Below are 135608 nucleotides of genomic sequence, written 5' to 3'. Positions count from 1 at the left end.
GGAATTTCAGCAGGAGCCCAGAGGTGAAACCCGGAAGCTGGCATGAAAGGAGTTTCTTCTTTTATCCTAAGTGGTCACTCTTGAAGATGTTTGAACCAAGTAGAGTTGAGATGTGGCTTCGGAGCCCTTCTCCTCCTCCTGGCACCAGGGCCTCTAGCACACAAAGGTACTGCAAGGCCCACACCGAACACGTGGGCCACAAGGGTTGGAGACACAGGGTCCAATGGGCTTGTCACATGCATTGGTTGTAGCACATGGGTTGCAGGGAAGACTGGAGACAAAACCATTGGGGCAAGTTAGAGTGACATGAGCGAAGAAACTAGAAGATACTAATCACACTTTGTGTACAGTTTCCTTCCTTTGTTGCCAACCAAACTCTTGGAGTTATAAAATGATTTCCATCAAGGAGAGCTCCTGCCCCCAGCCACTCGTGTGCCCTCAAGACAAGTATTATATAACTAGCTTCATACTCACTTGCAGTCCTCGCTCTCCAGCAGGCCCCGGTACGTGTTGATCTCACACTCTAGCCGGGCCCGGACGTCCAGCAGCACCTGGTACTCCTGGTTCTGCCGCTCCAGGTCACCCCTGATCTCAGCCAGCTGGGACTCCACGTTGGTGATCATGCACTGCACCTGGGACAGCTGGGAGCTGTAGCGGGCCTCCGTCTCCGTCAGTGTGTTCTCCAGGGAGTCCCTCTGTGCAGGGGAGAGGAAGAATGTCACCCTTTAGCATCTCTCCATAGGGTTCCATAGAAGTCACAAGCTTCAAGAGTTAAGGAAAAACCCAGCCTGTGGTGCTCAGTAGTTAAGTATCAACCTATGAACCAGAAGGTCTCAGTCAAGGCACAGGCCTGGGTGGCGGGCTCAATCCCATAAGGGTCATGGAGGCGGCAGCCAATCAATGATTCTCTCTCATCATTGATATTTCTCTCTCTCTCCCTTCCTCTCAGAAATCAATAAAAAGTATTAAAAAAAAAAAAAGTGTTAGGCAAGAGACTGTGACCCAAAGGGCTGCCCTGTGAGACTGATTCCCGACCTCACTTTCTCACCAGCAGGTCTGAACAATACCCACCAGGTTGTGCTGGGCCTGCAGCTCGATCTCCAGGGCATTGACCGTGCGTCTCAGCTCAATGATCTCCGCCTGGCAGGTCTGCAGCTGCTCTGAGCTGGACACCACCTGCTTGTTCAGCTCCTGGGTCTGAAACACCAAAGGTAAGAGACAGGATCAGACCCTGCCTTAAGGGTCCCAAGGTCCTGGGTGGCCTCGTGCCGAGATGCCCACCTGGTTGGTGTACCATTCCTCCACGTCCCTGCGGTTGGTCTCCACCAGGGCCTCATACTGACACCTGGTCTCATTGAGCACGCGGTTGAGGTCCACGGTGGGGGCAGCGTCCACCTCCACGTTGAGGCGGTCTCCAATCTGGCAACGCAGGGTGTTGACTTCCTGATGGAAGATTTAAAATATTTGAACAGTATTTATTGCATTTTAATGATTTAAAAAATTAAAGGATCCTGACCCTCTCCTCTCAGAATGCAATTCAACTTGTGATCATTCATCAGCTTTCAACAGCTCAGTTCCCTCTGATCCTCTCATTAACTGGGTTCTATATTCATGAGTAATCTGCGTATTTCACTCTACAAAGTGCTTTCAAGTCCATGACCTCTTTCCACCCTCATGTTCAGTGTACCACTCCTCATGCGGAAGTGAAGTATAATGGACCACAGATTGCACCCTGGGTCCCCAAACACCAAGTTCGGAGATTTTGCTGGTAGACCAGAGGACCTCTTATGTTGGATTCTTAACCATGGGTAATAAAAAGGATAGAGTCTGGCTAAAGATGAGTTAAAGATTGCTTACTTCAAAATCTGCCATTGTCAACTGGTGATTTGTTGATTCTACCAGCACAGATCTTGCTGGAGGAAGTCAGTGTCTCTTCATTTCCCTGCTCATCTCACTGAGCCAACATTGTGTGGTGCTTGGGCTTCGGTGGATGTCAGGCAGATTTGAATTGGGTCTCACCCTTACTATATGGCTTCTAGAAGCTTCTAAATGCCCCAGTTTCTACCTCTAGAGTTCTCAAGCACTTGGTACAACGTTTGGCAACATTACACACTTGAGTAATATCAACTATCACCATTTCCATTGTTTGGAAATTTAAGGTTTGCACATAATATCAGTTTTTCTTTATTGTGCAACCAAACAGTGGTGGTGAGCATTTTTCTGTGTTTCCTGTAGACAGTTCTATCCAGCAGAAAGCACTCTGAATGAGATGGAAGGAAGAGAGGGCCTTCGTTTCCAGCTCAGCCCTCTCTGCTGTGCCGAGAGGCCTCATCCCGGCCCCTCCAGCTGCTAAGTGGAAAATTCGCACACCTGCTCTGACCCGGGGACACAGGAGGCTGCTGAATTGCCGGCCTTTCATTATTCGGCTCGCCAGCTTCCTTCGCTCTCATACCTGCCTCCAACAGAAAACTCCTAATCTGCTACCAGGGATTTTTAGGTTACTCCTTCTCGATAAACCCCTTTTTGTTTGGAAAACACATTCCCCAGTCTGCCGAGCCTCTCCCACACACACCCCTTGGGGTTGGAAACAGGCCACGGCAAGTTCAATCCCGTGGCCCCTTGGGAAACCTCACCTGCTCGTGGTTCTGCTTGAGGCAGAGCAGCTCCTCCTTCAGGGACTCCACCTGGGCCTCCAGGTCGGACTTGCACAGGGTCAGCTCGTCCAGGATCCTGCGCAGGCTGTTTATGTCCGACTCCACCAGCTGCCGCAGGCCCAGCTCCGTCTCATACCTGCGATAGGTAACGGGAGCATCGGACACAGGCCTGACCTAGACTCTGTTTGGTTTGTCAGACAACTGGGAGTTGGGGCTGGTGTTTTGTACAGCCATCTCCTTCATTTAGGTTTTTAACACCGAGCAGTAGCTCCTAGAGATAAATGCCCTGGCGATTATTTTTTAAAATATATTCTTATTGATTTTAGAGAGGAACGGAGAGGGAGAGAAAGAAACATCGATGATGAGAGAGAATCATTGATCGAGCCCGCAACCCGAACAGATGCCCTGACCGGGAATTGAACCGTGACCTACCTCCTAGTTCATAGGTCGATCCTCAACCCCCGAGCCACGCCAGCTGGGCTGTAATTATTTTTAATAAATAAAGACCCAGTGGACTTAAATGGACAAAAGCCCATAAAAACGGTGAGATGTCCAAAATTAATACATCTCCCATAGTCTCCCAGTAGACTTTTGTGCAGAGGAGAGCACTGGGGAGCAGGCTCCTGCACTGGGTTGGGGGATGTCTTTCTGCAAAGAAGCTGGAGGTGAATCAGGAAAAGAGGTCTCAGCTCTGGTGAGCCTCGAGCTCTTGGGGAACACACGCAGGGAAAGTTCATCGGTGTTGAGCACAGGCTAAGGGTACGGAGAGGACTGAGAAGGGGCAGCGCCCTGCTTGCCACTCACTTGGTCCTGAAGTCGTCAGAGGCCAGCTTGGCATTGTCAATCTGCACCACCAGCCGGGCGTTCTCCGACTTGCTGCACAGGATCTGGAAGACCCAACATATGCTAGAATGAGCTGGGAACACGTGTTAGAGTGAGCTGGGAACACGTGTTAGAGTGAGCTGGGAACACGGGCTGGAGTGAGCTGGGAAGACAAGCTAGAGTGAGCTGCGTCACTTTCAGCAGCGGCAATCCCTACTAACTTATCTTTCTGGAAGGAGCACATGAGGAAAACCCTAGTAGCTCTTATATAAGACTATTACGTGCTATCTCTGTGCTCAATAACTATTTGAGAAGTTCAATTTGAAAAGAATATCCAGAAAAGTATCAGTAGACAAATGATTTTTCTTTTTCTTTCCTAATAAGCAGTACTGAGAAGCTGATAATGATAACATTTATTATTTTGTAACCTTACTATCTGTCTGGCGTGGTTCTAAGAGCTGAGGATACAAAAATGAATCAGCACTAGATCCTGCCCTCAAGAAACTCCCAATGCAGCAGGGAAGATCAATAAGTAAACGAACTTGCAGCTGGGAGCGTGGGCTGGGTTGGGAAAGTAGCCACGCCCTCCCGGCCACCTGGCCTGGTAGGCTGTTTTCACGTTTTCTGGTTCTAGCCAAGCACTGCATGCCTTTGGACAGTATAAGCAGGAGAATCCCAGAGGCATCTAGGTCAGGACAATGAGGTCACAGAGATGAGGGTCCCACAGAGGACAGTAGTAAGAGGTCAGAGCCATCCAGACGCGGGAGAGAGAAAATGGTCCAGTCTTTACAGAAGGTCCCTATTTACCGAAGGCTCTTGGGCCCAGACTTTTCTCTAACCCCGGGGTAGTCATTCCGGAGCTTGGCAAATGCAGAGCAGCTTTTAATTACAGCATATTTATGCAAAGTGCTGCTACCTCCACACAGACTAACACTATGCAAATATCCAGACCTAACAGTCCTGAGCCTGGAAGAACACCGCCTCCAGGAAACAAAAGGGAAAAGCCAGGCTTGAGCCCCTGTGTTTCAGTCCCCCCGTATTATTTCTGAATCAGAGCTCACATTCCCCTCCTACAACATCCTGCCTGGGCAGCACAGTGCCCACACCTCACCTTCTGCTGCAGCTCCTCGATGGTCCGGAAGTAGGACTGGTAGCTGGGGCACATCAGGGGCTCCTGGGGCTGGCAGCGCTCCTGGATGAGGCTCTCCAGCTCCGCGTTCTCCCGCTCCAGCTGCCGCACCTTCTCCAGGTAGCTGGCCAGGCGGTCATTCAGGAACTGCATGGTCTCCTTCTCGCTGCCATTGAAGGAGCCCTCGCAGAACCAGCCGCAGTTGCCCACATTGGCGGGGATGTTGCAGGCCCCGGGCAGGGTGGTGCTGTGGCAGCTGGGGGCCACGCAGGGCCGGGCGGGGCAGCTGGAGCGGCAGCTCAGGTTGGGCAGGCAGCAGGTGTAAGGCATGGCGCTGGGAGGGAGCGAGGCACCAGCGGAAGACAGAGTCCCGGTTCTTTGAGGAGCGTGTGGGTCTCCCCGTTCTGGGAGCCTTTATACCCCTTCTGTGGAGGGTGTGGACGTGGAAGGCAGCCCTTTCATTCCAACTTATTTGGCGATGGTCAAAAGCCCTTCCCCTTGGCTTGTTATGTTTTCTCAGAAGAGTCCCTCACCTCATAAACGTCTTTACTAAGGCTTCTCCCTACCTCGGGACTCCTCGTCTATGCTGAGCGTCGATGAAGTAAGAGCCTCACTGTGTGGCTTCAAAGCACTGGCCTCACGAACGCCCTGGCCTTTATTGCCGGGCGTGGCGGGCCGGGGACACCGTCGTTTTTTGCTTCCTGGCCTCCCAGCCCTGACTCCTTGGCAAGCCTCTGGCTCTGCTCACTAAGACAGAGAAACTTAGCTCCTGCCTGTCCATTTGTCCTTGGCTAGGTCCAATGTCCAGCTCTGGCTTCCAAACCCATATTCTCAGAAAGAAGAATAAATCCCTCAGGAACCAGTCAAACTGCCCGGTTCCCAGTGGCCGTTGCCTGATATGTAGGCACCACCCATGACCATGTTAATATCAACCAACCAAATAACAGATATTCACCAGGATTATAGTTCGGACAGGAAGCAGTGAGGAATGGAGGGTCAGACCAGGGCTGTAGTCAGATGGAGCTGGCATTGGTTGGGCACCTACAAGGGCCCAAGGTGGTGCTAGACACTTTTCAGAAACATGATCTCATTCACTCCCCACCACGAGCCTTCAAGAGCAAGTGGGGTTATACCCATTTTACAGATGCACAAAGCGAGGCACAGAGGTAAGAGTTAATATGTTGTGAAACCAGGATGCCAGCACGGGTCTCTCTTCTTTCCATCATACTGTACTTCCTAAATAAGTGAACTACCTCCTTCCCTAACTTCTTCAGACCTCAGTAAGTTGGGAAGTTTTGCATCAGAGGAACTGGGAGAAGCTCAGTAAGGAGCATGTGAGCCAGGGAGTGATAGATTAGGGTGGAGGAGAAGCAGACTCTTTCCATCCTCCCCTGCTGCATAGGTACAGATGACCTACCTCCTTTCCAAACTTCTGACAGATCCTCTCTTCCTCCTTCCCAAGCTCTCATGTCTACCTCTATCTCTAGGTGAGTTCCCTGAAGGCATGAAGGACCCTCATATGAAGGTCCTTGAGTTTAGGCTTTGTCTTAAGGGCAAAGGGGAGCCACTGAAGGTTCTAAAGAGAGAAGTGATATAGTTTCATTCTTGATAAGCTGCATTTGAAGGAACAGGGAAACTCAGCGGATCCTCGGAGTTGACTAGAATTCCAGACAGATATCCCAGTGCAGATATGAGTGGTGGAGAAATAAGCCCAGGGAGAGAGTGCACAAAGAGAAGAACAACAAGGGCTGAGGACCAAACTTTGGAAAACTCCCAAGCCAGAGAGCAGGCTGAAATGGAGAACTGATGAGAGACCATGAAGAAAGCTGGTTCACAGCATGACAGAAGGTTAAGGAGGAGAGAGCATCAAAGTGGAGTTGAAGGTCAAAACTCTTAGTGCAGCCAAGGGGCCCAGTAAGATCAGAACCATGGAGAGGGTCTTGAGTAAGTTGACCAGGAAGTTGCCAGGACCTTTCCAGAGTCACACAGGTGTACACCACACCTGTGCTCTTCAGAATAACACCCACATGGAACTTTGGTAAACTGAGACTTTAAACACCCTGAGCTGAGATGTTCATGGTTTAGAGAAGTCCTGCCACAGTCAGTTTGTACACCTGATTATAAAGCTTGTGAGCTTTGCTCTTACCCATACAGACTTTCTTACCATAATTAGTGTGCTTTAAGCAGCTTCAAGTTGTCAGTCTTGTTTGGATCTGATGATTTATAATAGTTAGTGATGTAGGAACAATTAGCCAAGAAGCAGAAGCGCTTGGTTGTCCGTGCCTGTAACTTCTGTTTTGTTGCCAGGCATAAGGGGAGATGTTGATGAGGAAGGTGATGAGGAAGGAATTCAGTTGTGTGCCTGGGTGTACTGCCCAGGGAGAAGAGGGTTTCCTCACCATCATCCTAGCAGGGGACACAGCATAACTCAAATAAAGGTGCTCAGAGCAGAGCCCAAGCCCCTCAGCTACCGCTGCAGATCAGCAACCAGTCTGCTTTGCTCTTCCTTTCCTCCTCCACCTGTGAGGTAGAGCTCAAATGCCAAAATTATCAAAAGAGAGAGGGAAAATCTTGGAACAAGTGTGATGCTACGTCTCTCATTGTACAAATGAGGAAACAGGCACAGGATGGAGGAATGGCTGGCTTAAGATCTTATCACTTGAACCCACATCTGCTAACCTCTTAAATTCCCAGTCCTCATCACCATGCTTCAGAAGTGTTTGATAATTTCACAACTAATATGATCTGCTATTACCTAGGTCCTAGGGAGAGAAATTAAAGGCAGTGAGGGGGAGATGGAGAAAATCTTGTTGTCCATAGGTATGCTTAGTTGAAGAAGAATGAAGGGTGAATGGGGAGATGATAGAATTCAGCAATATTGAAGTACCTTATGGCCTGATTTTAATTTTAATTTTTACATTGATGATACAATTATATCCCATCAGATACAGAATTATATCACACCATTTGGAGAAACTTAGAATCACAACTGTTCAAATGATGGCCCTTCTCAAGAGCAATACACTTACCCAAAATAAGGTGGACAAATAATTATAATAAAATTAAAATGATTGTAAAATGAGGACAATTGAGAGATAAAACAGAACCACACTACAATGATAACACTGCATATTTTTGAATGGTAGGATTATAAATGCTTTTTTTTTTTTCTTTTCTACTCTTTTTTTTTTTTGTTACCTCCAATTTTTTTTAAAACACATATATTACTTCTGTATAAGAAAAAGACATACAATTGACATTAAAAATTCCAAAAGGAAATTCTTATAAGTCTTCTAAAGCAATAAAGAATTGTAAAGGGATCCAGGTGAGGCTCCTATTCCAACATAATCATTAAGTTGCCCTTGAGCTTGTTATTCTGGAAATAAAGTCTTTGTCACAATTGGCATTCACACTCTTGTGGTAACTGCTGAGTTTGCCAGTTTCAAAAGGGAGCTATTAGGAAGTGATGAAGGGAAACTAAGCTTCTTATGGGATCAAAGGACCTGTTGCTCATGAATTGGCTGATGTGTAGGTCAGAGCTGCAGGTGAAGAGAATGCCAACAGGACCCAACACTGGAGAAATGTTCTCTCAATGGATTGTCAGCCCACAGCCCAAGACACCTGGATATTTCATGATTACTTCACTGGATGACATGCTTAGAATGGATTTCTCACACACATGATGATAAAATGTATTTTCTGAAAATAGTGTCTATGTCATATGAAGTCTAGAATTTTAGAATGTTGGCACTGCCAAGGAGGACCTGTGCAGCCATCTCATCCAACTCTTTCATTTTTCAAATAGGAAGGCATTGATCCAGAGGGGGAAGAAGCTTGCCGAGGCTCACGTGGAGAGTTTGTGGAAAAGTCTAAAATGGGGAAAGGTGCATTAGACTAGATAAATAAGGGACAGGAGACAAGGTCTTTGATCTTTGTGAGTGTTGGAACTCAAACCATTGATAAAAGTTACATCTCTCAAAAGACTTTTCCTTCATGAAAAGTTGAACTTAAAAAAAATGTATGCTTATTGTTACAGGAAGATTTAACAAAGAAAAAATTGAACTTGCTCTTATTTTTCTAAGTTTAAACTAGTATGCTATATTTTAAAAAGCCAGTCATAAAATACCACATATTGTATGATTCCATTCATAGGCAATATCCAGAATGGGCAAATCTATAGAGACAATAGGGGTTGCCTAGGTCTGGAGGGTGGGGGGCAATGGGAGTGACTACTATAATAATTGGGTAAAAGATTTCTTTTTGGGGATGATTATATATTCTGAAATTATGGTAAAAGTTAAGTTATTCTATCAATATATTTAAAATCATTGAACTATATACTTCATATAGGTGAATTTTATGGTATATGAATTATATATTATGGTATGAGTTATATTTCAATAAGGCTATTTTTAAAATAATAATTCAGAAGGAGAAAACAGAATAGGACAGAAGCCATATTCAAAATTGATAGTGGTTGAGAATTTTACGCAGGTGTTGAAAAGCATGAATCAGTTCTAGAAGCTCCTTGCTCCTAAGTGGGAAAACAAAACCAGCTCCAGCCTTAGACATAATGCAGTGAAGCTACACAGCACTAGAATCAAAAAGACAATCTTAGAAACAGTCCAAGAGAGAGAAAAACAGATTATCAGCAATAGAACCACCATTAGATTGGCAATAGGCTTTTCAGCAATGACAACAAAGCACAAAAGACAGTGGTGTTTGGGAAGCACCTGTCCCTGATAAAGGCAGCTTCAGACAACTATTGGTGGACAGTGGTCCCAGGGTTTACAGAGAACTGATGGGAAGGATTGGACAGGGGTATTTGTACAAGGCATGGAGGTGGTTCCTGGGATTGAATTCGCCCTGAAGGAAGGGAGAGTGGAATGCACCCACCGGGTCTGAGACATTCTGTACACAGCATGGAGTGTCACTCAGTTGTCTTGCAGGGCCTCATGCTTTAATTCAGGATAAGGGAGATCCAACAACATCAACGACAATGGAGTAAACATCCAAAGAACTGGAGTATGAACTGAAGACCAAGATTAAAGCAGACATCATCACAGCAGGGGTGATAGTGTTGGCTTCATCTGAAGGAAAGAAGACATGACTAGCAGTTTGGCCAATGACTGGGACAGTGGCATTGCACAGACCCCAACACCATAGCCATGGGAGCCGCTAACCTACGCCAACATCAATGGGCACCAGTAGGAGCAGGGCCCCACAAAGCTGTCAGTTTTCACACTGGCAAAGATTCGGTGTCCTAGTTTGATGCTAAAGTACTTTTTTATGGGGGAACGGTCCCAAAATCCAAATTTAATCTCAGTGATTAAAACATTCAAATGAGAAATAAAACACTTGAAAAATCTATTGGATATTACTCAAATATAAGGTTTCCACTATTATGAGTTTTTGCCCAAAGGAGTTTCAAGAGATGTTTCTGGTGCTAATAGCATCATCTTTCCCCAGGAGACAACTCTGAATGATGCATAAACTTTGTGTGCTTGTTTGAAATCAGTTTTATTCTCTCATAGTCACACCTCACATGTAACTGACATTCAGAGCATGAGCTCTGGGTTCAGTCCCACGGTTGTTCCTATGCGAGCAAGAGAGAAAATCAGCCATGCAGTTCCTGGTACTCGGTTGCTGTCCCTCTTCTTGTAGGCACTTGGAAAAGAAACAGTGGGACTTTCTAGAAATGGTAACCGTTGTATTTTACTAAGTAAGATCCCATAATGAATGTGTTTATCATATTTAGATGAGGCCTCTTGCTCTCGTGGTTCCACCAGTTTCCTGCTGGCCTGAGTGCATGCTGGGGCTCCTTGTGCTTAATGAATGTTAATTAATGATGACGAAGACCTTTTAGGAGAGGATTCAACTGCACAGTCCACCTAAGCTTTCAAGTGGGTTTATAAGAAGCACATAACATAGAGTGAACACTTGGAAAAGCATGAATACACATCATCTCTGCTTTGCAAGAGGAAAGTTTATTAGAAGATGTGCAAAGGGACTGGGGAAGTGCGAGAGAAGGTCAAAGCAACAGAGAGAACCACAAAACATCTCAGATGGCACCATCATGGCCCAGACCTGTCTGATTCTCAGGTCAGACAGTAACTACAGGAGAGCAGCCTTGAATGAAGAGGATCAGGCAGGCAAGGTTCAGAACCAGCCACATGCTGGGCATATGTTCTTCTAGATCAGGATCGATGGTGATGCCTGCGGGGAATTCCTGCGGTAATGGTTGTCAGAGAAACAGGGCTGGTCCATCTGTGGTCTTCTGTCTTCTTGCGATCCTCCTGCTGGCACCAGGATGTCTAGCACCCAAAGGTGCCGCAGGGCCCACAGCGGGTTCGGGGGCCACAAGGGGCGCAGGGATTGGTGACGCAGGGCCCAATGGGCTTGTCACATGCGTTGGTCGTGGCGCAGGGATTGCAGGGCAGGCTGGAACACAGAAGCACTAGCTTGTTAGCATGAGAGGGCTGATTTCTTTTTTTTAAAAAGGAGGCAACTCAACCCAAGAAGACATGGGGACAAGAGGAATTCATTCTCTGACACCTTAAGAAGCCAAGCTTCTTCTGATCACCCCTTATAAAAGTCAAACAGTGGTGGCAGAAAAGAGCCACGCCTTGTGTTGTAATCCCAGCCTTCGCTCTGTAACCCTAGAGTTGTGGACAAGTCACTTCCTCCCTCTAAGCCTTTGCCTCCCCCCTAAAACAGGATTAGTATGACCTACCATACAGAATTGTGAAAAGTCCACAAGACTATTCATAAAAATTCTATGTTAGGGGACAAATGCTGGACCCTGAGTTACTGAGTTATCCTCCCTTTTGATGTTCAAATGCTCATCTCAATGATGGTTGTATGATCCCCACTCTGCCTGCCTCAGATAGGATCCACAAAACAATGAACTTGGGTGCTTGGGTTAAATCCCACCCTGAAGGTACAAAGCTTTATTTACCCCTCAGCATCCAAGTCAAGTCTCTCAAGTATCTTTAGGACCAGAAAATACCTTTAGCCCAGGTTACGGTAGCAAAAATACCATATATCTGGTCTCCAAAGATGTTGGCTTCTGAAACTTGACTTGCAAAGTCCTTAACGTATCCCTTCAGTAGAACTGGCCGTGTGCTGCCTGTGGGTACTCACTTGCAGTCCTCACTCTCCAGAAGGTTCCGATATGTGGCGATCTCACACTCCAGCCGGGCTTTGACATCCAGCAGCACCTGGTACTCCTGGTTCTGTCGCTCCAAGTCGCCCCTGATCTCAGCCAGCTGGGACTCCACGTTGGTGATCATGCACTGCACCTGGGACAGCTGGGAGCTGTAGCGGGCCTCCGTCTCTGTCAGTGTGTTCTCCAGGGAGTCCCTCTGTGCGGGGGAGAGGAAGAATGTCACAGAGCTGCTCCTTTAGCATGTCTCCCATAGGCCTCCATAGACGTCACAAGCTTCCAGAGTTAAAGAAACTATGACCCAAAGGGCTGCCCTGTGAGACTGATTCCCGACCTCACTTTCTCACCAGTAGGTCTGAACAATACCCACCAGGTTGTGCTGGGCCTGCAGCTCGATCTCCAGGGCATTGACCGTGCGTCTCAGCTCAATGATCTCCGCCTGGCAGGTCTGCAGCTGCTCTGAGCTGGACACCACCTGCTTGTTCAGCTCCTGGGTCTGAAACAACAAAGGTAAGAGACAGGATCAGACCCTGCCTTAAGGGTCCCGAGGTCCTGGGTGGCCATGTGCCAAGATGCCCACCTGGTTGGTGTACCATTCCTCCACATCTCTGCGGTTGGTCTCCACCAGGGCCTCATACTGACACCTGGTCTCATTGAGCACACGGTTGAGGTCCACGGTGGGGGCAGCGTCCACCTCCACGTTGAGGCGGTCTCCAATCTGGCAACGCAGGGTGTTGACTTCCTGGTGGAGGAAGGAGAAGGAGTGAACCCACAGAAAAAGTTTAAAATAAACTCTTTTTGAGGGAGTTTGGTGTGGTTGGAAGATGTTTGCACTGAAATTTAGGATTTATGAATTGAATTTCAGTAGATGGAAAACCCAGCTAAATTATGTTTTGTGATTCAGTCCTCCTGTCTGAGCCTCTCCTCATAAGTATCATGTGGTTACTTGGTTAAATGATTGCTAGTGTTTCTGCCCACTCCAAGATTCTATTATTTTCTCCCGATTTTCACTTTTCTGAGTGATAAGCCTAGCATGATAACTGGTTTATAATTGTTGCTACTTAGATATGGAGAAATGAGCTTTACCAACTCCCATTTATTTCATGTCTCCTACCATCCTACACTATCTGTTAAGGGTTGTATCCTCATCATCACAACATCTAATGTTTGAGACACGCATCTGATTTCCTAGTATTGCATTCAACCATCAGGTCAGAATCAACCATGATTTGAATCAACCTTCATTTCTCCCACTTTCCTCATCCATCCATTGATCTATCCATCCATCCAACCATCCATCCAATCATCCATCCATCCACCCACCCAACCACCCATCTTGGTTTCTAACATCTAGGGTGACACCTAATACAAAGAGTTTGCTATCTAGTTCCAATCTTATTCATTTGGCATCTTATTCCAGTCTCAGTCATTCATTTGGCACATTATTCAGAAGATAACAGATCTTATCGAACAGTAGAAAGTATTTTAAACATCTTTGACTGGACTATTCACTACAGGTCTGGCCCTAAGTAGAAACAGGTCAACTGACTGCACTCTTTCAGATTTAAAAACAAAAATAAAGAAAGGAGGCCTATGACTCATTTCCTAACAATCCCCCAAATATATTTTGAGCAACCAGCAAAATGCTGTGTTAGCTCTAGGATGCTCAGCAAAGCCCCACCTTCTCCAGCTCAGGGGAGTTGTGGGTCTCACTGTTGGGATGTTGGGCCTGGGTCTCCCTCACCTGCTCGTGGTTCTGCTTGAGGCAGAGCAGCTCCTCCTTCAGGGACTCCACCTGGGCCTCCAGGTCGGACTTACACAGGGTCAGCTCGTCCAGGATCCTGCGCAGGCTGGTTATGTCCGACTCCACCAGCTGCCGTAAGCCCAGCTCCGTCTCGTACCTGCACACATAGCCAAAGGTCCAAAGAGGCTAAAGAGGAAGAATTCCTCCCGGGCTTTCCTTGGCTGACCTATATTTTGAAATTTTTTCAAAGTTTATGAAAGGAGAAAATACACCATGCTGAGTAAAAAGACCTATTTCTTCCCTGAGACTCAGAGAGAAGGTCCTAATATAATAGTAACTGCATTTGTTCTAAGAGTCCATTCACAGGTTGGTGACAGCTATGTCCTGTCATCTTGCCTTTGTCAATGCGTCTAAACTTCGTAAGCCTGACATACAGACTGCCTCGCCCTCCTTTCCAACTACTCTGAGAAGCCATCTGGCGTTGTGAATAGAAGTCAGTCAGATTCAACCTTGACACTGTGGCTGTGGATAAATTCCTTAATCTCTCTGAGCTTTGACTTCCTCATCTGTAAAAGGGGGACCACACTAGCCCTTCATTGGGTGAGCCTAAAGATGGAGAAAGGACATCGGTAAAATTACTTTGTCAACAGTAGGGTTCCGTCAAAATGCAAAGGATTTTATGATTGTGATGCTCAGACTTAGAAAAATTGATCGATTCTCTGACATGGATGTTGCCTCTTTCATTTTCATGGGAGAGAGTAACTAATCTATACTAAGAAATCGGTATGAAATTCACATTTCAAACTTGGTCCAGACATGAAGTTGAAAGAGAGGAAGAATGGGTGGTTTCTTGAGCTCCTTCAAGCTAAACCTAAAATACAGAATCTTAGGTTCAATGTGAGGGGATCTGGACACATTGGACCTAACTAAGCCGGTGTAAGAATCCTCCCATGGCATCCGGACAGCTTCCGCTCACGTGCTCCCTGGACAGAGTCCGTCACTTTGCCATTAAGCCTGCCCCGCACTAGACTTCTCTGGTCATTAGAGAATTCTCACTTGGTCCTGAAGTCGTCTGCGGCCAGCTTGGCGTTGTCGATCTGTACCACCAGCCGGGCGTTCTCCGACTTGCTGCACAGGATCTGGAGCCAGAATTAATTATACCAAGTGAGTTACACTAAGCAAGAATGCCTTGTGTCTTCACATGAACAGCTATTTTAATCCAGCCACATAGATTCGAGTCTTCTTGGATGTACAGTTTGGGGATAAAAGGGGGTTTGATCGAACTGATCATTTCAAAACTAGAACAGTGGAGGGGAAACGTGCCTGCAGTCAGGAATTCTCTTCTTGGTCTGTAGCTGGCTTCCTGTAGGCATTGAACATCCTGGGTACCAGGCCTCACAAAGTGGGACCAGTGCCCCAGTTTGCTTAGGATTAGAGGGTTCCTGAGATGCTAAAGCCAGGAAGATCCCAGGCAAACCAGGGCAAGTTGGTTATCCTACTCCCAGACCCACGTATTTGCCCTGCTGACATCTCTCCACTCTCCCCTCAAGTTACCCTGGCCAAGGCTTTTGTGCACAAAGATTCTCCCTCTACTGGAGTGCCTGGGGATGCCCTTACCCACTTAGCAAGACCCCTTGCATAACTCACATTCCCCTCCTTCCTCGGCTCTTAGAGGGGTCACTTCCTCCGTGAGCTCTCACAGTACTTTGCCCTTAGCTAGTTATACTTCTTACCGCCTTCAGCATGGTCATTCATTTCCACATTTCTCTTCCCTGTTGTATCGTCTTAGTTCTTCACCCCTCACTCCAGCACTGAGCCTAGTACTAAGAGTGGGTCAATATGCATGCTCTTCAGATTGCACAGCTCTTTCTGGCATTCACTCTGTCAGAACTACAGAACTGTGGGCAGTAGATCCCCTCTGAAAATCAAGAGCTCATGCAATTGGCATAGCGCTCATCCTTCAAACTCTGCTTGGATGCTGTCTCTTCCGGGAAGCCCTCCCTGATTTTCACTATGTAGTAAGTCCCACTCTGTGCTGCCTCTTTACTTATCCCCACTTCTGCTTCTGCACTTCTGGCCCTGAATTCTCATTTTCATGCATGCCTGCTTTAGAGGGTGGTACAGTGTCTGTGCCTATCAGTGAGGCTCTGGAGTCAAGGGCCCTTCTGCTGTTTTTAGTCTATTGCTACAGTTTTGAAAGCTTTGACTATTTGAGAATTCACTAACAAAATTCCTATTTCTGAAAAATAATTTGGTTGCATGTTTTGTTTTGTTTTTAATGGTATAGGCTCCGAAAACAAGACCAGGATAATAGGTTATCATAATAGAATTAAAGCATCTGATATTCTAGTTTTAGGTAGGAAACAGAATAAGATTGCTATGACTGATTTCAGTCTAATGCCTTGCCCTCTCCCTAGTCTGTACCTTTTCCTTATGAGGCTTCCCACCCAGATGTCCAGACTGCTGGGTGGGCCACACCTGCGTTGATGAAGTCTCTTCATCATGCTCCACGTTAGTTTGCACAGTGTTACATCCATTCAGAAGCAGGTACGTTGGATTTGGATAAATAGGTCACTATACCCCTCACCTTCTGCTGCAGCTCCTCGATGGTCCGGAAGTAGGACTGGTAGCTGGGGCACATCAGGGGCTCCTGGGGCTGGCAGCGCTCCTGGATGAGGCTCTCCAGCTCCGCGTTCTCCCGCTCCAGCTGCCGCACCTTCTCCAGGTAGCTGGCCAGGCGGTCATTCAGGAACTGCATGGTCTCCTTCTCGCTGCCATTGAAGGAGCCCTCGCAGAACCAGCCGCAGTTGCCCACATTGGCGGGGATGTTGCAGGCCCCGGGCAGGGGGGTGCTGTGGCAGCTGGGGGCCACGCAGGGCCGGGCGGGGCAGCTGGAGCGGCAGCTCAGGTTGGACAGACAGCAGTTGTAAGGCATGGCGCTGGGAGGAAGCCGAGCTCTGAAGGTCAGTGTCAAAGCTGGATTCCTTTTCTCTGGTGTAAGCCCTGGTCCTCTCCTCAGCCTTTATAATTGTCACCCGTGGGTGTGGCAACCACGTACAGCATTGCCCCCCTTTACCCTGATTACCCACTTTTCCATTCATTTTTTAGCCGCCTCACACGAGTCCTTCACCTCATAAAATGTTTTACTCTGGCTTCTTGCTAAGTCAGGACTCCTCACCCATCTTGCTGGTTGGTTCAGTAAGAGCTTCAAAGTGACCAGCCTATTACCTTGTCCACAGGAGTGCTTATTCAAAGGGTTTTGAGGTAGGTTGACAGCTGTACCCTGTCCCTCTCCTCCTCCCCTCGAGTTGGGGGCATATCTGTGCCTCTTTTTCCTACCCAAGGAATGGCCTGTGCCTCATCCAGCTCCTGCTCCATAAGGACTCGGTGAGAAAAACCATCGGTGGAAGCCCATCTGGAAACCAGACTCCTTGGGTAGGGAGTCCTGGAAGCTGAGGCCAGAAAGGACTTAGGAGGCCATCCAGCTCAATGTCCCTTAGCCATGCCATCCAGCGCAGGAGGAGGCATGGCAGCCTCTTCCTAATGGGAGGGAGGGGGGAGAAGAGGTTACAGGACACCCCCAGGCTCCATTTCTGCTCTTCCTCAGTGTTCACAGAACATGAAGAAAACTAACATCTTGGGACCTACAGAAGATTGTACCATGTGCTTACCCACAGTATGACTATTATTAGAATGGCTCCTGCTTTCTGAGCACCCATTGCGCTAAGCACCTCTGATGCATCATCTGCTGCAGTCCTCCCCAAACCCTGCAGGGTTTGTAGATGAGGACAGCAAGCTCCTCCATGGTGGAGCTAATATTCAAACTCCGAACTCTCTGAGTCCAAAGGCCGAGCTCTCTCCATCCCTAAGAGTCTCTCTTCCGATCTTCTCACTACTGAGATGCAACAGTACACAAAAGGGTTGAATTCAATGGGACTCAACCACTCCTAGGCCATACGCTCCCATGTTAGAATGGATCAGAAAATGAAAGCCTGGACTCTACCAAAGAAAATAAGGATGTTTCATTCTAACAGAAGGAAGTCTGCTTGGTGGGGAAGTGTAATGCCCACCAAAAGCTAGAAAAAAGAAGTCCTCGGTGGCTTTGACACCTGAGCCCAGTTCTCCAAAGGATGTGACTGTGAAAAGCCACCGCATTGTTACATGCTTAGTGGCATCTTATGACCATCAATATGTTTTGGCAAACAGATATTCTGCCCTCATGCTATTCCAGACGGATGTAGGAACTATGAAAATTTTATGTTTAATCGACCAGTGCTCAAAATATGAAAATGACTCCTTAAAATACTTCCTATTGGAAGCTCCTACTGATTCCACCCTGACTGCCAATACTCAGATCACCCCTTCTTCAAGCTTGTCCTCACAGCCTGGGACATTTCTTTTGCTCATCTTTATTTAAAGGCAAATCTTCGCCTTCTGAGGGTGTGTTTATTTTTGGAATCAATCAGATATCATTCAGAACCAACTCTAGTGAGTGGGATAAATAACCAAACTAAAGAGCGTCTTAGATGGGTAAGAAACCTGTTGTCACTATAAAATAATAAGATGTGTTTTCTTGGGTGATTCTAAAAGTCATTTCCAAGATGTAGTTTCAAATACACTTTTAGTCCAGCTGGTGTGGCTCAGTGGTTGAGCGTTGAACTGTGAATCAGGAGGTCATGGCTCAATTCCCAGTCTGGGCACATGCCTCCTGCATGCCTGCTCAGTCCCCATTGTGGGGCCTGCAGGAGGCAGTCAATCAATGGTTGTTTTTGTTTTGTTTTTTTATCATCATTGATGTTTCTTTCTGTTTTTTTTTTCTTCTTTGAAATCATTAAAAATGTATATTTTTAAAAATACACGTTCATAAAAGACAGCACCTTTGGAGGAAAGGTGTGCTCTCCCAGAGTGTGTGTTCTGAAGGTGCTGGCATCTTCACCCATGTTCACGATCCACACCTCTCTGCCCCTCCTGCCTGACTCTCTACCTTTCGCAAGAAGTGGAATGGGTGTGTGGGTTTCAAGTAAGTGCCAGACTGACTGAAGCCCTATACTGGCTGAGATCAAATAACATAAACTGAGTAGCTGGATTCATAGGCTTTTCTCTGTCTTTCTCCCATTCTTCTATTCTCCAAGCTTCAAAAAAGGAAAATCTAGACAATGGTACATTTTAAAGAATAGGCATATAGTGTACATATGCCCATGGGAATCCCTATAACCATTACTATAGCTTCTATGTGAGTCAGAATGGAATAATCCAGAGGGGAGTATCCTTATATATTCAATAGTGGAAGGCACAATTTAGAAAACACGACTATTTCCACTTTTGAGTAGCAGTAACCATGATGGCTGCATAACTACATGGTTGTTAGGTAATGATGGTCAAGAGGACTTGGGTCTATGGAGAAAAGAGCCAGGTTTCAAGTAGTTTCAAGACAATTGCTCTTTATTTATTCCACTTACTGTGTGTTGAGAATTCTTGCCTTTGCATAAGCAATGGCATTGCCTCTAGTCAATGACCTTTCAATAAACATGATGAGCAAATCAAATCCTAACAAACAGAAAGGTTTTACACCTGCCCATGTAATTGTGGCAGACGCTGTGGTAAGGCTTTTGGATTCCAGATGTGAGCAAATTGCAGTTGAGATTTAAGGATACTATTTATGATGGAAGCTGAGGCTATTTTCGTGGGAAAGATCACACGCAAACTCATCAGTGGTAGTTAACCAAGGAGTGGAGTCAGGGAAGACCTTCTGCTGAGGCCATCCTCCCTGTGGCAGGACTTTAAAGTCATTAGGATCCTCTCCACCCCCCAAAACCATCTTCCCATGTGGCCAGGTCCTGGCACTTGAAATTCTCACCATGATAAATGGAGACTTGAGTTAGGGTGGTGAACACAAAACAGTATACAGACGTTGCATTATAGAATTATACACATGAAACCTATTATATATCATGTTATTAACCAATGTTACTCGAATAAATTCAGTAAAGAAACATATTGGACCACTTGCCAATTATTGTATTTTAATGTGTACACATGGCAAGGAGAGGCCAACAATAGTATCGATAGGCATACACCGAGCAGGGGGAATGACTTATGCCAAAGACAGATGAAAAGTCACCCACTGGAAATTAGAGAAGCACACACTGTCAGTACCAACACTCCTAGCCCATTATGTTGAGCCAGCCCCAGTGAGAGCTGCTCATGAGATCAGCATATAAGACTTCCATAGACTGCTTTATAAAAGGGACTGTTGCCAGGTTATCAACTTCCCAGCCTCACAACATTGAGGGGAGGAATTGTGATGGTAACCCAAGAACTGAGCCCACAGCTTTGGCTCTGAGAAGATGCTCAAACAGGGTTTCCAAGGAGAGATGTGCAGAAAATGTGCCAGGTCAGTAGCAAGATGCCCTGAGCAAAGAGAGGAAAAGACCTCAAGATGGGATTCTGGGATCATTCCACAAACCCTCCCCAAGGCCACCATTGCTTCTCTTATGCTCATTCTTGGAGTCACAATGGAAATGGAGTCCCAACAGCAGCCAAAAGGGACAAACCACGTAAGAAAAATAATTCAAGATTCCTCATTATGTTTTTAATTCTGCACAGTTTAGAACAGAGAAGTCAAAAAGAACATGAAGTGACCTAAAGCAATGGGACTTAATTGTCCTAGTCTCCTGGGAAAGCTGGACTCAGACAGAATGAGAACCTGTTATGGGACTGCTCTGCAGATCCAAGGGGCCAGCAGGGGCGAAAACGTTTTTTAGTAGCCCACAGAGGATAGAGCAAAGTAAGCTTTATGTTTAGTGTGAATGTGTTGCTTTGAACTTCTTCGATAAGGTCACTATCAAGCTGATGATTTGAGACAGATTGAAAGAGCCACTGAAATACGGCTCCTTTTCCCAGCATCCCATGCACTTTTACATCCCCCATTTTATATTCCCATTGCTGTTTCCAGTGGATTTGTCTGAATTCTCATCTCTGACTTCAGCCCAACTGGCATGGCACAGTGGTTGGAGTTGACCTATGAAGCAGGAGGTCACAGTTCAATTTCCGGTCAGGGCACATGCCTGGGTTGTGGCTCAATCCCCAATAAAAGGTATACAGAAGGTAGCAAATCAATGATTCTCTCTCATTATTGATGTTCCTATCTCCCTCTTCCTCTCTGAAATCAATAAAAATATGTATTAAAAACCAACAACTGTGAGTTCTTTTTACTTCTGTGTCACTTTGGCTGTTCCTCCACTTCTTTCTCCAACTGCTTTTACCCAAATGCCATCTTTATCTTCAAGGACCAAGTTACCCAAGGCAGAACCTCATGCCAAGGCTTTAGAGAGCTTCAGGCCTGCTCTATCATTTCTATCAGTGGTCCCCCAGGTCCCTCCATACTCTAAAACCTTCCCTTGACAATGTTAACAACTCCTGCAGCTCTAACTATAGTTAGGTAACTCCAGTGTCTCTCCCAAATGTAGTCTTTTTTCCAGTTCTTTCCACTCGAGATCCACTGTTGTTTCATTTTCTCCGGCTCAAAAACTTCACACATGTTGACCCATCGTAGGTATCCAATCAGTATTATAGTTACCTTTCACCTCACTCCATTGTTCTACCTCCAATCAGCTTCCATATCTGAAGCTGAGCCTCTGAAACCCACCCCACTCTTGCCCTGCTCATTCTTCCACCTCCACCCATCTCAGTCCTTGTTTTTTACCAGACTCCTGATAGATCTTCCTTCTTTCTCACCTAATCCCACCATCTTCTAGGACCCACCACAACCCAGCCTATTCATAACTGCCTGATATATCATCTGCCAACCTCTGTTACAAGCAAATCTCACAGATAACCACTCAGTGCACTGCCAGATGTGATTTTACCTAACTACTTTGCAGTTGCATCTTCCACTGGCACATATATCCTCTGTTCCAGGCTACAAATTGGTCTGTCAGGCTCTAGACACACCTCCTGCTTCATCTCCTTACCAGGCAAAGTTCATGCTTGGTAAAACTTTCCCTCTTCCCAGTCCTACACACATTCATGTGTCCAAACATATCCCATAAAACTATATTTCAGAATTATGCTAATGCCATGCAGTTGTAGCAGATAGAGGTTGGAAGTATATAAAGTTTTAATGTCCTTCTCATGAATCCTCACCAGTAATACTATTCCCTGTTTATTCCACTGATAGTATTTCATGGTTTGCACTAGATTTTGATCAGATGAAAACAGTGTAGTCAATGAGACAGGCAGACAAAATTTATATAAACAGATTTGGTTTTCAAATCCTGATTGAGTGCTACCTTCTTCTTGGAGCCTCTTCTTATCACTTCCTCAGACCTCAGAAATTCATCATTCTTTAGTTACAACTTTCTTGAGACATTGATTAGTGTGTGGCAGTTATCTCTTTGTCTTATCTACCCTGAACTCTAAATGTGCTGTGGGCCAAGATTGGGGTTCACTTATTTCTGTGTTCTCAGCACCCCTCATTGTACTGGCACACATGCCAGATAAATGATTGTGATTGTGTTGGTGAGATAGCAATAAGTTAAATGGATAATCTATAAAGTGACCGATAGACTTGAGAGTTTAAATAATTCAGAAATGAGGCAACTGGGAGGTAAGGTAGAATCAATGTTTGTTGGAGGAGATTTAATGAACATTGGCCTGTTTTGGAATTATAGGAAATAAAAGATAAAGAGGTCATGGAAGAACATTATATCAATAATATGAGCAAAGACCTTGAGAGAAAAAGTAAACTTGAAGAGAAGGAGACACGCCTGCCTCCATTTAAAGGATCTTTTGATTAAAAAAATATTGGGCATAATAAGTGAGTACAAGATGAACCAGTTTGGCAAAGATAAGTTTTAGTTCCATTAAATGAGCCGTGATGGCCTGATACCAAGTGAAACTGTCCTATGGCAAGCAAAGCTGTAGCTGAGGTGAGAGTGAGATTTCGGCATCATCAGCATAGAGGTGCTAGCTCTTCCTGAATAGGGATGTGGAAAGAGCAAAACAAAGAGCCAAGGATATGGGCATGTCTTCTATTTGGGACAAAATGTGGAAGTTGGCTAATTGAGAGTCCATGGATGGGTTGTCAGAGATAGAAGAAGAGGACCCAGAGTGTGCAGGAAATCACTGAAGGTACATTTTGGAGGAAGGACAGATATGCATATAGGTCATACAGGTGCAGCCAAGATGTTGAGAGGATAAGGTAGCTGTTTTTGAGCAGTTTCTATAGAAGCTGGTCTTCACAGTGTAGGAGAAAGGGAAGCAGAGAATTTCACAGTGTTGAAGGTGCAGTGGGAAAGAGCAGTGAGGTTGGAGATGAGTCTCAGAATTATCAAGGGCCCTGCAGCCAAAACAAGATGGGCATCAAGTGTTGAAGGCCAGGTTTGCTTCATGGTCTTCCCTTGGTGGGAGCCTCCCTGGGGACAGCCTTCTCTCACTGGAAGACGGTGGCTGGGTTCAGTCATTCAACTCACGCCAACATCCTAATGAAGGGGTATTTTTTATGGAGCAGCCATGAGAAGTACTTTACAATGCATGAATATGAATGAGAAACACATTTACAATGCCAGAGAAATAAAGTTTATTGGGAAGTAAATGAAGTAGCCTCCTTGCATTCCAGAGAATACCAAAGAAGCCAGGAAAGCAGGAAATGTAATATGTATGGGAACGCCCTAAAATAATACCTGGAGCTCGATTACAGGAAGTTGGACATCCTCAGATACAGAGACTCAACCTTCAATGGAAGGGAGTTTTTCAGACATTGGAAGTTGATGATGTGTCTTTGCTTGTTGGATCTGGAAAGCATTTCCATGTCTAGAAATATCACAGTTGGCATGGCAAGGTGTCTAAAGGCACCTGAGCTCCAGCGAAGTAGTACCTAGGAACCTTTTCCAGGTTTGATGTAAATGGCTTCATTGTCATCTTCAAAGAGGATGTCAGTATTTAAGTAAATAGCAACCTTTTAACAGGGTCCACAGGAGTTTCCGCAAGCATTGGTGGTGGCGCACGGGTTGCAGGGGAGGCTGGGAGAAAACAGTTTTAGAATGCATTAGGGAGAGGATAGAGAAAACACCAAGTTTAATGAAACAACCTATGAATTCACAGTGGTGGAGTTAGTTGGAATCAAATGTGATTATTACCTAATCCTTTTCCCTTCCCCAGAATGACATGGGTAGAAGTGGAAACTTGTCCTTTTAAAAATATTACCTCTATTGTTAGCTCTCTGAGGCAGGGGATATATGCACTTTACCTTTGACCTTACATATAAGTTTAACTGTCACATGGTAGACACTTGCTTAATGTTATTGGGTGAGTTGAAAATATGGCCGACATGTGAGTCTACAGTGTCATTAGTCCCACATATACTTCCCCAGAAATATTTTGCCTCATACTCACTTGCAGTCCTCACTCTCCAGAAGGTTCCGGTACGTGTTGATCTCACACTCCAGCCGGGTCTTGACATCCAGCAGCACCTGGTACTCCTGGTTCTGCCGCTCCAGGTCGCATCTGATCTCACCGAGCTGCTCCTCCACGTTGGTGATCATGCACTGCACCTGGGACAGCTGGGAGCTGTAGCGGGCCTCCGTCTCTGTCAGCGTGTTCTCCAGGGAGTCCCTCTGTGCAGGGGAGAGGAAGAATGTCACAGAGCTGCTCTTTTAGCATGTCCCTCCTTAAGGTTCCATAGAAGTCACAAGATTCCAGAGTTAAAGAGACTGTGACCCAAAAGGCCTATTAGTGACTCTGATTTCCTGACTTTCTCACCAGCAGGTCTGAACAATACCCACCAGGTTGTGCTGGGCCTGCAGCTCGATCTCCAGGGCATTGACCGTGCGTCTCAGCTCAATGATCTCTGCCTGGCAGGTCTGCAGCTGCTCTGAGCTGGACACCACCTGCTTGTTCAGCTCCTGGGTCTGAAACACCAAAGGTAAGAGACAGGATCAGACCCTGCCTTAAGGGTCCCGAGGTCCTGGGTGGCCTCGTGCCGAGATGCCCACCTGGTTGGTGTACCATTCCTCCACGTCCCTGCGGTTGGTCTCCACCAGGGCCTCATACTGACACCTGGTCTCATTGAGCACGCGGTTGAGGTCCACGGTGGGGGCAGCGTCCACTTCCACGTTGAGGCGGTCTCCAATCTGGCAACGCAGGGTGTTGACTTCCTGGTGGAGGAAGGGGAAGGTGTGAACCCACAGAAATAGATCTGCTATCTTCCTGCAATAGTCAAAAAGTTCACTGAAAAGAATATCCTGACTTTTCCAAAGACTGACACAGATATTATATAAAAATAAACCCAAATAAGGGTCACATCTATTCCTTTCTGGGAAAACTGAAATACACCTACATCTCCTATAAGACAAAGTCTTAACTCCTGGCTATGCGCAGGTCCTTTGTCATTTCCTGTCACATCCCTCCAGGTACCACATGCCCAGCCATACCCATTCATGGGCCGTTCTCAAATATACCTCCCTCTGCCACTTCGTGTCTTTGTTCAGCTCCCTCTCTCAGATTACAACACCCAAGTACTGAAGTTTTCCCACTCTCCATAACATGCCTCTGAGAAGAGTTACTTTCAAGCAGACTGGATTGTTCTCAGGGCTGCTCATACTAGTACATTTCATCTAGCACTTATTTCCCTCTGCTGGGATTATATGATGTTTTTACATTGTTGTCTCCCCAGACTAGAGACAAGACTGTGGAGCCTTTGAAGAGAGGGGCTATGTCTTATGTCTTTTTTTTCTTTTTTCTTTTTTCAATCTCTACCACCAAATTAGGGACCCAACAGTGGCCAACAGAGAACCTGGATTTCCTTCCTCAGCACCTTGTTGTACACTATGGACATAGCGTCCTTATTCCCTGAACTGGCCCTGAGTTCTTCAGAGAAGGTACCAACCAGGGGTCCTAATGGCAAGTGCCTCCTCATACCTGATGCTGACGGGTTAACTCTGAAGCCTATTGTTGTTGGTTTTTCCCCCCTCTCACCTCCTCGTGGTTCTTCTTGAGGCAGAGCAGCTCCTCCTTCAGGGACTCCACCTGGGCCTCCAGGTCAGCCTTGCACAGGGTCAGCTCATCCAGGATCCTGCGCAGGCTGTTTATGTCTGACTCCACCAGCTGCCGGGAGGAGCGCTCCATCTCGTACCTGCACACACATGTTGGAGTGGGAGGAGGAGCCAGGAAGGAAGCCCATCTCCCTGCCCCATGTCCTGTTGGAATGGCATTGCCTTGCTGTCTTTGAACTGACACAGTGTTCCATCCCTTCTTTTCCTTGTGTTCCTTGATCTCTGCATGAATAGTCTGAAGGGGACTGGACTCATCCTAACACCCAAAGGTGCCCATGGGGATTCCTGGAATGGCGTCTCTCACTCTCCTCTCAATGTTGTTGGTTAATATACCACCAAACCAATCCATTCTCCAATAGTTAACTTCAATTTCTGAATTCCGGAGTTTAAGAAGGACCAATAGGAACTGAAGAGTAGATAGCATATGAATCTGGGCTCCAGCCATCAGAGGAGAAATATAAAGGGGCAATGGCTTCCTCTCCTCCTCCAGGCAACATTAGGCCCACCGGGCCAGGAAGGAGCCCTAGGGACATTGGTGGTTACGTGGCCGAAAAGCTTCAACATACTTGGTTCTGAAGTCATCAGAGGCCAGCTTGGCATTGTCGATCTGTATCACCAGCCTGGCGTTCTCAGACTTGGCACACAGAATCTGAAAACAAGGTTCCACTGTGAGGACCCCATGAACTTGAGAACTTCTTATTGTTCAAAGACATCCAGCTGCTGCTGTGCCCCCACATACCCCGCCCCTCACCTTCTGCTGCAGCTCCTCGATGGTCCGGAAGTAGGACTGGTAGCTGGGGCACATCAGGGGCTCCTGCTGCTGGCACCGCTCCTGGATGCGGCACTCCAGCTCCGCATTCTCCCGCTCCAGCTGCCGCACCTTCTCCAGGTAGCTGGCCAGGCGGTCATTCAGGAACTGCATGGTCTCCTTCTCGCTGCCATTGAAGGAGCCCTCACAGAACCAGCCGCAGTTGCCCACATTGGCGGGGATGTTGCAGGCCCCAGGTAGAGGGATGTCATGGCAGCTGGGGGCCACACAGGGCCGGGAGGGGCAGCTAGAGCCGCAGCTCAGGTTGGACAGACAACAGTTGTAAGGCATGGTACTGGGAGAGGTGATGGAACAGCAGACGAGCTGATGGAGGTGGATATGGGTGAGGTTTGAGTCTCTCCTTCCTCCATGGTCCTTTTATACCCTTTATTGTGGCTGGGGGTTTGGCGTGTTGCATAGTTTTCTTTCCTAATGCTTCAGGTAATTTTTTTTCTCCAAAATATGCTTGTTAGATGCCTCCACAGAGTCTTCCTTCATCCCATAAAATTATTCCATTCATCTTGTGTCACACGGGCTTCTCCTGGGTACTGATGGTTGGTAAAAACAGAGTTTCATCAGGTGGCTTCAAAGGAGACAGAATCATTACAACTCCAAATGGTCCTCCCCATTACTCAGAGGGGAGGATAGCCAGGGACATGGGGTGGAGTTGTTTGGGACTCCTCACCCATGAGGACCTGCCACTGGAATCCTTAGAGAGAGAGTTCAGAGTAAACAGTCTACTGGTGGCCATCTTCTCCCAAGTGTATTCACATTTGTGTTCAGTACAACTTGTCTTTCAGCAAAAATTCATCCTGTATCAGCTGCAAGGATCCTGAGCCTTACTCTATGAGAATATTAGTTGGGGGCTTAGAGAATTTGTCAGTAATGAAGAGTCTGAAAATAATTGAGTATTTATGGTTGGGCAATGAAACCAGTGGAATGGGCAGGCATAGTCCTAAAGCAGAGTTTAGCCTCTTGCCCTTTTTTGTAAATAAAGTTTTATCCGCACATAGTCATGTTCACTCATTTAGACATTATCTGTGGTGCTTTCATTCTACAGTGGCAGAGTTGAGTAGTTGCAACAAAAACCATATGGCATGAAAAGCCTAAAATATTTACTATCAGCCCTTTTCAGAAAAAATCTACCAATCTTCATTTCAGCAATGAGTTTCATGGCTTAGAATCAAAGAATTTTATAGTTCGAAGGATTTGAATTCATGGAAGAGAAAACGGAGGCACAGATAGTGAGGAAGGAAGAAAATGAATCCCAATAGATCACTTTCTAGTCAGGTAGCCTATGGGACCCTTCACACACAGTGTTCCTGTCTCACTCAAAGAGTTTGGATTCTATTGCTGTCATCAATATCATTGATGAAGACTCTGAGACACTGGGGAGAAATTTAACTTGTCCAATGACACATATAGGTAGGTTCAAGTCTGCCTGGGCCATCCTACCTCATTGTGAATTAGAAGAGCAGTTGCCAACCTTTCAGACCTCAAGGACCACCAGTGATCCTTGGACCATCAGTTGCCAACCACTGAACTGGAGATATGAGTCAAGGACAAGGTCATGGAGTGTCCAAGCACAAGAACTGGAAGAAGACACAGAAATGAGATCATGAATTTTGATACCAGCTCCAAGGACAGACATATTGCTTTGCTCCTCAGTAGAATGGAGGTTAAAAGTGACAAATACCACAAACTTGTGATGAGGTGTGATGCCTGGAAGTAATGAAATGGGCTTTTATAGAGGAAAATGCTGAGACTCCTGGGCAGTGCTCTCCCACCTGTAGATCTGACAGCAGTCTCAGGCCTCAAAGGGCTCCAGCAATGACTTTGGCCCCAGGTACGAGGATGAAAAAAGTGCTTTATCTCTATTCCATAACTATAAAATTTTCAGGGAAACAGAAAGGAAAAGAATCAGCAAAAATATTTACTAGCTTGTAAGCCTGGGGAAAAGTCAAACATCGGAGAGTGATATGCCCAGTGGGCTTAGAGTTCAGACCAAGAAAGCTCAGGAGCCAATAAACCAGATCATCAAAGAGCACTCACTGGACATGCCAACTGAGAAGGGACCTGGGGCCCTCATCAGAAGATGGTCCTGGGCCATAGAGTATCAAATAGAGCTGAGTAGAAAATACACTCCTCTCGGAGTTGAGTGGGGATTTAGAAAAGAGTATTTAGAATAGTCCAACTCAGACGGATAGGGAGTCGAATCGAGGTTGTTCCAGGGGCTCAGGGCAGGTAGGATTGAGAGGTTTAATGAGTAGAGTTTCAGTTTGGGATGATGAAGTTCTGGAAATGGATAGTGGTGATGGCTACAACAGTGCTGAATGCATGTAATGGCCCTGAATCGTACACTAAAAATGGTTAAAGTGGTACATTCTCTGTTATATGTATTTTACCACAATTTTAAAAACATAATGAAGGTATGGGTGGGCCTGTGCTCCTTTCTGCAGGCTCCAGGGAAGAATCCATTTCCCTGCCTTTTTCAACACCTGGAGGGTACCTGCATTCCTTGGCTCGGAGGCCCTTCTTCAAATCCTGCAGTGATGGGTCAAGTGCTTCTCCTGTCACATCGCTCTGACCTATGTCCACAGTCACATCTCCCTCTGTCTCTCTTGTCCCTCCCTCTTCCACTTTTAAGAACCATTGTGATTACATTGGGCCCACCAGCTAATCCAAAATAATCCCCCAATATAAAGGCAGCTGGTTTGCAATTTTAATTCCATCTGAGACCTTAATTTTCCTCTGTGTGTAAATTAATATATTCCACATTCCTAGAATTGGGACATGGACACCTTTGCAGGGGAGGAGAGCAGGTATTCTGCCTACCACATGAGCTTTTAGAATTACTTCAGCATTATTGTAAAATACTAATATATGTAAGCAGGATATGCAATCAATGAACAAGCAAAATTAGGCAGGACCTCTGAACCGAACTTGACCTTGGATTTGGAGGAAATCACAGACTTGGTGGTGAACCACATGAGAGAAGGAAGTTCAGGTCAGAGGCTTCTCACAAACCAAGCAGCCAAACATGCAAATCTGAATCCATCCCGAAATTCAAGCTTTGAAAATAAGGATTAAAAAAAAAAATCAAGGGGAAAGTTATAGTAGAAAGAATAAATAGTTGCTTTATTTAAAAATATTTTTTAATCCATTTTATTATTTTAGTACACAAGACTGTGTTCCACTAATGTGGGGTCTGATACCAGCCTCAGGAAGCCTGGTGTGATGATCAAATTAATGGGGAAAATTAGACCCCCCTTTGGTCTCTGATCCCTTCTTCTGAGGTTTTAGCAAATAGATGCTTATCACTTTCATGGCTCTTCATTAGAATTAAAGAAAGATCCCCATTCTCGATGAATGCTACTATCCCCTTCAGTATCCCATGATCTGCTTGCCTCTCCAGCCTTTGGTCACAAGGCCAGGGACCATGGCTTATAACAGCACTCCCTGGGGATGATTTTTAAGCCTTTTAACAAATTGTGAATAACTTGCAGCCAGGACTGTTTTTATGTGTCTTCCCTCTCTGCAGCCTAGGGTCTGCATGGAGCAGGTATTCATCAGGTACTGGTTGGACTGCATTGAGAAAGGCAGGGATATCAAGTGAGGAGTTGAGGAGTCTCTAAGCCTCAGAGCCCAGAGGGGAAACGAGCAGCTGAAGCCCAGGCTGGTAATGACCCACCTACACTACACAGGGCATACACATCAGAGGGTCCCTTCACTAGGTGTTCCTGAGGTTGTGGGACCCCCCGTCATCCAGGTGATACAGTGCCGGGCCCTATAACTTCCTGCCTAGAGAAGATGAACTTTCCAGAGCCTCTCTCTTTCTGGCCTCCAGCTCATGCCTTTGAGTACAGTCAGCTTTAGGAGATGTCCAGGTCAAGAGAAGGGGGTGGGGAGAATCTATTATAGGAATGGTCAGGGAGAGAGAGGAGCCATAGCTCTGCAGCTGCCCTGCCCTCCCTCCTGCCACCCAGCCTCACCCATGGGTGCCAGGCCAGCCCTCTGCCCGCTGGGCATAGAACGGCTCTGTATGCAAGAGTCAGTCATTATATGGCCTGACTTTCAAGTGGCTTTTTATAGAGTTCTCCAGGGGTGGGTGTGGCGAAACGAATGAATACCAATGAGAAAGGCATCTGTTTTGCCAGGGAAGTCAAGTTTATTAGGAGGTTCCAAGGAAGGCTGCTGGTGCTTGGGAGGGTTCTCTGGACAGGCAACAAAGGAACAGACCCTGGTGAAGGCAAGGCTGGGCAGGGAATGAATTATCTAGAGTAGGTTGGGTGAGTCTCCAGCCACGCAAATTGTGTCTTCAGCCCGTGTGTTGAATGAACCAGGGCAAGGCCAGGTCAAAGCTCCGGAGCCCTGGGCCTGCCTCCTGGCTCCTCTGGCAGCCCTTAGTGCACAAAGGGGCTGCAGGGTCCACAGCGGGGGCGGGGGACGCATGGCGTGCAGGGAGCAGGGGGAGCACAGGGGGTGCAGGGATTGGAGACACAGGGCCCAATGGGCTTGCCGCAGGCGTTGGTTGTGGCGCAGGGATTGCAGGGCAGCCTGGCAAAAAGAATGATGTGGAAAGGTGAATTGAGGGAGGCTTATAATACGTACCAGAGAGACCCCAAGAATGGAATGCCCATCTGGACTTGGCCTGACCAATAACAGAAAGGCTAGAGGCTCAGTGGTTACAAAGCTGAGGGTCAAATTTCACATGGTCTCCCTACCATATAACGCCAAAATTCTAGACAGAAACTCTGCAACTCTGGCTTTGACTCCCAACACTATCTATTCCCAGCTGGTGACCTTGAGAAAGTCCCTGAACTTCTCTCAGCCCAGTTTCTTCCCCTACAGACTGGGGTAAACACTGATCCAGCCTGCCAGCTCTTAACTGTATGTAAGGCCAGATGAGGTAGTGAGTGGAAATGTACCATCTACAAAACACAGTATTATAAGACGTATGAAATATCATCAATATTATCACATTAGAATATAAAGACTTGGCTGTACAATTTCAGTTTGTACATTAAACAATTCTTTCCATTTTATGTTTTTAATGATGATCATGTTGTGTTTTCTGAGTTCTGCTTGAGCCTGTCTGTGTGAAGTCATAATTCCATTTCCAAGGCATGCAATTTTTCTCTGGAGTCCGTGTGTGTGTGTGTGTGTGTGTGTGTGTGTGTTCATCAAACACCCCTGGCCAAGTACTCACTTGCAATCCTCGCTCTCCAGCAGGCCCCGGTACGTGTTGATCTCACACTCCAGCCGGGCCTTGACGTCCAGCAGCACCTGGTACTCCTGGTTCTGTCGCTCCAGGTCACTCCTGATCTCAGCCAGCTGAGACTCCACGTTGGTGATCATGCACTGTACCTGGGACAGCTGGGAGCTGTAGCGGGCCTCTGTCTCCATCAGCGCGTTCTCCAGGGAGTCCCTCTGTGCGGGGGAAAGGAAGAATGTCACAGAGCTGCTCCTTTAGCATGTCCCTCTGTAGGGTTCCATGCATGTCATAAGCTTCCAGAGTTAAAGAGACTGTGACCCAAAGGTCTACCAGTGACTCTGATTTCCCAACTTTCTCACCAGCAGGTCTGAACAATACCCACCAGGTTGTGCTGGGCCTGCAGCTCGATCTCCAGGGCGTTGACAGTGCGTCTCAGCTCAATGATCTCCGCCTGGCAGGTCTGCAGCTGCTCTGAGCTGGACACCACCTGCTTGTTCAGCTCCTGGGTCTGAAACAACAAAGGTAAGAGACAGGATCAGACCCTGCCTTAAGGGTTCCAAGGTCCTGGGTGGCCATGTGCCAAGATGCCTACCTGGTTGGTGTACCATTCCTCCACATCCCTGCGGTTGGTCTCTACCATGGCCTCATACTGACACCTGGTCTCATTGAGCACGCGGTTGAGGTCCACGGTGGGGGCAGCGTCCACTTCCACGTTGAGGCGGTCTCCAATCTGGCAACGCAGGGTGTTGACTTCCTATGGATTCAGAAAAAGCTAGAGTGACTGTCCTCAATGAAGAAGAGACTCAAAGGAATGGCATTGTTTGTTGAAGCCTGTTAGTCTATTTCCTTAGGAAAGAAACAGTGGAACACTCTATGATGGTTCAAGGCAAAGTGATCTGTGCTCTATATGGCCCAGCTCTCTCCTCACCATGACTGTGCCATCCCACCAGGATTGAAAGTACAAAATATGACCATAGGTGTTGACACATGGAGCAGACTGACACTTCTCAGAGGGGAGAGGAGTGGGGGGACTGGAAGAGATTAGCCACATAACATATATATATATATGTATGTATGCATAGCCCATGAACACAGACAACATTGTGGAAAAGGCCAGGGGGGTCATGCAGTTGGTTGTAGGGTAGCAAAGGGGGAGGAAATAGGGGACATCTATAATAGTGTCAACAATTTTTTTAAAAATACATATTTTCAAGGTCCTGCTTGGATGCTACTGAAGTCCACTTTCCCAGTTTGCATCAAATAATTCTTGCTATCAAGTAAGAGAATAATTTAATCCCAGGAGAGAGAAGAAGGAGCCCCAGATTATTCTCCACCAAGGCTTTGAAAGAGTAGACTCTTTTGGCTCTTTGTGGTGAGAAATTACTTCGCATAGCATGAATACAATAATAGACCCTGGAATATCCCTGCCAACGTGGGCATTCTGCGACACGGTAACCAATCACAAGCTGGTGGAAAGAGACAACTTTCTGGGACCATGTATAGGTTCCATCTCTTCATTTTTCCTGTCATTATGAAGTGTGGGTGTTTTAAAAGGAAATCACTAAAGCCACCTCAGCAAGAGACTAAATAAAGTTTTTTCATTTCTCATTTCTGGCCTCACCTCTTCATGGTTCCTCTTGAGGCAGAGCAGCTCCTCCTTCAGGGACTCCACCTGGGCCTCCAGGTCGGCCTTGCACAGGGTCAGCTCATCCAGGATCCTGCGCAGCCCATTCATGTCTGACTCTACCAGCTGACGCAGGCCCAGTTCTGTCTCGTACCTGCACAAGGATAAGATCAGAACAGTAAATGGCAGACCTCCAAGACTCCCAGGGATGATCTTTGATAACTCCATTCTTCTTGTCTTTCCACTTTCTGCAATGAGTGAAAGCGGGAGACAGAGGGTTCTGGAGGCTTTCAAGACCCAATATGGATCCAAAAAGCAATAGACTGATTTGAGCCCTCATCTCTTTCGGTGATTACTTTGCTGTGCTCCCCTCAATCCCCGCAGAATCCTTTGTGACCAATGGATCAAACCATTGTTCAACAAAGCTCGGGGAGTCCCTTTTCTTTTGGAGATTAAACAAAAGAAGTGAGACCCAGTGCACACTCTGAAAGAACTCACTTGGTCCTGAAGTCATCTGCGGCCAGCTTGGCGTTGTCAATCTGCACCACCAGCCGGGCGTTCTCAGACTTGGTGCACAGGATCTGGAGAATGAGAGGGCGCTTAGTGAGGACAATAAAGAGGAGAAGCTAGAGTCAAGATGACCACACTTCTCTACCACAGATTGACAACCAAGGCCCCTCACCTTCTGCTGGAATTCCTCGATGGTTCGGAAGTAGGACTGGTAGCTGGGGCACATCAGGGGCTCCTGCTGCTGGCACCGCTCCTGGATGCGGCACTCCAGCTCCGCATTCTCCCGCTCCAGCTGCCGCACCTTCTCCAGGTAGCTGGCCAGGCGGTCATTCAGGAACTGCATGGTCTCCTTCTCGCTGCCATTGAAGGAGCCCTCACAGAACCAGCCGCAGTTGCCCACATTGGCAGGGATGTTCCAGGCCCCAGGCAAAGGGGTGCTGTGGCAGCTGGGGGCCACACAGGTCCTGGAGGAGCAGCTGGAGCGGCAGCTCAGGTTGGGCAGGTAGCAGGTGTAAGGCATGGTGCTGGGAGGGAGCAAGTCACCCAGCTGAAAACAGAGTCCCAGCTCCCCAAGGAGCTTGTAGGACTTCTTCTTCTAGGACCATTTATACCCTCTCTACAGAGGGTGTGGACATCTTCACCACTTTTCAAATGCCCTTCCCTTCAGTCTGTTATTTGTCTTCCTCATAAGAGTCTCTTGTCCCATAAAATTCTTTACTTGAGCTTCTTGCTAAGTCAGGACTTCTTCTTCTAGGACCATTTATACTCTCTCTACAGAGGGTGTGGACATCTTCACCACTTTTCAAATGCCCTTCCCTTCAGTCTGTTATTTGTCTTCCTCATAAGAGTATCTTGTCCCATAAAATTCTTGTCCCATAAAATTCTTTATTTGAACTTCTTGCTAAGTCAGAACTTCTTCTTCTAGGCCATTTATACCCTCTCTACAGAAGGTGTGGATATCTTCACCACTTTTCAAATGCCCTTCCCTTCAGTCTGTTATTTGTCTTCTCATAAGAGTCTCTTGTCCCATAAAATTCTTTACTTGAGCTTCTTGCTAAGTCAGGACTCCTCTCAGTACACCTATGAAATCAGACTTTTGTGGTAGACCTTCAAAGAGGCCACACAGTCTAGCCCAAGTAACTGCCCTTGTTAATTGGGAGTTGGTCTATCCAGTGTCATTTCTTTTGTGTCATGTGATCCTGTAAACCCATAATCAGTCCCACCTCATAGCCCACCTGGCATCTATAGGGAGGGACTGGGATTGAGTCAATGAAGAAATTGTATGAAGTGGCAGCAATGGGCACTCTTTCCATCTACTTTAAGAGTCGAATCCTTCAGCACTGTAGAACCCCAAGCCTTGGAAACCAGGAGGTGGATAGGAATGGCTGAGAAGGTGGGCAGGTGTTTGTTTAATACCTCTTGTATATCCCTTAAAGGGATGGTAGAGCGATTTCAAAGGTAGAGGCTTTGATAATTAGTTGGGGATCAGGGGAGTTTCTGGAGGAAGAGATCATTTCAAAAAAGAGTTGAAAAAATGCAAGCTGGGAGATCCATACAAATGCATTTCAATTACCTGGGAGAAGGATCTGGAGACAGGTAAGAAAGGAACAAGAAGGTGACAGTGGACTTTTCCACAGGCGTTCATAGCATTGGGACAGAGTAAGCGGGTAGCTGGAAAAGTCTAGAGACAGCCTGGGGGTGGCTTCCACAAGCATGAAAACCTTTGAGGCTGATCCTAAAGCATCATGTGGGTTGATTTCACATGCCATCAGGTTCCCATTTTGGCTTTAAGATAAAAAAAAATCATTCCAAAGTTTCCAGTGAAACTCCCTAACGTTTTGCCCAGTTTGCTAAGTGAAACTGATACGCCAGGGAGATGTACCGATTCTGTCCTGGGCTTCCCATCCTCAGCCTTTCTCGGTTACAAGTAACCTGGTTTAAGAACCAAAAGTTAAAAGGTACCAGGGACGGCTCTGTGGTCATGTCACTGAATCCAAGGACCTGTTCACAGGGAGAGAAAATGCTGAGATGCCGCATAAGCAGGGGAGGGGAGGTAGCAAAGCAAGCCTGGAGGACTTGGGGTTGATCTGAGAGATGAAGAAAGGCACCAGCAGGTCTGAAGGCAGGCATCAGGAGGTCTGAGGAAGAGGTGGCCAAAGTTCGGAGTATATATATCAGTTGCATAATTATAGGCATCACTGGGCACCCCTTGCATCTTGGGTAGTAGCACCCCAACCTCCACTGTGGCTTTGGCTGCCAGCCAGAGTGGCAGCTTTATTGACAACTTATTGGAGTCCTCCTCCCCATCAAGCTTTCATGCCAGTATTCTTACGGCTGTCTGCTTGAATCTCAGATAAAAGGTCCTTCATCTACCTTCTCTAAGGTCATTATCGCCACTTCCTATAATGCCATTAAGATGCTCCACTGCACTACAAAGAAGCCCCAGGCTTCCAATAAAATCAAATTTTCTTTGTTTTCCTCAAAGGCAATTAAAGGAGAAGAAATAGATGGGTGCCAGGGCAGGCATCACCGAGACTCTCCAGAGCAAAGGCACAAGGTTGGGCCGTAGGAAGCTCCTGTCTCACTTCATCTGGGCTCGGGACGAATGGAAAGGCCTGTGAATCAGCCTCGTGAGCATTTGGTTGCAGAGAACAGCGCCGAGCCTTCTGCTTCCCAACTTGTCAGCGTGCAAGGAGCTGTTTCCTCCATCCCGCCTTCCTCGCCACCCAAGGAGGGTTCCCCTGAGCACAGGCTCAATGCCAGCAGCACCCTTCAAGCTCTTTGGCCTGACCTACTGACTGGCTAGTGTAGCGTTGAGGAGGCCTTAGTCAAAGGAGAATGTGCAGGTTGTAAATACGAAAAGATTGGAAGATTGGATTGACAAGTAATGGCACCGAGTTTGTGCACAACGCCGAGACCGGAGAAATGGAGAGAGATGGAACAGGGAGAGGTGTGTTTAATGAGAGATGTAAGAACACGAAGAAGAGAGAAGGAAGAGACCTTGAAGGAATCCCCAGAATCACATGGGGCCACGCATATCAGACAGAGATACCCCATCCCTGAGAAGTAACCAAGGCAACCTGCATCGGTGGATGGAAGAGTGGCCCACCTGCTGAGTGTCCTGCGAGATGTAAGTGGCTATGACTCAGGAAAGATCTATAGACACGAGACCACAGCTTCTGAGGCCTCTGAAGGAAGCGGCAGTCTTCTAAGGCGTCCAGACCAGAGCATCGCCTCCTTGATCCACACCGAGATGTGTCTGTGGCTGAGAAGGACACCATTGTCTGCATGCAGGCAGCACTAGTCAAAAGGGGGACAAAGCTAGTATTCCTGAATGAGTAAGGAGTGTGCAGAGGAGCAAGGAGCAGTGGGAGTCAGACCTGCATGGGCTCCAGTTCACGGCTAATCAACAGCCACGTAGAGGATGCGGGAAGGAACAGGTTACCCGTGTTACCTGGAGGTTCCTTTTTCCCTGCAGAAGGGGAAATGGCACAAGAATTCTGGATGGAGCAACAGACGGGCTGGCTGGTGAGTGAACATAATGCTGCCATCCATTGGAAATCTAGCCTCTTTCTTGCAGTATTTCCAAAATATCAATAGGCTTGGGGGAATGTGTAGCTCGGATTCATAGGGGAAGTGGGACTCTGGTGCTGGTGAGGATCAGACTTCACATACTCTCTCATTTCCTAATTAAAATAGTGGCAGATTTTGTTCATTCAGAGAGAAATTGAGCAGTCAATGGACTATCAGACCCACTTTCTTCATTTAGTTCAATTTTATTCCAAGTGCATTTATTGAGCAGCTCTGCAATGCTGGGCAGGGGACCACAATGAGACAGAAGGCTCATAGTTCTGGTAGAGGTTTATTGTTACATGAGTAATTCAGGCTACTATGGGCCCCAAAATATTTGAGAAATAACAAAACTGTAAGGAGGTGAGAAATTTTAAAGGTGTGAGATGGACATTTGGAGATAGGTCTGTGTTTAGTGTAATTAGAAGGTTGTATGTGCGACATTAAGGAAAGCAGGCATTTGTTGAATGTCTACATAACACGCGGCATAGTCCCTGGGCTGGGGATGGGAGGACAGGGGGACGGGAGGAAGGTGGCATGCCTCTGCCTTCTGAGAGCTCTCAGTCCTGTTGGGCAGACAGACAGGTTCACAACTAACTCTAATATGAGGTAATATAATTGGGCCTTTCACCCCACCCCCCTCAAAAAATAGTTTCTTCCTTCCCACTTCTTCCCACACCTATTCCTGCCCCAAACCCTAGTCAGAGCTTTTCAACCCAGTTCATGTTCTCAGCTCGGGGCTGAGGGCTGAGGGCTGAGGGCTGAGGCCATTTCAGATGATGCACCTGTATTCCAAAGGTGTATTGGTGACCCAGTATCTAGGTGGCGGCAGGTTGAATTCAAACAACTGATCTTGTTAGAATCCATATCTTTTTAAGAATCTTTGCTTCAACCAGACCTGGTAATTTGTGTTTGTTTTTTTAAGTATATTTTTATTGATTTCAGAGAGGAAGGATGAAGGAGAGAGAGAGAAACATCATTGATGAGTGAGAATCATTGATTGGCTGCCTCATGCATGCCCTACCCTGGGGATTGAGCCCACAACTTGGGCATGTATCCTGACCAGGAATGGAACCGTGACCTCCTGGTTCATAGGTTGCTGCTCAACCACTGAAAAAATAATTCATTATTTTGATATTTGGTTCTTGTTGTCTTGGATACCACAAATGGTTCAGCCTTGCAGCATCCCCCCTAGGCACTGAGTTTCAAAGCAGGTGAAGGAGGCAGGTAAGGGACAGAAGAAAGAAAAGTACTAAACCAAAGAAGTGAATGAGGAAATAGAAAGAGGAATTCGATCAATGGAGAGAAATGGAGGTGATAATTGCTAGTGAGCAGACACAGCTGTGCCACCCTTGGGACCAGAGCCCTCCTGTGGGTGCAGACATGTGGCGGAGGGTCGGGGAGCCCAGCATGAATGGCTGGACACATGCGGAGGATATCTTACAACCAGGGAGGGAGAAGGGAGAAGGGAGCCAGAGGAGATTTGGGTACAAAAACCAGGACAAGGGGGGAGCTCTGCTGAGAGAGGCCAGGACCTGGCCACAGGCCAGGAGCTCAGTCTGAACGTGGCTGGGCGAGGAGGACAGTGCAGAGGAGGAGAAAGCGCAGGAAGACTATCCTTGGGGAGAAGCCCAGGCCCTGCAGTACCTTTGCTGTGTAAATCCATCTCAGCCACCCCTCCCAGCACTCAGATGGGTCTGAATGTGAAGTGTTGTCCAGATGTGCTTCCAGGAAAGCCCTTAGAGTTCAGTGCAGAGAAGGCAATGGCCTGGGAATGAGGAGGTCTGGGCTTGAGTGAGACCAGCCGGGAGAACTTAGGCAGTCATTTCCCCTCCCTGATTCTGAACTTCTCCCACTGCAAATGCGCTTGGTGATGCCTGTCGTGTCTCTCTCGGGGTTCGGCAAACTGAGTAACACATATGAAAGTGCTTTGTAAATGGTAAAATGATGGACATATAAATATATATATGGGAATCTGTTTTTCTTCTTCTCCTCTTCCTCAATAGATAGAGTGGTTTTAGTAATGGCAGAGGGTTAAGGGATGACCTTCTTTGGTGATTCCCAGGCACTAAAATGGCCAAGGTCCACAAGCTATCTTGAGATGCTATAGGAATTTCATTCTTGTATCACCTTTTGTGACATAAAACCTCAGAAATGGTTCCTCTGGCATAAACACTCTCTCATTTCCTTCAAGGAAAAGCATTGTGGGTAGTTAAGGTTCTGCTGAGACAATGTGAGACTTAACTCTGTCAAGCACAGAGATTAAGAGCAGTTGCTGGAGACAGACTTCCTGAATCTAGCTGTGTGATTTGGGGTGTGTTACTTAACCTCTCTGAGCCTCAGTTCCTCATCTGCAAAATGGGGATAGCAAAAGCATTGGCTTCATAGGATTGTGGTAAGGGTTAAATGAGTTTATATATAAACTTATCTGTAATTTAGAGCTCAATGAATGTGATCTTTGAATACAATGTGAAGATGATGATGATGATTATTATGATAATGAAGAAAATGAATATTGTGGTGGTGACGATGATAGGATGATGGTAATGATAGGCTGCTTGGTTTCCATGGAAGCTCTTCACACCTCCCCAAGTATAATTGACCCGTCTACCCAGCAATTCTTCCCAGGAACCCAAGCCATTTCACATGCGCACACATACACAAACAATGTCTCATCAAAGCTAATCTTATAATTATAAATGACAGGTCATTGGATGTGAACTTAAGAAATACAGGTCAATCACCCTGGGGCCCCATTGACTCATTTCTTGTCACCAGAAGAATCCCTCAACCTCTAAATGACTCACCTTCGCTCTCTCCCCTTCAATGGGAAGAATAATGCTTGCCTACTCTGTCATGTGCTCGAATAAGTGGGTTTGTTTTTGTTAGGCAGCTTTGAACTAGTTGGATGAAAGGAGCTATTTAAGTACAAAGGAGGAGGTGAAGGTGTTTGATTCAGATGCTAAAATAAGACTAATCAAAATTGCTCTTCCTTATTGGGACCCACTCTCAGGTAGTGCCTCAGGGGTGTGTCACCTGTGTACAAACTCCTCTACCACGTGGGGAGGGGGGAAGCAGAGGCACTGTGGGGTGGGAGAGGAGGGTGTGACAGCCTCTGACCCTCCCAAAGCTTCCTAGGATCGGAGTCCTGACACCTCCTAAGCAAATCAGTCTACACCACATGTGTCAAACACAAGGCCCGAGGGCCAAATCCGTCCCGCCAGGCCTTGCAATGTGGCCTGCACCGCGCTGTCATCACTGCACTCCGCTGCGTTTCCATCACAATGACAGTTTATGACTGTTCAGTAAACCATTCGGCCCACGATTTAGGCTGGATTTTAGATTTTGGCCCCTTCTCTGATTGAGTTCGACACCCCTAGTCTACACAGACAGTGGCCGACAGGTAAGAGTCTAGGCTTGAGAGCAGCTGAAGGCAGAGAGCCCCAGAGCTCTCTCCGCCTCTGGAGCTGGAGACTGTGGTCACTCCTGTACAGAATGGGCTGGATTCAACAGCCATCAGCTGGGCTTTGTAAATGTCTCAGCAAGTGACTTCGATTCAGAGGGATCACAGAGCAGAGAGGGCTCCGCTTTAGCACTTAACACAAATAAGACCTCGAAAGCAGAGTCATAGAATCTGGGGACTAGAAGACCCTCTGCATTCATCTTGTCCAGCCCCATCAGATGCCCGAGTCCCCGCCTCAGCATCCCCACCAGGTGGCTGCAAAGGCCCTGCGTGAGCATCTCCTGTGATGGGGACTCCCTGCCTTCTGCCTTTGGCAGGTGCAATGCTGCTTTCTGGAGATGTGCTGTTCTCCGCATAAACATGGAGCCTCCATGTGTCTTTTGCCTGCAAGTTTCAAGCCCAGTAGCTGCCGGAAGGACTGGCTATTGGAGCCTGATGAGGAGCGGGGATGGGACAGTTTGATGGATAGACTGATAGTCTGACAGGCCCGGCAGTCACCAGGGTTAAATATGTCCAGAGTTTTGTAATATGCAAGGGAAATGCTCTAGCTCAGCAGTCTGAGGGATTCCTCCCCCCTGGGACTGGCCAGGAGAGCAAGGCCAACCCCTTCCACAGAGTTTGGCCAAGCCAGGGCTCACTCCCCAAATAAAGCCCCTAACCCGGTGGTTCTCAAACATGAGAGAGCATAGAATCATCCGGAAGTCTGATTCAGAAAGTCTCGGGTGGGGCTCAAGAATGTAAATTTTCCACAAGTTTCCAGGTAGTGCTGGTGCTACCGGTTGGAGGACCACACTTAACCATCACCCTGGCCCTTCTCATGTTGGATTGTTTTTCCCTTGAAAGCTCCCAGAGGATGGACTTTGGATCTAGTTCAAAGGGACTGTGGTCAAGCCTTGACTCAGCCACCAGCTGAGAATCGTAACAGCCGCTCCCCGCTTGCGCGATTCAGTAGCACCCTAGTCACAATGTCTGTAACGCCCAGCATGAGCACGGGGCCTTGCTGGTCAGGAGCATAAGGTCCCGAAAGCTGACTTTATGCAGAGACCCGGCAGGACCTCTGGATGGAGCTTTTTCCTCCGCACAAGAATTGTGATGCTTCAGCCAGATAGAGGGGCAGGTTTTTTTTAGTGTCTGTATCTTAAAAGCTCTGTGAATCCAGGTCTGAATAGGCTTGGTCAGGTCCAGAGCCAGGCATCTCTTCTCTGTGCCATTTTGCTGCGGTCCCAGTTCAACCTCAGTCATCTGCCATCTCCCAGAGCCACAAGCTCTGCTTCTGCGGGAACTGTTGGTTCAAGGAGCTCCCAGCATTGCTCTCCGTGTGGGATGGAGACGCTGAGACCACAGGCTCTGGCCTCCTTATGCTGCAGAAGGTCAAGTTTATTAGTAAAATAAAAACAAGGTTGCCTGCCACATCTCAGAGAGACCAGGAGGCAATGGAAGAGAGAAAAGGAAGCACAGGTCCAGGGCCCAGTGCTGAGCTGCAGGACAGGAATCCCCCCAAGGAGAAGCACCGCCTGCCTGGCTCCAGGCTCCGGGGCTGGCTGAGGCTCGATGGAGCAGGAGGATCATGTTCTGTTTTCTGGCTCCTCAAGCTGAGGAATATGTCAGCTCTGAGGCGATGAGCAGGGCCCATGGGAGGCCTGAAGAGGCCTGGAAGGGCAGGGAGGGCAGGGGGTGCAGGCTGCAGGGGCTGGACAGGGGGTGCTGGAGGCTGGGGTTGTGCATGGGTTACAGGGAAGCCTGCAAAGAGAAAATCGCTGTTTGTAACATTGGCATCAGAAGTTCACGAAAGACAGAAGTATACCAGTTCTTCAGAACTGGAGGAGCAAACAAGGTTTTAGACCTTGGGTAACAAGTTTGCCTTCAAAGACTGCATCTGCAATGCCATCACTAGGGCATTGCCAATAAGAGGTCTCTGCTCTTTCACGTGACATTGACACAGACATCAGAGGACCTACGTGCAGTCCTCGCTCTCTAGAAGGTTCCGGTACGTGGCGATCTCACACTCCAGCCGGGCCTTGACGTCCAGCAGCACCTGGTACTCCTGGTTCTGCCGCTCCAGGTCAGCCCGGATCTCGGCCAGCTGCTTCTCCACGGTGCTGATCAGGCACTGCATCTGGGCCAGCTCGGTGCCGAAGCGGGCCTCGGCCTCACACAGGGAGTTCTGCAGACAGTCCTTCTGTGATGCCAAAGAAAACAATAAGCAGGTTAGAAGCATGTATTCCTGCCCAGGTTAAAAAGCATGTCTGCAGACAATGACACCCCCAAGAGGTCCAGCTCCTGTTAGCAGTCTCCAGCTGGAGGAATGGACTACGAGCTATGGCTCTTCATCAGAGACCTTAGGTTGGGTTTGCAGAACCTCCCTCATCTGGGTTAATGTTCATCCCCTCAGCATTCACATCATGAGAATGTTCAATACTAAGGAGATGAGACCAAGGTGCAGGCTGTGCCCTGGGCTCTATTTAAGGGAGGCATGTACTGAACCGGGAACTGCTCCTGGGTGTGGGAGCCAAGCCCAGTCTTCCATGCACGCACAGGAGCTCACCAGGTTGTGCTGAGCCTGAAGCTCCACCTCCAGGGCGTTCACTGTGCGTCTCAGCTCCAGGATCTCCGACTGGCAGCACTGCAGCTCCTCGGAGCAGGACGTAGCCTGCAGGCTGATGCCTTCAGACTGGAACACAGTGGGTCCAACAACACAGGTCAGCTCGCTGGCCCACAGGGAAGCCGGGGTCCCCCTGTCCCCCACCCCCTGCAGCACAGCACCGCCTCACCTGAGCTTCGAACCACTGCTCCACATCACGCCGGTTGGTCTCCACCATGGTCTCGTACTGGCACCGCATCTCCTCCAGCACCCTGCTCAGGTCCACGGTGGGCTCCGTGTCCAGCTCAATCTGGAGCTTGTCTTCCAGCTGGCATGTCAGAATGTGGACTACCTGCGAGCACAGGAGGAGGACGTCCTATTCACTGAGCCCCCACTGCCCTCCACCCAAAGCCTCAATGATCTCACACTGCCCATCATCCCAATGTTTCTTCACCCTCTGCGGATGAAGAGCATGCTCCCACCGAATACCAGAGCTCCTCTTCATAGCTTCTGAGGCTTAACCACAGGCAGGGCCTGCAAAGCTTCCATCCTGAGCCAGAGGAAGAACCTCATTTCTTCCTTCAACTGAGCTTGAATTCACTCCCCCCCCCCCCCAGATGTCTACACGATCACACAGAGGACCCACCTGTTCATGGTTCTTGTTGAGGCAGAGCAACTCCTCCTTCAGGGACTCCACCTGGGCCTCCAGGTCGCACTTGGCAAGTGTGAGATCATCCAGCGCCCTGCGCAGGCCGCAAATGTCATCTTCCACCAGCTGGTGGAGTGAGTGCTCCGTCTGGTACCTTTACCAGGTCAGGTATAGGAGTTGGGGTTCAAGGGTAGAAGTTACTCCAGGACCCAACTTACAGACATAATATCACTGGCTTCTCTCTGCAGTCTCATTGTGAGTTGGCGTTTGCTGTGCTCATAGAAAGCAATAGGATATTCCCCATTCATTCAACACTAAGCACCTAAGATGAACCAGCAAAGTGGCCGGTACTGAGGATACCGGGATGGACAGGTGGCTGATGGCCAGAGGGGAGGCAGCAGAGTAATGAGGTAATTACGATGCAGTGTGATCACTGCAGAACCCCCTCTTCCATTTTCCCTCTGAGATGGACCCCGGAATCTCTCTCAGATTAAAAGCCAACAGTGAGAATGGAAGGAAGGAAATGTCTTTCTTCAGCTCTAGAGGCGTGAGGCTTCCATGTGCCCTGAAGAAAGATGATAAAAGGTAAGGCCCCTTCCTGCTCCCAGGAGGGACCTTCTCAGGAGGTATGAACCCTTTGACCTCCACATGCCTCCGCGGCATCATGAATTACTAGAGCTCACAAAGTAGTCAGGCTGCAGTGTGGAACCATGTCCTCACCGGGGCAGCAAAGCTCATAGGAAATGGCCTCAGGGTAGGAAATCAGGGGCCAAGTTCCAGTTCTACCTCTCAGTAGCCACGTGACTTCTGGAAAGCACTTAGTCTCTGCATTCTCATAAAGGAGAGACCATCACTGCCCTGCATGCTTCACAAGGTTCTTCTTACAATACAATCAAGTGGCCAGTGGCTCTAAACTCTAAAGGCTAAACAATTATGGGGGGGCGGGGGGGAATTGTTCTTCCAAGATCTTGGGCTTCATTGCTCTTTGTTTTCTCTTGCTGGGACTGTTGGTTTGGTCCTGGTTGATTACATCTCTGATGCCAACTGCATCACAGGAGAGAAGCCAGGAGAGGCATCTGGCTCTGCCCCCTCCCCATCTGACCCCAACTCACTTGGTCCTGAAGTCATCTGCAGCCATCTTGGCATTGTCGACTTGGATGACCAGCCTGTTGTTCTCAGATTTGATGCTCAGGATCTGAGGAAAGAAAGTAGGCTCAGTGATTTACTGTTCTCAGACCATCTGTGGCCTCAGGTCAAAAGAAGTCCTGTTGGCTGGGTTCAAACTGCAACATCCCCTTGGACAAACACAAACTCCCAAACATGTAAGAGATGCTTGTGTGGTGCAGGGCCAGAGGTGGGGGTACAAACTGAACATATAAAAACGATCATTTTATTTTGCCAGATGTGATGCTTAGCCAGATCTAAACAAAAACATCTGGAGTCTGGACCAGAGAACAGTGGCTGGTTATGAAAGTTTTAAGGTGGGATCCATTCCTAATAAGAAGTCCTTTGCGCTGGTTGGTCAACCTCCCCAAAGGTCTTCTGTGAAACTAGCCAGATTTCTGTGGGGGGCCATTCTGACATTCTTTGTCTTCCTATCTTCAGAACTAAGGTGTAGGCTCTTAAGCAGCATTGACTTGATCATCAGAGGGGACAGATGATGTGCATAAGAGGCGAGTGCTACTGATGGATATACTCTGGCTCATGCAGGACATTGGAGCATACTCTTCTGACCCCTTTTACTGCACTAGAAGTTAGTTTCAGTTTTTGCAACTCTAGTATAGGAATTGTAAGTACTGAACCTAAGTAAGCATAAACTCAGAATCCTGGGGAGTCAAATCCTATGTCTCATCCTTTACACGTCCCCATTTACCTCCACTCAAGAGTTTCTCTTCCCACATCTAAAAAACATTTCAGCTATTGCTGCTTCCACTTCCAGTCTAGGCCCTGGACATTTAGGGCAAGGGTCAGTAATCTTTGTAAAGAGCCAGATAGTAAATATTTTAGGCTTTGCAGACCATGAGTCTCAGTCATGACTACTCAACTCTGCCACTGTAGCACAAAGACAGCCAAAGACCATACCTCAATGAAATAGCACACACAGCTGTACCAATAACACTTTATTTACAAAATCAAGCAGCAAGCCAGATTTAGCCCATGGACCACAGTTTGCCAACCCATGACCTGAAGAACCCTAAACCTCACCTTCTGCTGGAGCTCCTCAAGGGTCCGGAAGTAGCCCTGATAGTTGGGGCACATGGTGGTCTCATGGCATTTGCTCCACTCCCGGATCTTGGTCTCCAGATCCGCGTTCTCCTGCTCCAGCTGCCGCACCTTCTGCAGGTAGTTGGCCAGGCGGTCGTTCAGGAACTGCATGGTCTCCTTCTCATGGCCGTTCAGGGTGCCTTCACCATAGGCCCCACAGCTTCCGATGTTGGCAGGAATATGGCGGATCCCTGGCAAGGGGCAAACGTTGTGGCAGCTGTTGGGCAGGCAGAGATTGGGTCGCCCCAGAGAGGTGGTCCCCACTCTAACTCGATTGGCATGTGCCAGGCTGGCCAGGAGGCCCTGGCAGGCAGTTTTGGCCTCTGAAACCTGCCCCCTGAGCGGAGAACTCCAGTGGTCGGAAGTCATGGCGCTCAAAGGCTGGACTCCAGCTTAGTTCACGGTTGCATTTGCTGGAGCCTAAAATCTCCCTTCTCTAGATCTTATATAAGCCTGTAGTGGGAGTTGGTGCAAGAAAACTGGCATTTTGCTCATTAATATGTATATCGAATGTTATACGATCCCTCGGTTAGTCAGAGATTTTGTCTCCTATGAAGAGTTAATGAGTTCATAAAAGAGGCCTACCCCACACAGGATGCTGCTCATCCATGCGGAGCCCTCGCACACGGGGAAAAAGCTCTTCGTTGAGCCGCCCACACTCTGGACCTGTGGATTCTTTTCCCGCTGTCAGCCTGTGTCTGTGAGATAATTAAGACCCTGGGACTCCTAAAACGTCCTCAAAACCTCTGTCTTTTCCTACCTTAGTATGTTGAAATCATGGCAAAATCTAAGATGCTAGTCCATCAGGCACATTGAGGAAAGAGAAAAATCACCATTTCCCCCAGCAGATATGTATGGAGTGCTGGGGGAACGGGCACTGCTTGGCCTGTTTGGAGGGACCGGTGTTCGATTTTAATAAGAGAGAGAAGAAAGGTAATGGCTTTGATATTATAAAGGCAGTAGGAGGAGTGTTAAACATATTTTTTAATAAAAGAGCTGTGAAGATTTTAAAAGAGAGCACCTGGAGAGATCAGAAAAAGACTTCACTGAATAGGGAGCGTCTAAAACGTGTTTTGAATGACGGTTTCCATGAGGGATTGGGGAAGAGGGTAGCTCTCACAGAGAACAGAATCAAACATTCTTGGGAAGTGAGAAAGAATCTAACTGTGTGGGCACTTATTATGAAGACATACATGCACCTCCTGGAAAGTTGTGTTTAGTCCAGATTGTGAGAGCCTCAAATGCCAGGGCCATCCCATGTATAGTCTTCAGATAAAGGCCAATCAAAGAAAAGATCTGCCCCTGGTAGCTGACTTTCCTCAACTCTGAGGGAAAATAGCCAAAATCCTTGTGAAGGAAAGTAACAGAAAGGAGAAGGAAGTTTCCTTCTGTGGGACAGAGCAATGAAAGAAGAACCCAAATTCTAAGTTGATTTTGGTGTTTGAAAACTATATAACATACTTGAATAACCCAAAGGACATAGGCAAAATCAAATGAGAAACGAAAGTATTTTGAGCTGAATTAAAATGAAAATACAACGAATCAAACTGACTTTGGCAATTAAGACTTTCCATGTGCCAGTGTGAAGCCGATGAGCAGTTTTGGAAGTGGGGAAGACACTTGGGAATGAAACTGGGTGATTTGTGATTCCCAGGAACTAAAATTATGTCCCAGTTGGAGTCTGCCGTCTAATTAAGGCAGGCAGTGATTTCTACTTTAGCGTGTCTGTTCTCAGGCACCTCCCCATCCTTTCTGGGCATTTTCCCTCGTCAGACACTCTCACCCACTGACTTCCTCCTCGCCTTATTTTAAAAGATACCCACTCAAGAACTTTGATGTTTCACCTTTTGAAACTTCTTGCATTTCTTTGAAATGCACCTACCTTGATTGCCCATTACTTAGGAGACTCTAGGACAAAATTTAAATTTCCTTAATCTTCAGACACATTCAGCGCATCAGAAGTTTGCGGCCAGTCGTTTAATAAGCCCTGGAAAAGGGCAGCCAGCCAGCTTCAAGACTATGCTAAGGAAGACGCTACTTTGACCCTATTCTTAAGATGAATGAATGCACCTGCCCTGGGAGTGCCCTGGAGGCAGCAGTACATTGTCATAGTTGGCTCAAAAACATCAAATATCCAGCCAAAAGGGATCTCAAAGTCCACTAGTCTTGACCCTTTGGCATTGAATCCCTTCTGATACCCCCCTCTAACTAGTTGCCCAGACGACCACTTTCCAAGATGACTCATCTCTGGCCAACTTGGCCCCTGTGGCTCCCAGTAGGCCAGGCTTTGTACGAGACACTGGAATCAAGAGATAAATAATAGCTAGCTTTGCTTTAGAAGACTTCCCACATCAGGATTCTTAGAAAGTTCTTTATGCAGAGACAGATCTACCTCCCTGCTAGTTCTACCTATTGTTTCCATTTGTTCTTTTATTCATGCATTCAGCAAATAGTTATTGATTTCCTACCTGTGCAGACAGGCACAGGCTTTGAGTGCAAGTGATACATTAGCAAGTAAGCCAGAGTTTGCTCTTTAGTTTGTTTTCTTTCTCATTCTACCCATGGGGTTCCAGAGAGGAATAATCCAGTCATTCTGCCCTATAGCAGACCTTCAGCTCTTTAAGACTGCTATGTGATTTCTCATTCTTGGGTCTTTATTTAGCATGGTTCTAAGTCCCCTTGCCTGCCATCCTGAGTATATCCCTCTGTATACATTCACCATAGTTCCTATCACTCTTAAGTTGAGGCATTAGAAGTGAATTTCTGATGAGTCTGGATTAAGAGGCTGCCAGTAGATATGGGCAGTATTACCAAGGCAGGGTTTTCACAGTGACCCACTCCAATATTCATGAGTTCCTGCCATAGCAATGCCCTCTCAAGGCACTATGGGGCCTACAGAGATGAATCAGAGAAACCCCGTTTCTCAAAAAACTAAGAGCAGTATAGCTAGGCCATGTAACTCAAAGGAAGGAGAGGCCACAGAACCTTAGAGATGTAGAGTATCAAAGAGATGGTCTGGAGCGTGGAAGATGGACAGGAGGAGGCTCTTACCAGAGTCCAGGTAGCACATGATGGAAACCCACTCCAGCCACTACCAGTGCCAATAGTAAGGAAAGGATGGAGGACAGAGATGTCCCAAAAGGACTCTCATAGGCTGAATATGTGACCAAAATGTTCTTGAGGTCACCTTAGGAGTATAATGTGATGGGAAAGGAAGCTGGGAAGTCAAGGCAAAGAGCTGGCTAAAGGGAGAGAAGGGGAATTAAGTGTGGAGAATGTGACATGTAGTGAGTGAGACTGGCCACCAAGGGGTCAGAGATAATTCTCTGGAGTCTGGACTGTTTGGACCTACTGAGAAGCCCCTCCTGAGCTGCTAAGGTTTCTTATGCTTGAAGGCAGTTAGGGAGGATGAGGCAGCCCAAAGCTCAAACCTGACCGCGAGCCCTGCTTCTCAATGGGAGAATGACCCTAGAAGGGATTGGCATTTGGAATCTCTAAAACAGTGGCGGGGGAGATATTTTGGATGGAAGGAGAGTTGTCTGAAAGCAAGCAAAACCTGGATTCTAAATGAGCTGTCTTTTAGTCATAAAATGAGTTTGGTATTTATATTTTTGAAAGTAAAAAGAACATTAAGTGAGGTGAGGTTTTGAAAAAATATATATTCATTAAATGAAAAGCCATGGACAAGGAAAAAGTCGGGAAACACTGAATTGATGAAAAAAGACAAAAATGATTTAACAAGATGTACTTGTGGAAGTGATTGTAAGTGGTCATGAGAAGGGACGCATTGATTCTGTTCTTGGGAAGAGCAAAGGAATATGGGTAGAGGATGAGGCAGGATCTTGGGTCACACAGGGTGGACCACAGAAAACCTAGTATCTACATTTCAAATGCTCTTGCTCTGGAGAGCACAGAATTCCACCTTGATTTTTTTGGTTTCCTGGTGTGGGTAGTGGGCGCAGAAGTGTGGACCCCTTCCCAAAGCTCCTTGATCCACGGCCAGCCACCACCTCCTTCCCACTGGACTTGAGAAAATGGCATTTGGAGTTGGAAAAAAGATGGTGGGTGGAAGCGCCTGAAGAGACCCCACTGGAAAGAAATATTCCCATCCAGCACATCAGAAGTGCAGGGATGGTTGACTGAAGATTAGTGAGATTAGTGGTAGGTGGCTCCAAACTGGCTCTGGTCTCATGCCAACGCAGCCAGAGTCTCAGGGGGAGGAAAATAATCAATCTGGCTGAAATTATTGTGACCAAAGCAAAAGCAGATACACATCCAAGGCCAATCAGTGAGGGGATCATGATGCAACCAGGCCACAGAGGGGAAGATGACATGCAGACAGAGAATCACCCCGAGGAAGAGGAGTGCTTGGATTTGGTACCAGAGGGAGCCCCGAGCCCTCAGGCTGCAATAATGACTGAACAAGACCTTTGTCCAAGTGCCCAGGGCCAGCCATCCCCCCTAACCTGCAGTCCCTTCCAGGTCTGAGTAGCCATTCCTGCAGGCCTAGTAGCCATGGGGGTCCCACAATTAAAATGCATTCAGGGTGTGACCTGACCAGGGGTTGGGAGACCGACCGGATGTCCATGGTCCTCATACAGGAAGTGATTCTGACCACTGTTTAAAACATATGACTCTTCGGGGTCACTTAATAGAAGGAAGCCCAAAAGAGCCCAATGGAATTCTTGTCTTCTGACAGCCCAAAGAATGCTTCTTTAAAATTTTTGTTAGGTCACTTGGCGTTGGAAATTGAACTCCAATAACAACTGTCGATGGTTTTCGTGATTGTTATAAGTGGATGGAAGTATGGATAAACCTTTGGGAAACCGCATGGGAAGATGTTGTTCCTGGTGCTGCTGACAGATTCTGCTACCACCCCATTACCTCCTCTTTCTATCAATGAAGAAAAGACTGTCCCTGTTGGTTCCCGGGAAGCCCCATAAACCAGTATTCATTGAGTACCTTCTCCTAGTATATGCTGGAAACATTTCCTGGATTATCCCTTCACAGTGGTGAGAGGGAAGTACATTATTCTAATTTTACGAATAGGTCTCAAGAGAGTATAGTGACCTGGCCAACTTCACTCAGCTGGTGTTGCAGAGGTGGAATTGGAGCCCAGGTCTGCCAGAATCTGGAACATGTGCTCTAGCCACCATACAATGCTGCCATGAAGAAGGACCAACTTTGCATTGGTCTTTGGGAGAGGCTACATGGGTGAGCTGAGATCTGGGCACACTCGGTGCCTGACAAAAATGAAATTAACTCCTCAGCATGGAAGGGGAACAGCCTCTCCACTGCTGCTGCCCAAATGCTCTCTCACCAGGCCTGGCTGTGGACCACCTGGGCCTGTATCAGAGCCCCAGCGAGGAGGCCGGCCGGCATTCGGAGCACTTGTGGCAACCACGAGCCCCAAACCAGCACGTGAAAGGTGGCAGCAGAGGAGACAAGCATATCGGTGGCAGCGTCTCTCTAGAGCACATGTGTCAAACACAAGGCCCGCGGGCCAAATCCGTCCCGCCAGGCCTTGCAAGGTGGCCCGCACCACGCTGTCATCACTGCACTCCGCTGCGTTTCCATCACAATGACAGTTTATGACTGTTCAGTAAACCATTCGGCCCGCGATTAAGGCTGGATTTTAGATTTTGGCCCCTTCTCTGATTGAGTTCGACACCCCTACTCTAGAGGAAAACCACGTCCCAGAAGTGGGCCAGGACCCAGACAACTGTCCCCAGGGCCCAAGCTGGACCTCCATGTCTGACAGCAGGAGGAAATGCCATGCTTCCATGAAGGGGCCAGTTCGAATGAGAGAAAAACTTGGCAACATGGACAGGGCAGTTCTCAACATGACCTCCCTTCGACTGAGTTGGAACTCGAATTAGTGTGATTTTGCTCTGGAACAAAATACCAAGAGGCTGAAGATGCCAAAAAGCACAGTAGGGACATGTTAGTTCTGAGCTGTTCTGAAGGAATTCAAACTTGGCAAGCAATGCTGCTTCCTTTCACCAATCTGTAGGGATCTACAGGCAAGGTAGAGACATGTCCAGTGTCAGCAAAGGACCTTCATCCCGAGGCTCAGACCCCAGTGGCCCAGAGAGGTCCTAGAAGCGACACGTCAGGGCCAGTGACCACCCAAGGGCTTGAGGGCCTGGGCTCTCCAGCACACCACATATACTGCCAAACCCAGGAAGGAGACCACATGACCACATGATACAGGAAGGATGTTTATTGACCGTTTAATACAGGAACCCAATTACATTTTTAGAAGATTCTGAAGCACTGGAGTAGAATGAAAATCCCAGAAGAGAGAATGGGGGGAAAACAATATTTCCAGTGGAAGAGAATGCAATGTTGTCAGCCTAAGGCACAAACAGGAAGCCACTACTTAGAAGTCATCGGCTGCTCTTTGATTCGGTGAAAATGCCTCCAGTGGGTTTGGTATTTCTAGAGGAAGACTAAGCAAGGTGAGGGCGATCCTAGCCCCAGGACAGGTGGCTGTGACCTCCTGCGTTGGAATTCAGACCTTCTCAGTCGGTTCTCATGAAGACCCACAGGCTGGTGGGGGACAGCTTGGACGAAGGGTACAGGAGGCCGGTGTAGAGCAGGGATTGCAGGGAAGTCTGCAGGGAGAGAGAGAAGGGAGAGTTAGACATGGGAAATAAAAAGATATCTCAGTGCTGGAGACAGAAGCGATCAGACCATGTAGGGAGTGTTTGCCACACACAAATCACACAACCCAACAGAACCTCTTCCGTCAGACCCACGTCTACACTCAGCTGTATCTTTCCATATCCAGGAGTCCCTGGGGCTCTGCTTAGGGACCTGGCTACTGTTTGTGATCCATTCTATCCACAGCACAATCTGTACACACCACCAATGGTAAATGTCACTAAGCGAGGCGGATTCTTTAGGATGAGATCTCTTTCACCAGTATGTGAGTTATCTTAGCAGAATCTGACAGTCAGGTATGTGGCCTGGCCAGGAATTGCCTAGATGACACGTACTTGCAGTCCTCGCTCTCCAGAAGGTTCCGGTACGTGGCGATCTCACACTCCAGCCGGGCCTTGACGTCCAGCAGCACCTGGTACTCCTGGTTCTGCCGCTCCAGGTCAGCCCGGATCTCAGCCAGCTGCTCCTCCACGGTGCTGATCAGGCACTGCATCTGGGCCAGCTCGGTGCCAAAGCGGGCCTCGGCCTCACACAGGGAGTTCTGCAGACAGTCTTTCTATAATGGAAACAATGGAGGGAAAGTTCCAGGGGATGAAAAATTCAGCAGTGAATTTGCTGAATTCACCAGGCAGGTGGCAAATTCCAAGAAGTCACAGGGCTCTGAAGAAATTACCATCAATATGACCATGACTTTTTGCACGCACGCACACACATACACACACACACACATCTAACAAACTGTGTCATGTTTCCCCTAATGCCTCCAATACATGACATGAAGGAGACACCCCATAAAACCTTGTGGAATGAGTGCCTGCACCTCCACACCTCATTCTGAAGGAAGTGGAGTTCACTTGTAACAGGAAGCATTTTTTTTTTCTGGGTCAAACTAGCCTTAAAAGCAAGCCTTCTCCACCCAGGAGAGAGGAACCCAGCTCAAGTTCAAACTCAGTGTATTGAACTGAGTAGGGAGACTTCTCAGATGTGCTGTGACCAGGCCGTGGCAGTGGCATTGGCAGTGCCGTGAGGGTGCAGAAGGACCCGTACCAGGTGGTGCTGGGCTTGGCGCTCCACCTCCAGGGCATTCACCGTGCATCTCAGCTCCAGGATCTCCGACTGGCAGCACTGCAGCTCCTCAGAGCAGGACGAGGCCTGCAGGCTGATGCCCTCAGACTGAAGCACAGTGCACAGAGACATGATCAGCACCTGCCCAGATGGCAGCCAGGCTCCCCCTACCCCTGGCTGCTTGGCACCGCCTCACCTGAGCTTCGAACCACTGCTCTACATCACGCCGGTTGGTCTCCACCATGGTCTCATACTGGCACCGCATCTCCTCCAGCACCCTGCTCAGGTCCACGGTGGGCTCCGTGTCCAGCTCAATCCGGAGCCTGTCTCCCAGCTGGCACTTCAGAATGTTCACTTCCTGCAGGGCCAGAAGAACCAACAGAAGAACCCCAAGTGAGAAAAGGGCTTTTGACAGTGCAAACAGCACCTGAATCGCTCTTGTTGCCGGGCCCAATGGGAAGAACCCATCTGGACACCTTTCTAAACTCATGAGGCAAATCTTTAGAAAACAAGCTTCCATCTGCCACATCCTACAGGGTCAGTTTAACTCAGACCCTGATGAGCCCATTATCTTGATGCCACTGAACCCAGATTCCAATCCTTGAGACACAGGGGAAAAGTGCTCCCTTTCCTGCCCACCACCTCCACCCACCACCACCACCACCACCACCATGAGTCTGCAGCAACAGGGCCAGACCTTCTCGTGGTTGCTCTTGAGGGAGAGCTGCTCCTCCTTCAGGGACTCCTGCTGGGCCTCCAGGTCGGCCTTGGCCAGGCTCAGGTCATCCAGGAGCTTGTGCATCCCACACATGTCTGCCTCCACCAGCAGGCGCAGGGAGTGCTCACTCTCATGCCTTCCATCACAGGAGATGCAAGGTCAACAAAATGTCAAGAAGACTCTCTCTCAGCTCACCCTGGTTCCCACCTTGGATCCCCATTTGCTCACCAAATGGGGTGTTAGGCTCTGTAGCTACAGAGCCCAGGGTCATTGACTGGAAACTGAGTCTCAGAAAGAATAGTAGATGTCTAGGATTATATACTTTGATTAATAGTAAATAGTGGACTCAACGTAAGTATTTAAACTTTAAATGCAGTATTCATTCTGCCATAGGAAAAAGAATGGCTTAAATATAAGCTTCTGGTCATACAGTTTGCTACTTCACCCACTGGTTTAATTATTGCTCATTGTTTTTCTCATTCATTCCATTGCAACTCTTAATACAGAAGCTACAATGACAAGTATTCCCACTAATGGATTAGGTCAAGGGTCAGTGAATCTATGACCTATGCACTGAAAGTTTATTCTTAGAATGACTTGATTTTGCTTCAGGTTATAACACAAAACCCTCTTTTCTTCTAGATATGGGGAGAATATGACATAGAATCTAACCAATCTAGGCCCTACCTCCTTTCTTATTTTAATGTTTTTTGTTCTTTCACTCCACGTAATGACCATTTCTAGTAACAGGTTAAATTATGCTTTGGAGAGGAAGGAAGAGGATATTTATTCATTGATTCATTCATTATTCTCATCAGCAACTATCTTGAACACCTACTGTGGACCAAGTACCCTGGTGGCCACTTAGAAATAAAACAGAAGAGTCACTCTTAGCCTGCATATGGCCTTACTTACTTGATCCTAAAGTCATCAGCAGCCAGTTTGGCATTGTCAATTTGGCTAACCAGCCTGGCATTCTCAGCTTTGCTGCACAGGATCTAAGAAAAAAACAGAAAGACCATTCACACACCAACATCACACTGGGCTCCAGCCCTACGTGTGGTGTCTACACTCCTATTCAAGGAAACCAAGAACCCTAATCCCTTTGAGCCTTCACTGGTTTTGCCTGCCATGCCCTCCGCCTCCCTCAGACCCAGCACACTCCAGGCTACTCCAGACCCCACCTTCTGCTGTAGCTCCTCGATGGTCTGGAAGTAGCTCTGGTAGTTGGGGCACATGGTGGTCTCATGGCATTTGCTCCACTCCCGGATCTTGGTCTCCAGATCCGCGTTCTCCTGCTCCAGCTGCCGCACCTTCTGCAGGTAGTTGGCCAGGCGGTCGTTCAGAAACTGCATGGTCACCTTCTCATGGCCGTTCAGGGTGCCTTCACCATAGGCCCCACAGCTTCCGATGTTGGCAGGAATGTTGCGGGTTCCCGGCAGGGGGCAAGCATTGTGGCAGCTGTTGGGCAGGCAGAGGTTGGGTCGGCCCAGAGGGGTGGTCCCCACTCGAGCTCGGTTGACATGTGCCAGGCTGGCCAGGAGGCCTTGGCAGGCAACCTTTTCCTCTAAGCCAGGGTGGTACCCAACATCAATGGAGGAAGGGCAGACTCTTCTTTCTCCAGGGTTCTGGATGCTGCCCAGAGGCTGGCTTGAGGTCATGTAGAAGGAAGTCATGGTGAGGGCTGATGCTACAACAGGAGGTTCAGAGCAGCTGAAAAGGCCAAGACACGAGTCTGAGAACCCCCTTCCTTCCTGGGCCTTTTATACTGTATCCCAGGTGGGTGTTGGCTCAGTGCTTTGACCTCACTGCCTTAATTCTCGACCTGTTGTTGTACCGCCATCCTGTTACTCAGCTGTTGAGTTTACTCATTAAAGAAATGCTGATGATCTGAGGTGCCTCTTTGATATCAGATTGTCGTTCATGGAAGATCAGAGTTTTATACTCCTATTCAACCACCACCAACAGTTAATGCAGCCTCAGATGTCCTCACTCTGGGCTGGACAGTCTCCCTGTGAATGCGACCACACTGAAGGATCAAATCTTTCAGTCAATGATTTGGTAGCAAAAGAGACAGCAAATCTATAAGATCCAGTGTCTCTCCCACCTGTTGGACTCAACCGAGCTTTTCTTTCAAGAGAAATGCCACTTTATAAAACTAGCAAGTCTACTGATGTTTGAATATTGAGTGGTTCCCATTTCTTCTTTTTTTCTCTTTTAAATTGCATACTCCCCTGGAGGAGCAACAAAGCATCAATGCACTACGAAACATTGCTGCTAATTCAGTTTTGGTCGTCTAGTCCACATCAGCATTCATTCATTCGTTCATTCACTTGTTTAGCATGTTTCCTGAACACCCCCATAACTCAGGTGGTGTGCTGGGTCCAGGACACACAGTGGTCCCTGTTCTTCAGGAGAAAACAGTGTCACTAAAATCATAGGTTCTTAAACAAACTTGAATGAGAACCATATCTCAGTGAGAATTAGTGAAAGACAGAAAATTCATCATCCTGAACACAGATGTATCTAGAGAGAAACTACTAACAACAACAAAAAAACACACAACAATCTTATTTAATCCAGAAAATGAAAATTGGGCCACAAAGCCTAAAGAATGTTAAGACAAAAGTTCCAGAACTAACATTTATAGAGGATACATCTAAGCTAGCTGTGCTACTGTATTCTTTCCTATTGAGTCCTTCCCACCTGTGAGGTGACTGTTCTTAGCCTGGATGTGCAGATGAGGAAACTAGAATAAAGTTCATTTTCTGATTCACAGAGCTGATAAGCTGGCAAGGGCTAGATTCCATCTCATATCTGTAGAGCCCATTCTCTCTCCACTTTACCACAACCTCCAGGGGGAACAACCCGTACTGCTTCCCAGGTCATTGCTCAGGAAAGTGTACAAGGCTTAGTTATTGGACAGGAAGTTGGAGTGAAAAAGAATGTTATTGAGGGTCCTTGTGTTCCGGCACAGAGATACTGAGGCAGGGAGGACAATAAAATGCACATAGAAAAAAAAATATGCTTAAATATGAGAATCAGTAGCATATCTAAGATCCCAAAGAGTTTCTTCAGAGTTTCATCAGGGCCATTGCGACCAACTTCTGTGCGGCCAGTCATTCCCCCTCCAAAGTGGCTGAGGAAAAGTAGAGGGACTTAAAGACTAAGGAAGATCCAATGGGATAAGACCCTAAAAGAGTTTAAAAAGAGCTTTGTTCAGGAACAAGGATCCTCATGGGACCCAAATTGGAGGCAGTGGGTGTGAGGATGGGTGAGACCTAGGTTCTTAGAATTCTCTCAAGAAGAAATAAAATAAAGAGAACTGGAATTCTTCCCCAGAGGAAAACTTCTCTGAGTCAGCTGTGCCTCTCCCAGCTACCCTGAGGTCATCGGTGAATAATTCTTTGCTGAGGCAATCCTTAGAAGACCTCTCCCAGCCAGGTTGTCCTTCAGAAGCCTCGGAGCATAATCTGCATATGTTCATCTTCAAACACCTTTTTGTTTCTCTCTTCCATCTCATCATGGCATCACTGTAATCCAGAGAATTGGGCCATTAAAATGGTTTCCTTTGATTTGCTAAATAGGCTCCATTTTTTGACCCTATCCCCAGGCAGGATTTGTCCCGTTGATGAAATCATGGTTCCTTCCATCTCAAAACACACTTCTAGGCATCAGAGCTGAAGTTTGCATGCCTGGATGATACCCCTCTCTAAAGCTGGATTTTGTGTCCATCTTCCCCCCATGTGGGCTCTGTAAGGTCTGTGTTGCTTAGTGGCATTGATGCTGCTTGCTCCTCGATATATAGACAGCATGAGGCAGGTGTTTGAGATACACTCAGCTGTGTAGGTGAGGAGAATCCCACCCTGGACACCGTAGACTCCTCCTGTTCACTCTTCTGTGAAAATGGGTCCCTGAGAACAACATATGAACCAGTAACACGAAGAGAGGTGCTGGCAATGAAGAGCCAAGAGAAAGGTAGTCCTGCAGCCCTCCTTCATCCACAGGGGCCACCTCTGCCTTCTCTCTTCAGGGGTAAAGTCCTTTGAGCTGCCATATATCTTCAGGGGGCGGTGAGCCATTGGGTACAGAATAGCGTCATTCAATGCTGTGGCAAATGTTGGGGCAATTCTGATGCATCTCTGAGTGAGCAAAAGCAGTGGAGTTGGAGCAGCCCACGGGGCTTGGGTCTAACCTGAAGCCACCTTATCTATTGCAGGGGGAGATTCTGAAGATACGTAAGCAAATGCGTGCTGTCCACAGTCAGTACCCACTGTGTGTCCACCAGAAAGAAATTTGCTTCTGGTAAAGATCAGAGTTTGAAGAAGGACTCCTGAGGGATCTCTGACTTCAAAAGTCCATCTTGAGAGGACAAATCACCATTTTCTTTTGTCTTCCAAGGGATTTTTTTTTTTTAATGGACAGGCTTGTGTTTTCATTGCAGCTAGTGTCATAGTTCATGACTTTGTTTTCTTTATTGATTAAGGTATTATGTATGTGTCTTTATACCCCTTATCTGCCCCCCCCCCCAGCTCATGCCCTCACCGCCCCCCTAATGTCTGTGTCTATTGGTTATGCTTATATGCATGCATACAGGTCCTTTGATTGATCTCTCCCCTTTGCCCTCACCCTTCCCTTCCTTCTCTCTGAGGTTTGACGGTCTGATCGATGCTTCTCTGTCTCTGGATGGGATTTTATACCTTGAGGATCTTTAATTTGATTTTAAGGGGTTTTTAACATTATTCTGCTTTGTTCTTGTCCCAGGTCTTCAGTTCATTAGAGACCAATCAATATGAAAATAATTATCTTCACTTACCCCCCCCCCCCCCTTCCCTGGTTCCTTTATCTGCATTCTAGTGCAGGACACTTGCTTTAATATCTATCTGCTTCTAGAACCCATTATACAGAATTTTAAGGCAGCAGAGCAGAGTGGTTAAGGCCAGGAACTCTGGAGCCAGCCTGCATGGATTCAAATTCTGGTTCTTCCATGTACGAGCTATAGGAACATGGCCTGGTGACTTGACCTCTCTATGCTGTGGTTTCTGCTGTGAAAAATGGAAGTGGCAGTAGCACCCAGGTCATCGATCTGTTTAGGTATTAAAGAAGTTGATCCATAAATCATTTAAAATAATGTCTGGCAAGAAGCACTAAACAAGTGTTAGCTGTTGCTTTTTTTCAGATGGCCTTTAATCGTGGTTTAGGTGTTCACATCATTTATAATTCAAAAATGCTCATTAAATTACCATTTTGTACCTATTTAAATTAGCAAAGATCAAAAAGGGGGAAATAGGGGGCATCTGTAATAGTGTCAACCATAAATTTTTAAAAAGGTTAATGTCACAATGTTGCCTCAGTGCTTTGACCTCACTGCCTTGATTCTCGGCCTGTTGTACCGCCATCCTGTTACTCAGCTGTTGAGTTTACCACCAAGAGATCCTCACCTCATTAAAAGAATGCTGATAATCCGAGGAGCCTCTAAGCTCTGATATCAGGTTGTCTGTTAGTGAGAGGGCAGGGAAGCTTTTATTATTTTTCAAAGAACAAAAGTGCTCTTAGCCATTGGATGTTTATACCTTGACAGGGGGTGGCCTCCTTGTTGATTTGCCCACCCTAAGGCATGACTGTTACTGTGGGTCATTGGAGTCACAGGAGAGACAATCCCCTGTGACTGCAGTGGCACTCTCTGGATTTACAATCAACCAGCCTGCCCTATACTGGTTCTTAGTAGATGTTATGGTATGGGTTACTAATAAGTTCTACATTTCTTTCTTTCTTCAGTTGTTTGCCTTTCCAACTCACTCAAGGGGCAAAAATCTTCAGTAAGTCTATTTATTCAGCATACACCTCCCAGCCCATCCTACATGCAGGGCACCATGCCACACACCTGATGTAAAGTCTGCCGGGAAACAACCACAACTCAGATAGCCATAGGTGTCTGAGAGGCTCATCAGGATAAGAGTGACCCTGAAAACCATGTCAATATGAACCAAGAAAAGTGAGCTCAAGAAGCCAGAAACAAACAAAAAATGAGCATAATCTTTTTCATCCCAAATAAGAATTGGCCATGAAACTCAAAGGACATTGAATTATCAGAGTCATGATGGGTCTTCTTTCTGCCTTACTTGGAATTGACCAATAGTATTGTTTAATCCTTCTTACCATCTTGTGAGGTGTGTATTATTATTTTATTTTATTTTATTTTATTTTTTTACATTTTTTAATTAAATTATTATCTGTGTACATATTTTAACATTGCCCCCCCCCATACATACCCTCCCTTCCCAGAGTTTTGTGTCCATTGGTTGTACTTATATGCATGTATACAAGTCTTTCGGTTGATCTATTATCTCCCCCAGATCTCCCTACCCTTCCTGCTGTAATTTGACAGTCTGCTTGTTGCTTTACTGTCTCTATATCTATCTTTTGGTTCATCAGTTTATAATGTCCTTTATTATTCATAAATGAGTGAGGTCATGTGGTGTTTCTCTTTCATTGACTGGCTTATTTCACTCAGCATGATATTCTCCAATTCCATCCAGGTTGCTGCAAATGATGAGAATTGTATTATTATTTTAATTTTATAAAAGAAAGAAATAGGCACTGAGGACCAGAGATGTGAAGTCATTTTTCTAAGATCAACTCCATTATGAAATGACAAAGCCTGATCTCAATATCAGTTTCTTTTCACTCCAGAGCCTATCCTTGTTCTCTTCAACTTGACCACCAGACCATCCCCCACACTCCCACTACCACCCCAACAGGACCACTGTGTCATTGCCAAAAACTAAAGGATTAAAAGGATTAAAAGGCCTACAAACTGGGTAAGAAGTTGAAATTAAGAGATAAAACAAGAATCTGACATTCTATGTTATTCCTCTTTGTGTCCCAGCAAATACAGATATTGGGATATTAAAGCAATATGGCAGGGTTTCTCCAAGGACCATGCCAGAAGATGCCCAGGAGAAAGTTCTAGCACACCCTACTGACTCTTGGCACTGGTGAACCAAGATAGCTGACTGATGAGGTCCAGAAAGTCTTCTCTCAAAATTTGTGGCAGGAGGTAGATAGAGACCTAAGACTGAACGACACCTAATGTCAAGTAAGACCCACCCACAAAGTGGTTTTAACAAGATCTTTTGCGGGGGGAGGGGAAATGAATATTTTCCAGTGCTTTGAGCATTGAGCAAAACTGAACAGACATCTCTGTATGGATGAGCTATATATATGTGAAACATAGGCTATCGGAGTTCTATCAAGAAGAAATAAAGAATTTGAGAATTCTGTTCAATTAGGTTTTCAAGGAAAGGCCTAGGGTTACTTGAAGCTCATCAGTGAATAGCCCTTTGCAGATACCATAATTAGAAGTCATTGCCAGATTAGGCCATCCCTTCCTTCAGAGGCTTCTGCATGCAATCTGCATGGGTTACATCTTCAAAAATCCCTTTACTGCTCTCCTCCACCTATCACATAACAACAATCTTCTCTGTGAGCTAGAGAACTTGACTTTTAAAGTCATTTCTTTTGACTTGCTGAACAAAATTCATCTTTTGACTTTATTCTCTGGCAGGATTCATTCATTGGCTAAAGTCCACGATTTCTTCCATCTTTACAACATCAATCACTTGTTGAAGCTTTATGTGTTTGGATAATGCTTCTTTCCATTTAAGCCCATTATGGTTCTGGCTTGGGCTTGTACTGAGTATGCTGTTTTGCATAATGACACTGGTGTTGCATGTCCCTTAGTAAAATTGCTTGTTTCTGCTGATTTGCATTTTTCCGAAAGGAGGTGAATGCGGGGTGAGGACCCTTGCCCTCATACCTAAAACTGCCTTCCTTCCTAACTCTTGGCCCTTGGTGAACATATATGAACCAGGTTCTGTGACAAGTGGTGAGGCAGAGGGAGAGATGGAGGGGACACTTTAGCCTTCCTTTATTCACTATATACCCAAAGTTTTTTGGGCTGATTCTGACTTTAGAAATACTAGTATCCAGAGGCAGGACGTCTACTGCAAATAGAAGTAGGGAGCGGTGGTCTTGAGATGCTATTTTCAAACATGGTGTCTTACCTATGGGTGTATCTCAAACAGGAGGAGAGGAAGGTGTGGAGTTGTAGGCTGGCAGCTAAAAATTGTGCCTGACCCACAGCCTCCCTGTAGGACGATGCGTGGGAGCACCCAGGGGTTTGTGCCCTGTGTGGGAACGTCATCCATCACACAATGCAGTGGGTGCAAAGACTGAAGACAACTGCTGTGTGTAGAGCCTCCTATTGCAATGTCTCCTAGGTGTTAGGAAATGGTGCCAAAGAAAATCAGAGGTCAAGAAAAACATAGACTCTTAAGAGGTTGGGCATATCATTTTATTATTCTAGTTATGCAACTCTTGAAGCTTTGATGAATAGAAAAGGCACGTTTTCTTACAAATTAGATGGGATTTACCATCTGAATCTTAGTCCAGCCCCAGGATCCATAAAGTTTATTCACTATGAGTGTTATTTTTCCACCTACCATGACATATTCTAGACACTAGGGGTGCATCTAGGAAAGACAAAGTCCCTGCCTTAGCATGGGGGAGACACTTGTGACAAAGCTCCACACTGGGCCTGGGTGGGTGGTGTCACCCTCACTCTGAGGTCTTTAGACTTGTCACCATCTTCCTTCCCATTACTCTGTTGATGGCCCAAGAGCAGATCATAGTTTAAGCTAGTCTTCCTTTGCAACTATCTAGAAAAAGCACTCTTGTATTTTTTTCTTTCCTCTTATACTCATGATACTCCTGACACTAGATGTATGGGCTGTCCATACACAAAGCAATTCTCTGTGACACCATCTGAATGTCCCATAATTCTAGCATTATATGCCTGGAGCTAGTGTCAGATTCTACAAGGTAAGGGCTCAGTCCCACAAAACTGTCCAGGCTGCAGTAGCCATGAGCCACAAGCTCTGGGAAGATGGCTACTAGATTGGCAGCTCCCTTGTAGGTGTGCCCCAGTGTGGCTGGTGCCTTGGCAGCCCCTAGGCACGGAGTTCCTGGGGCAGCTGCTTGCCACAGCCTGCCCGGAGCTAGGAGCCTTCACACAGACTTCCCAAAGCTTGAAGAGCAGCAGTTCTTGCTGCAGCTACAAGCCATGGTCCTAGAAAGCTGAGTCGCAGGGTTGTTGCCAGGGCCAAGCACCCAAGTGTGAGAGTGCTTCCCTTCCCAGACCTTTCATCTCCCTCCTGGGGTGCAGGTGCACCCTGCAAGTGTACCCCAGGATGTCCTTCATGTCCACTCCCATCGGAACAGCCATCAGTCCACTATTCGGTCTCCATAAGTAGTTCCCCGCCTCATACAAGGGAAAGGTAACTGCCTTGGACTCCTTATCACTGCCCTCTGCTGCTAACAGGGATCTTTCATGTTACCTCTTTTAAGACACCCCATTGAGAAGTTCTGCTCACCTGGCGTCTCTCTGGAGTGGTGCTCTCGAAGAGGTAGAGTTCACTGAGCGTGGAGTCCTCTAGTCTCAGGGCAGGAGCCCAGAGAGACTGGCACAGAATTGAAGGATGCCAAGGTGTTAGAACTAAACTTTGAGAGCTAATTCCGCTAGAGAAGAGAGAGGGGCTGTGAGCGCCTCTGGGCACAGAGAAAGCTCAGGAGTGGGTCAGGACTGGGACCTGGGGGTTCCAACCCCCAGCACATCCTCTCTCCTCTGCATGGAACCTTGCCTGTGAAAAGGCCAAGTGGTAAACATCTTAGGCTTTGCAGGCCAGACAGTCTCTTTGCTCTGCAGCTGCTCAACTCCACCCTGTGGCCCCATATACAGTATGGAAGCAATGGGTGTGTCCGTGTGCCAGTAAAATATTATTTCCCAAGACAGGCAGCAGCTGGACTGGACCTGCGAGCAGTGGTTTACGGACCATCACTCTACACAGCACAATGAACGAGGCTTAAAAGTTGGATCCTTCAGAGCACGGAGGGCCAGAGGGAGGGCAGCATTCAGGTGGACTTCAGTACTGGACTCTGGGTCTCAGATACCGGACCCTCCACTTTACTGAGGCATTTAGACCAAGACTGAGGGTCTATCCAGATGTTCTATAATTCTGCAGCACAGAAAAGCTGTCTGTGTGCTGCTGCTGCTGCTGCTGTTATTTCTGAAACTTGAGCTTCAAAAGGCTCAGAAAAGACTCAGCTACCAGAGACTTTGGGGAAACTCAGAAGACAGGGGCACTTGTTGCAAAGCAGATCTCCCTCAACCAAGCTGGTATCGAGTGTTTATAATATATTGGCATCGTGCTAGTCACTTCAAATGCATTCATCCCAACACCTCTGGGAAGGAGGTGAATTACCCCCATTTCTGAAGGGGAGAAGGAGACCGAGATACATAGAGGTTGGAGGATCTGTCCAAATCACAGCATGTTTGTAGTAGCATTAGGACGCCAGCCCAGGATCCCTGAGCCAGCGGCACGGATGGTTTCCGTTATGGCAAGATGCTCATCAGTGTGCTTTGCTACAGGAGAGGACTATGTAGAAGTAAACCTATCTCAACCAGTGGTTCAACAAGATAAGCCATCAAATGATCTTTCAAAGGAACTTGCTGTTTAGCAAAATTGAGATGATTGTATTCGAGTACTAAAATGTATGAAACCCCCAAAGAGAATTTTTTATTGCTGATGATTTTTTTCGGTTATCTCCTAACATATCCTTTTTTGTAAATCTGCTTTTATTGATTTCAGAGAGGAAGGAGAGAGAGAATCGTTGGTTGGTTACTTCCTGCCTGCCCCCTACTGGTGATAGAGCTTGTGACCCAGGCATGTGCCCTGATCAGGAATTGAACCATGACTTCCTGGTTCATTGTCGATGCTCAACCACTGAGCCACACGGGCCGGGCCTGGCATATCCTTTTTGGATCATGCTGTGAAAGTGTTCCTAGTATAGTAGTGGGGAGATTGATTCAGTGCATTTCAGTCCACACTTCACCCATCCCCCAGTCACTGTGTCCGACTCCTGGACCTTTCTCTCTGGGAGCCATCGCCCTCTGGCCAGGCTTCCTGGAGGCAGCTTTGCCTGCGGGTCTTCGCTCCTGCCTCAGAAGGGGTCCTCTCACCCGGACAGTGAGGGGCAGGTCTGAGTCCCAGACTCTTTAATGGCCTCAGGGAGAGTTGCACCTTTGAAACCCAAGTTCTTTCTTTTTCATTCCCACCTGGAAAGCATCCTGCTACCTGTGGGAGTTTCTCCCAAACATCAAATACGCCAGAGGTTTTATTACTTTGCCATGGCTCTGCCTAAGTCTTCCTATAAACCAGAGTTAATTATAGGCAAATGCTTTGATTATGAGGACACGGTTCCTTTGAGAATCCCCTATGTGGGCAGCACTGGGTCCAGGAGGTCCTAGTGCTGGTAGACATATTTCCCAAAGTCTATGCCCCCAGCTCCCTCATCCATCAAATAAGAGAGATGGGCTAGGCAGGAGGATAGCTCAAGAGGTCTCTAACCTGAAAGTATTGAATACCATGCAAACACTGGAGGTGGTGGTCATCTGTGCCCAGCAGGGGGCGGCACTCCTGGCCATGGGCTGTGGAGTTTGGTTTCACATAAAAAGCTTTAACGGGCATTTGGGTGGTCAAACAGGTCTTGGCAAGTCAGAGGACACACAGGTGTGGGAACAAGGGCCAGGTTGGACTGGACAGTATGTGCTGGGGTGGGGGTGGGGGAGGAGCCTGCAGAAGTCTCCATGAAGTCTAGGTGCATGGACGCCTAGGTCACAACTCTGGGGTGATTGTTCCCATGGCAACTCTGGCCACAGCCTGAAGTCTGTGCTCTTACTGAGCCAGATGCTCAAAGGATGAGGGGATGCTGAGTTTGGAGGTTGCTAGTTGTTATTTAAAGGGGAACTATATTCCCAGGAAAGAGTTTCAGCATCTCAGAGAAAGTGCCTCTGCCCTTAGGGGCATGAAAGAAGGGGAAAGGGGAAGTATTTATTAGCCTGAAAGAATAACAAACCTTAGTGCTTGGAGGAAGCATAACAAGCGTGGAGAGACCCACTGGCTGGCGTCATCCCTGGGCTCCGGGCCCCACCTGTTAGCTGTGTGTCTGTGAGCACATCTTTCCATCAACCTGGGCCTGTAGACTCCTCGTCTGTGAGTGAGAGGCTGGGCCAGGCCAACTGTAGGACTGCTTTTGATTCTGATAGTCATGGGAACAGTCCCTATCTGTACACACCAGTGTGGTGCCACCAGCCACACAAAACCCTTGAGCACTTGAAATGTGGCTAGTGTGACTGAAGAACCTAAGTTTTCTTTCTTTAAATTTATCTTTATTTTGAAAGTATTTAAAATGCTCCATTCCCCCATTGATACCCTGCACCCACACTCCCTCAGGCCTATGCACCATTGTCTGTGCCCATGGGTTATGCATATCTACATACATAAGAGCCTAAGCATCCATTACCAGTCAACTGGTCACTATGATGCACACTGATCACCAGGGGACAGACACTCAATGCAGGAGCTGCCCCCCGGTGGTCAGTGTGCTCCCACAGCCAGCCTCCTGCATTGGCCAACCTCCCACGATCCCTCCCCCTGGCTAGCCTTGATTGGCCCAAATTACTGGCCAGGCTGAGGGACCCCACTCATGCACAAATTCGTGCACCGGGCCTCTAGTGTGCATATAAGCTCTTGGTTAATCTCTTCCCATCCCCCTCTTCCCTGAGATTCATTAGTCTGTTCCATGCTCCCATGTCTCAGGATCTATTTTATTTAATTATAAATTAAACAGCCTGATGTAGGTAGTGGCTACCGTATTGGACAGAATGGGCCTAGGATTCTAGAGCCAAAGAGTTGGTTCTGTTTAGGCTGTCATGTTAATCAAGCTGAGCACATTCTGGACAAATTTTGCACAGGGACTGAAAGTAAGGACTGCCTGTTTGTGCTCAGTTATTAGAAGCCCCCTTCCATGGCATTCAAGCTCACTGAAATCTCTCTCTCTCTCTCTCTCTCTCTCTCTCTCTCTCTCTCTCTCTCACACACACACACACACACACACACACACACACACACAGGAACCACAGCAGGCTGAGCAGTGTGTTTGTGTGTCTCCAGTCATCATGGCCCCGTCTGCCAGGCATGTGGAATCATGTCCTAACAGCCTCTGGCAGTGTCAGGAGCCACTCCATCTCTCATAATTTCTTGGCAGGTCCAGAGGGCAGATCCTTAATAGAAACATCATCTCAGCTCATTAAGAAGAGCTACGTATTTGGAGGGTGAGGTGCAAAAAGGTGTTCGAGATTCCTGCTCCCAGCTTTCTCCTCTTGATCTGCCATTGCAAAGTTGGGCCCTTCCCTGACTCCCTCCAGTCAACCCCTTACTATTCCATTTCCCACTGTCATTGCCTTAGGCGAGACCCCTTCAGCTTCTGGCACACTATTCCTCAGCTCTCTCCCTGCCTCTCAGCTGTCCTCTCAGCTGTGAAACTTGCTACAATTCCCCCCACCCCAGTCATGTCATCCCTGGGCTCAAGGCCTGCAACCCTCCCACTGCTTTTAGGATGGAGTCCAGGCTGCGAGTTTGACATGCTTGAGCTACGCTTGAGCTACATGAAGCCTTCTCTGCTCTCCCCAAGCCAGGACTTTCTCCCAGTCTTTGTCGTGTGTATTCTCTGGAATTTGGCAGTGAGGCAGAGTGGTTAGAATAATGCTGCAGTGGAAGCAGCTAGAACTGGGTCCAAATCTTTGTCCTTGCACGTAGCTTTGGGCAACTGACTAAACCATTCTCTGCACCTCAGTTTCCCATCTGAATTAACATATGTTAATTTATGTAATGTGCACAGTACAATATAAGGTGTATCAGAAGTGCTTAGTAAGTGGCAGAAATTGTTATTATTATGTTATTACTAGGCCCTTATTGAGGCATGAGTGAGGCATTACATGTACTGGTTCTAGCTCCTTCTCTAATTAGAAGTGCCCGGATGATGGGGATCTCTTGCACTTTTGGTATCCCCTGGCCCCCAGCAGTCGTTTGCAAATAGTGAGGACTACTTGAGAATATGAATTGGTTGAGCATCTCTGGAGCCTGAAGCACTGTGTTTGGGTCCTGGGCCCGTCACTTACTAACTGTGTGATCTTGAGCAAGATTCTTAACCTCTCTGGGCCTCAGTTTCCTCATTTGTAAAGTGGAGGAAAATAACGATGCCTTTTTCATAGATTGCTGCAAGGATTTAATGGGGCGTTAACAAGGTGTCTGGGGGGTGAGAGCACTACCCCCTGGGTTAACCAGCCCCTGAAGTAGAACCTTCACCTTCCAAGCAATCAGTAAGGATATTATGAATGTATGACCACATTGTACCAGCTGGCATGAGGTTTGGGGTGGGATCATCACAAGAATATTCTCATTTAGAGTATTTTGGCATATGCTTCCGGCATAATTATCTCCCTCCCCTTTTCATGTTTTTATTACTTGGCTCTGAACCAGTAGCCTGGTTTTAACTGGTTTCTGGCCTGTGGGCCTTTCTGGAAGCCTCTGTGGAAGCAGAGGGGCATCCAACAAATACAGAATGTGGCCACATTCCTCTTGATGCCCAATGAGCAGCAGTACCGGCTGCTGGACACAGCATCATAAATGACCAATAAAGAAAGACATTTGCAGGGCCACCGAGTGCGGCTTTATTTGCCAGTTGACTAAGGACACAGGCTCTTGCGGCAGCAGAGAACTAGAGAACATCAGCAGATTCACCTATGGAGAGGCTGTTCCTAAGCAATGGGGGCCAGGGCGCCCCCTGCAGTATCAGAGCGCCTTGCGGGCAGACGGCCCACCTGGCACTACTCAGTCTTCCTTGCTGGCTTCGCTTTCTTAGTGGCCGCTGAACCCAGGTCAGGCTCGACCTGCAGAGACACCAGCTTCCCAGCTCCGGTCCCTCAGGATCCATCCACCAGCACCGAGGGGCTTCAGAAGCGGCCCGGGGGGCAGGGCACACAAGGCACACAGACAGTGTGGGGCACACAGACCGTGTGGGGCACACAGACAGTGCGGGGCACACTGGGCGAGGGCTCACAGGGGGGACACGAGGGAGTGGAGCATGGGTTACAGGGCAACCTGCGAGAGAAAGGCACATGAAGGGGTTCAAGGAGCCGGAGTGGACATCAGGTTCTGCCACCAATGCCTCCCAAATCACCCACTGCTCACCTTCTCACTTCCCTGGTCCCACCCTTCATTGTCTTCAGCTATGTGACCCCGTGGGCCTCCTAACTGGTTTCCCGGCCCCACTCTTGCCCCTTCTAACTACTGTCAACTTGGTGGCCAGAGTGATCTTCCACAAACACAAATCTAATCTCTCCCTCCTTAGGACCTTCAGAGGCTCCCAGGTGTACTCAGGTCAAAGAGCAACTTCCTTCAATTCAATTGTCACCTTGAAGTCTCGCCCTTCCCCCCTGGATCTCTCCGCATCAAATTCTCCTACGGTACCATGAACCTCCTTCTAGAGCAATGTGTGATTATTGTAGTATGATCTCTCTCCCACTGGGCAGTGAGGTGAGTAGCCATAGATACATGCCCACCTGCATACCTGGCCTAGAGCAGATTCTTAATAATTAATTAAGTGAATTAATCAATATAGAATTAAGTAAATTAATCAAGAAACACACGGCAAAGGGGAAAAGAGAGGATGGTCTCAGAGACTGACAGGTGTTGGCTCAGAACCAGAAAGGACACGCTGGATGTTGATGGACACCGAGGAGCCCAGAGACCAGACAGTCAGCCCCAGACCACATCCAGCTGGAAACGCTGGCACTGTGCTGTCTTTTAATTTGTTGAAATATTTAAAATTAAGAGAATTTCACATTTAAAGAAACCCAGACTCCTGGCTTCCCTTGTACAATCAGATGATCCAGCAATTCTGCCACTCTCCTGTGATAGAAATGGTGCCGAGGGGTGGTGCCACCCACACTGGACAAGGCCTAGCTCCCTAGTGGTCCACAGTCCTATATGAGCCACGCCACTCAGGTCCGCTAACAGCCTGGTCCTAGGAAAACATTTGACTTCACGGCTCTTGTCTTAGAGGACAAGATTCTAGATGACGGAAAAGCAAGGGTGAATGTAGAAACAGAAACTACCTGGAACAGTAATCAGCCCCCAGGGGTCCACAGCACAGCAGTGTCCTGCACACAGACCACCACTCAGCCCCGTGATTCTGCCTGCACTGCGGCTGGGGGCGGATGCCGCACTGACCTGATTCACACCCCCTCCCCCCACCCTGTTGCTTATTACCTGTCCTAGACCATGGCCAGGGCCTCCTGAACAGCGTCCCAGTCTCTCCCCCCTCTCCTCAGCCCTTCCTCTGCCTGCCATCCGTGGCCTCTTCCTGAGGAGCAGCTGTGAGCACTCACTGACTTGGTCAAGAAATGTTTACTGAGCATCTACTATGTGCCAGGTGCAGGGGGTAAAAATATTTTATATTGTCTTTGAGGTCCAGGTATTTATTTATCCTCTAATGAGGGAGATCCGCAGTTAAGTAAATTCTATCATTTCCTCCAAGAAAGAAAGAAAGAAAGAAAGAAAGAAAGAGAGAGAGAGAGAGAGAGAGAGAGAGAGAGAGAAGAAGAAGAAGAGAAGAAGAAGAAAGAAAGAAAGAAAGAAAGAAAGAAAGAAAGAAAGAAAGAAAGAAAGAAAGAAAGAAATATAGCCTCCCGTTGCCTATAAAATAAAACCCTCCTTCTCCAGCATGGTCCATATGGCTCTCCATGAACGGTCCCCAACTGACCTTTCCTGTCTGCCTCCCACCCCAGATCATCACATGAAGCTACTCACTGCCCTCCCAGTGCTGAAACCATCCCCCTCCACCCAGTATCACCTCCAGTTGCCTCTGTCCCTGGCTCTCTAAACAGATGGGAACAACTTGAGAGCAGATGCCTTATCATCATCCATCTGGGTCTTCCCCTGGCGCCTGGCACCCGCTGGGCCCTTGGAAGGCATTTGTTGACTTGGGACGTAGCAGGATCGTCAACGGGCCAGGATTAGGGAGGGCAGCATGAATGCCTGCCTGACTTTCTTCAGATCCTATCAGCTTCCTAATCCCTTCTTAATGACACCAGGGTTCTCCCTGACGAGAAGACCCAGTTGCTTCCTATGGCTTCTCCAGCCCGCCCACGTGCCTGCCGGGGCAGCCCCGGCCGGGCTCACATACTTGCAGTCCTCGCTCTCCAGCAGGCCCCGGTACGTGTTGATCTCGCCCTCCAGCCGGGCCCGGACGTCCAGCAGCACCTGGTACTCCTGGTTCTGCCGCTCCAGGTCGCAGCGGATCTCGGCCAGCTGGGCCTCCACGTTGGTGATGAGACACTGTATCTGGGCCAGCTGCGAGCTGTAGCGGGCCTCCGTCTCCGTCAGCATGTTCTCCAGGGAGTCCCTCTGAGCAAAGGAGAAGATACATAATTATGAGGAACAGATCTATTTGCCATGGCCTGACTCAGGAAGAGCCAAGCCTCTCTTTGGGGTTGAGAATGACCCCTCTCAACCTCAGTCACTGTGGAAACTAAAGCCCAGAACGGGAAAGGGACTTGTTCAAGGTTAAACAGCTGGTAAGTGAGACCAGGGTTTGAACACAGGTCCGCGTGACCCTAAATCCCTATTCCTTCTCCAGCCTTAGTCTGCCTTCAGGCTTTGGGGCTCAGGTCCACCGGGCTCCTTCCCTAAGGCCGTGGTTGGCAAACTGCGGCTTGAGGGCCACATGTGGCTTTTTGGCCCCTTGAGTGTGGCTCTTCCACAAAATGACACAGCCTGGGCGAGTCTATTTTGAAGTAGTGTTAGAAGAAGTTTAAGTTTAAAAAATGTGGCTCTTCAAAGAAATTTCAATCGTTGTCCTGTTGATGTTTGGCTCTGTGGATGAATGAGTTTGCCGACCACTGTTCTAAGGCATCGACTGGGAACAGTGTTCTTTTACTCTGGCTGCATGTTAAGAGTCAGCCAGGCCCAGGAACTCTGATTTCATTCTTCTGGGGAGGAACCTGGGCATTTGGTTCTTTAAACCTTCACAGGTGGGGTGGGAAAGCACGGGTTTGGAAGGTCAGGCTGAGCAGAGATCAGCATTCTTGAGGAACCATTTTTGACCACGGCCATCTCACTCCTGTCAGATCTGGGACACCCGTTTTATCTCTGAGCTGGGTCCTGGGAGAAACCTCCTTCCAAGGAAGGTCAGCTGGGCGAGCAGCCCAGGTAGCTAAATATGGGCATCCTCCTTCCAGGGTGCTCTGTGCCACCCACACTCAGTGCCACCTGGGAGCCAGAGATGCGGGAGAGGTGCCCCCTCCCCCCAGGGGCACTCACCAGGCTGTGCTGGGCCTGCAACTCGATCTCCAGGGTGTTGACTGTTCGTCTCAGATCAATGATGTCCGACTGGTAGGTCTGAAGCTGCTCAGAGCTGGTGGCCACCTGCTGGTTAAGCTCCTCCATCTGCAGGGGGGTAGACAGAAGAGGCTGGCAGAGCCTTCGTGGGGGACACTGGGGCAGCTGCCCACTGGCGAGAGGCCCACCTGCGTGTTGAACCATTCCTCCACGTCCCTGCGGTTGGTCTCCACCACCGTCTCATACTGACACCGCATCTCCTCCAGCATCCTGGTCAGGTCCACAGGGGGCGCAGCGTCCACCTCGATGTTAAGGCGGTCCCCAAGCTGGCACCGGAGGGTGCCAACTTCCTGAAAAGGAGCAAGAGCCCCAGGCAAGTGTGAAGATGTGGGATTCGGGTCTCACCTCCCGGGCGATGTGGAAAGACAGGACAAGAAGATCTCTACATTGAAGGGCCCCCGGAGGACTGCCATCTGCTCTGGAGTATCCTGAGGGTCTCTGGCTCCAACCGAATGCCCTCGTGATGGGGGAAGCACTCCAGCTAACCACCTCCTTTCACACATGAGCATCAGGGTTCATTTCATGCGTTTAAGCTAAGATGGGAGCCCGTGGGCCTGCATCCCTGGCCATCCTTCCCGCGTGTCCATCTGGGGAGCGGGGCAGCAAAAGCCTGGCCTCACTTGGTTCAAGGCCAAGTCAGAGCAGGCGCCCCCGCAGGCTTGGCTGCCAAGGAGAGAAAGTTGTCAGGAGTGCGATAGCGCCTCATTAGCGGCTTCTCGGTTCTGGTCCCAGTTCCCTGATTAGGTGGGGTGAGTCAGGTGCCTTAGGGCACTTGGCATGGCATGGTGACGAGCTGTTGCTTTACACTTAAGCCTAAGGAACCCGGCCAGGATTCAGAGACACTTGTTCTTTCCAGTGCCAAGTCAAGAGGTTGAGAGTCAACACAGGGAAGGAGGGAAAAACACCAGAGCTCAGTGGGCGTTCAGCACGCAGGCGCCCTGGGGGGGGGGGAGGGGGAGGTGTTAGGGGATTCCCACCAGGACCTGCAGGAGAGGAGCAAGAGCCACAAAAGGCTGACCTGAGGCTCATGGATTAAGTCTATTCGATGCAAACAGAAGAGAGGAAGGAAGAGGAGGATGGGGTCAGAAGGAAGGAAACCACTGCGCTTCAACTCCCCCTGAGAAGACATGGGGGCACCCAGCAGTCCAGCCTTGCAGAGACGGGCAGGTGAGGGTTCCAGAACACAACCCCCATGGTTCCAGTGCACCCTCCCACCTCCACTGGAATTTGGCTTTCGGGAGAAAAACAAATGTAGTGGAAAGGCACCTGGCAGTCACGCAAGCCCAGGGAATGCAGAGAAGATAGTCCTTCTGAGCACCGACCAAGGGACAGGTGTTTCAAGCCCCAGATATCACTGAATTCTCAAACAACCCTGTCTGGTCATGTTGCTCCCAGGTATAGATAAAGAGGCTCGGGAAGGTTAAACATCGGGCAAAGTCACAGAAACAATACGGGACAGGCCTGGGACTTCCAACCCACATTGGTCCGACCCAAAGCCCCACGTACTTCCCACGTTCTGCGTCTGCCTGACTTCCGGGCTCACCTCCTCGTGGTTCTTCTTGAGGCAGAGCAGCTCCTCCTTCAGGGACTCCACCTGGGCCTCCAGGTTGGCCTTGCACAGGGTCAGCTCGTCCAGGATCCTGCGCAGCCCATTGGTGTCAGCCTCCACCAGCTGCCGCAGGGCCAGCTCCGTCTCATACCTGCACGAGGACAGGGTTGGCAGTGACGGGTGGGTACAGAAATCAGGGGAGTCCTTCAACGGCTGGCACTTTTCCAGCTCTCTATGAAGGTAATGGAAAGCTGACCCCACGCATGTGCAGGGGAGAGAGGGCGCCCATCCCCAGGGCCAAACTCACTTGGTCCTGAAGTCGTCGGCAGCCAGCTTGGCATTGTCGATGTGCACCACCATCCTGGCGTTGTCTGCCTTGGTGCACAGAACCTGCAGGCCAAAGCCCACAGAGGGGGTCAGTCCAGGGTAAGAACCCAGCGAGGAGAGGATGGTAGGAGCCTAGCAGTCATCCCTACAGAAGCCCCTCCTCCTGGGAGCTCTGGGGGATACTCAGTGAACTGCTCATCCATAGAGACATGAGATTTCTTTCTTAAGCCCCTGGGTCTGCAGAAATCCAAACACCCCATTTTGGATACAATGAGCAATACGGAAGGAAAGGCTCCCATTCAAGGGGCTGTGCTAAGCACTTGACCTGCATCCACTCAGGTAATCCTCTTGGCAGCTCCATTAGGTAAAGACCATTCTACAGATGGGGAAACCGAGGCCCAGGGAAGGGAAGGGACCTCCTAAAGTCATGCAATGAAGACTAGATCCCAGGCCCCTTTCCACGTTAAGGGCTCTGGCCGAGTGCTCCAGTTACGAGATAATCCTATGCCCTGGGGAAGCCTCTTCTCCCTGAACATAGCTTGGTAAATGACGAGATTCAAATCTAGAATGCCCGCCGTCCCGGTTTCCTCCCCAGGGAGACTGTTTGCCGCTTGCCCTCACCTTCTGCTGGAGTTCCTCAATGGTCCTGAAATACGACTGGTAGTCAGGACACATGGTGGGCACTTGTGACTGGCAGGCCTCCTGGATCTTGCTCTCCAGGCTGGCGTTCTCCTGCTCCAGCTGCCGCACCTTCTCCAGGTAGTTGGCCAGCCGGTCGTTGAGGAACTGCATGGTCTCCTTCTCGCTGCCGTTGAAGGTCCCTTCACAGAACCAGCTGCAGGTCCCCATGGTGCCAGAGATGCCAGCGGGTGGCCGGCTGCCACTGGGTCGGCAGGAGCTGGATAGGTAGGTCTTGGAGAGGCAGCTGGCCGGCCGGTGGGTGGAGGGCATGCACACGGAAGGCACACAAGGCATGGGCTGGCAGACATAGCCCATGCACAGCTCGGGCCGGCAGCTCATGCTGCTGGAGCAGACAGAGGCCTGGGGGCAGCTCTTGGTGGAGATGGATGGGCAGTTGGATGCCGTGTTCCGGAGGCCCCTTCTCTGAGCTGCAGCTACCTGGATCGTCTACACCTACAGACCCCCTCTGGGGCCTTTTATCCCCTTGGAGTGAGGGGGCTCGCCCTAGAAAGAGGTGTTGATGTGTACACTCGGCCTCCGAGGAAGCTGCTAATTAATTTGTAATTTGGTTTCCAATAAGCAGTTCCTTTCCTCATAAAAGAGGCCAAGCTTGTCATTTGGCTAAAGCAGGCCTCCTGTCATTGATCACCCGGGGAGAGTTTCCGGACACATCTTCAAAGGATCGACTCCGTGCTGGGCCCTCATTACCAGGGCGGAGTCGCCAGGAGATCACGGCGGCCTGGCCCTGTGCCACCCACGGCCTGGCCCCCCGCGCCCCCGCCTGCTCCAGCCCTGAGAAAGGCCCCTTCTGTGGACCGGCGGGCGCTCCTAGTAATGAGAGCATTCCCTGTGGCTGAGGCCTGGCCCCTGAAGGAGGAAGTGCGTGGGTGACAGAAGCTGCATCGATACTGGCAGCGGTAGAAATCCAGGGAGGTGGGGAAGAGAACCTCTGAGGCTTCAGAGCACTGATCATCTTCAGAGAAATAATATCTGGGGCAAGAGAACAAACTCAAGTCAGAAAGCCGTAAGAGCCAGGGACAGCCTCTCAGCTGGACACTGCTGAGAAAGATGAGGGAACACCACTCTTGGAGAAAACCTTCAATGTCATGGACATCTCCGTGAGGCGGATGCTCTATCTTGGCCATCTCTGGATCCACCCTTTCATTGCTTACTGCCCCACGCACAGAGTTGTCCAGTTCAATTCTTGTTTGCTGAGACGGAGGTGGCCAGGCTGGCACCGGCTCTGCTCTCACTTTCTGCAATGGTGGGCAGGGAGGGCTCCCGTCAGGGCCTCAGAGATGGAGACAGGGGGCATCAGCTCCCTTGAGAAGTGACACTTGGCAGCCCTGGGATGAGCTACACCAGGAGATGGGGAGCAGGTATCTCCAATCCTAGGAGCCTTGGACATTCCTTAAGAAAGCAACAGGGGAGTCCCGTGGTAATACCCGCCAGCTCAAACACGTCACGTGTAATGTGTGTGTGTGATATAGCCACGTCTTCTTTCTTCATCTTCTCAACCTAATATTGGAGTATAAGCACTTGCCTTGTTTTTCACAAATTTCTAGAAGTATTGGTGAAGAGGCAGGGGAGAGAAAACCCCACCTAGCTCTATTCCCAGAATCCATTGCCTAAGAAAAGTCAAGATAGAGATTATTACCTTCTAATTTGCTGTGTGATCTTGGGAAAGTCACTTTACCTCTCTGGGCCTCTGTTTCCTCATGAAAATGGAAAAGGTTAGGTTAGCCCAGCCACGTGGCTCAGTGGTTGAGCGTCAACCTATGAACCAGAAGGTAACAGTTTGATTCCAGGTCGGGGCACTCAATTCCCAGTGTGGGGTGTGCAAGAGGCAGCCTAACAATGATTCTCTCTCATCATTGATGTTCTTATCTCTCTCTCCCTCTCCCCCTTCCTCTCTGAGGTCAATAATTTTTTTTTTTTAAGTACACCATGGGGATCAGACAGCACTAAGGTCGGCATCAGAGGCATCCTGAGCCTCTGAACTCCCAGGGGCCTTGCCAGCAGGGCTCCCACTGGCTGCCCACTGGAATCACGTGCAGAGCTTTCATAAACCCCAACACCAGGCCTGTTCCAGACCGACGACATCAGGACTTCAGGATTTCAGACCTGGCATTCATGTGTTTTAAAAGCATCAGCCTTGGCCAAAGCTGAGGACCTCTGGCCAAGTGGAAACAGCTTTACAATGGAAAATCACAAGCTAATAAAGTAGACAGTAATGCTTTCTGCACAGGGCAGCACAGGATCTGGTGCGATCCATCTTGGAGGGAGTTAGGGTAGTTTTGGAAGAGGCTTGTACCACAAAGAATGAAGTAAGAGTGTGGGTTGTGTGAAACAGTTAACCTGAGCTATGTGGTCGAGGGAGGGTGCGTGTATCACTTCCTGACTATGGATTCTCCCACTAACTTTGCTCTGAGTGGCTAATAAGTCATCTCCCTACTTACCCATTTTGGCTGGCCTGGTTTGCCCTGGGCATTGCTGCTTGGGAGGAAACCTCAGAAGTGAAACCATGGGCAGGAAAAAGGTGGGTGCCCACATTCAAAGCAACCCGGGCATCCAGCTGGAATAGAGTCCACAATAATTACTAGCCAGTTTTCAAATGCTAGCATTAGGGACCTTCCTGCACAGTCAATGTCATGTTCTCTTTTACTAATGATGAAACTGAGACCTACACCTGCGAAAGCTCCCACAGGCAGTAAGTGGGGCTGGGATTTGAACTCAAGTTAGTCTGGCTTGTGTTTGGAGCCCACATTCATCATTCTTACCAGGGGTCTTATCCAGCAGCTAGAAGGGTTCAGGAATCTGGAGAAGGGCTGTGGTAAATCAATAAAAAAAATCCAGAGGCAAAACATAATTTTGGAAGGCATTTTGGGGAGTCAGAGGAGACTTAGCTAAAGAAACCTCCCTGTTTCAGGACCCCTTGCTCTTTATTAACACAAATTGTCCTAAGGCAAGGTAGATATACACATCAAAGGCCAATACAGAGGCATTGTTGGATTGGGGGAACTGCCAGCAGGAGGTGTTTGGCCAGCAGGAGGCAGTAACATGTAGATTGAAATGCCCTCAGCTGTCTGGCAGCAAGCTTCCTTTTCAGGTTTGGGAAAATGCCCTCAGCCATTCCAGATTATTCAGCCCTGCGGACATGCTAGAATTAGCTTCTGGCAATTCTACACCATGGCCCTCTGTCACTGGCCTCCTCCTACTGATGAATTAGGAAGGAAAAGAGACAGAGAGTGGGATCCTTCCTGTCCCATCTCAAGGCCTCCCTCTGATGTCCTGTTACTCCTGTCTTTGGTACCTAACACACCACCTGACCCAGGAAGGTGCTCAGAAAGGGTTTGTTGAACGAACTGAGTGATCCTGAGACATTCATCCTGTTTGGATGGCTAAGCCTCAGCCAAACCAGCCAAGGGGTTCCAAGAAGCCCAGAGCTGAGGGGGTGCAGAATGCCAGGAGTGAGGGGGCTGGAGAACTGAAGCCCCAGACCCACCTTTCCAGGAGATTGGAAAGGGGAGGATTCTAAAATTGAATCAGGGTGAACTACGCTCCGCATCCTTAAAAGAGGTGTGTGTGGCGGGGAGGGGTCCTCAGCATTACCTTAGTCAGCATTTTCCCCAATCTGTTTTCTACCTTGAGTGTTGCTCTAACTCTCTTACCATCACTGAAACTCTTCAGCATGTGCTCTTGGCACCTTATAAAGAGCACATGGCCATCTGGGGCCCACCCCCCTTCCTTTCCATCTCAGAAAGCTTGCCTTCATCTTTCTCCACTTCCCATTGGCATTGATGGAACTTGGAGCCTGCCTGGTCTGTTGGGAGAGGACATTCTGGGCCCAACTGAGAGCTTTTGGGCCAAAATGCTGGGAGCTCCTACTTTCCTGTTGAAATGCTTTGGTGCCCATGGTTGGCCTTATCAGATGTCAAGGGCACACAAGATGGTGATGAGCTTCTTAAAGGGCTAGAATCTCTGAATTATGGGTGGAAGTCACGGTGGCTGTCTCACTCTCGGATCTCGTGCTTTGGATGGAGGGTGGGTTTTCAGGGGGCTTGTTGAAGTGGGGTGGGGGGCTGTGTAAAAAGGCTGCAGTGGAAGAGGGGGTTGATTGAAGCACGCTCCTGGAAGTACCCTGGTGTAGGACTTCATACGGCTGCTCTTAGGAGGACCACAGACATGAGCTAATGAAGTGGCCTGAGATGCTTTCCATTGCACTGGCCCCAGTTTTATTCTCCTCCTCTGAGCTCCCAGGGTGATCATGTATACTGAATAGTAGGGAGGAAGGTCTGGTGACATCTGCCACCGCTCTGGACTCTTGGAGAAAGGTCTTCATCAGGAACGCTGAACAATAAGCACCACTGTAGACCTCTACCCACCCCAAAAAGGAGCACAGGGACCCTGCCATCCCCAGCATCATGGCCAAGCATCCCCCATTCATCTGCCCAAGAGTCACCCCATTCACACAGCAGAGACACAAACCAACAAGCTGGACTGGTGCTACTTAGGCATCGGGAGCCAGAGCAAATGCACTTTATTGTTCTGAATCCCTTTGTTGCATTTCAGATCCCACTGGAACAGCGCCCAGAAGGAAATGCTGACCCAAGAGGGTCTGAGCACAAAGACCCTGGCACCCATTGAAATGACGAGGAGTTGAGGCCTTTGAGGGCGGCCAGCCTTCGTGGCAGGCTCTGAGAAACTTCATGGCATATATTTGTGGTGAGGCCCTGGGCTCTGCATGAGAAGGGATTGGGGCGCTAGGGTTAGGGTTAACTAGAGGCCAACTAGTCCTAGAGACAGTGGCCTTGGCTTTCTGGGCCTAGGCACCCTCAGAACCGGCCTCCTGGGCAGGGCACACAAATGGGGCGGGGGCTGCAGGTCGTGCGGGCTGCGCCAGGACCACAGGAGGCCACGGGAAGACAGGGGAGGCATGACTTGGAGGGCGAGGGTTCCGGAGCACACGGGTTACAAGGCAGCCTAGGAGAAAGAAGAACACCAGATTAGTATGATTTCCAATTGCTGTTTTCCATTACCCAGAGTAACCTAAAAATCACCTAGACCTGCCCCATTATTTTTGCCAAAAGGGGAACAGAGGCAAGGGGAGAAAAGAGATTCGCCCGGGTCATGTGATGAATTTGTAACAAGACCAGAAGGAAACCCGGGGCTCCTGGCTGGGCTCTTCCCAGGCACCGTGCTGTCTCTCCAGAACTGTGCGGACTGTGTTCAGAAGATGAGAGCGCAGTGGTACTCACTTGCAGTCCTCGCTCTCCAGCAGGCCCCGGTACGTGCTGATCTCACCCTCCAGCCGGGCCCGGACGTCCAGCAGCACCTGGTACTCCTGGTTCTGCCGCTCCAGGTCTCCCCTGATCTCGGCCAGCTGGGCCTCCACGTTGGTGATCATGCACTGCATCTGGGCCAGCTGCGAGCTGTAGCGGGTCTCCGTCTCTTCCAGGGTGGATTCCAAAGCATCTCTCTGTGAGGACAAGGTTGTGTAGGGAGGAGGAAGGTTAGAGGAGGAGCAAAGAAGATGCACCTAATCCATCTGTGTCTCACTGAGGCATCGGAATCCAAGAACAGAAGCCCAGAGAATCACTTGGAGCCTGGATGAACCACAACCAGACATCTCCCTTGAGATGAGCCAATTAGCCCCTCTAGACAACTTGGTCTAAAATGATATCTCTGGCCCTCGTTGGTTTGGCTCAGTTGATAGTGTTAGCCTGTGGACCAAAGGGTCCCAGGTTTGATTCCGGTCAAGGGTATGGACCTCGGTTTCAGGCTTCACCTCGGTTTCAGGGCCCATGTAGGAGGCAACCAATTGATGTGTTTCTCTCACATCGCGATATTTCTCTCTGTCTTTCCCTCTCTCTCACTCTCCTTAAAAATCAATGGGAAAATAATCTCACGTGAGGATTAACAAGAAAAACAAACAAATAAAAAAAGGATATCTCTGAGTAACAGATAATTACTCAGAAAGAATCTGCTTCCACAAATACAGGAACTGCCTGGACATGTCGGTTGCCACAGCCTCCTCTTGAACCACTGGGGCATTTGTGAATGGGGCCTGGGCTCTCGTTCCCTCTTCTCTGCACAGAAAATCCCTGATGCTTAAGAACTTGACCATGAGCCTGTGTGGTCAGAGCATGGAAATCAGGGGGCTCACGGGCAGGTAGGCTTGGTCCCCAGCAGCCTCAGGACCTCACCATGCTCTGCTGGGCCTGCAGCTCGATCTCCAGGGAGTTGACCGTGCGCCTCAGCTCGATGATCTCCGCCTGGCAGGTCTGAAGCTGCTCCGAGCTGGACACCACTTGCTGGTTCAGCTCCTCGGTCTGAAACATACACACCCAGGACCTGGTCAGGATCACTGGGGACACAGCTCCTGAGGTCCTCAGAGGCCACTGAGAATCATGAGCTGAGAAGGATCTTCCAGATTACCCAGTCCAAACTATTCATTTCAGATGACATGGTTGCTCAGACCACAGCCACCTGCCCAAGGTGCATGCGGAGGTCAAAGCAGAGCTGGGACTCAAACTCGGGGCTCTTGTGGGGAGCCCCCAGGTCACTCCTGTGTGATCCACGGTGTGTCTCTGTGGCTGACTGCTTCCAGGACGTACCTGGGTGTTGAACCAGTCTTCAGCATCCCGGCGGTTATTCTCCACCAGGGTCTCGTACTGGCACCTCATCTCATCCAGAACACGATTCAGGTCCACAGGCGGGGCAGCGTCCACCTCAACATTGAGCCGGTCACCAAGCTGGCAGCGCAGTGAGTTTACTTCCTGTGGCATAGACCAAGGAAGGTCAGCACTAACTTTCCCACTGGCTGCCCCATCACCCTCCCCATCACTGCACCTGCTCCCCTGTGCTCAGCTACTTCCCATGCTCACCTGCTTCCCATGCTCACCTACTCCCCTATGCTCACCTGCTCCCCCATGCTCACATTCTCCCCATGCTCACCTACTCCCCCATGCTCACCTCCTGCCCTTGCTCACCTGCTCCCCATGCTCACCAGATCCCCATGCTCATCTTCTCCCCATGCTCCCCTGCTCCCCTGCTCCCCTCCCCATACTTACCTCCTCATGGTTCTTCTTGAGGCAGAGCAGCTCCTCCTTCAGGGACTCCACCTGGGCCTCCAGGTCGGCCTTGCACAGGGTCAGATCGTCCAGGATCCTGCGCAGCCCGTTCATGTCCGACTCCACCAGCTGCCTCATGGACACCTCCATCTCATACCTGGCAGGCATGTAACAGGGCACCTGAAGCTGCATTTCTGTTTTATGTCCAAATCACATTTCACCCAGACTGGCCTGGTGCTGTGTGCCCACCTTAACACCTCAGTGACTTAGTGCAGCCAAAACCCTGGGTTTGGGCATCACCAGTGTCCAGTATCACCCACCCGCCTCAACCAGGGGGCAAGCAGGACACTCACTTGGTCCTGAAATCATCAGCGGCCAGCTTGGCATTGTCGATCTGCACCACCAACCGGGCGTTCTCTGCCTTGGTGCACAGGCTCTGGAGGGCGGGGGGAGAAGGAAGAGTTACTTCAGTAAAAGAAAGGACATTCTGATGGCCGGAGCACCCCAAAGCTGGCATGAGCTGCTGTTGGAGAAAGGGCAGCTCCCATCCCTGGACTCCTGGCAGCTGAGGCTCCATGAAGGCTTGTGGGCCTGCTCAGGGCAGGAAACTGCTAGGGCCCCTTCCGATGCAGTCATCTGCGACCTGTCACCCGGAATAGAGGGGCAGCGTGGAGATGCTGCAGGAAAGACCCACATGGTGGCTTCCTCTTCTCTCTCTATCGCCCAGGCTACAGGGATCCTTCTCAGAAGCCAGCTGATGTTCAGGGGATGTGAGCTGGGCAAGAAGGAAACTTCTGACAGGCCTTTTCTTTCCTGAATCAGTTATAGGAACCCTGCCCTGTACCAGCACACCAAATTCAATCCCCTTACATTAAAGAGGAGAAGGAGGGGGAGGAGGAGGAGAGTTGGGTTATGGTGTTAAAAGTCATACAACCAATTAGTCCATAGAGTCATGTTCAGACTCTGGCTCCACTAACTGCCAGCAGGACCACTTAGAATAAGTCACTTAACCAGCCTGAGCCTCAGTGTTCTCATCTGTTAAATGGGCTGGTGATAGATTCCAGGGAGGAGCAAGTGAGGCCACCATGTGGACATGCTCTGTGACCTCCGAAGTGCCCCAGAGGCACTGGGCCGCCACCACAGATGTTCTGGCTTCCAGTCCAGTGCTGGTGGCACCAGCCTCCTGAGCCGTCAACGCCGCTCTAAGCCCCTCACCTTCTTCTGCAGCTCCTCGATGGTCCGGAAGTGGGACTGGTAGTCGGGGCACAGGTAGGGCACCTGCTGCTCGCACCACTCGCGGATGCGGCCCTCCAGGCTGGCGTTCTCCCGCTCCAGCTGCCGCACCTTCTCCAGGTAGCTGGCCAGGCGGTCGTTGAGGAACTGCATGGTCTCCTTCTCGCTGCCCGTGAGGACGCCCTCCCCGAACCAGCTCCCGCCCATGCTGTAGCTGGCGGCCCCGGACGGGAGGCAGAGCGCCGGGAGGCAGCTGGCCGCCCTGCAGCTGCCCCGGCCCGGCCCGGCGGAGCAGGCGGAGAAGCTCCGGGCCCCGCGGGACAGGCTCGGGAGCTTGCAGGAGCTGCTGGAGTACATGGCGGACACGCGGGGCGGGCCCTTGAGAGACCCCGAGGAGAAGCCGGGCTTGAGGCATTTGGAAGCCATGGCCTCTGCACCAGGATGCAAGTGACAGAGCTTCAAGGCTGGACACCCCGATGCAGAGACGCAGCAGCTCCTCGCCCCGGATTTATATCTCAGCCCCCATGGGCGTTGGTCTTTACAAAGTGTCTTCTCCTCGTAAAGTCAATACCACTTTCTACCAGAACCCCTCATTAACTGCTCTTTAGCTTCCTGTGAACATGGCTCGGCCTCGTAAAAAAGGAGCCCCGTTGGACGGGCGGCTACGTTGAGACTCATCCCCACCGCCCCGCGCTGCTGGCAAGACCCGGTCTCCCTCAGTTCTTCAAAGGGGCCTGTCATCAGAGCCCAGACCTCAGCCTCCTGGGTAAGAGGTGTGGGAGTCCGGCCCTGGCCTTGACTTTCTCTGGCTTTGTCTTCTTTTATGGGCCAGGGGAGCCCGGGAGGCCTCTGGGCGTTGGAAAGGCAAGTCTGGTCGTTGCCAGAAGGCCTGGCCTCAAGCCCAAGCAAGACACAGAAGACTCTAGAACAGCTCAGGAAGCAGGACTACGGGAGCCAACAATGGCTGTTTCCCCGGGATGGTTCTGGTTTTAGTGCTGAAAATCTCCGATGCAGGGAACCCCTGCATCCTGGTCAAAAGGGTTTAGGTGGTCACCCTGGACACAGCAGAGCCTGGATGACCACATCCCCACTCCCCCCAGTCCGTTCTGGCTGTGCAGCCTCCGCTCCAGCCAAGATGACTACAGGTTGGCTAACTGGGCGCCTGCCCCACATAAGAAAGGTGTCCTTCAGGCCCTGATTGAAAAATAGAGAAGTCTACCTGTCTGGTTGTGGGGCCAGGCGGCGTGGTCCTGCCTCCCAGGCCTCCTCCGAAGGCTCGGAACGCCTGGCCTTCGGCATTGATCTCTGCTACAGGAGTGGTGGGTGGATGCCCAGGAAGCTGGGCAAGGGTGGGTTATCTGCCCAGAAAATCCAGTCTGCCGGGCAAGTGGGGCCTGGAAGAGGGCCTGGGAGCTGAGCAAGAGGGCAGGTGTTGCTGCGGAGGGGCCTCGTCAGGGAGGCAGATGGGACTTGCCTTCTGTTCTGCCCAGTGGTCTGGGTCCTGCTTACTCTTCTCGGGGTCCCATCAGGAGAACGGCCGTGGGCTGAGCACCAGCAGCCTTCCCAGCAGGGCACTCGGTGCTTTCCTGTGTTGGTTATCCACAAATCCTCATGGTGCCCTCTGAGCCGAGCTTGTTACCCCCTCTCCAAGCTGAGAAAACCAGGACCCAGGGGCGATGGAAGCTTGCCAGTGGCACCCACTCCTGACAGGCAGAACCCAGATGCCAACCCAAGTCTGGCCTGGCCCTCTCCACCACACTACCAGCCTCCACTGCAGCTCCGAAATCCGGTCCTGGATCGCCTCCTGTGGCCGGGCTCTGGAGAAAGGAAAGGACAGAATGGGGTGGACTCCACAAGAGGATGGCCCACAGCCCCTGGTGTCCCAGGAGATGCAGCTCAGCATCGTGGCTCCCTGTGAACTCTGGGGGTTCGAATCCCAACCCTGCCACGTGCCAACTCTTTCCTCTCTCTATTTCCTCCTCTGTAGGCCGGGAGGAAGATAGACCTGCTTCCTAGGGCTGCTCTGAGGATAACGTAAGTGTGAAGCTTCTGGAACAGCACCTGCTCAAAGTTCATGCTCAGCAAGGGAAGCTGCTGACTGCTGGTCCCCACACTAGTGGAGTCTTGTTGAAGTCTCACCTCAATAGCACAGCTGTCACTAGGGAGTGCGGACGGTCCCTGAGCACACAGGCCATCATCCCACGGGCCAGGTGCAAGTATTCTGGGCCCTCAGATACAGAGCTTCCATGAGTCACCACGCCCTTCCCACACCCAGGGGCCTGGTGTGACCGGCACCCACCCAGCGCTAGCCCAGCACCCCCATTGGCTGCCTCAGCCTCTCCCTCCCTGGAAATCCATGCCCCAGTGCAAGGACACACCTGAGCTGAGAACCTGGCTGCACCTGCTTGCGTGTCTGTGCTTCCCACCCAGGTGAGGACAGGGCTCCACCTAAGCCGTGCTAAGCCGCAGCCTCCTGGAGCCACCCAGGAGCCCGGAGAAGCTCCAGCAGTGGAGGCCAGCAAGCCACATGCTGTTTATACAGCCCTGAGGCTCCCATGGGTTCCCAGGCAGGGCTCCACACCTGTGCTCCCTGGAAGGGGTTTCTTTCTCCCACATGGTCCTTGTAATAATAAGCTAGTGGTACCAGCCATCATTCACTGAGCACTGAGCACTGAGCACTGAGCACTGAGCACCTGCCAGGCTCTGGGCTGAGCTCTCTCCAGGCGTTCTCTCATTCACTCCTCACAACAATCCCATGAGATTGGCATCGCCAATATCCCCATTTAATAGATGAATAAACTGAGGCTTGGATGTTTCAGGAGCATGCCCCCTGCTCCAGCCCTGCTGTACTCTACCAGCTCCGAACACTCCTGGCAGTGACTAGTGGTTGACCTGTTGGCCCTCCATTCGATGGTATCCTCAAATTGTCTTGTGTTTCAGCCCTATCTTCTCAGGGAGACTGTACATTCTTGGGGACAAGGAATGACCTGGTACTTATTTTGAAACCTCTATAGTGTCAAGCACAGTGCTGGGCTTCTAGATGTCTCAACATACATGAATGAATGAATGAATGAATCAATCAATCAATCAATCAATCAATCAAAGAATCAATGAATGAATGCTTTGCCCACGGTGAATTGTGCTAAGCAAGGAAGTAAAAAAGGATTTTGAAAGGAAGGGAACCTAGAAAAGGAGGAAATGAAGAAAGAAGGAGAGAAAAGTGAGTAGAGAACTGAGAGAGATACAGTACTTCCAACGTCAGTCTTATCATCCTTATGCTTACAGATGAGGAAACCGAGACTTAGTGATAAAAGATTAGGCATCTCTGTGGAGGTGGGCAGCACCTGCTCAGATGAACCAGCCCCTCTGGCAGAGAACAAAGTGTTCTCTGGGCCAAAAGCCATTCTGCCCAAAGAGAGACAGGCCCGTGAGCCAATTCACTGCCGCGCCCATGTCCAGTCCACAGTGTTGAGCTCTGATGTGCACACTGCTTAGTGATTTAAGCTGGAACTCAGTTGAAGGTGTATGTGAGGGCAAGAGTAAGAAGGGGTTCCTTAATCAACACAGACTCTAAATAATTTAATAAAACACTAGACAAGGCTACCTAAATAAAGCGCCTATGACACCCAGGGCTGTCTGGGTGTATGGCAGGAGGCTGTGAATGCCCTCTGCAGACTGTAGAGAGTGCATAAAAAGGGAACAAGGCTGGAGACAAAGCAGGCGTGTGGGTCTCAGACTTCTCCCAGGCCAGGCCCCTCAGTCAGAGGGGAGCAAGTCCTGGCATGGTTAGGCTCCATGCTCAGATGGGCACGGCTCAGCCAGCAGAATCCGGGGCACTTTGAACACTGCCACATTGTGAAGTTTCCACCACACACACACACACACACACACACACACACACGGGCTCTGTAGCCAGTATTGTGGACATGAGTTCACCTCCCACCTTCATACCCCAAGGCACTCCAACTCCCCTCCTGGGGGCGGCTGGCCCAGCCTGGCAGTCTGGAATTTGCCTCTCTCTGGCTGGTCCTGGAACCCCCTCTCCTAAACTGTCCCTGTGCCAGGTCTTAAGGTGAGTGAGCAGGGAAAAGGGTGCCAGGCCAGGGAGAAGCTAAAGGGAAGGGAGAGAGAACCCCCAGGTAACCCCCAGATCCCGTAGGACTGCTGAGGAGGACGGGCCCGGGAGCCTGTGCCTCCCCTGTGGCCTCCCCGGGTGGGCACCCACAGGCAGGGCCGACAAGCCTGTGGGTTGTGGCCAGTGCCCATCCTGATTGGGCCAGTGTCTGGGCTCAGGGACCAGGGCCTGAGGTATCCCCGTTACTCGATATTTTTATTATTTTTATTTTTTTTTCCAAAATATATTTTATTGATTTTATTTTTTTTTATTTTATTTTTTTTTTTACAGAGAGGAAGGGAGAGGGATAGAAAGTTAGAAACACTGATGAGAGAAACATCGATCAGCTGCCTCTTGCACACCCCCCACTGGAGATGTGCCCAAAACCAAGGTACATGCCCTTGACCGGAATCGAACCCAGGACCCTTCAGTCTACAGGCTGACGCTCCATCCATTGAGCCAGACCGGTTTCTGCTGCTCAATATTTTTATTCACCCAGTCACTTCCTATCACCCAGCACCAGCGAAGACAGATTGGACACCAGAATCCACACCTTCGGTGCAACCCCTGACCAAACACCCCCAGAATTAACCACGTGAGAGCAGACAGAGCCGTGTTTGCTATGCCAAGAGAACATACTTTATTGGGTACATTTCCAAGGAAACATAGTTTTGCATGCATGAAAGCAGTGAAACAGAGAAGCACAATATAAGAAGTATTTCAGTAGAAAAAACCCTGCTGAGCTGGGAGCCCCTCTAGGGAAGGGAGATTGTGGAGAGCCGGGAACCGCAGGGGTGGCCTCCCTCCTGTGGGCCAGGACCTGCCCTCGGGGCTGGGCAGCTGGGCACGGTGGGCAGGCCTGCTGGTGCTCCTGGGGGAAATGACTCTCCCGTCTCGGATCTCCTCGGCGCTGGGGCGGATCTAGGTGCACTGGGGAGTCGGGGCACAGGACATGCCTGAGACGTAGGGAGCTCTGCCAGCAGGCTTGCATTCGGTGGCACACGGGTGGGCGGGCAGCCTGGGAGATGGAATCGTATCAGGTCAGGCATCGGGACTTGGCACCGACATCACGTTAACCAGATTTAGGGGATCAAGTGAAACACGTGGGTGACACAAATGAACGGCCTCAGGCTGTGCCAGGGGCTACAGGGATGAAGACTAGGAACTCCCAGCCAAAACAGTGCTTGGGTGGCTTGTCCCCCCGTGAATGACCCAAGTGGGGGGCAAGGAGGAATCTCTCTCCAGCCGCTTTGGCTCAGACCCTTTCATCTGTGCTCTAGCCACTCCCTGGGCTGATGCTGCCAGCCAGGCCCTGTGGGTGGATCTAGATGCACCCTCCCTGCCCCTCCCCACCCCCCAGGCCTGACTCCCCAGGACCCTGGCCACTCACTTGCAGTCCTCTCCCTCCAGCAGGCAGCGGTAGGTGGCGATCTCCGACTCCAGCCGGGCCTTGACGTCCAGCAGCACCTGGTACTCCTGGTTCTGCCGCTCCAGGTCGCAGCGGATCTCGGCCAGCTGGGCCTCCACGTTGCCGATCAGGCACTGCATCTGGGCCAGCTGCGAGCTGTAGCGGGCCTCCGTCTCCTCCAGCGTGCATTCCAGGGAGTTCCGCTGCAGCGGGAAAGAGGAGAACTGTCAATGGGAGGGAATCCCACCCTTGACACCCACGGCCCCAGGACTCTGCATGGCATTGTGATCACGCCCCATGGCCGTCTAAGCGCCGAGGCTGGCGGGCCGGGGACCCTGCCTGCCTCGAGGGGCCGACAAGCCACCCCACAGGGGCCACTCACCATGCTGTGCTGGGCCTGCAGCTCGATCTCCAGGGCGTTGACCGTGCGCCTCAGCTCGATGATCTCTGTCTGGCAGCACTGCAGCTGCTCGGAGCTGGACACCACCTGCTGGTTCAGCTCCTCGGTCTGGGAAACAAGAGGCCCAGCGTAGGGAAGTTACTGTCCAGGGTAACCCCGGCCCAGGAGCAGGCGACCCTGGGCTGCCCCGAGCTGCACCTGCGTGTTGAACCAGGCCTCCACGTCTCTGCGGTTGTTCTCCACCAGCGCCTCATACTGGCACCTCATGTCATCCAGGATCTTGTTGAGATCCACCGGGGGCGCGGCGTCCACCTCCACATTCAGCCGGTCCCCAAGTTGGCAGCGGAGTGCGTTGACTTCCTGCAGGGAGCCGGCAAGATGCCGTAAGGGGATGGAAAGGATGCTGGGTGCAGGGGGTGGGGTTCAGCTGAGCTGCATTCCAACCTCCCGCCCTGGTGGCCAGCTGTGTGACATGAAACGGGATACTGAACCTCTCTGAGCCCCCATCTCTTCCTGGGCCTGCAGCGACCTCCTCAGAGGGCTTGGGAGAGAAAGGGGAGATGGTGCAAGCACCAGGCAAATAGGCCTGTTAGCAGGCATTGGAGCTTCCATGTTATGGGCAGGAGTGTGGGATCTGGGTGACCTTGGGCAAGAGACTTAACCTCTTTGGGCCTCAGTGTTCTCATCTGTAGAATGGAGCATATAATAGCATATCCCTCCTGGGATTACGGTGAGGATGAAATGAAGTGCAAAGTTCCTGGCACACAGTAAGCCAGGAGCCAATGCCAGCTGGAGTTCCGGTGGTGGTTGCCCCAATTGTTATGCCCAAGACCCCCCCCCCCCCCGCCGGGCGGGAACCATGGGGAGGTCTCATGGCACCAGCCTCACCTCCTCGTGGTTCTTCTTGAGACAGAGCAGCTCCTCCTTCAGGGATTCCAGCTGGGCCTCCAGGTCGGCCTTGCACAGGGTCAGCTCGTCCAGGATCCTGCGCAGCCCGTTCATGTCCGACTCCACCAGCTGCCGCAGGCCCAGCTCCGTCTCGTACCTGCACACACAGAGCCCTGCCAGGTCTGCGGCCCAGGAGCCAGGCCCGGGGAGGGCCCTGCCTGCTGTCTGGCCGCGGTGGCTGAGTCGGGGTCGGCAGCACAGGGCTCCTTGCCCCTGACCCGGAAGGGATCCGGAGCCCATGCTGTGTTTTCCTCGCGCAGTCTCCTCCCGCCTCACCCCTGCCTCCCCGCTCCCCCAGGCAGGGGAGCAGCACAGAACCCTCCCAGCCAGGCCCGCTCACTTGGTGCGGAAGTCATCAGCAGCCAGCTTGGCGTTGTCAATCTGCAGGAGCAGCCTGGTGTTCTCGGCCTTGGTCATCAGGATCTGGGGAGCAAGGAGCACCCCGTGAGCTGGAGGAGGCCAGCAGGGTGGGTAGCTCGACTTACAGAGGCCAGGCCTCTAAGTACCACCAGCACCGTCAGAGAGCTTCCAGAGAGCCCAGATCTGAAGGGAGGTCAGTCCCAGGAGGGATGTCAGTGGCCGTCAGTCTTGGCATCGGCGGCCCCCAGAGAAGCACAGTGGGACACACCAGGGGGCGTGGAGAGAGCCAGGCCGAGCTGGAGTCGGGCTCTGCACCCAGTGCTGGCAGGCTGTGTGATCTTAGGCAAGGTGAAAATGGGCACTCCACCCGCTCAACTTCAACTTCCTCCTCTATTCAATGGGCCCAGGCAAGCCCATCTCTCCCCGAGGAGGAACCAGTAAGACACAGAGAGGAGCGTGCCAGGCACAGAGCCCGCGCCCTGGAGGGGGTTGGTGTGTGATGTTGCCCTTCCTATCCCTGAGACAGTGAGACGGGGAGGGAGGAACGGCTGGCCACGGGTTACAAGCAACAGAGACTTCTGGGCCCTCCAGGAAACCCAAGGAGAAAAGCTTGCCGTGAGGGGAGAGTTCCCTAAGGGCTCCAGTTCCACCCGTGGCCCCGTGGTATGAGGCAGACCCCCTCCAGGGCCCGGGCTGCGGGGCAGGAGAGGGGCCAGGCCCCCGTCACCTTCTGCTGCAGCTCCTCGATGATCTTGAAGTAGGACTGGTAGTCGGGGCAGATGTACGGGATCTGGCACTCGCACCACTCCCGGATCTTGGTCTCCAGCTCCGTGTTCTCCCGCTCCAGCTGCCGCACCTTCTCCAGGTAGCTGGCCAGGCGGTCATTCAGGAACTGCATGGTCTCCTTCTCGCTGCCGTTGAAGGCGCCCTCGCAGAGCCAGACCCCGCTCCCAGTAAAGCCAGAGGGGAAGCACCCGGAGGACAGGCAGGAGCCCGGCAAGCAGCTCCCCAGGCCCGAGAGGCCCAGCCGGCAGGAGGAGGCCGAGCCCGCAGCACTGGCGAGGCCGGAGACCCTGCAGGAGCCCATGGAGCGGACGGGGGGCACCCGAGAGAGCCCGGCCCCTGGGCCGCAGAGGACCTTGATGGACCCAGAGGAGCAGATCGGGGAGCAGGTGGCCATGATGCTAGCAGAGGCAGGTGCAGCTGAGCAAGGAAGCTGGGGTTCTGGGTTCCCCCAGCCTCTCCGGGGCGGTTATATACCCTCTTTGTGGGGTGTTGGCGTGTTACTCTTGGGAAAGCCTAGTCCTTTTCCAGAAAGCTGATCGCATTAGAACGTGACTTTTTGCTGCCCGTCCAGAATTCCCTGCCTTGTAAAAAAAAATTGTTCAATTGGGTTGGCTAAGTGAGGACTCTCAGCTGCTGTGACTTCGGAGCAGAACATGAATTTTATTGCCTCTTCAAAGACTGTGCACCAGGTCCCATAAACCGGGAGTGGCCTCGCGGATGGCATTTGGTCGCTGCCCTGTCTGCGTGCCTTCCCCTGAGGAGCCCAGCCTGACCATCTGTCACCATCACTCCTTGCCCCTGACTTAGGCCTGGGCCACCGGGATGGTGGAAAAGGAGAAAAAAACAAAACAAAACCTAAAATTCACAAAGCATCTGTTATATGTCTGCCTAGAGTCATTTCACTTCCACCTCACCACAATCCTGGGAAGTGGCCAAAATTGTCTCCATTTTGCCAGTGTGGAAACTGAGGCTCAGAATGGTGAGAAAATAAGTAAATAAAAACCCGCTCAGGGTAAACAGGCTCTGAGGAAAGAGCCTGTATCTGACACCAGGGCTCTCAGACCCCAACTCCCATGTCCTTGTGGCCCACACAACCAAGGTCAGGTGCCACCACCTGGAATTCAGGGACGGGAGGCCCGGGTTCAAATCCTGGCTCTGCTGATAGTCTGCTGAACACATCACCCCCTCTCTGGCCTCCTCAGTGCCTTCATCGTGGCACGAGTGATCACCAGCCTGGCCTCAATCAAAAGTCAGAAGGGAACGTGTTTTGAAAACCACCGGGTGCCGTGGAGATGTTGGTTAAGCCATGAGCACTGTCTTTGGTGGTTGTTGATGGCTGTGGCCAGCAAAGGATCATGGGAGTGAGCCTGCAAACGGGGGCTGCTTTGGAGGGTAGTTTCCTTTGTGGCCTCCGAGGAGGGTAGACCCAAGACCCCAAGGTGGCCGGCGCTGAGCCCCAGTCCCTGAGCTGGGTCCAGGGATGGCCGATGCAGACTCTCCGGACCTGGAAGGGATAAGAGAAGCAAAGAGCCACCGGGTAGGTAAGCGAGCAGAGGGAGAGGCTGAGGGTTAGGGAGCGAAGGGAAACGCGGCCCCTGCCTCCCCACGCGGGCTTTCCCACGCAGGCCTGCTGTGCCAGGCTGGCGTTTATGGGAGCGTTTATGTGCTTCTGGGGCTGTAATTTACCCTCCTCTTAAACGTTTTACAAGCTTCTCTCTGGAATTACTCAGGAGGCTTGGCTGCGGCGCACAGCACCTCACCTAGAGCAGTGGGCATCCTGTCGAGGTGCCCCATTTTGCACCTGGGGGGCTCCTTCCGGGACTGAGAGCGGGCAGCCAGCCTCCAGAGCCCCGCTGCCTCAGCCTCGGTTCCTCCCAGCTGGCCACCTCCCCCGCTCTGCCCCGGGGCCTAGGGCGGGGCGCCTCGGGCTTTCTCAGCCTCAGCGCTGTTGGCATCTCAGACTCTGTAGTTCTCGGTCACGGGGGCGCCCTGGGCACTGTAAAATGTTAGCAGCATCCCTGGCACCCACGGACATGGCGCAGGAGCAGGGCCCTCTGTTGCTGTGACAACTGAACTAGACGTGGTCAATGTCCCTGTGGGAGGCACAAGCGCCTTTGGCTGAGACCCACTGGACTGTCAGGACCGGACTGGGCTCTGTGCAGGCCTTCCATAAGCACCTGCTTTGTTTCCTCGGACTGGGGCAGAGTCCGGTGGGCTCTGGGGCCTCTCAGGCAAGTCCTCAATGCATCCCGTGCCTCGATGTCCCGAATTTGTGACACAGGCTCGTCCCCCAGGCACCCTTTCCCAAGCCCCCGGCACTGCTCTTCTCTGCTGGGGCCTCTGGCTGAAGTGGATGCCCTCATTTTTTGTGAAATCCAGACCTGAGGCTGATTCTAGGTCTCTCTCAGGACAGCTGAGTAAGGGGGGTCCGCCGCCCTGGCCGTCCCCCGCTCCGCCGTGCTGCAGGAGGGCTGTGGTGGGCCAGCGCCCCGCAGGGTCTCCTGGGCTGAGCAGAGCACGCACCCCTCCTGAGCAGGTGACCAGCTGCCAGAGAAGGTCTCTCAGCCGCCCTCAGCCCCTGCCTTTCTCCAGGTTGCGGACTTCAAGGCCAATCTTGGAGCCAAGTGAGGAGGGAGCCTCGTGGGAAGAATTCCTGTTTCCTGCGCCCAGAAGCCGGGGCCCTCATGGGATGGCGGAGGCCCATGTGGAACGGATGCTGCACCTGTATGGGAGGAGAGAGCCCGGACTCACGGGGCCGCTCACCCCCAGGACCGCACACCCTCCCTCGCCTGGCCAGCCAGCCCTGGGGAACTCCCGCCTGCTCACTGTTCAGTAAGCCAGGGCTGCCCGTGCATCTGGCTTTATAGCCAAACCCGGTCCTGGGCTCAGCAAGAGCTCAGGCCCAGCTACGTGCCAGGCTGAGCCTCCGCTTTCCCAAGAGGTGAATGGAGGTCACAGAGCCACGGGGTTGGTAAATAGGACCTCATTTCACAGGTTTAAGAGATCAAAACTGTTCTTAGAGCCCATCCGTCTGAGTCCCAAATACTGTTTCCAGTTCACAAACCGCTCCCCCGGTTCCATGGGGCACTGACTCGGAGGCCCGACCCAGCTGTGCCAGGAAATAGCTGCTCCGAGAGGTGGTGGCTGGGCTATGTCCAGGGCTAAAGGGTCCCCATCAGCCACCACTTTCTGTCTGGCCTCTGACCTTTACTCTAGAGAGTCTAGAAGCTTCCAAAAGCTGCCATTCCCACCCCCAACCTCCACCCCACTCCGCCTTGCAGGAGCAGTGCTGGTTTTAGGGCTACCGAGCTGACAGGTTCTCTGCCCACATGGCTGCCAATTCAGGGGCAGGGGGAGAGAGGAGATGGTGCCGCAGGAACAGAGAACGGCCTGGCCACGGCGTGCCCCGGAGGAAATGGGCTCTCTGAGCAGCCCCCCTCCCCCTTTTCCTAAGCTCATCATGGAAGGCCACCAAGTTCAAAGTCAGCCACAGAGCTTGCGGCTCCGTCTTTGGTAAAAGGAGGTCTCCATCCATAGTGAGTTTACATCTGGAAGCCGAGGCTCTCTGTGGGCAAAGAGCCGAGAGATCAAGCCTGAGTCTCCTTCTGCCCAGCCCTCCAGTGCGATGGCAGCAGGCACAGCCCGTCCGGCGTGCCCCGGAGGAAATGGGCTCTCTGAGCAGCCCCCCTCCCCCTTTCCCTGCTGCTCTGAGCTGTGGTCAGAGCGTGACAGCCACCGCCACACCACAGCCCCACGGGCATCAGAGGGACGGTGGGCCACGGAGTTGCCCAGTCCCCTGCAGCTGGGCACCGAGGGGACCAGATCATTCAAAGCCCATGGCTGCCTCTCAGTGTCCTGCTGCCTTGGGTTCCAGCCTCTTGGGTTCCAGCCTCCTGGTTGTCACCTGCTGCCTGTTCCACCTTTGATGCCCACACACACACAGATCCTACAGAATTTCCCACCATAACAGGCAGCTAAGGAATGCTGGTCCCATGTCTTAACACCTTTATTTTTAATTTTTTTTTTTTTAATGAAAGAGAGAGAGAGAGAGAGAGAAATGTTGACTAGTTGTTCCACTCATTCATGCATTCATTGGTTGATTCTTCTATGTGCCCTGATCCGGGATAGAGCCCACAACCTAGACGTATCCGGAAGATGCACCAACCAACCAAGCTACCCGGTCAGGGCCAATGTCTTTACCTCTTTAGACCCTACCCAGCAGTCACCCAGAAATGGGGAGACCCACACCGATCTCATTATACACACACACACACACACACACACACACACACACACACACACCTGCTTCTTCCTTGTAACCAAGAATGTGCTCAAGTGATGAAGCACCCGCGACTCCAGCCCCTCCCAGGAAAGCAGGGTGACTCTGTTCTGTGCCAAATAAGCACATCGAAAGCTCGGGCCGAAGCTACTGCCAGCTGATGGCAGGTCTAGTGCGGGCATGCAGTGGCAGGTACACAGAGCTGCAGGGAGCATTATGGGAGGATAAATCTCCAACGAAGACATTTTAAACTACTCGTTTAGCAATTTATATAGAGAACTGGACACAGGTCTCACTCAGTTATGACTCGAACGCAGAGCTGTTCACAGACCAGCCAAAGATAGGGTCTCAGAATTTCTCAAATGCACATGCAGGCCATGTTTGGGACATACTTGTATTAGAAAATCTCTGTCTGTCATTCCGACTTAACTGGGCGCCTGCACTTTATCTGGCAGGCCTCGGTAAGGAAGCATCCCCGCCTGAACGCCTGGGCCAAACAGGACACAGCTGTTCCTTCCCTCCTCCCCGGGGGCCTGTCCCGCGATTGGCTGGGCTTGGGGACAGGTGTATCTGACTTCCTTTGGAAAATAATATCTTTCTGTTCTCTGTGCCCTATTCGGAGTGGCTGCGTTTTTCCCTCACAGGCCCAGCGAGCACGACTCAGACGTCAGCGCTGTCCTCACTGTCGTCCTGGCCACGGAGTGACAATCCGCCCCATGGCAGCTGCCTGGAGCAGGGTGACTCAGGCCTTCCTCGGCAAGATCTGGCAAGTCCCTCTCTGCTCCGTTTCCCACTCCCCCAGCCTGTGCCCCGAACCTCTGCCCACCCTGCTGTCGCCAGGCCTCACCAAGCTCGGGATGGGGCAGGCACCCACTGGGTGAGCAAGGAGGGCTTTCCGCCCTCCCCTACAGAGCCCGGAGCCCAGTGCCTGCTGACAGGTTGGCCAGGGCCCTGAGCAGGGGTTTCTGTCGTGGCCTTAGGGTCAACGGGGTTCCCTGGCACCCAGCTGCCCACAAGCGGCTCTGTGCATGGTCCTGAGTCCCCACTGGGTCTTGGGGCCTCAAAACTCCCCCCTTTGCCCGGCCAGGATTGCCCTGGAACTCTCATCTCCCCCAAAATACAAAGGTAACCCCCCCACAAATAAGCTTTTGGCAATTGCCTGGGATTTCGGGGTTCTGCTCTTGCCATGGAGGAGGCCCAGAGAGCCACCTGACCCCAGTCTTAAGCCATACCTCCCGGTTTTCTCACGCCAGGCTCGGCCTTCTCACCCGCGGGCCAGCTCTTCCTGCGCGGCTCGGCTGGCTGGCAGCTCCCTCTGGAAGTCCAGGGCCTCCTGCTCAGATCCACTCCGTCCCCTCTACCCCCACCCAGCTTTTATGGACAACCCCAGCGCTGCCCCTGCTCTCCCCGGTGTGCTAAGAGAGCCTGTGGTCTGTGGGAGACCCACAGGCAGGTTCCCCCTGAGGATAGAAGCTGGTACCTCGGCCTCCCGCGTCCCCTGGATGCAGGTACCACTTAACCGAACCACAAAGCCGGTTTCCCCGTTTGGTTGGGTTCCACCAGCTGCGTTTACAGGGGCTGGTGCGCAGTGGGTCTCGGGGTGTCTGCCAGCCGGACTGCGGGCTCTGGGTTGTAATTAACCACAGTTTATACTGCGGAGTCTACTTTCAACCCGGTCTGAGAGCCTGGGATGAAAGAAGCCACGGGTTTATTACGGCTGTCTATAAAAATGGGCCAGAAGAGTGAATGCCAGCTCTCGGCCAACTCCCCACATCTCCACCCACCCCCAAGGGCAGCACCCACCCAGCCATCACCCACCCAGCCATCAGCCACCCACCTGGTTCCCCCCAAACTCTGGAGCCCCCCGGGGAGCTGCTCCGAGGGAAGCAATGCACACAGCCTGCCCGCTCCCGGCTCCGAAAGCTCAGGAACAACGTTCACCGGGGGTCACACCCCCAGGAACCCCTGAGACGCACGGACCCAGGCAGGGAGGGCAGAGGCCCCCGCAGGGAGGCTGGCGCAGTGCCATGGACCACAGCCCTCCTGGGATCTTCCTTTCCTCTCTTCCCCTGGCTCCCTCAGGTGTGTGTGAGTGCGGACACTCATGTTGTATGCTCCTGCAAGGGATTCCAAACTAGAGGGGAAGGGATAATGTGCCCAGCACTCTGTACACGGCTCCTTTCTTTCTTTATTTCACCTTGTCTTTACAACAACCCATGAGTTGGCACCATTGTGCCCATTGCACAGATCTGAAGGCTGAGATTCCCCTTGCCAGGAAGACCTAGGCACCCTGACTTCCCACCCTAGGTCTTCTGTGGACTCTCAAGGCTGTCACCCAAAGCAGAGGGATCACAGGCACCCAGGGGGGCCCCGGGGCTGCTGCTCTGTCCTCAGCCATGCCCTGCTCACCCCCGTGCCCAGCTGCCCAACATGAGGCCATGCTGGGACCAGGCCAGGGGAGGACCAGGTCTAGAGCCCTGTGTCTCACTCTGTGTCCCAGCAGGTGGCCTGAGAGGCACTGGCCTGCTTTCTGGAGTGAGCCTGCCCCCTGCAGGACCCAGGCAGGACACACAACCCCAAGTGGAGGGCAGTGCAGAGGTGCCCTGGCCTCATGCATCTGGGAGGAGCCTTGGGGAGAGGGAAGTGGCTTTTGCTGAGGAGGATGACAGAGCAGCCAGGAGTCACCTGTGCGAGGCACCTGCCCCTCGGAGGCGCTCCGCTCTGGAGCTCCAGGGCACTGGGAATGAGGCCATGAGGATGCTCTGTGGTGGATGTCTTTGTCCCCTGAGCACTGGGCTTAGGGGAGCCTCGTTTCTCCCCCTAGCTCCCCAGCGCTGAACACTTGGCGCTGACAAAGGACCAGCCACGGTCTTGGAAAGCATGTTGGGACATGGACCCCAGCTCTGAGGCTGGGCAGGCCACTGAACCAGTCTGGACCTCAGCCTTCAGATCTGTACAATGGGCACAACGGTGCCTACTCACAGATCATTATAGAGATGAAATGAAGAATGAAAGGAGCCCTGCACAGAGTGCGTGCTGGGCACATTATCCCTTCCCCCTGTGTTATAGCCCCCTCTAGCCTGGAATCTCTCGCATGAACATACAACATTAGTGTTCTCACCGGCAAACAGGCATAGACAAGAGGAAAAAGAGAAGCGTGCACACTCCAGGGTCCAGGAGACCAGTCCCGGTGGAAGGAGTGGGCTGAGCAAGAGAAGGCTATGAGTCTGAGCTGGAACACCCAGAGGGGCAGGAGGGGAGGGGGCAGGGGCAGGGGGAAGTGGGGAAGAAAGGCAGCACACAGGTCGCTCACTGAGGCCTGTGGCTGCTGCACTGAGTGGTTGGGAAGAGCGGGACCGTGGGGCATGCTGAGGGGCACTGCAGGCCGGAGGCCCATCGCGTCTGCAGGGAGCAGGGAGGCAGCAGGCTGGGGCTGGGGCAATGGTCCTGGGCCTCCTTCTCCCCAGAGCAGCCCTGCAGTGGCCGCTCGCAGCCCGCCCAGCACCCTCCATACCTCTCCTCTCCCCATTAACTGGCTCAACAAGACCCCCCCATTGCTGCCTTATTACTGGGCACCCTATTGGGTGCTGAGCTTCCTCACGTGCCCCTGCATGTCTCCAGTTTGCCCATGTCCATGCTTGCAGGGCGCCATCACCCGTGAGCCCCCAGCGCCCCTGTGTTTGCCCTTGTTGCACTGGGTGCTATGGGACGCCCAATGGGAGCTCCCTGGGCCGAGCTTGTCGGAGTGACCTGCTCACCCATAGCCCCAAATCAGGTTCTCAGCAGGTGCCACCCACAAAAACCAGGCCAGAATCAAAAATACGTTTGCAAAAAGGCAGGAAACTTTATTGAATTCTTTTGAGCAGAGAAGCGGAGAAATCAGAGCAGCGAGGTCAGGAGGAGAAGGAAGCCGACCCAGAGGGAAGAGCAAGGGGCTCCCGCCCGGGGAGAAGGGGGCCGGGTCCTGGGAGCGGGGTGACTGAGCTCCCGGGGTCCCCCCCTCTCTCCTGCAGGACCCTTCCACTCTCTCCCCCTCTGGGTGCTGAAGACAGAGGGAGGGAATGCCGGGCAGGTTTAAGGCCGACGGGTGGTGGTGGCCTCAGACGGGCGGCGAGGGCCAGGACCAGTGGGGCTGCCGGAGCTGGTGGTTCCGGAGCTGCTGATCCTGGTGGTTCCTGGGAAACAAGGAGGCAAGAGAGGCTCAGGCTGGAGAAGACTCACCCTGGGCCAGAGCAGGGCCCCAGGAGACCCCAGTACCACCCCCCCCGCACTGGTCAGTGAGGGGTTCGTTAACGGGACTCTGGGACTCTCCCCCAAAGCCAGCTTTCCCCAAGACAGCCGGTGGCTCCACGGGAAGAGCCATCTATGATGAAAGGGAAGCCGGTGAGCAGATGCCCAGGCTCCCCGCAGCCCCACCCCTTCCCCTGGGGAAGCCCAGCGCTGCCCCTGCCCGGAGCAGGGGCCGCCCCAGCATGTCCTTACCTCCGGAGGAGGGGAAGCCCGTCATCCTGGAAGAGAGGAGAGGCAGTGTGAGCACCGAGGCAAAGCACCCTCCTCACAACTACTCAGACCATCGTTCGGAGCCCTAAGTGGGGCTGTGTCACCCAATTGTGCCCTCAGCCCAGGGGCAGCAGCAGCAGGTGCCTGCCAGGTCTGTCTGTCTGATTGTGGAGACCTCAGGAGAAGGTACCATTGGCCCCCAAATGCAGGGCATTTGCCAGAAGCTTCGTCCTCCCTCTGGTCCACTCAGCCCCACCCCCACTCCGCTCTGAGCCCACAGGATGGCCTGGTCTCTGCAAATGGTCCGAAGGCCGTTACATCGCCTTTGCAAGCACTTTGTTCTGCCGACCCCAATCCAAGCTCGTATTTTTTCCAATAGGAGGTGTTCCCTCCACGGTCCCTAGTCCTGCTGGTCCCATTCGGAGGCCTGGATTAGAATGTCAGGCATGGGCTCCGCAGCCTGATTCCAGAGGACAGGGGAGCTCTGGTCCTGGGTCTCCGTCCAGTGGCTTAAGCTCAATCAGGCCTCCTCCTGCCTGGGACCAAGGCCCTGACCCCTAAGACGCTGCCTGCTTTCCCAGGAGAGAGGCCGGCGGGGACCTACTTGGCGTCCTGGCCCTCCAGCAGGCTGCGGTAGGTGGCGATCTCCTGCTCCAGCCGCGACTTGATGTCCATGAGCTGCCGGTACTCCAGGTTCTGGCGCTCGGTGTCAGCGCGCACCTCGCTCAGCTGGGCCTCCATGCTGCTGATCAGGTCCTGGATCTGGACCAGCTGCGTGGCGTAGCGGCACTCGGTCTCGGCCACCGTGCTCTCCAGCCCGGCTTTCTGGTGAGGCAAGAGAGAGGTGGTGAGGGGAGCCCGGCCCGGGGGAGGCCCGGAGGCGGTGGCCGCTGGGCAGGCAGGGGGCTGCAGGCAGGGGGCTGCAGGCGTGTACCATGCTGAGCTGGGACTGCAGCTCGATCTCCAGGCTCTGGAGCGTCCGCCTGAGCTCCGTGATCTCCGTCTTGCTGGTCTGGATCATCTCTGTGTTGGAAGACACCTCCTTGTTCAGCTCCGCGCTCTGAAAGGCAAACAGGGGGGAGGTGACGGAGAAGTCCGGGTGGCAGGCTCGGCACCCCCAGGCCTCTCAGGGGAACAGGGCCGGGTACCTTGCTGTGGAACCATTCCTCGGCGTCCCGGCGGTTCTTCTCGGCCATGGCCTCGTACTGCTCCCGCATCTCGGCCAGCACACGGGTCAGGTCAATGCTCGGGGTGGCGTCCATCTCCACGTTGACCTGGCCTACCATCTGGTTGCTGAACTCCTTCATCTCCTGTGGGGATGGGAGAGGAAGAGGTTATGAGGCTCCTCCTGTTTCCTCTCCTTGGTTCTGGATGCTACTGGAATGTTCTGGAAACCCACAGTGGAGCATAGGGTCTGGCCATGGCATTGGGCTCCCCTTTCTCACTGGAGGTGGTGCACCCTGGCAGGCCCATGCCCCCTCTCACCTCCTCGTGGTTCTTCTTCATGTAGGCCAGCTCCTCCTTCAGGCTCTCGATCTGCATCTCCAGGTCGGTCTTGGCCAAGGTCAGCTCGTCCAGCACCCGGCGCAGGCCATTGATGTCGGCCTCCACGCTCTGGCGCAGGGTCAGCTCGTTCTCATACCTGAAGGATTTTTTATTATTATTATTAAAAAACACACACACACACACATGAGTGGTATTAGACATCCCCCCTGGACTCTGCTGCTTCTCTAAGACATTGCTCCTGGGAAGCTCCAATGTCATGGTTCGGATGAGCGTTTGTCTACAAGAGACTGCGAGGCACGGGGAAGGGAACAACAAACTCACTTGAGCCTGAAGTCGTCGGCAGCCAGCCGGGAGTTGTCGATCTCCAGGATGACCCGGTTGTTGTCTATGGTGGCCGCCAGGATCTGCAAAACACAGAAGGTCACCGAGGGAGGTCCCAGGAGCTGGGGTCGGAGGGCTGAGAGAGCAGGGGAGCTGGACCTGGGCTGCTTCTCTGTGAAGTGAGGGGCTGGCCCAATCCCTTCAGTTCATTCGCATCCTACAGCCTGCATTCCGGTCAGGATGGGGAAGATAGCGGAATTCGGAAATCGGTGCAGGGAGGGGAACGAGCCCTCCAAGAAGAGAACATCTTTGGTCAGCCAGGTCTCTGAGGCCTCAGACTAGCGACCTCTCTAGGTCACTGAGAACCTCTCCCTTAGCTCAGGAGGCAGCCCACGTGCGCCAGAGCTGGTCTGCCGCTGAACAGAGGGGAAACCCAACCAATAGATGCATGCATTTGGATTCCTTGGCTGAGCTTTTTCTATCCTGAAGCCCTGGAAACCCACCCCCACAGAGCCGGGACTCAGCCCAACAAGCTGTCCCAACAAGTTGGCACCACCCAGGATGCATAGGCTTGGAGGGAAGCTCAGCTTGGCCCTGCCGAAGCCTCTGCCTCCATCTCCCCCACCCCTTCACGGCCAATTGCGTCTAACCCTTGAAAGGGGCCCCTACAAAGGAAACCAGTATTTCCAGCCCCGTGAGCGAACTCGTCTCCATTTCTCTATTGACTTTAGTCATTCTTCGTGGCTTTTAAACCTGTCATGGTGTCCCAATAACTCAGTGGGTCAGGACCCTGGAGGCTGAGTCACTAATAACATAACTGTTTGGAAAGCAATAAAAACGTGGACACGAGAACGAACAACAATAACATGGAGAGTGGAAGAAAGTGCACTCGGGGTGCTACGGCATGAGATAAGCCCATCACGAGTGGAGACACTTGGTAGTAAAAGACTAGAGTTTTTCCCGGCGGGAAGGGTGTGAGAATTCCACCCGCCCTGCATCTGCTGGTCCCCCGGGGTGCTGCGTGTCCTGGCCTCTTCAGCTCTGCCCTGCACTCAGGGACCCTCCTCAGCACTCAGGGGCTCACCTTCTCCCGCAGCTCCTCGATGGTCTTGTAGTAGTGGCTGTAGTCACGCTCCGGGCTGGCCGGGCTCTGCTTCTGGTGCCAGTCCCGGATCTTGACCTCCAGGTCGGCGTTGGCCTCCTCCAGGGCGCGCACCTTGTCCAGGTAAGAGGCCAGGCGGTCGTTGAGGTTCTGCATGGTGATCTTCTCGTTGCCGGAGAGGAGGCCGCCATCGCCACCACCAAAGTCACCACCAAAGCCACCGCCGAAACCACCGCCAAAACCCCCACCACAGCTACCGCCGAAGCCACCGCCAAAGCCACCGCCAAAGCCAGATCCAAAACCACTACCAGCCCCTCCACCGAAGCCACAGCTCATGCCGCCGCCATAGCCCCCGGAGGACCCCCCGGTGACGAATCGGCTGGAGCAGGAAGACATGCCGCGGCCGCCCCCCAGCTGGCATGCGCCTCCGTAGCTGGCGGAGGAGTTCTGCAGGCGAAGGCTCATGATGAGAGAAGATGGAGAGCAGGTGCGGGCAGGAGCTTGACTTGGCCTGGTACGAGGATGTGGCTCTTCCCCCAGTGGGTGCCTTTTATACATCCTCCGCAGAGGTTGGACAATGGCCCCATCGCCTCTCCTCCCATCCCCACCCTCTGATGGATGCCAGCTGGGCGTCTCTGTTTCCCACAAGCCCAGCTGCCTCTGCTTTCCAGGGTGGGTTGTGCCTGGAGGGAAGGGGGAAGGTGCTGGCTTTTTTTTTTTTTTTAAACCCTTGACAAAAGGGATGATTCAGAGGGAACGGTGTTTTGCTTAGGACTGCCCTTTGACAGCTGAATTCTGTTTCACCCCTCCACTTAAGGAACTCACTCCCAGAGGCCTCGGCCCCACCCAGTATTGGAATGGGGACCCAGCTGCAAAGGCTGCTCGGTGCCTCTGGGAAGGGAGAGGTGGCTGCAGGGTGGCCCGGTGTTTTGCGAGGTCACCGCAGCCCTGGGCCTCCCTTCTTTCTGTTCCTAAAACCTCTGACCAGAAAGCTCTGCCTCGTTCTTAGCATGTCACCTGCCCCCATGCCCCCAGCGGAGTGGAGGGAGAAGTTGGCTTGGTCCTATAGGGTCAACCACCTTGAAAGTGTTCCATCTGAGAAGAGGATGGCTCTGAGCGTCTCAGATAAAGTCACAGTGGCTCGGAACCTTAGGGACCACCCAGCACAGCTGGGGAAACAGCGGCATGGGAAGAGGAAACAGCCCTGTGTGTTACAGTAGGTCATACTCTCAGATCCCTTAGCCCATGCAGGCGCTGGGCTGAGAACTTGGCACTAGTTGACTATGAACTTGAAGCCTGCAGCAGCGGATGAGGTGGGTCCTGCTATTATCCCCATTTTACACGTGAGGTAACTGAGCCTAAAAGGCAGAGTCAGGACTGAGACCCATGTCTGGTCCTATCTGACGCTAAGGCTCATTACTTAGGTATAATTTTCATAAAATAAAATGTACAAATCATGTGTCCTGCTTAATGCGTTTTAAATGTATTATATTTTTATTGATTTCAGAGCGGAAGGGAGAGGGAGAGAGCGGAAAAAAAAATCAGTCATAAGGAAGAATCATTGATCAGCTGATCCGGGGATCAGAAGCCCTGGATCAGCCCAGCCTGGGTGTTTCATGACTCCATTATACTAGCTGCCCAGACAGAAGGCCGGCCTTGCAGTGCCTGAGCGGGGCCGTGTCCGGCCCCCAACCACGTGACACCTGTCTCAGATGGTGAGAGCTTGGCCAAGAGGCCACATTGGAGGATGTGACCCAGGACCTGGGGCCAGGCTCTCTCTGAGAAGTGGCTGAAACTCAGCTGCGCTTAGTAACCCTGCCAGAGGGGCCCTCACCACCCAGGCGGGAAGGAAAGGGCCTTGAGGTGACCACCCAGAGCCCAGATAGAGGGAGAAGGTTCCAGGTCTGAGAATGGAGGGCCTGGGACTCAGGCTCACAGCCCCACTCACCAAGGGGCCAGGGTTCTGGCCGCACCAGCCAGGGGTCTGCATGGGACCTGGCCAGGGCCGGGTAGGGTGGCCCAGATGTGGAAGATCCTGGCTGATTCAGCAAGACCAGGAGCGAGGGCTGTGAGTCAGGGCTCGCTCGCCTTTGTTTGCTGCAGGTGGGAAGCGGCCTGCGCTCTACCCAGCGGGTGTCAGCACCAGGGAGAGAGCCAGGGAGTGCTGCAGGTGCCCAAAGCCCTGGTGAACCCCGAGATGCACCGACCCCTGACCTGGCCCGGCCCTTCTGCCCCAAACTGATGGCTCAGCTCTCCCTCAGGTAGGGTTTGATTCAGCCCAAACCAGGAGCTCTGGCTCACTCAATAGAGGATCAGAACTGACAAAAAGGTGATTAATGGAACCTGCCAGGCCCGAGTGATGATCTCCCCGGGGCTGCTGAGCAGGTTCTGGAGGAACAATACCTCAGATCCCGCAAAGCCCAGCAGCACACACATGCCCCCTTGCCTGACCAGGCCACCGCCCTCCACACCCCTCCCCTCCCCAGTGGGACTTGACACAGGAATGCGGACCTCTGACCCACAGGGAGCAGCTGAGCCCTCTGGGGGAAACCGGGCGGAGGTCCCGCTTCTAACAGCCCAGGACGGAGTCCGGGCTGAGGCACCGTTCGCTGGTCTTGAGCTCTTGGTTTTGCTTTCTGGTGAAACCACACCTGTTCAGCCGCCTGCCCAGGACTCTTCCAGGAAAGGAGAGAGAAAGCTGGTACATGAGCACCCCCTGCACATAAGGCTGCACTGAACCCGCTGAGTCCGTACAACGACCAAAGAGGCTGCTTATGGGCCCATTTTATAGATGAGGCCGCTGAGGTCCAGGGAGACCAAGCCACTTGGCCAAGGTCACCATGAAGTCAAGATTTAAACTTGGCCTCTGGCTCTCTCCACCCCACCTGATGTCGTAGGACTCACGGAGTTCTGTGAACTCCGTGAATGACCTCTGGGTATTTCATTCTATATGTGTTTAAAGATAATAAAATAACACTAGTTAACATTTCTTGAATGCTGTGTTAAACTCTACATGCATGACTGCAAAACAACTTGACTATGGGATGTGGGGGCAGCCAGGGAAAGGTCAATGGTGGGGAGGAGACTTATGTAATACTTTAAATAATAAAGCATTTAAATTTTAAAAATAAATAAATAAATAAATATATAAATGTAACACAGACCAAAAAAAAAATAAAAAAAAGCAACTTGCCTGTTTTTATCATACCCTTTTTTCAGATGAGGAAACTGAGGCCCGTGGAGGTTCAATGCATTGTCCAAACTCAATTGTGTCAGAGTCAAGATTGAAACCTCTGGTTGCAGGGCCTGTGTGCACTTAAACCACTGCCTGGTAAGCCCCTTTCAGGCCAGTATTAGTGCCATCCTTTCCAAACAAGGGTGTCCTCTGTTGACGTCTCCATTCTCAGGTCCCCGTCCCCGCAGGCCCAGCTGGCGGGCGGTCCTGCTCCCCACAGTGGCAAAGCCGGTGCAGCTAATGCCAGAGGGGTCAGCTGTCTAGCGCTGTCTGCTGCTGTGGGGTGAGAAGGATGGAAAACAGGGGTGGTATCCAGTGGGGTCACCCCAGCTGTACATCTCATGGGAAAGTTGCCAGCTTCTTTTTTCTTTATTTTTTTTTTATTGTATAGCTTTTGATTTGATTTTATTTTAATATTTTAATTGATTTTTAGAGAGAGAGGAAGGGAGATAGATGGACAGAAACATGGATGAGAGAGAAACTTTGATGAGAGAGAAACATCATCGATTGGCTGCTTCCTGCACATCCCCCACGGGGGATTGAGCCTGTAACTTGGGCAGGTGCCCTGCCGGAAATGGAACTGATGGCCTTCTGGTTCCTGGGTTGATGTTCTACTGCTGATCCTCACCGGCTGGGCAACTACCTCCAGCTTCTCATTTCCTCTGTGCTGCCAGCTGCCCACGGAGGGCCAGGTGAGCTCCAGGTGGGCACGCACCCAAGCTACTATCAAACAGCTAGAGCCGGGTCTGAGCCAGGAAAGCAAAGGAGAAGCCAGGCCATGCGTTAGGTCAGGATCTTCTTAGCGCCCCCTCTGAGGACACAACCGGCCCAGAGTAGACATGGCCCCGCTGTCCCAGGTCCCACAGTCTGCTTCCCCTGAGTCCCAGCTCACAGAGACCTCCCAAACCATCGAGTCCAGCCAGACTCCTCAATTTAAAGATGGGGACCCAGAGGCCCGGAGAGGGACAAGGACCAGCGAAGTCCTCAGGGGGACAGTGGCAGGCACATCACACACCTGCTCTAGGTAGCCCACCCTGAGCAAAGGCCACACCCAGGCCCTAATCCCACATCCCTGTGCCTGCAGCTCACATTGGCTGGAGGCCAAGCCCAACCTCAACCCAGGGGCAGGCAGGAGGCGGGTCCTCTCGACAGAGACTATTTAAGGGCTGGGCCTGCCAGGAGCTACCCCTGGGCGTGTGCAGCTCACTCCAGGGTCAGGCAGGGGCCAGGGCTTGGCAAGTCCCAGGGCCTCCCTGATGGCCCTCCTGGAGCCCCAGCAGAACAGGACCCGGTGCTACAGGGAAAGAGAGAGAGACAGCCTCCCTCCCCCTCCAGCAGCTCGGGGGCCAGGCCCCACCTGCCTCTCTGCAGCTTCTAAGAGGCCATTACTCTTACAGAGTAAAGGCTGAGAACTCCTTGGCTGACTGCTTAGGGCCCAAGACGTCTCCACAGAGGCCAGAGGTGGTGAGGCAGGAGCAGCCAGGCCGCTGGGTCTGAGAGTCTCAGACCAGGAAGGCGCCTGGCTGTCCCAGGAGGCCGGGACCTGGCCCCCGGCACCGTGGGCCTTTGCATAAGCCTAACCACAGCGTGAGAGACTGAGCTTGGGGGGGGGGGACATCTTTCTGGCCACAGCGGCCGTAGGAGGCTCAACCCGGCCGCCCAGAGGTTAAGAAGTGGGTTTCCGATGGGCACATCCCGGTAAGAAAAGTGTGTCCTCCGTCTGTCACCCTTGTGTCACCAGGGTCTGGAATCAGAGGCAATTCCAGACTCAGTTTCCCTATCTCCCAGCCCGAGACTTTGCTCCGGTTTCTAACTTCCCTGGGCCTCGGGTTCCGTTCCTGGAAACAGACGCTGCGGGCGGACCCCGCTTTTGCAAAGCTGCTGGGAGAGGAGATGCCATCCGTGGAGCGCCTGGCCCGGCGTAGGCGCTTCATAAACTGTGTCTCCTTCCTCCAGCCCCAGGGGAAGGGGGTACTCAGGAGGCACGTTCTAGATTACATCTCCCCCAGAGAGCACAGCAGCCAGCTCTCTCCACCCAGAGCTGCCCGGCAAGGGCTTCCATGCAGCGAGACCCAGGGGCCCCCTCTCAGAGAGCTTGGCTCTCCCCCAAAATGATTTGATTCTCAGGATTACAGGGTTGAAAACCCCCCCCCGCCCCCCCTCACACACACATCTTCTCTTCCCAGCGGGCTAAGAAACCAGTTCTCCCTCTCCCCACTGACCCAGCCCAGCCACGGCACCCAGAGGTCTCCACTTCCTCATTCCCTGCCCTCTCTCCAGGCACCAGCCCCAGACCACAGGCCATAAATCAGGTGTGCGTGCTTGCCGCAGCTCTCATGGGCCGGGGAGTGGAGACGCTGGGGTCAGGACAGAGGGGGCCAGGGGGGCTGGTGTTACTTTGGAGGTAAGCTTGGGGAAATCAGGGAGGCCCTCCTGGAGCTGGTGTTTTGTTTTTTTCTCTCTGGGCACTTGAAGTGTTTTGTGCGGAGGAGTTGGCTCTCAGGGGCAGAGGAGGGAATGGCTCTGCCACCTGGAGGTCAGGTGCGCCTGGCAGGGAAGGAGGGAGGTTCCAGCAGCACCTGTGCTGGAGGAGGGAGCTGGCAGTGAATGGGGAAGGGCTGGGGCCTGAGGCCCAGAGGAAGCCCTGGTCTTGGAGTCAAAACAAACTCGGGGCTCAGCCCCAACCCTGCTGCTTGCTTTAAATTCGTGAGGCCCCTGGGCAGGTCCTGCCTCTCCCCCACTCCCTCATCTCCACGTTTCCCCGTCTCTAAGACGAGAGGAGTCAACCCTGACCGCCCTCCGTTGCCTTCCAGGAGCCCTGTGGGTGGGTGTGCCCAGCACAGTGCCGACCGCAGAGCAGGGACCCCATACACTCCGTGCACCAGTCACGTGGTAAGTAATTAGCCGACGGTTTTACATAAATCACGTTTATTCCTTTCATAGGGGACAAAAATAAAAATAGTGTATATAAAAACACTAGCTAGTTGCTATGCCAAGTTCTGTGCTAAGTTCCCAAAACCGCATGGGGGAAGCACCCCCTCACCCACCCACCCCGTGTCCTGCTCCCACGATCCCCCAACGGAGGCGATCAGCACAGCACGTCAGCGGGGCAGCGTGGGTGTGTCCCGGGCCCTGGGCACCCCAAAGAATGAATTATCCCCTGGACTCACAAGATTGAATTATTTGGACGACCTCACAAAGTGCAACCCAACTGGATCACCCTTGGGAACCAGCTGGATGGGATCCATCTACTAGATCCAGATGTGGTTGCCCTGTTCAAGCAAAGGTATCCAGACGGTATCATCTCTAAACCTAAAAATCTATAGAAGCACTTCCTCACAGAACTAAGCATCCATAGCTATGGCTCTGCGGGCTGCATCTGAAGAGTAATGTTTGTACAAAAACTCCTTTTCTTATTTAAATAAAAGTTTGTATCGCAGTAAAAAAAAAAAAAAAAAAAAAAAAAAAAGAATGAGATTACCACCAAGATCCCGGGCTTCCCCAGAGGCCCCACCAGGAAAAACTGGACGCACTACCAAGAGGCACTTAGAAAAGGAAAGGCGGATTTTATTGCGTGGACAGACACCACCCCGTGGGGATGGCCTTTTACACAAATGAGGCGGGGGAGCTGGAGGTTGGGGGCGAGCTGGGGGTTGAGGGGAGCTGGAGGTTGGGGGGAGCTGGGGGTTGAGGGGAGCTGAGGGTTGGGGGGAGCTGGGGGTTGAGGGGAGCTGAGGGTAGGGGGAGCTGGGGGTTGGGGGGGAGCTGGGGGTTGGGGGTGGGGAGCTGAGGGTTGGGGGGAGCTGGGGGTTGGGGGGGAGCTGGAGGTTGGGGGGAGCTGGGGGTTGAGGGTGGGGAGCTGGGGGTTGGGGGGACGGTGTAGAGCAAGCGAAGCTCCCCGCTAGGAGACCAGAACCCTCTTGCGCTGGCACTTCAGAAGGCAGAAGCCAGGGCTCCTCCCGCCCTCTGGCCGTCCTCGTCAGCCCGGGAGAGGGCCTGTGAGGCCCTTGCTCCTGCCCTGGGCACTCAGACCTCCCTCTTGCGGGAAGAAACCACCTTCCCGTCCACCGTCTCCTCCACGTTGATGTGGAGTTTGCTGCTGCCACCGCCGCCGCCCAGAGAGGCTAGAAAGAAGGGGCACGCATTAGAGTGGGGGCCCCCCGTCCCCCGTCCCCCTCCACTCCCGGGAGGCCGGGACCTCGGCTGAGTTCCAGGAGAACGGGGCAGCGCCCTGAGCGCCGCCACGGGTCCCTCCTCCGGCTGGTGCTGAGTGGCTCGTCGCAGGGAAGGGCCGTGGCAGCGGCAGGTGCCAGGCAGCGAGCACGGATGCCGGGTTTTAACTGCACGTGACCAGGGAGCCATCCTGGGCCTCTCAGCCTAAGGGACGTGGGGCCTGGGGGAGCGAGGTGCTCGACAGAGCCTGCTCAGCCTGGGAGCTTCTCCTTAAACCTTCAACCCCAGCGCTACCGGGACTGCTAGAGGGTCCCCCCCAGGGAAAAGGTATCAACTGGAACAGGCGTGTCTCCACCCCACTGGAATGCTTGGCCTCTTTCTCCTTCCTCCCATCCCAACGGGAATGGGGGCTTAGCCACGCCCCTCCCCACTCAGGAAGAGTGAAGCCTTCTTACCTTCTCTGGTGCCAACGCCAGCCATCCTGAAAGAGGAGGAGGCAGATGTAAGCAAAGGCTCAGGGGTCCTCCCCCGCCCCCTGCATCCACCACCCTTGCATCTGACTCCTCTGGAGGCCGAGAGCTGGTCCCGACATGCCACCCCCATGCAGACAGATGCTGGTCTGCAATAGCACCCCATGTGCTTCATGCACAGATGGAAGCCAGTGGCTGCCGTGGACACAAGACTCACAGGTCCAGGGAAGGGATGAGGCCTGCCCAAGGTCACAGCCAAAGAGCAGCGTGCAGAAGCCAGAGCCCTGCCTTTCGCCCCATCCTCGCTCACTGTAGTGCTTTCAACTCCCAGGATGGCATTCTGCCCCGACCACAACTGGCCCCTTCTTTCTCCTCCCTCCCTCCCTCCCTCTGCGCCCCGCCCTGCCTGGCATCCTGGCCCTCCAGCAGGTTCCGGTAGGTGGTGATCTCCTGCTCCAGCCGCGTCTTGATGTCCATCAGGAGCTTGTACTCCTGGTTCTGAGCCTCCATCTCGCTGCGGAGCTCGCCCAGCTGGGCCTCCAGGCTGCTGACCAGCCCCTGGATCTGCTGCAGCTGCGTGGCATAGCGGCACTCCGTCTCTGCCAGCGAGGTCTCCAGCCCGGCTTTCTAGGGGGGCAGCAGACCAACAGGCGCCATGTCGGGCCAGAAGGAAGCACCAGGGGCACAGGGAGGAGTGCTGAGGGAAGGCAGGGACCCTCCTCTGTGGTGGTTGGGAACACCAAGGCTTTATCTGCCAGGAAGGGTAGAAAAGACTAGGATTGAGGGGGGAAGGGGGGTGGTGAGGTGGGAGTTACCATGCTGAGCTGGGACTGCAGCTCGATCTCCAGCCCCTGCATGGTGCGTCTCAGGTCTGTGATCTCCGTTTTGCTGGTCTGGATCATCTCCGTGCTGGAGGCCACCTCCTTGTTCAGCTCCTCGGTCTGTGGGTCACACACAGAGAAGTGAGCCCCGTGGGCGTCCTGGGAGACGTGGGGAGCTGGGGCGGGCCGGGCGGGCCGGGCACCTTGCTGAAGAACCAGGCCTCGGCGTCCCGGCGGTTCTTCTCGGCCATGGCCTCGTACTGCTCCCGCATCTCGGCCAGCACGCGGGTCAGGTCCACGCCCGGGGCCGCGTCCATCTCCACGTTGACCTGGCCGGCCACCTGGCTGCCGAACTCCTTCATCTCCTGCAGGGTGGCGACAGAGGGGAGGAGAGCAGAGAGTCTGGAGCCCCACGTGCCAATCCTGCTGGGTCCCTAACTCACCGCGTGACCGTGGCTCTCCCGGTACCCACCCACCCTGCTTGCCACGGCACAGGAGGAGGTCTGATGGCCCGGGGCCCTCAGCTCTGAGGGTCTCTCTTTCTCTCTAGTGCCCTCAAGGGGAGACCTCAACACAGCAGGGCCCTTGCATGAGCCCATGAAGCAGATCCGGACAGCAGTTCCAACTGGCCACCAGGTCTGGCTATGGATGAGCAAGGAAAGGGGTCTGGGTCCCCAGAGAACGGTGCCCCTTCTCCTCCTCCGTGGGAACCCCTGTTTTGGAGTTTATGGGGTGCATTTCTGAACCTCTAAGCCTTTCAGACAACTCTGAGGAGGCACCAGCGGCCCCCTCTCTGGTCTCCCCGCCCTCACCTCCTCGTGGTTCTTCCTCAGATAGGCCAGCTCCTCGTTCAGGCTCTCGATCTGCATCTCCAGGTCGGCCTTGGCCAAGGTCAGCTCATCCAGCACCCGGCGCAGGCCGTTGATGTCCGCCTCCACGCTCTGGCGCAGGGCCAGCTCGTTCTCGTACCTGGGAAGAGAGAGGGAGCCCACGCTAAGGAAGGGCGAGGGGTCCGGGCTGGGCTGCTTGAGTTGGGAAGGAGGGAGGCCAAGAAAAGGGGGGGAATGCAAAAAGGGGAGGGGGGGCAGGAACACACTTGAGCCTGAAGTCATCGGCAGCCAGCCTGGCGTTGTCGATCTCCAGGATGACCCGGGAGTTGTCGATGGTGGCTGCCAGGATCTGTAGGAGACAGCCGGTTGGTGCCAAGAGGATCCCGCTTTTCCCTGCTGCTCTCCCCATCCTGTGCCCCTGGTAACCCTCCCCCCACCACACCTCAGGGGAAGATCTCTCCTCTGCCACCACCAATAGGAACCTGTCAGGCCCCTGGGGCCGAGTCCACCCTTATCCCGGGTGCCCACTACTTGATCTGGCCCTGTCTCGGGGGCATGGGAGACCAAGGAACAAGGGTTGCCTGGCACCCGCTGTGGGAATAGCCTGGCCGGGAGGGAGGAGAGAGTTGGGGGGGGGGGGGCCTCTGACAATGGTCTTCTCAGGGATCGTCCTCCCGCCTCTCCTTGGACAGCTTGGAGTCGCTGGCCCCTGCCCACCTGGACCCAGCCAAGGACCTGCAGGGCCTCCCGGCCAGTAGGAGGCACAGCTGAGGAGGGCATCTCACAGCTGAGAAAACCGCCACAGTGAGCAGCAGGGTGAGTGAGTGGGCAGCAGAGAGTCCCAGGGCTCCTAAGTCCCGATAGTGCTGTTGGCACCAACGCCGTCCTCGGAGGGCGTGGCCTGCACTCAGGCTCCCGCCGCTGCATCCATCCTCCTCCGGGAAGAGGCAGGACACCTGCTCTCCAGGGCGTGTGGTTCAGGGAGAGCAGGTTGCCTTCTGTCACTGCTCCCACCTTGGCCCCCAGTGGTCCTGACCAGATCCCAGGACCGGCCAGCACTGCCCAGGGGAGTAGATGGGGGCCAGCGTCCATGCCTCAGAGCATTCCCTGGGCCCTAAGTTTGCCAAGGTCACCCCCTGGCAGGCATGACCTGGGCAGGAGAGGATTTCCTCCTGCGGATAACAGAGGTGTGGGCAGGGCCTAGCCACCCGCCCCCTCCCCCTGATCCCCAGGACCCACCTTGTCCCGCAGCTCCTCCATGGTCTTGAAGTAGTGGCTGTAGTCGCGCTCCGGGCTGGCCGGGCTCTGCCTCTGGTACCAGTCCCGGATCTTGACCTCCAGGTCGGCGTTGGCCTCCTCCAGGGCGCGCACCTTGTCCAGATAGGAGGCCAGGCGGTCGTTGAGGTTCTGCATGGTGATCTTCTCGTTGCCGGAGAGGAGGCCGCCATCGCCACCACCAAAGTCACCACCAAAGCCACCGACAAAACCGCCACCATAGCCACCCCCGAAGCCACCGCCGGCCCCTCCACCGAAGCCAGAGCTCATGCCGCCACCGTAGCCCCCTCCCGACCCCGAGGAGACGAACCTCGCAGACGAAGCCGAGATGTTTCGGCTCCCGCCGCCCCCATAGAGACTCCCCCCGCCAAAGCCACCGCCCCCACCCCGGAGGGCACCCCCCCGGGAAGTGCCACCCCCAAAGGCGGAGGAGGAAGTCTGCAGGAACGTGGTGCTCATGGCCAGGCGACTGCCCTTGAGAGCCGCAAGCGCAGGAGATGCTGGCGGGGGGTACAGGCTGCCCTGAGACTGGAGAGCCGCTCCTGTCACCCCCGGACCTGGGCTCCTTATATGCACCCCTCGGAGGGTGTTGTGGGTTTACAGCTCCTCCTCCAAAGGAGAGCCAAGTCCTCCCGCATTCCTGACAAACACAGCTGCCCGCACACCTCCATGTGGCTGGTGTGGAGTTGTTCTTTCATTCTTTTTTTTTTTTTTTTTTTTAATGCAACAAAAGAGATGATTCAGAAGGAATGGTGTTGTTGCCCCGGGCCATGGTTTTAACACTTGGAGTTCAGGTTCCTTTCTGCTCTCCAGGTTGAGTGCATGGAGTAGCAGGGAGCAACATGGAATCGCACACAGTTAGAACAGCTCAGGCCAGCTCTGCCCTCCGCTGGGCTTCTCGGCTGCCCCCAGCCCAGGCCCCTCGCCCCTTGGTGGCCAGCTACCTGCTCTCAGTACCTGTAGTCCCTGCTCCTGACGCCTCCCGCCACCTGTCCAGCTCCCAGACCCCAGGTGAGTGCCTGCAGGGCTGCGGGAGAGCCGTGGCCCCCGGGGGTCAGTGGGCAGAGGTGCAGGGAGGGATGCGGGGGCCCCTGGGGACCGGGACTGGCTGAGGACAGGGGGTGGGGTTGGTCTTGAGTCAAGTTGCGGTTGGGGTGATCAGCAAGGACAGCATCCGTCCCTACCCTGATGGTGCAGAAGGACCCTCCCGCACCCTCCCCCAGCCCCGGCCCAGGCGCTGGCGCCCTCTCAAACGCCAGCGGGCGCAGGGCTGACAGGGGGCTGATTGATGCTCCCGCCCCCTGCCAGCCGCACATGTCCCCGGAACGCTGCTTACTCCCAGGACACGTTGGGGCAGACCTCGGCAGATAAGACCGGGGCGCGTTTCAGGAAGCCCCCACCTTCGGGGAGAGGCATGTCCCTCCCTGCACAGCGAGCGGCGCCAGGTGAACGCCACGGCCTCTGTACGCCCCGCCACGCCGCACAGGGGAGGGGGGCCGTGCCCCGAGGCTCTGCGTGCCGGGACTGACGGGGGGGGGGGGGGGGGCCTACAGGGGGGCCTGGCAGGCAGCCTGAGACCCTGAGCAGAGGCACCGCCTCCCCGAGCAGGATGCTGAGGCCAGAGAGGCGGCCCCTCTGCTCTGCCTCCAGCGGGGGCCTGGCTTTCCATGGGTACCTGAGCGCTGAGGGCAGTGCCACTTGGAGGCGTGGCTTTGGCTCCGGGACAGAGAAAGAACGGGGCTGGGGCAGTAAGCAAGCCTGAACTGGAATGGGGAGGGGGGGGAGTAGCAGGGAGGGGGGCTGCCAGGGCTGCACACAGGGGGCAGGGGGGCAAGGTCCAAATCCTGCCTCTGTCAGTGACAGCGTGTAAAATCTTTAAGTCCCGGTGTCCTTGTGGCAAAGGGGCCCCTTCAGTTCCCAGTTTTTGTGGAAGCCCTGAGACCCAGGAGGCCCCACCGGTCCCCTCCTAGCACCCCATTTTCTGAGGGGCCACCGTGGGGGGAAGGTCCATCGCTGAGACTAGCCTCGCCGGGAGGGAGTTTGTCTCCGGCATCAGATCCTGCCCCGTGAGCCGCTTCGCTCTTCCACATCCTCACAGCGCCTGTGGGCAATGCAGGCCTTTCACTGCTGCCATCGTCACAGTTACCCCTGCCTGCCACCGCACACTCACGGTTAACACGCGGCTTCGCATCCATCACCTCCCCTGACCCAACATCTCCCCTGACCCATCACCTCCCCTCACCCATCACCTCCCCTCACCCATCACCTCCCCTCACCCATCACCTCCCCTCACCCAACACCTCCCCTCACCCATCACCTCCCCTCACCCGACACCTCCCCTCACCCATCACCTCCCCTCACCCATCACCTCCCCTCACCCAACACCTCCCCTCACCCAACACCTCCCCTCACCCATCACTTCCCCTGACCCATCACCTCCCCTCACCCATCACCTCCCCTGACCCATCACCCCCCCTGACCCATCACCCCCCCTGATCCATCACCTCCCCTAACCCATTACCTCCCTAACCCATCACTTCCCCTGACCCATCACCTCCCCTCACCCATCACCTCCCTAACCCATCACCTTCCCTGACCCAACACCTCCCCTCACCCATCACCTCCCCTGACCCATTACCTCCCTAACCCATCACTTCCCCTGACCCATCACCTTCCCTCACCCATCACCTCCCCTCACCCATCACCTCCCCTGACCCATCACCCTCCCTGACCCATCACCTCCCCTCACCCATCACCTCCCCTCACCCATCACCCCCCCTGACCCATCACCCCCCCCTAATCCTCAGCTCACAGAAGATGATCCCTTGTCCTGTTTCAGAAGGAATGAAATTGAAGCTCAGAGAGGGAAAGTGATTTGGGCAAGGCGGCACAGCTAGTGATGGACATGCCAGGACTCAAATGGCCCTCTGACACTCTGAGGACAGAAAAGAGGGTCGGTCAGTGGGAGGACCCTGAGACCCTGAGCAGAGGCACCGCCTCCCTGAGCAGGATGCTGAGGCCAGAGAGGGAAAGTCTGAGGACAGAAAAGAGGGTAGGTCCTCCCACTGACCCCAGATCCCTGCCTCTGAGTTGGGATGGTGGGAGGGGACCGCAGCCTCACCGTGAGCGGGCCTCCGAGCGCAGGGCCCAGACAGTGCGGTATTGTCTCGTGGGTGGAGGAACATTGTCTTTCTCCAAAAGAAAAATAATCCAAGTCAGAGCAGCCATCGCTCATTAGGGCCTCTGCAGACATTACGGCCCCAGCAATTAACGCGGGAACAATTACACGCCATCACCCCGGGGGGGGGAGGGCTGGACCTTAGCCAGCCCCTCTTCTGCACCCCAATCCCCTTCAGCAGCCCCTCAGGCAGCCCTCCCTCCAGTCTCAGGCACGTGCAAACCCCCAGTTCAGTCCCAATGGCTCCTGTGAGCGCTGTTTGGCGCAGTCCAGGGTGTAGCCTGCCCAGGAGGCTGTGCCAGTTTCAGAACTTTGTCCACCGCAGACAGGCTGTCCCTAGAGCTGGGCTGCTCCTTTGGGTGTGATCAAACCTCTCTGATGCCTGGCCACTGCGGCTCAGTGGTTGCACATGGGCCTGAAAACAGGAGATCACTGTTCAGTTCCCGGTTGGGGCACATGCCCAAGGTTGTGGGCTGGATCCCCAGTGTGCGATGTGCAGAAGGCAGCTAATCAATGATTCTCTCTCATCATTGATGTTTCTATCGCTCCATCTTTCTTCCTCTCTGAAATCAATATATATATTGACCTCTGATTCAAAATTGGGCCTCTTTCCCACTTCTATGAGGTACTTACAAAATAATGAAGGCAGAAAGTGGAGTTGTGGCAGGCAGGGTGTGGAGGAGGCGGGAATGGGGCGTTATTGTTTAATAGGTACAGAGTTTCCATTTTACAAGAGTCAGGAGGGAAGGGTTATGAGGATGGATAGCAGCGATGGTGACACAACAATTGGAATGTATTTAATACCACTGAACAGTACAGTTAAAAATGGTTAAGATGGTAAGATGTATGTTACTTATTTTACCGCAATAAAAAGAAAAATAAAAAAGCTAGGCCGTGACACGGACACCAGCTACAGGGCCACAGTCAGCATTTGGTGGCCGCTACCCACCCCCGCCCACTCCCAAGGGTAGGTGCTAGGGACAGAACACATGACCTGGGGCCCAGGGACCTCCCTTTGAATTCTTCCTTTCTCATCTATTAGGTGTGTGGCCGTGGGTCATCGCTCCTCCTCTCTCCGAGCCTCAGTCTGCCAATCCAGAAAACAGGACTAACTCCTGCCCCGTCTGACTCCCAGGGACGGAGCCATATGCTTGACAGGAAGTGCTTTGCGAACTGCAGTTGCCAGGTAACCAGCAGAGATGGAAAGGCCTTGCCCCCAAACCCCCTCCCCCTTTCTCTCTCTCCCTGTCTCCCATTTCCCTACGGCAGCCACTTGTGTCAACCCCTAGTCTCAGCTCTCAGGCCAGGCTGAGGCACAAGTGTCCCCGCCCTTGGCCTCTCTGCGCCACTCACACACACAAAGGATTGCTTCATTCCCGGCACCCAGACCTGTGACCCAGTCACCCACCCCACCTGTGTGGCCCCAGGCCCCGCCCTCAGCCACATACCAGGGGCCTCTGGGGCAGGGGGAGGGTTTCAGCTGTGACAACAGAGGCTTTCATGACAAGTGCCTCTGGGAAGTCCCAGCCTGAGGGTGCAGCCAGGTCTCAGGGCTGCAGTTACAAAGCCTCCTGACGAGAAGGGAGAGGGGGGCTGTGGGTGCTGCAGGCACAGTGAGGGAGGCTGCAGAAAGGGCTCCGGGCCCAAAGAGAGGGGCTCTGGAGTCACCAGCCATGTGTTTTGCAGCAAACTAATAAACCTCCCACACCCACAGGACAACGGCGGGAAGAGCGCCCCCTTCAGGACTGGCATGAGAATGGCAGTCTCCCCAGCCTCCCCAGCACAGTTCTGGGCTCCCGGCAACAAGCATTCCATTTCCCCGCAGACTTGGAAGACGGTAAGATGCAGGTTACTTTGGGGGAAGGAGGGCGGGCAGTATGGAGAGGGGTATTCCTCGATCGCCCCTCTCCCTCACAGTGTAGCCAGCTGTCAGAGCCCCGGGCCCAGAACAGATCCACCCAGCCTGAACCTCCGGACCGGGGCCAAGTGGGGCTTATTTACCTTTAATTGGCCTCGGTTCTTGGCAACCGAGCTATAAACCACAGGGCAGGACCATACCCACCCAAGGGCAGAGTAGTACCAGGAAGTTGGGGCTTGCATTCCGGCTGGCCCGGCCCCAGGCAAGCCGGGTTGGGGGGTCTGTGTAGGAGGTCTGGGTCACAGCTGGGTCCCATCCCAGGCTCTGGGCCCAGGTATGGGGTGGTGGGCGAGAGGGGCTTCTGTGGGGCCGCCCAGGATCGGCTGAATGTGCTGGTGCCTGCACACAGCCTTGCTGAGAGGGATGCCTGCCCCCCTTGCTCGGGCTCTCGCCCCAAAGCCCCAGTTTCTCCCCGTCAGGTGGGAAAATGTGTCAGCAGGAACGGCCCCAGGGGATCCCTGTCCCAGGCTTCACCGGGAGCCAGACAGAAATGTCCCCAGGGCCTGACACAGCGCTGTGGGTCCTAGGAGACTGAGCGTTAAGAATCGGGACACCCAGATCCCAGTCTGGACTCCACCCGTAACACTGCTGTGCGGCCTTGGACGGGGTGCTTTATCTCTGAGCCCGTTCCTGCTCTGTCGATGCACCTCATACTACCTTTTGGGGTTGTTTGGGTGAAATGGCTCGTGCTAGGTGTTCGGGAAACATTAATCTCACACACACAAACACCCACCCTTGGAGGAATATAGTTGAGGGAAAACTAATATGGAAGCAAAAAAAAAAAAAAAAAAATAAAAAAATCCCACTTCTGCCCTGTGTTAGAGCAGTTACCTATACAACAAACCATCTCACCTCTCCGAGCCTTAGTTTACCCTTCTGTGAAATGGGAGCAGTGCTTAAGAAACAGGTTAATGAAGACGAACTGCCAACAAGAATTACACTAACAGCCCTAACCAATTTGGCTCAGTGGATAGCGCGTCGGCCTGCAGACTGTAGGGTCCCAGGTTCGATTCCGGTCAGGTGCATGTACCCTGGTTGCGGGCACATCCCCAGGTGGAGGTGTGCAGGAGGCAGCTGATGGTTGTTTCTCATCGAGGTTTCTAACTCTCTCTCCCCCTCCCTTCCTCTCTGTAAAAAAGCAATAAAACATTAAAAGAATTACCCCAACAGAGTTTGTGAGTGAGCACCCTCCCTTCCCTTCCCTGGAAGCGTGGACTCTGGTCCAAATAAAACCTAATTATGGGCCCAGCCCTGGCCCCTTTCCAGGGGCCAAAGAAACAAGCCCAATGCCCTTCCTCCTGGGGCCATAACATTTTATTGAAGAGCCAGGGGTAAGGATCCCTCCCCTCCCACCCTCCCCTCCCACCCCCGGCGCATGCATCCCTCAGCGGGGAGCCCAGGCGGCTGCGGGCTCAGGCGGTCTTGGTGGTGAGCAGGCTGTTGTAGTGGGCGTCCTGGCCCTCCAGCAGGCTACGGTAGGTGGCGATCTCCTGCTCCAGCCGCGTCTTGAGGTCCATGAGCTGCCGGTACTCCAGGTTCTGGCGCTCGGTGTCGGCACGCACATCGCTCAGCTGGGCCTCGATGCTGCTGATCAGCGCCTGGATCTGGGCCAGCTGGGCCCCGTAGCGGGCTTCCGTGTCCGCCAGCGTGCCTTCCAGAGCGGCTTTCTGAGGGCAGGGAGAGACAAGGTGACTCCGTGGGGCCTGGGCCCCTGCCCAGGCTGCCCTGGGCCCCTGCCCAGTGTGCATCCCACAGAGGAGAGGGCATGTACCATGCTGAGCTGAGACTGCAGCTCGATCTCCAGGCCCTGGAGTGTCCGGCGCAGGTCGGTCACCTCCGTCTTGCTGACCTGCAGCTGCTCCGTGTGGACAGCGACCTCCCGGTTCAGCTCTTCCGTCTGCAATGAGAGGGGGCGGAGGGCATCAGCATGGAGGCAGGCCTTCGCCTCGGGCATCAAGCCCTCTCTCCATGCCACCCTTCTCCCTCTCTCCCTCCCCACTAAGGGCTCCTGCTTCCCCCTTCATACCTGGGTGGTGAACCAGGTTTCCGCATCCTTCCGGTTCTTCTCTGCCATGATTTCATATTGGCTTCGCATGTCACTCAGGATCTTGGCTAGATCAACGCCAGGAGCGGAATCCACCTCCACGCTGACCTGGCCGCCCACCTGGCCCCTCAGAGCACTGATCTCCTGGAAACGCAGAGCAGAGAAGGGCATGTCAGGGCCCAGCGCCTGCTGGGCCTGGGCCTGGGCTTGGGCCAGGTCATTCCCCAACTCCGCGGGCTGAAGGGGCTGGTTTTGGGGTGCAGACCTAGGAGCTGGCACCGGGGGAGAGAGCCGGTTGCCACCATCCCCTGCTGGCACTCTGGAAGCCGTGCTCCATGCCCAGGGCCACGCTGAGAGTGCGGCTGGGGTGGCCGTGGCCAAAACATACGGGAAACAGGTGTCCTCGGCCCTGGGGAGCTTACCTCCTCGTGGTTCTTCCTCAGGTAGGCCAGCTCCTCCTTCAGGCCCTCAATCTGCATCTCCAGGTCGGCCCGGGCCAGGGTCAGCTCGTCCAGCACCCGGCGCAGGCCATTGATGTCCGCCTCCACGCTCTGGCGCAGGGCCAGCTCCGTCTCGTACCTTTCAGAGGAAGTGCTTGCGGTCAGACCGGCCTGTCCTCTGGGCCTCTGAAGACCTCCCCACCTCCCCAGGGTCCGGGGCCCGTGAGGAGTGTTCTTCAACCAGTGCCCCACTGCTCTGAGCCCCCAAAGCAGGGGTCCTCAAACTTTTTAAAGTGGGGGCCAGATCACGGTCCCTCAGAGAGCTGGAGGGCCGAACTATATGAACTACTAATTCCTACTGTAACACCTCGGCTGCGCTCACTGCCCAAAAAACCTGGCGGGCCGGATCAGACTCCTCTGCGGGCCGCATGTGGCCTGCGGGCCGTAGTTTGAAGACGCCTGCCCCAAAGGGCCTGGGATTGCCCTCCCCGTCGGGTTTCTGCAGCCCAGAAGGCAGAGATGCTCACTTGGTTCGGAAGTCATCCGCGGCCAGACGGGCGTTGTCGATCTGCAGGACGACCTTGGAGTTCTCGATGGTGGCACCAAGAATCTGGAAGACAGAAGGTCGGCAGGTCAGCACGCTGGCATTGCCCACCACTTGCTTTCCAGAGGAAGGAAAGCAGAGCAAACCAGTGTGCCCCTGCCACCTGGAGGGAGACTCGCCCCTCGCCTGCCCGCAGGCCTGCTCTCTGGGAGGCCTTGGCACCAGCCCCGCCCAGGAGGCTGAGCAGGGGGAGGTGATGAGCAGAGGAGGGCAGGCAGGACGGCCTGGGGAGAGCGGCTCTGAGACCTGTGGCCGGGAAACGTCACACGGTGCCAAGGAAGACAGCCTCTAGGATATGCACACTGGATGCAGGGAAGTGGGGGGTGGGGGTTACCCCTGTCTGTACCCCTCATCATGGCATTCTGCCGCAAGGAAGGGATGTCCGTTGAGCATCTATTAGGAGCTGGGCACCTTACACCTCTTTCGTGTCAGGTCAGTGGGGACCTAGTTCACGGGGGTGGGAAGTGAAGTTCAGGATTCCTTGTCACCCCCAATCTCAGGTCCCACGACCAGAGGGGCATGGCCACCCCATTGAGCTACGTGCATCCAGGTCATGACGCTGTGTTAGTCGTTGTGCTGTGCGGTGATCTGCATCGTTTTTAAATGAAACAGAACAGGATGAGCCTATCAGAAGTGGCTGCTCGCAGTAGGGGAAGGATGGCTTCGAGAAACTTCTCTCCCCATTGTGCATGTATATGAGAGAGTGTGAGGACACATCTTAAATGCATTTCCTAGCCCTAGCTGGTTTGGCTCAGTGCATAGAGCATCGGGCCCAGATTCGATTCAGGTCCAGGGTTTGATTCCAGTCAAGGGCGTGTACCTTGGCTGAAGCTTGATCACGAATCAGTGTATCTCTCTCACATCAATGTTCTTCTCTGTGTGTCTTTCCCCCTCCCTTCCGCTCCCCCCCCCCAAAAAAAAAAAATCAATAAGCCGGGACCGGTTTGGCTCAGTGGATAGAGCATCAGCCTGCGGACTGAAAGGTCCTGGGTTCGATTCCAGTCAAGGGCATGTACCTTGGTTGCGGGCACATCCCCAGTGGGGGGTGTGCAAGAGGCAGCGGATCAATGATTCCCTCTCACCGATATTTCTAACTCTCTGTCTCTCTTCCTCTCTGAGAAAAATAAAATCAATAAAATATATTTATCAATAGAAAATATAATCAATAGAAAAAATAAATGGGAAAATACCCTCCGGTAAGGGTTAACAAACAACAAAAATGTATTTCCTATCTTGGGTCACAATTTAAAAAGTGCCCTGTGTATCCCTAGCTCTCCCTCCGTGTCTATGGCCTGATCCATGTCCCAGCGCCCAGCGCCATGCCCATGGTGGGCATTGGGCAGTGCTGTGGGGAGACCAGAATGGGGCCCCGGCTTCTCATACATGTACCCAGGACTGAGCTCCAAGCTCCTCCCTGGGGCGGAGCCCAAGCCCCACCCGGCAGGCTCCCAGAGCCCCTGTAAGAGCCCAGGACACAGAGAACTGCTGCCCATGGGTCCTGGGACAGAGGTCTCCCCTCAAAGGACCCCAAGGCCTCTGCCTCTGCCCCTCCTTTCCCCTCCAGGGGCCCCTGCTGGCCTCTCCCACTTCTGGAGCTTCTCTCAAGTCCCAGGCAGTCCCCTAGGCCCGGGGGAGGGGTCTGAGTGTGATGGAAACCAGACCTGGCCCTGCCCTCCAGAGACAGGAGAGCAGAGGCCCCATGAGGGGGGCGGAAGAGGGCAGGGGGGCAGGGGGACGGGGAACAGCTCCAGGCAGGGCTGGCCCTGGGTGGGACCAGATCCCTCACAGGCCATACTCCACTTTCCTGCTGCTGCTAGGGCAAAGGGGGCTCCTGCTCTGGACCTCAGGGCTGCCCACAGCGGATCCTATGCCCCCCCAATTCCTCCAGACCCCTTTCCCTGGCCTCCCCACCCCCACCCGCCTCACCTGCAACATGCCCCACCCACTTACACCTACCCCCTCTCCCCCTAGTTCCACACCCTGGTCCCTCCCTCTCTCTGGCCTCCACTTCCTGCCACATTGTCTGGCCCCCCTCACCTGCCCCCTTCTCTCCCGCCCACCCTGCGGCCCTCCAGGTCCTAACGGGCTCACTCCCTCCCCACCCCGCCCAGAGGCGGCCGGCGCCCACGGGGCTGGGCTGCACGCAGGCAGGTGCACTCCCCACACTCCCTCCCCGCGGGGCCGCCCACCTTGTCCCGCAGCTCCTCGATGGTCTTGAAGTAGTGGCTGTAGTCTCGGGCCGGCCCGGGGCCCTGCTTCAGGTACCAGTCCCGGATCTTGGCCTCCAGGTCGCCGTTGGCCGCCTCCAGGGCGCGCACCTTGTCCAGGTAGGAGGCCAGGCGGTCGTTGAGGTTCTGCATGGTCACCTTCTCGTTGCCCATGAGAAGCCCATCGGACCCGGCAGCGGCCAGGTAGCCGGCCCCGTAGCCCCCGGAGGAGGAGGACGAGGACACGAAGCGGGCGGAGGACACGGACACGCCGCGGCCCCCGGAGCCGCCGTGGATGCTGGGTGCGCGGTAGGCGCCCCCGACCCCGAAGCGCATCAGGCCGCCGCCCATGCCCATGCCCATGCCCCCGAAGGACGAGGCGGCAGAGGACTGGCGGTAGCTGTAGGAAGTCATAGCGACAGAGAGAGAGGACTGGCAGCGAGCGACCTGGTCAGAGGAGCTGTGGTCTGAGGGAGGAGTGGCCAGGCTCTCACCTGGAGCTTTTTATGCCCCAGAGCGGGAGGGGGAGGAGGGGTCGGATATCTGAGGCCCAGGAATGTGCTGGCTCCGGGCTGCACATACGGGCACGCTCCCCATTGGCCAGCTCTGGTGGCTCTGCCTCCAGCTGTCTCCTCCCAGGGGCCAGAGGCTCCAGCCCTGAGGGAGCCGCCCCGCCCAGCCCACAGGGCCCCCAGACCACCCCTGTGGCAATGTGCTTAGACACCCCTTTTCGATTCACGCTCAGACCCTCCTTCATCAGATCTCCCCAGGAATGAGGTCCCCTGGAGTGAATACACACTCCCCCCTCCTCCCCCAGGATCGCTCACTCAGTCCCCCCCCCAGAATGCGGAACTGAGCCCCTTCCTGGTGATCAGAATGGACCCCCAGGTGCATGAACCACATTCCTGCAAAATGACAGCCTCTCTGAGCCCACCTCTGGGGACCACCCACACCCACCCCCTCCCGAGCCCCTCAGAGGAGAGCGCTCACAGGGGCTTGCCTGCCTGCCTGCTCCTAGACAAAGCTGCCCCACCCTCTGTCCATACGCAGCCAGGAAGTGACAATGGGCCCTGGGGACAGCTTCTGGGAGCAGCTCTGCAGCTGGCTGGTGAAGGGCACCTTCACCGCTGGGGCTGGCCCCTCGCTCCAGGACTCTCACCAGCCCACCCCACCCCCACCAGGACAACCCCCTACCCTCCAACCCCCTGAATGATCCCTGATGGGAATCTGAGCCTGAGGGAGGGACGTAGCTTGCCCGTGAGATATCGGGCAACTGCCACCCAGAAGAGAAAAAATGGGATGGAATCCCTCTCCCCTGTGAGCATCTGCAGGCGGGTCAGAGGCTGAATCCTTGCACCCAACTACCTCATCCTCATGGGTGGGTGGGTGGGTAGTGGATGCCCACGCAGTGACGTTTTGCCAATAGAGGAGGATGCCCTCCTCTCCACTCCCAGCCCTGACCCAGCTCCACATCCAGCCCCGTCATTCCATCTCCTCTGCCATCACCATGGAGGGCCAGGCCCCCCTGCCAGCCACTGCCTAGCACTGCCAGCACCTCAGCCACTTCCTGTCCCCAGCCACAAAACTGTCCCCATGGTTCCTTCTGTCCTTCGGTCAGAGCAGTGACCCAGGTTCAGGACGGAGGAGGCCCTATGACCTACTGACAGAGCGTTAGGGAGTTGGGCCAGTCACGCCCTGTCACTAGGCCTCAGTTTCCCCCATGAAATATCAGCCTTTCTCTCTGCATGTTATCATCTTGGTCACCTGAGGCTAAACGAAGATTTGTCCCCAGACACTGAGACCAGTGCCTAGTAAACTGTCTTCTGTCCACCCACGAATCTAGGAACGGGGACAGGAAACCCCCACACACACACACCTATTCACCCCACCCCTGTCCCGGGAGCAGCCCTAGCCACTAGGAAGACCAGCCTCGGGCAGTTTGAACTAGTGCAGCAGGCCTGCAAGTGGGTAGGTCCCCAATGGGGAAAAGGCGAACACAGTAATGAAAGCAGGGAGTGGCCGGACCTTCACAAAGGTTGTAGCCGGTAGCCACCACCGGTCAGACGTGAGTCACTCTCTTTATTTGGCCTTGAGGAAGAGGCCTGCTCCCCGTGGGGGAAGCAGAGATGGGCCAGATAGTTGCTATGGACACTAAGCCCCAACCAGACTGTCTGTTTTTCTGGCCTGACAGGGGTGTCTGGAAAGGAACTTTGTATTAGGAAACATACAGAACCAATGGTTCTCCCCAAAGATGAAGGGATTGTGAGCTCCCTAAACTTCAGAGGAGCTTAGAGTCCCAGCTTCCTTCCCTGAACCATCGGAAGAGCTGACTGCAACACAGTACCTTTTACAGAAGCTTTTCAAATCCCATGGGGTCCTCACTGCAGCCCAGTGGAAAGGTATCCTTGTCCCCATTTAACAGATGAGGAAACAGAGGCTCCGAGGGGGGCAGCAACTTGCCAGAGGTCCACAGCCCCCAAAACCAGGAGTGTCAGCTTTGGGCTTCCAGCCTCTGCAGGTGGGTGTGGCCACTGCAAGGTGGGAGGGGGAGAATTTGGGATATTTAATCCCCTAACAAAGGAGTTCGCACTCTTGCTCTCTTGGTCCCCCTGAATTTACCCACACACAACGGACAACGGGCTGCAACTAGCGATGCTGACCTGGTCCCAGCTGCAGCAAGGAATGGAAACGCTGGGCACTGGCTTTGCTCTCCTGAGCCCCCAGCTTCTACAACTGGGCTGCGGGACATGGGACTTTGCAAACCAGGGAGGTAATTCCACGCAAATGAGAGAGAGAGAGAGAGAGAGAGAGAGAGAGAGAGAGAGAGAGAGAGAGAGAGAGAGAGAGAAAGTGCAAGTCCCAGACAACTCTCTGTTTTGAGATATCGTAAGAACTCCACACCCAGGACACCGTGGGGAAAAGGATAGCCCCACGTTCCCCGGTAACAACACTGCCGTCTTCCCGAGCCTTTTCTCAATCCATTGAGATTTCGCTTCCCAGAGGTTGTTGTCAGTTTAGCTCCGATAAACTCATAAAAAAAATTCTTACAGGTTTGGCCCTAGCCGGTTTTGCTCAGTGGACAAAGCATTGCCCTCCGTCCCGGGTTCGATTCCAGTCAAGGGCCCGTACCTTGGTTGCAGGCTCCTCCCCAGCCCGGGCCCTGGTTGGGGTTCATGCAGGAGGCAATCAATCAATGTGTTTCTCTCACATGGATGTTTCTGTCTTTCCCTCTCTCTTCCACTCTCTCTAAAAGTCAGTGGGAAAATGTCCTCCGGTGAGGAATAACAATCAAACAAACAAAATTCTTACGGGTTTGGATGGTTCTTATGTTGACAGAGCAAATGGGGGAGCTCTCACTTTTGCCCAGGAGCACTGAGAGATGTTTTATAGAGGGCAGGACGGTTGAGTAAGAGATTGAAAGATAAAGAAGTGGGGGGAGGGTGAGAAGGGGGGAGGCAGGGATGGAGGTGGACAAAGAGAACACAGGCCTGGAGGAGTGAGTGAATTGCTGATACCAGTTTGGGGGAGCATCCAGTGACTCAGTTTGGGGGCATGTGGGAAGGTTAGGGGCCAAGGAAGAGGTGGAGGCAGGGGGTAGGGGGTTGGGGGCTGTACTTCAACCAAGGACTTGGACTTGATGCTGAAGACAATAGAAAGCCACGTCAATCATTGGCATCTCAGAAGCTGCAGGGTTCCCAGTGGAGAGGGGGCTGGTGGTGGGGAGGGGGGCATGGCCAGGGGCGGGGAGGCCAGGTAAGGGTCTGCTGAAATGGGCCCTGCTAGAGGGAGGGGCCTGAACTCCTCCCAGTAATGCGGATGGAGAGTTGAGGATGGAGACCAGAGATGCTGGCCACGCCGTGGGCAGCTTAGGGTCCTGCTCAGGCCAGGTGGGTGATATCAGGACGACCCAGGGCCAGCATCCCTGGTCTGTGGCTGCTCCTCTCCGTCACTGGGTCAGGATGGCCCATGGCGTTTCCCTTGGAGTCCCCAGAGGAGGAAAAACCAGCCTGACGGGAATCTGGGCCAGTCATGGGTGCAGGGAGGACGCCCTGAGTCCTAGGGTGGCCCCTTGTCCAGGCCAGTGGGAAGGGAGAGGGTCAGCTACCCCCCAAGTGTCACATTCCACACCGGGAAGACCAGGACTGCCCACCCTTCTGGGACTGAGTGTTTACTGGATCAGGCTCGGGGGGAGGGGCCTGGCGGGCCACTTGGTGGGGGAGGGAGAGCTCCTTCTGCCTCTGCCCAGACCCTGGGCTATTTGGGCCGCATTTGGAGCCCTGTGCCAAGTATCGGCTTATGTCACCTGGGCTTGGGGAGGGCCAGATGCGGGACAGAGAGAAAGGAAAAGGCCCTGATTTCTGGGTTCTCTGCTCCCTTTTCAGCCAGCTAACTGCCCTCCCACCAGGACCCCGAAGGGAAGCAGCCCCCCTCAGGGACACAGACTCTAGGACTTGGCGCTTTTTCAGTTTTACAACTCATCTCTCTGATCCGTGAATCCCCAGTGAGTCTACAGAGCACTTCTTGACTTCCTCTAGTGAGGTTTCTATCCGGGACATGACATTGTCTTCCTCGGGTCAGGTGTGGCTCTGGAGCCCCAGCTCTCTCAGCAGGGTCCCTGAACACCTACTATGCACCAAAGGCTGGCACATGGCCATGAGGTGACATTCCTGCTCTCCTTCCTCACCTGCCTCCTCTCTCTACGGATGCCAGGAACTCCAGACAACAGTCTTTGGGCACCACCTCCTCGAGAAGGTCCACTCAGGCTGGGTCCATTTCACCCCAACATACACACAGACCCTGGGTCACCCCATCACATGCCACAGCTCTGTCTCCCCAGCTAAACTTGGAGCTTCAGCGCTGCATGTAGCTCAAGCTAGTAAATGTTTACTGATTATTCGCCGGAAAAGAGGAAGAAACGGGAGACGCCCTTTTTATCATTAAACCAATAAAGATGAATTGCTCTCTAAGTACAAGCACTTTCTATTATCAAACAGGAAGAGTTCGTCCGCCCAGCACTAACAGAACCAAACACTAAATACTGAGAATTGCAGCCGAGAAATAGTATTATGAATGGTACCAGCCAGGAGAACAGGAAGCTAATGCTCAGAACCCCAAACTCACCCGGCTGGCATGGCCCAGCTGTTGGGTATCGACCCATGAACCAGGAGGTCGCAGTTTGATTCCCAGTCAGGGCACGTGCCCAGGTTGCGGCTCCATCACCAGTAGGGGGTGTGCAGGAGGCAGCCGATCCATGATTCTCTCATCATTGATGTTTCTCTCTCTCCCTCTCCCTTCTTCTCTCTGAAATAAATAACAATATATTTTAAAATAAATACATAAAAATCTTTTGTTCTCCAGATATAAGGGAGATTGTTTTTTCTTAGAGCATGTAGGTAACTTATACCGTTGTAAGCAGTATTGAGGCAGTTTTTTCTCCCTCCTGAATGTGGGAATGAATACTATTGTTTTCCTGGCACTATGTTTGTATACATAAATTCAATAAGGATCTGTTCTTTTTATAACAGGACACAACTGGTAACTAGTTTCATGAACCAAGAGTTGGCCTGGAATGCCATGCTTGACAGAGATGGCGTAGACTCAGATGTGACCAGAGGCTGTAAGAAGATTAAGATTAACGTGGGAAGCCAATAAAAGCCTCTTGGAAAAACAGCCGCTACCTTGCTTGCATGGTTCACAGCAGTCTTTCCAGGTGAGTAGCAAAGGTTGTTTTCCTGAGAGATGGCAGAGAAAGGACCTCAAAACATTTTGGGGGACATTGCACCTGGGTAATTTATTCAGATCTATAGGGGTCTGCAGGCAAAGATTGGTGGCCACCACGTGGCTTGGCTTCTTAGCCTTGAGAGACTCAAGTCCAATCTGGTGATCCTGTTTGAGATTCCAGAAAAGCAGGTTTTAAAAGCCTATATGATCAATTGTGGGATGGTTGTTGTGTGTGTGTTTTTTCTCTTGTTGTGTTTATGCAAATCATCAGGCCAAATTTATTGAAACTAGACCAATGCAATACATTAGTCTGAATGTGTCTATCTTTGATAAAAATTGAGGCTGATTTTCAGGGACAGAAATTGTGTTTCAATAGGAACTATAATTCACAGTTGTGGGTGATAGATTCTAGGTCAGTCAACTGTCGCTGTTTTATTTTTTCACCTGTACACTGGATCCTGAATTTTTCTAGTTTTCTTAAATATTTAGCTACAACCCTCTGGACGAATTTTTCGCCCCCCCTCCCAGTCTTTGACTTGGAATTAGTGAGAGCTAAAACTGAGTATTTTTCTGAGGAGACATGACGTCAACTCCAGAGAAATCACCACCACAGTTCATGCTTCAAGCATCCCAGTGACTAACTCCGAGAAGCCGCACAGAATCTACCTGCGAACCCGTGAGATCCTTAGCAACGTTCCAATTGCGGGCAGGATGAGCTGTCACATTGTCGCTGCTGCTTTCCTTCCAGAAAAAGAAGCTCTGAGCACGGGGTTTAGAGAGCTTCTCTGGCTGACAGTGGGACAGGCTCAGAAACCGGGTTTCAGGGGATGGATCTGTGTGTGTTTCTTTCTTTTGTTTATATAGACACACACACACACACACCCCACTCCCCCCCCTACCCCCCACCCCCGCCATCCACTACCTCCCTGCTCACTGACACAAAGCAGACCTCACTTCGGAGACCAGCCCCACCACCGCCTCCTGAATCCACACTCCAAATTGAACTGAACTGAATTACTGAATTATTGGATCAATGAAATATGGAGCCACCTGCCAATTTAGTTCCTAAAAGGTGAAACGCATGTAAAGTTTCAAAGGCGGAACTGAGGGACCGAAAGTGCTGCCACCCTGAAGAGGCATTTTGAGGATGTCGATGTTAAGCTGTTTATTAAGAAACAAAAGACGGACCCTCCGGCTTTCCTTCCTGAGATCCAGACATAGGTGGGAGGAAAAATATTAATTTTTATTTTATTTTTTTAGCCCCCACAGTAGTCCAAGAGTCATTCTACCTCAGGGCTCAGGAGCTGAAATGTACCTTAGGCCAAGATGTTTTCTTTAGCCTGCCAGAGGTCCCGACCTTGTGACCATTAGTCAGATCCCAGGTCCTCTCTTCTTCTGCCTCCAAAGTTGCCGATCAGAGAGAGAGAGAGAGAGAGAGAGAGAGAGACCTTTCTAGAACTATGATTTTAAAGCTAAATTTAATCAAAGTCAGAAGGACTCTTGGTTTCACGTCTAGAACAAAGTGGTCAAAACATCCTGCTCTCTGGAGCCTTCATCTGGGGTGGGGGAGACATGATGCAGTGCTGGCAGCTAGACTTTAAGAATAGAAGGGATGCCGAAGCCAGTTTGGCTCAATGGATAGAGCGTTGGCTTGGGGACTGAAGAGTCCCAGGTTTGATTCCGGTCAAGGGCATGTACCTTGGTTGCGGGCATATCCCCTGTAGGGGGTGTGCAAGAGGCAGCTGATCGATGACTCTCTCTCATCGATGTTTCTAACTCTCTATCTCTCTCCCTTCCTCTCTGTACAAAATCAATAAAATATATTAAAAAAAAAAAAAAAGAATAGAAGGGAGCCCAATATTCTGGGGAGCGGGAGCAAACAGTAAACCTGCTTCATTGGGAAGCTGCAGCCTCACACACTCCCAGGGCCGCGGCCTCCTCCGCCCTGTCCCCTCATTCGCCAGGATTACTAGCGGAAGGAAAAACACCGAGAAAGTCCTCCGCTAGCTGCATCCCCTGTAGAGGCCTAGTCAGCCCAGGCAGAGGTCCCTCCACTTTGGGGCATTCGCAGCAGGAACTAAAAGTGACAAGGGGCACAGCCCAGCCCGAGGAAAGGATCGATTGGATAAAGCACACAGACCCGTGGAAGAATTAGGAAATTGATTGGTCAAGGGGAGGGCCCAACAGAAGCCCAGGAAAACCTGGCTGGTGTGGTTCAATGATTGAAAGTCAACCTATGAACCAGGAGGTCACGATTCGACCAGATTAGAATTGATCAGGGCCCATGCCCGAGTTGCAAGCTCGATCCCCAGGGTGGGGCGTGCAGGAGGCAGCCGATCAATGGTTCCCTCTCATCATGGATGTTCTTCTTTCTCTCCCTTCCTCTCTGAAATCAATACAAATATATATATTTTTAAAAGAAGATGCCCAGGAAAAGTTGGGAGATTGGGAAATTGATTGGTTAGTTGGCAAGGGAACCTGGTTCTTCCCGCTTTCTCTCTCCCGGTAAAGCTTTGTGAGTTGGGGGCCAGGCAGCTGCTGGAGGCCCAGGCGGCTAGCAGGAGCCTGAGCACAGCCGGGCACAGACTGTGCCGGCCGGATGGGGACAGGCAGGGACTACACTGATGCCACAGATGGCAGGAGACTGGCCCTCCTCTGGACCTGGTGAAGATGCAGAAGGACGGACAGATGAGAAATGGGCCACCTAGGGGCAGCCTCCTAGTTCTGCCCCAACACATCCCACCGCCACACTCCAACCTCCCATGCGGGGTCCCCGGAAATGCTGTTTCCACCGGCACCGATTCTGGGAATGAGGGGTGCGTGGGGAGGAGCAAAGTAGGGGGTGGGGAGGCGGTCAGCAGGGAGAGGCCAATGGCGGGGGCCCCTCAGGAGGAGGTGCAAGGACAGAGACCTGAACGAGTCAGGAACTCCCAGATTCTGGGGGACCCATGGAGGCACACTCCCTGGAGATTCTTCTGGGACAGGTTTGACTTATCTGCTCTGCCCCTGGAAGGACAGTGGAGTTTCCAGAAAAGCTGCTTCTTCCCAGGAAAGGCGGCTGGAGGAGTGGGCTGGGGAGGGGACATTCTTGAAATTCACGGAAAGGCAGCTGCCACTCTGGTGACAGTCTCGGCACCCTGGCTGCCTCTGGCCTGCCCAAGCTGAATATTCATTAGGCAGAAACTGCAAAGAATCTCATAACCAGGTGGGCTGCCAGAAGCTGGCAACCCCAGGAATGCCCAGGTCTGGAGTCAGATGGGGGAGATGCCCTTTGCTCAGAGATAGAGCCACGAGGCCCACCCTCTGCCAGGGCAAGGCACGCAAGGGGCCTTTGGATCAATGACAGTGGATTGGGAGACACCACCGCCACCCCCCACGCCCCAAGTGCTCCCCCCCCCACACACACACAGGCACAGAGCACTGTGGGAGGACAAACTCTCCCTGGACCCTCACTGCCTTCCAGGCAGGACGTGTGGAATGCCAGCCCCCGCCTCTCCCTGAGACCAGCCCCCCCAGTGGAATGTGCAGGATTGGGGTACTTCCTCCTGGGGCCTTGTCTGGGATCTGGGCTGGGCCTGCAGAACTAGAACATCCACCAGAGACATCAGTAAGCGCGCCGCTAGGGCCTCAGCCACTAGGGCCTCTCACACAGAAACCAAACAAACACTCAGACAGGGAGCTCTGTGTCTGGGGCTGAGCTTGGGGGAAAGGGAGGGGAGGGAGCAGGCAGCCACACAGCCCTCCCTGCCAGGCCCTTTACCTGTTCTTAGCCTCATCCTCACCAGCATCTACTGGAAGTCTGCCAGATGAACTGACAAAACTCCTACCTCCTACCCTTCTAGCCCACAGGGTTCAAGCCTGCCTGCCTGCACAGCCCTCAGCAGAGGCCTGCTGCTGACCACCCACACTCACACACCTACTCACCTACACACACACTCAGAAACACACTCACACACTCACACACACACACTCAGAAACCCACTCTCTCTCTCACACACACACACACACACACACACACACACTCAGAAACCCACTCACACACACACACACCCACACAACATACCCACACACACACTCACATACCCTCACACTCACACACCCACACATCATACACCCACCCACTCACACACCCACACATTCACACACCCATTCACCTACACACTCACACACCCATTCACCCACACACTCACACGCTCACATACCCACACGCTCACACACACACACACACACACACACTCACACATACACACACACACACACTCACAACCATCACTCATTCCCACTCACACATACACCCTCACACACATGCTCATATACTCTCCACACTCACCCTGTCACTCATACATATTCACATACACTCACATAAATCCACACTCACACATACTCATACAACTCTCACTCATTCCCACTCACATGCTCACACATACACTATACACATGCTCACATACACTCCACACTGAGAAAGCCACACTCACACAGGCTCAAACACACTCACATGCTCACACGCACACTCACACACACTCCCCCACCCAAAGCAGCTCTGCCCTCGATGGTTTCTGTAAGGTTTTACTGAGGCGGGGCTCTCCCTCCTTTAAAACAGTAACAGTGCGTTAGCCCACGTCCGCCAGCTTGTAGATCAGAGCGCTGCCTGAGATCACGCAGCTGGGCAGGTGCCATGGAGCCCGGCTCTCTGCCCCCAGGGAGGATCTGAGCTCAGAGGAGAGAAAGAGGTAAACACGGCAGGCGCCTGACAAGAGCAGGTGGCAGGCCAGGGTCAGGGGAGGGATCCAACCAGAGCTGCGGGAGCTCAGGGAAGGAGACCACCCTGAGAGAGGCCTGGGGTGAGCAGGGAGGGCCTCCTGGAGGAGGAGGACTTTGAACAGAGCCCAGGATGAGCAGCTACAACGGAGTGAGGACAAGGAGGTGGCAGGTGGGTGGAAAGTTCCAGTCACAACCGATCCTGAGTGTGTTCAAGCATGCAGTACCCGCTAACTTGTTTAAATCATCAGCTCCCTATGCTGTAGATACCATTGTAGACAGCA

The 135608-nt window shown here is 52.2% G+C and overlaps 12 protein-coding genes across 12 annotated transcripts in view; all 12 read right to left on the bottom strand.

The window, feature by feature from the left end:
* LOC118702107 (keratin, type I cuticular Ha3-I) overlaps positions 1 to 5099 on the bottom strand; it is a 5418-nt gene extending 319 nt beyond the window's left edge. The window contains exons 1-7 of the mRNA XM_036407757.2: positions 4588 to 5099; positions 3459 to 3541; positions 2634 to 2790; positions 1282 to 1443; positions 1072 to 1197; positions 475 to 695; positions 1 to 271 (exon numbers count right to left, since the gene is read on the bottom strand). The exon at positions 1 to 271 is cut by the window's left edge and continues 319 nt beyond it. Coding sequence (XP_036263650.1) covers positions 154 to 271; positions 475 to 695; positions 1072 to 1197; positions 1282 to 1443; positions 2634 to 2790; positions 3459 to 3541; positions 4588 to 4935 — 1215 coding nt within the window. The 5' untranslated portion in view covers positions 4936 to 5099 and the 3' untranslated portion in view covers positions 1 to 153. The remainder of the gene's footprint in view (positions 272 to 474; positions 696 to 1071; positions 1198 to 1281; positions 1444 to 2633; positions 2791 to 3458; positions 3542 to 4587) is intronic.
* A 5472-nt stretch (positions 5100 to 10571) lies between these two features.
* On the bottom strand, positions 10572 to 16494 carry LOC118702135 (keratin, type I cuticular Ha3-I). The gene is made up of 7 exons (XM_036407794.1): positions 16102 to 16494; positions 14571 to 14653; positions 13515 to 13671; positions 12351 to 12512; positions 12141 to 12266; positions 11749 to 11969; positions 10572 to 11046 (listed from the first exon to the last, which is right to left on the bottom strand). The coding sequence occupies exons 1-7, from the start codon at positions 16447 to 16449 to the stop codon at positions 10920 to 10922; spliced, it is 1224 nt and encodes a 407-aa protein (XP_036263687.1). The 5' UTR covers positions 16450 to 16494; the 3' UTR covers positions 10572 to 10919.
* Positions 16495 to 23086: 6592 nt separating this feature from the next.
* Positions 23087 to 26793, bottom strand: LOC118702103 (keratin, type I cuticular Ha4-like). The gene is given in 8 exon segments (XM_036407749.2): positions 23087 to 23536; positions 23910 to 24130; positions 24299 to 24424; positions 24509 to 24670; positions 25491 to 25647; positions 26134 to 26216; positions 26319 to 26720; positions 26722 to 26793. Coding segments are annotated over 8 exon segments (1284 nt in total). The 3' UTR covers positions 23087 to 23475.
* Positions 26794 to 30521: 3728 nt separating this feature from the next.
* LOC118702134 (keratin, type I cuticular Ha1) lies at positions 30522 to 34303 on the bottom strand. Its single transcript, XM_036407793.1, has 7 exons — positions 33897 to 34303; positions 33713 to 33795; positions 33212 to 33368; positions 32183 to 32344; positions 31973 to 32098; positions 31585 to 31805; positions 30522 to 30932 (listed from the first exon to the last, which is right to left on the bottom strand). The coding sequence occupies exons 1-7, from the start codon at positions 34242 to 34244 to the stop codon at positions 30779 to 30781; spliced, it is 1251 nt and encodes a 416-aa protein (XP_036263686.1). The 5' UTR covers positions 34245 to 34303; the 3' UTR covers positions 30522 to 30778.
* Positions 34304 to 42166: 7863 nt separating this feature from the next.
* On the bottom strand, positions 42167 to 46636 carry LOC118702099 (keratin, type I cuticular Ha7-like). The gene is made up of 7 exons (XM_036407746.2): positions 46193 to 46636; positions 45100 to 45182; positions 43985 to 44141; positions 43529 to 43690; positions 43303 to 43428; positions 42716 to 42936; positions 42167 to 42497 (listed from the first exon to the last, which is right to left on the bottom strand). Exons 1-7 carry the CDS (start codon positions 46619 to 46621, stop codon positions 42362 to 42364), a joined length of 1314 nt encoding a protein of 437 aa, XP_036263639.1. The 5' UTR covers positions 46622 to 46636; the 3' UTR covers positions 42167 to 42361.
* Positions 46637 to 52460: 5824 nt separating this feature from the next.
* Positions 52461 to 56532, bottom strand: LOC118702098 (keratin, type I cuticular Ha8). The gene is made up of 7 exons (XM_036407745.2): positions 55886 to 56532; positions 55617 to 55699; positions 54681 to 54837; positions 54180 to 54341; positions 53966 to 54091; positions 53254 to 53474; positions 52461 to 52869 (listed from the first exon to the last, which is right to left on the bottom strand). The coding sequence occupies exons 1-7, from the start codon at positions 56375 to 56377 to the stop codon at positions 52788 to 52790; spliced, it is 1323 nt and encodes a 440-aa protein (XP_036263638.1). The 5' UTR covers positions 56378 to 56532; the 3' UTR covers positions 52461 to 52787.
* Positions 56533 to 68669: 12137 nt separating this feature from the next.
* On the bottom strand, positions 68670 to 76055 carry KRT32 (keratin 32). Its single transcript, XM_036407748.2, has 7 exons — positions 75561 to 76055; positions 74920 to 75002; positions 74607 to 74763; positions 73192 to 73353; positions 72986 to 73111; positions 71850 to 72070; positions 68670 to 69763 (listed from the first exon to the last, which is right to left on the bottom strand). Exons 1-7 carry the CDS (start codon positions 75957 to 75959, stop codon positions 69616 to 69618), a joined length of 1296 nt encoding a protein of 431 aa, XP_036263641.1. The 5' UTR covers positions 75960 to 76055; the 3' UTR covers positions 68670 to 69615.
* A 4066-nt stretch (positions 76056 to 80121) lies between these two features.
* On the bottom strand, positions 80122 to 84703 carry KRT35 (keratin 35). Its single transcript, XM_036407740.2, has 7 exons — positions 83909 to 84703; positions 83047 to 83129; positions 82694 to 82850; positions 82238 to 82399; positions 81827 to 81952; positions 80879 to 81099; positions 80122 to 80603 (listed from the first exon to the last, which is right to left on the bottom strand). The coding sequence occupies exons 1-7, from the start codon at positions 84350 to 84352 to the stop codon at positions 80456 to 80458; spliced, it is 1341 nt and encodes a 446-aa protein (XP_036263633.1). The 5' UTR covers positions 84353 to 84703; the 3' UTR covers positions 80122 to 80455.
* A 3953-nt stretch (positions 84704 to 88656) lies between these two features.
* On the bottom strand, positions 88657 to 92401 carry KRT36 (keratin 36). The gene is made up of 7 exons (XM_036407747.2): positions 91884 to 92401; positions 91137 to 91219; positions 90737 to 90893; positions 90047 to 90208; positions 89831 to 89956; positions 89431 to 89651; positions 88657 to 89058 (listed from the first exon to the last, which is right to left on the bottom strand). The coding sequence occupies exons 1-7, from the start codon at positions 92334 to 92336 to the stop codon at positions 88962 to 88964; spliced, it is 1299 nt and encodes a 432-aa protein (XP_036263640.1). The 5' UTR covers positions 92337 to 92401; the 3' UTR covers positions 88657 to 88961.
* A 7676-nt stretch (positions 92402 to 100077) lies between these two features.
* LOC118702097 (keratin, type I cytoskeletal 13) lies at positions 100078 to 104159 on the bottom strand. The gene is made up of 8 exons (XM_045570777.1): positions 103633 to 104159; positions 102549 to 102631; positions 102207 to 102363; positions 101870 to 102031; positions 101656 to 101781; positions 101326 to 101546; positions 100705 to 100729; positions 100078 to 100373 (listed from the first exon to the last, which is right to left on the bottom strand). The coding sequence occupies exons 1-8, from the start codon at positions 104113 to 104115 to the stop codon at positions 100296 to 100298; spliced, it is 1335 nt and encodes a 444-aa protein (XP_045426733.1). The 5' UTR covers positions 104116 to 104159; the 3' UTR covers positions 100078 to 100295.
* Positions 104160 to 110435: 6276 nt separating this feature from the next.
* KRT15 (keratin 15) lies at positions 110436 to 114978 on the bottom strand. The gene is made up of 9 exons (XM_036407729.2): positions 114419 to 114978; positions 113446 to 113528; positions 113162 to 113318; positions 112553 to 112714; positions 112344 to 112469; positions 111935 to 112155; positions 111514 to 111539; positions 110762 to 111009; positions 110436 to 110531 (listed from the first exon to the last, which is right to left on the bottom strand). The coding sequence occupies exons 1-8, from the start codon at positions 114911 to 114913 to the stop codon at positions 110912 to 110914; spliced, it is 1368 nt and encodes a 455-aa protein (XP_036263622.1). The 5' UTR covers positions 114914 to 114978; the 3' UTR covers positions 110436 to 110531; positions 110762 to 110911.
* A 5914-nt stretch (positions 114979 to 120892) lies between these two features.
* On the bottom strand, positions 120893 to 125337 carry KRT19 (keratin 19). Its single transcript, XM_036407756.2, has 6 exons — positions 124828 to 125337; positions 122562 to 122644; positions 122017 to 122173; positions 121577 to 121738; positions 121322 to 121447; positions 120893 to 121217 (listed from the first exon to the last, which is right to left on the bottom strand). Exons 1-6 carry the CDS (start codon positions 125257 to 125259, stop codon positions 120963 to 120965), a joined length of 1215 nt encoding a protein of 404 aa, XP_036263649.1. The 5' UTR covers positions 125260 to 125337; the 3' UTR covers positions 120893 to 120962.
* Positions 125338 to 135608: the final 10271 nt, after the last annotated feature.

This window comes from Pipistrellus kuhlii, unplaced genomic scaffold (assembly GCF_014108245.1).
Source record: "Pipistrellus kuhlii isolate mPipKuh1 unplaced genomic scaffold, mPipKuh1.p scaffold_m20_p_37, whole genome shotgun sequence".
NCBI lineage: Eukaryota > Metazoa > Chordata > Mammalia > Chiroptera > Vespertilionidae > Pipistrellus > Pipistrellus kuhlii.
The sequence above is the reverse complement of the archived record's forward strand: the minus strand, read 5'-3'. Positions and strand labels throughout refer to the sequence as shown.

What these genes read in the sequence shown, in the direction of transcription:
- LOC118702135 (XM_036407794.1), bottom strand. Translation starts at nt 16,449, where the DNA reads ATGCCTTACAACTGCTGTCTGTCCAACCTGAGCTGCCGCTCCAGCTGC. An exon ending in GCAGACGACTTCAGGACCAA is followed by an intron (nt 13,672 to 14,570) that starts GTGAGAATTCTC and finishes CTATGTGTGCAG; the next exon opens with GTACGAGACGGAGCTGGGCT. An exon ending in AGGAATGGTACACCAACCAG is followed by an intron (nt 12,267 to 12,350) that starts GTGGGCATCTTG and finishes TTGTTGTTTCAG; the next exon opens with ACCCAGGAGCTGAACAAGCA.
- LOC118702134 (XM_036407793.1), bottom strand. Translation starts at nt 34,244, where the DNA reads ATGCCTTACACCTGCTACCTGCCCAACCTGAGCTGCCGCTCCAGCTGC. An exon ending in GCAGATGACTTCAGGACCAA is followed by an intron (nt 33,369 to 33,712) that starts GTGAGTTCTTTC and finishes ATCCTTGTGCAG; the next exon opens with GTACGAGACAGAACTGGGCC. An exon ending in TCAAGAGGAACCATGAAGAG is followed by an intron (nt 32,345 to 33,211) that starts GTGAGGCCAGAA and finishes CTGAATCCATAG; the next exon opens with GAAGTCAACACCCTGCGTTG.
- LOC118702099 (XM_036407746.2), bottom strand. Translation starts at nt 46,621, where the DNA reads ATGACTTCCGACCACTGGAGTTCTCCGCTCAGGGGGCAGGTTTCAGAG. An exon ending in AGCAGTGGTTCGAAGCTCAG is followed by an intron (nt 43,429 to 43,528) that starts GTGAGGCGGTGC and finishes ACTGTGTTCCAG; the next exon opens with TCTGAAGGCATCAGCCTGCA. An exon ending in CTAGAGAGCGAGGACTGCAC is followed by an intron (nt 42,498 to 42,715) that starts GTAGGTCCTCTG and finishes TTCTCTTTGCAG; the next exon opens with GCTTCCCTGTAACCCATGCA.
- LOC118702098 (XM_036407745.2), bottom strand. Translation starts at nt 56,377, where the DNA reads ATGACTTCCTTCTACATGACCTCAAGCCAGCCTCTGGGCAGCATCCAG. An exon ending in TCGAGGAGCTACAGCAGAAG is followed by an intron (nt 55,700 to 55,885) that starts GTGGGGTCTGGA and finishes TTTTTTTCTTAG; the next exon opens with ATCCTGTGCAGCAAAGCTGA. An exon ending in TCAAGAGCAACCACGAGAAG is followed by an intron (nt 54,342 to 54,680) that starts GTCTGGCCCTGT and finishes CTGGCCCTGCAG; the next exon opens with GAAGTGAACATTCTGAAGTG.
- KRT32 (XM_036407748.2), bottom strand. Translation starts at nt 75,959, where the DNA reads ATGAGCTGCCGGCCCGAGCTGTGCATGGGCTATGTCTGCCAGCCCATG. An exon ending in GCCGACGACTTCAGGACCAA is followed by an intron (nt 74,764 to 74,919) that starts GTGAGTTTGGCC and finishes GTCCTCGTGCAG; the next exon opens with GTATGAGACGGAGCTGGCCC. An exon ending in TGCAGGCCCAGCACAGCCTG is followed by an intron (nt 72,071 to 72,985) that starts GTGAGTGCCCCT and finishes TCCTTTGCTCAG; the next exon opens with AGGGACTCCCTGGAGAACAT.
- KRT35 (XM_036407740.2), bottom strand. Translation starts at nt 84,352, where the DNA reads ATGGCTTCCAAATGCCTCAAGCCCGGCTTCTCCTCGGGGTCTCTCAAG. An exon ending in TCAAGAAGAACCATGAGGAG is followed by an intron (nt 82,400 to 82,693) that starts GTAAGTATGGGG and finishes TCTATGCCACAG; the next exon opens with GAAGTAAACTCACTGCGCTG. An exon ending in TGCAGGCCCAGCAGAGCATG is followed by an intron (nt 81,100 to 81,826) that starts GTGAGGTCCTGA and finishes TTGTCCTCACAG; the next exon opens with AGAGATGCTTTGGAATCCAC.
- KRT36 (XM_036407747.2), bottom strand. Translation starts at nt 92,336, where the DNA reads ATGGCCACCTGCTCCCCGATCTGCTCCTCTGGGTCCATCAAGGTCCTC. An exon ending in TCGAGGAGCTGCAGCAGAAG is followed by an intron (nt 91,220 to 91,883) that starts GTGACGGGGGCC and finishes CTTGCTCCCCAG; the next exon opens with ATCCTGATGACCAAGGCCGA. An exon ending in AGGCCTGGTTCAACACGCAG is followed by an intron (nt 89,957 to 90,046) that starts GTGCAGCTCGGG and finishes CTTGTTTCCCAG; the next exon opens with ACCGAGGAGCTGAACCAGCA.
- LOC118702097 (XM_045570777.1), bottom strand. Translation starts at nt 104,115, where the DNA reads ATGAGCCTTCGCCTGCAGAACTCCTCCGCCAGCTACGGAGGCGCATGC. An exon ending in TCGAGGAGCTGCGGGAGAAG is followed by an intron (nt 102,632 to 103,632) that starts GTGAGCCCCTGA and finishes TGTGTTTTGCAG; the next exon opens with ATCCTGGCGGCCACCATAGA. An exon ending in AGGAATGGTTCCACAGCAAG is followed by an intron (nt 101,782 to 101,869) that starts GTACCCGGCCCT and finishes TTTGCCTTTCAG; the next exon opens with AGCGCGGAGCTGAACAAGGA.
- KRT15 (XM_036407729.2), bottom strand. Translation starts at nt 114,913, where the DNA reads ATGAGCACCACGTTCCTGCAGACTTCCTCCTCCGCCTTTGGGGGTGGC. An exon ending in GCCGATGACTTCAGGCTCAA is followed by an intron (nt 113,319 to 113,445) that starts GTGTGTTCCTGC and finishes CTCTCTTCCCAG; the next exon opens with GTACGAGAACGAGCTGGCCC. An exon ending in TGGCGTTGGCACCAGAGAAG is followed by an intron (nt 111,010 to 111,513) that starts GTAAGAAGGCTT and finishes CCTTCTTTCTAG; the next exon opens with CCTCTCTGGGCGGCGGCGGT.
- KRT19 (XM_036407756.2), bottom strand. Translation starts at nt 125,259, where the DNA reads ATGACTTCCTACAGCTACCGCCAGTCCTCTGCCGCCTCGTCCTTCGGG. An exon ending in AAACCTGGTTCACCACCCAG is followed by an intron (nt 121,448 to 121,576) that starts GTATGAAGGGGG and finishes CTCTCATTGCAG; the next exon opens with ACGGAAGAGCTGAACCGGGA. An exon ending in TGCAGTCTCAGCTCAGCATG is followed by an intron (nt 121,218 to 121,321) that starts GTACATGCCCTC and finishes CCCTGCCCTCAG; the next exon opens with AAAGCCGCTCTGGAAGGCAC.